Below are 113,682 nucleotides of genomic sequence, written 5' to 3' on the forward strand. Positions count from 1 at the left end.
ACTCTGCTCTCTGAGTGTTTTTATGTGTGTATTTAGCAATAGCAGGGGCAACAAGTAGACCTCCCATACATCAGTTTTATCACTTCCTTTAAAAAAAACAACCACTGGACATAGAAGTGCATTGGTTTTGTAATGACCACTGCTCTTATCAGGTGTCCACATGTCCATGTCTTTCTGCATTTCTTGGTCAACACACGTGAGCACTTGGGGCACTGTATGTTCCTGTCTCACAGCCCAAACCTTTGACCCAGTATTGAGCTGATTTCGAGGAATGTAGAGCTGCATGCTGCAGAACTCTGCTCCTTTAAATACAGGCTTGTTTGGCCAAGGTTGGAAGCAGTCTTTCCATGTGTCTGACTTTTGCATGTGCACATGTTTTTGAAACGTGATAGTGCCTCAGACAGGAAAAGAAACCCTATCTGCACCCCAACCCCCTCACCTAGCCCCTATACACTCTGCCTATACTGTAAGGGCAGGCAGTCTTCCATGGTGTTTACCATTCTCCCTAGCTGTGTGCACTACACACTGCAGTACTGCTGTATATTATTATAGATTTGCACTGGCCTTTTCTCATTCCTCTGAGGTTTCTGTACATTCAGTGAAATTTTTAGATATCTTTATGTATTACTCATACATATAACCAGCTGAGAAATTCTAGATTTTTTCCACATTGTATATGTGTTCATGTAATTCACACTGACATGGTTGTTATCTTTGGAAACACTGGTATCAAAAGTGGATTCCAGCAGAAAGTGTTCTGTGTTTGAGGGACACTTGGCTGCACAAACAGTATTTTAAAAGATGAACCCACTGCTGTTTATGGAGGGTAAAGAAGTTACCATGAAAGAAAATGTATTTGTATGCTTGCTAGTTGAGATGTGAAGTGCAAAGAACAGCTCTAGAGTGCACAAAATTGGGTCAGGAATAGAAAGTGATGTTGAAATAAGGCACGTGTAGAGGGTAACATACACAAAAAGAGGCCCGGCCTATGTCTTTAACATGTCATGCTTAGAAGGAAAAGTCAGCATTTCATGCATGCATGCCAGAGACCGCAGCTGTATGTGTCTTCGCCATGTGATGAGGCCAAGCATGGGGCCAAGGGGTCTGCAGTAAACCACAAGCTTTATCTATACAGGAGACTTGGCTGCAAAACACAATACATCCCATGGAATTCATTCAGATTTGAGTGTTTTTATTAAAACACATTTTAAAAAATGTACATAAGTGCTTCTGAGACCCTTTTACAACAAAGGAGTAAGACATTAAGAATTAAGAGGAGAAAACATCTCTGAGTGTGCGTTTTTAAAAGCTTCACCTGCTTCTGGAGTCTGTGTGCAGTTAAAGGAAAGCATGCACTGAGTTCTCTGCTGCAAATGTCACAAGAGTTAAGGTCAAAGGTAGAAGATATGTTGTAGATCAAAAACATTGTACACTGCCCCTGTTTTTTTTACAATATAAAAATGGGATTTCCTTTTCCAAGCACCAAAGACCCTTAAAGATTGATTGCAGGACTACCATTTCCCCTGAAGAAGAGCATGATTATTTTATAGAGTGGCTGTATTTCATGAGGCTCCCAGCAGCAGTGTCATGTGTTCTGGGGGTTTGATCCCCCCACAGTCATCAAAAATGTTCAGAACAGCGGCCTCGATGGAGAACAGGTGCTCATCCTCCACCCCAGGACAGTATAGCCTCATGAACTCGGCCAGGCGGACCAGGTATTCGATGTTGTTGCCCGTGTTACCCCGGCTGATGGCGATTTGGGCGGCAATCTCCATGTCAGAGGCCGGGCCAAGGTAGATGGGGTTGTCAGAAGTAGCGATGTAGACGAGGGACAGTAGAGGAGCGTGATGTTTCTCTTTAGGGATGAACTCAACCATCTGTGTTATATAACCCCCCAGCACAACCTCCCTCATGTTCAGGTACTGGAGAGACTGTTCTATCTGGGAGTCAGTCACTTCATAGGCCACTCCCCATGTGCAAGCCTGTGGGGCAAACAAAGGGATCACAGATACAGTAGTAAGCATAGTTTTACAGCATTTTCATTGAAAGACAAATACATTATGTTATTGGTTCTACATGCAAAGCACAACATGCCAATGTCCAAGACTAGTGTGTGAGCATTTACTGCTTGGCTTAATATAAATGTGAAGATATACTGTACATTTATTAACAATCGATTGTAGTATTATTGCATATTTTGTCCAAGCTGATGTAAAAAGTGAACAGTATGAGTTTTTCCTATTGCCATAAAGCATTGCAGATGTGATATAACAAAGTATATACCACTAACTGTATCTAAGATAACATAAGATAAGTCTACTTTGAATCTGAGTCCTTTTCACTTGCAGTGATTGGGCTGAAATAATGTTTTCTTTATTAAATGGTAGCATGTAGGGGGTAATTTTGCTAATCCATGCTGTACACAGTACCATAATAGACTGTGAGCTTCACTTACCTCCTGATCCTCCACAAGTGTTACCACTCTGCCAAGCTGTAAATAAAAAGGATACAAGACTTCTCAGCACATTATACAACAACAACAACAAAACAAGGGGGCTCACAATCCAAAACAATACATGATAAATGGACACATTTATAGTCAAAATGCTAAAATAATCTGAAATACTTGAATCACGTGGAGAGCACAGGCTGTAGTGGTAATGTAATGTACAAGGGGAAAGGAACCTACTGATGAAATCTCACCTTTTCCTTGTCCCCTCGGTAAAAATCATCTCCATGCCAGAAGCGCCTTTTGTATCCGTTGATGTAGCCGATTATGCTTCTCTTGTATGCAAAGTCAGGTTTCCAAACCAAGGAGCCATATCCAAATATCCACAGGCTGCTCTTTTCCTTCATGATGTCCTTAGGCTTCATTGTGTTAGCTTTGGTTATGTCACTTAAAGACTTTTACGATGCTTACTCTATCAATAAAGCTGTTCCTCAGTATTTCTTATCTTGTTTTTGTCCTATACATTCCGACACATCCTCCTGCTGTCACTACTAGAATTATATCAATAAAGCTTTAAAAACATCTTGTAAAATCTGTGTGTAACCCTGTAGAAAGAACTTCCTCTTGAAATACCAGTGCCAACACATATACTGCTTGGATGTGGCGATAGTGTCCCTGTCTCCTCTCTATATTTGTACAAACACGTGTATTTGTTGTTCAGAGACGTCAGACGGCCTCGACCAATGAAATAAAAAAGGGGCGGGGTTAGCTCACGAATGCACCAATCAAGATCTGTTGAGTGTTAACACTTCAGTGAACGTTGGGAAAAACACAACTATGCAAAAGTTTGGACCACTGAATTAAGCCTACAGGAATTTATCATAGAAAAGTCATTCAGGTTCAAAGTTATTACAATCTTAAACTTAGTTTCACTTAACTGTTTTTTTTTTTTTAAGTAAACTTAAGACTTACCTTTTTAATCTAACTTTAAATTTGGAGTAATTTATTTTTAGCCCTGGACTGCATTATTAATATTTTTTTTCAATTATTTGTATTATTATTTTAACTATTATTATTCGAATCATTGCTTTAAAATATATTTATATTATTTAATTATTTATTTATTTATTGTAGTCATCTGATCTTGTTATTTATTTTAACTTTAAGTATTTTATTTATAATCATGCCTTTTATAATTTTACCATTGCTGTTGTTTTCTGTCTCTCTGTTACTCTATGAAGCACTTTGGGCTGCATGTTTTTATGTATGAAAGGTGCTATATATATATATCAAGTTGAGTTGAGTTGAGTTGAGTTGAGTTGAGTTGAGTTGAGTTGAGTTAACTGAATGCAATGATGATTTTGTACTTAGTTCATTTCTGATGCAGATTTGACATTCATAAGTTTAAAACTCCCTTGTCGCAACATATATTATATTTTAATAGCACAATGAAAGGTATTTAGGCCACTCCTGTTGCTACAACTCAATTCCTGGGACAATAACATGAGAGTACTTCCTGTACTCTTCAGTGTCAAACAGTCAGTTTGCAGCAGTCCTGTGGGTAATCACATTACATATAAATAGCTGGGACTGTTATACCAGCGCTGTTCTTCTAAGCTCATTAAGTGTCTGTGTTCTGCTAAAGTCTGTCTGTCCCCACAGGATGATCATGTATGATTGACTGCAACACACTCTGACCTCTGCCAGTGTTTGCATGCAAGACTAAGAATATGATAAGCAGAGAGTAGGAGAAGAAAAAGAGAAGATTCAACTTCATGCAAAGTGTACTGCCCCCAAGTGGTGGTTAGATACACTATTCAGTTCTTGGGACTCTTAAGTGATTTTTTTTTATGGTACATAGACTTCAACTTAATTAGGTATTTTCTGGACTTTCTGACCACTCCAAGCGCTTTTACATTACTCATCACATTAACCCATTCACACGTAGATGTAAAATGGATACTGTTGTAGAGGACCATCAGTATTAACTAATTCATACCCACTCACACATCACTGATTTTGTCTCCAGGAGCAATTTGGGAGGCCGGGTCATGCCCAAAGACACTTAGATGTGTGACTGCAGGACCACCGACTGTCCGATTGAGAGACTCTACCTCTGAGCCACATCCACCCCTTTATCACAGGTGCAAGCTAAGGTTAGTCGAATGCATTATTTTTGTGACACTGTAACTTTCTGGGTTATCATCATCCCTGGCATCATGGCTTGTGAGGCCCATTTTTGCGATGGTCAGACTCCAGTACTGAAAGGACAATACCTGAATCTAAATCTGACTCCATCACCTCCCCATCACATTTCACATCTAATCTGCAGTGTTTATGTTCTGATAAATTAACTATATGTCTAGAGAAGCATTTCACTGTTGTGGAAAGATCACAAGTATTCTTTATTTTCACATACAAATATTTTCTTTAAATATATATCCTTTTGTTGTCCTTACATCACTGCCAATTACAACACTGTCCACTGAATGATTGCTAGCACATTGATTTCACTTCACACCGACACAGACATCATTGACATAGAGATGGAATCATTAGAAATGCTACCAGGCCAAATATAGGACTGCCTGGATCTATAGATAATAAAGCCACTTCCACACCAGCTGTGACACAAATTAATTTTCTAGATAATTCCAACATTTAAATTAAGGATTGTTATGCAACCACATGTACACTCAACCATTGAAGACCAACAAACAAACAGTGTACCAGATATGTATTCATTGTTTCTTTTTATAATAAAAAATAATAAAACAGACACCTTTAAAAATAATTTCACCTTTCTTGGGTCAACTCAAAAACAGATTCATAATTCTAATCTGGACATATAAATATACAGTATATACAAAATAATCTTATAAAACATATAAAGATCAGTGTTTCTTAAATAACTACTGAAATACTAATCTTACAAATAACATTATTGGTTCCGTAATTTCCTTCGAAGGCGTCCTTGGTACGATAGTCACTTCATGTATTTCTTTGTCTTTATTTAAGGGTGATCTTGCATAAAAAACAAGGCCTTATCATGACTTTCCCTGCATGCAGCTGAGGCATATTGCATCTTTTGATCTTTTGTCATTTATCTCCATTTTACTGTGCAAAGGAATCAAAATAAGGCAGGGCACTATGTTTACCTAAACATGAATATAAGGCTTTGTGATCTAGGCTGCATACATTCTTTATAAAAGAGGATTTACAAAGTGATAACGCTAAACTTCTTCTAAAATGAACCGTTTTCAGTAGTTTGTCCCTTTCTGATTCAGCACAATGCTGGTCTTTGTTTGCATAGTGCATTGCAGGCCACAGAAAATGCAAAAGTCTAGCTCCTCCACCAGGCTTGTTGGCAGTAAATTGATTTGTTGATTGCTGATTACTGCAATAAGGTGGAGAGGAGTTGATCACGATAGTCCTCTTCTTCTAATCAGGCAAAGCGTTGCGGCCTGAAGCCCTTGGGTGAACTTGCACAGAGCAGACAAGGAGTTTGACCGGACAACATCGAAAGAAGCGTCCACAAGTCAGATTTGCTAATTATTTCCCACAGTTTTTTCAGTCTTTACATTCTCACAAAGTTTAGTAGCTTTACTTCTGTTTGAAGTCTGAGAGCACACCGGCTCCGTCCAGTTATCAAGTTTTCAAGAGCAGCAACTTGCATTTAAATAAATCCCAGTCTCTCCACACTTGTAAACAGTTCATTAGAAATCCAATGTTGCAGTGAACAATGTCCTCCATTTATTATACCTGAAAAAGACAAAGATAATACGGTTCAATAATTAAGTCGGCAGCAAAATAAAATTATGATTCTGTTTAAGAAATAAGTCCAGGCACCAAAGCGATAGGAAAATGGATGAAATTCGTATTAAATCTTACCTCAGTTGCAATGATGCATTCATTTTTCTCCTCTGCTAATACAAAGACAGACTGGTACATTGAATTTCTGGAAGAACATATTGTTGATATTCTGCCCTCTGGTCGTTCACTGTGGAGGAAAGATTCATAACATGAGTTATAGGGCACACATTTAAATCTTCAATTATAGCTGCAATACAGCATGAACATACCTGTACATTCGACTCAAATCTTTTTTCTCTTCTATTGTCTTTTCACAGTGTTCATCTTTGTCCAAAAGTGACAGTTCATCCTTGTACCCCGAAGAGGATTTATAGTCCATGTGGTAATGGTTGATGTGTTTGTGATTTGACTTTTCCCTGGGACACTCCACCTCCAGATCAATCTTTTTATTGTTGTTCTTGAGCTCCAGAGGGGAAATGAGGTTCTCTCTATGAAATTCACTCTTGGAGAGGTTGTTCATGGTCTCTGAGTCCTGCTCCTTTTTCCTCTGCTTCCTCATGTGACGTATTACCACCACCACCATGCAGCAAAGCACCGAAACAGCCACCAGGCCTACTCCCAGAATTATGGCCACCAAGCTTAGCTTGTCATATGAATCCCATCCTATGGTGGGGCTGGGTGTGTTGGGTGAAGGCACATTGTCGAACTGGCACTGGGGGCCGCTGTAAGGGGCGGGGCAGATGCAGGAGGGTAGGCTTTTTGCTGTAGAGGTGCAGGTCCCACCGTTCAGGCAGGGTTTGGAGGCACAGCGGTCCGTTGGTTTGTCACAGTGGCGGCCTGTGAACCCTGGGGGGCAGGTGCAGGTGTAGTCATTGATGCGGTCTATGCAGGTGGAGCCATTTGCGCAGGGGTTCCTGGCACATTCATTGATGTTGATCTCACAGCGCAGACCTGTGAAGCCTGAGCGACAGCTGCACTCGTGGAGTTTACCGTGGATCACACAATGTCCACCTATAGGATAAAGTAAACAGCATTATAGAGACCCTTCTTGTGACTCAATTAATAACAAACACAAATGTACAGAAAGGCAGTGACAGGATAGGATTTCATTTACCGTTAGCACATTGCAGCGAGGTACATTTGTCCATTTTCTTCTCACAGTTAAGTCCAGTGTATCCTGCAGGGCACTCGCACACGTAGCTTTGCCCATTATCCCTCTCTCTGCACCTGCCACCATGGAAGCAGGGTGTATCTGCGCAGGTCAGCATCTTGTGTTCACAGTGTGTCCCTTCAAACCCCTGCAGACACACACACCTATAGCCACCCTCAGAGTCCTGCAGGGAGAAACACATAAAGTTTATCAAAAAAGCCAACTGTCACATGTTTTTAAAAAAATCACTTCCTGTTCAAGACTGCCCCAACAACCCCCATTATCATTCGTCTGAGTTCTATTTACAGTATGCGCTCTGTGAACTGGGTCATCCACTGACTTGACAATCAATAGCATCCTCCTGGACGAGCAGATAGACCACGGCAAAAACAAAAACAGGAAAGCCTGTGTTGTGGGAAAGGAGAGAGAGAGACTTCCGGACTCACCAGGCAGTGGCCTCCATTGCGACAGGGCTGGCTATCACACTCCCTGACCTCCAAGTCACAGTTGACCCCGGTGAAGCCTGGCAGACAGGTGCAGGTATAGCTTCCCTGGCCTGTGTTCAGACACGTGGCCCCATTGGCACAGGGTTTGTGGTGGGTGCAGTAATTAAGATCTGTAAACAAAGGGGTGAAACATTAGTTTGTGCAATTTTATAGTTTTCTTATTCATTTGTTTGTTCCATGTTCATTAATTTGTTCATACAGATTGAAGAATGAGATATTTTCACACCTTGGTCACAAAAAATGCCTCCCCAGCCTTCCTTGCAGGTGCACTGCCACGGCTCTTTACAGGTACCATGTTTACAGGACGGATGAAGTTTACACACATCACAAAAGAGGCCCTGCCAGCCCTCTCTGCATCTGTTCACACACAAAACAGAACAACATGAGTGGTGGTTCACACACAAAAACACACTTATCTCATACTCTATGACAACACAAGTCAAAGGCACACTGAGTACCTCTTAAGCAAATTCATTAGGGAGAGAGAATGTTGGTTAGAGTATATTATTTTCACACTGTTGTCTTTTAAAGGCTATACTAAAGGGGTAGTACTCCCAAATATGATTTAATACAGCAATACATACAGACAATACCAAGGAATACGTTACAATGTATTTTTGGTAAGACAGAAGAACTTTCTTTAAAGCTTTATCTATTCCTATTGAAGGTTAGCTCTATAGATATTATTCGTTGCAGGACGTTTCTGTTTGCTCTGTACAATGAATAAAAATGAATATTTAAAAATAAATAAACATTCAAACATTATAAAAGGACAAGAACCCTATAAATAGCCTATGTGGATACTCACTTGCACTCTCCAGGTATGGTGCAGTTTCCATTTCTTTCGTTACACCCCTCAAGACAGACAGCTATAGGAGGAAGAAACAAAGAGAAAGATATTTAATGCTCCATGTTTCCGATTAAGCATACATAACAAGCTCTATATAAGGCCTTCATCACTTTTAACTGTATTCCTGTATCACAATAAAACCTGTTACCTGACCAGTTCAAAGGAACATATAATTTGCTGCGCCTGCCCTGTGCTGTATGTGTCATTGATTTTTCATGGTTTCATAGTGTTAAACGGCTGGTTAGTGCGCAGCAGATGCTTGTTCTCACAAAAAGCAGGACAGCTGCCCCATTGTTAGCTGTGGGCAGTGCGAGCGCTGTTTGCAGCTGCTGCCCTGCACCGCCTCAACAATGGAGCCCGCAATTTAGTGGCGCGTGGCGGGCGATAATGCCGCGATTAACCCCGGCGCGCGCTGCTGGGCGACCACCGCCCTGGATTAAACAGCACGCGCCTACAGAAAAGGTGCACCCGAGGAGCCTCTGTGTCCTCAAATTTCATGTTAACAGCTCTCTCTCATTGTTTTCTGCTGCTTTCCGTGCAGAAGAACAAAAACAAACCTGTTGTGAAGCAGCAGCCAAATCAGAAGTGAAACCCTCAAAATGCCTATCATTAATCTACCTTTAAATTTAAAATGTGTCATTTTTACAGATTTAAACACTTGAAAAAGAGCCGCATTATTCTCTCAATATTGAGACAATCCGTATAAAAACCGGAATACCAAAGTCCCTTGAACTACAATGTCTTATTTTTGAATATGCATAAATGAGGTCACAGTTTAGGCCTTTACTTTACGCATAATTTCAATCTAGTTTTCGTGTAAACTAATGACTAAAACCTGCCTTGTGACCTTTAAGCACAAACAAAAGAAAGTGTCCATATGGTATCTTTACTATATTGCTTACGTTCTTGGCAGTATTCTCCCTTCCATCCCGGTAGACAGGCTATTTGCCCGTCAGGCTTGCAGGTGTAGTGGCCAAAGTGGTCGTCCCTCGGAGCGCATATTTTGGAGCAAGTGTCCCCGTAGTAATTGTCATTGCAGATGAACCGGTATGAGTACCTTAGCTCGCACTGCGTCCCGCTAGAAACTTCCGGGGACCACTCAGGCCCTATTCCCAACTGTCTTTGGATGGCAAAAGAACTAATCAACAATTCAGGGTTGGTGGTGTCTGCGAGGAACAGAAAACAGCACATATAAAGATAAGTTGAATACAGTTTGTGGCGTAGTTGATAAATGTAACCATTCCCTTGATAGTACACAATCTGCCCCCTAAAAGGTCCCTTTCCTTTCACAAGTGACCATTATTCCCCTGTTATGAAGGACCTAACAAAAAAGGTGTAAAATACAGGAAAAGGCTGTCATGGGAATTTTGGCAAGGCTTCATTATTCTCACTTGAGCCTGCACACTTTCCCATGCACTCCCAAAATAAAACAAGGGAAGTGCGATTGTGCTAGAGAGATTTGATTGAAAGGAATTGTCGTGTGACTCATAAGGCATCCTAACAAACACGAATCCATGACAATGAAAATGCCAGATGCATTTTTCCATCGCACTGACTGAGGATTATTGACTTAATGTGTGACATGCTGATAATAAGTCACCTATAGGACTACACGGTCGGTGGTTAATGCGCTACACATTGTATGTCGCCCTCTAGTGGTAAAAGGGCAAAGTGCGTCTGCTCACCTCCAGTTGGGTCCGCTGCAGGAGAATGCCAGGCTTCAATAACTAATGAGAAAGCACCCTGTGAGGACAAATTAAAGAACAAACGTCAGCAAAACATAGATAATGTATAATTAGCTGTATCTTATTATTTTTACTAAAATAGTAGAGGTTCTAAAAAGGGTTGAACAATTATACAATATTTACATTATGTTACAACATATTACAAATGATTTAAAGGTAACTGTATACAAACAATGCTCTCATTTTTACAATTTGTATCGTTCATTCACACCCAAGTTGCACCATACAACTCAATTTCAACAATGGCTGGAATCAAAAAGCAAATATATGGCAATTAAATTGTATGTAAGCGCAATTAACAGTGCAATAACTCGTTTTTATGTTGGTTTGATGTGTCAGTAAAATAGTAAAGTATACGATTTAAAAAAAATCACAAAAAAATGTACTACCATATCAATATATCCGATGGGAATTTTTGTCAATGGGGCATTTTTTCTTAAAATCAATATACAAAAATGAGTCCAATGAAAACTATATCAGATTTGGTATCAATGTATTTGGTTGTTTTCACTCTAAAACTGCGCCAAGCTATTTTTCTAACAGGACAGGTGCTCTTACCGGCCAGGTGAAGTTGAGCGGCAAACGCAACCTGGCGTCCAGCTGCATGGTGAAAGAGTCAGTGCCCAGAACAGGTGTGGTGACTTTGCCAAATAAACACTTTCCAGGTGACACCACCGTCTGGAAGTTCTTCAAACAAACCCTGAAATAAGTCCTGCAGCCAGATGCGCTGCAACTGAGTCCATTTGCCAGCAAACCTTTAGTATTCTGAAAGTGATGGAGATCTATCTCGAATACACCTGATCCCAGAACCTAAAAGGACACAAAAAAGTGAGCACAACAAAAAAAAAGTAACATTTACTTTGTAAAACTATTTCCTGATTTGAAAAGATTTAAAAATCAGGCTACCTGAGTAAATAATGTCATAACTATTGCGAGGAAAGAGGTGAACCAAACGGCCATCCTTTAGGGTTGATGTGCGTATCCTTAAAAATCAGTTTGTCCTCCAGAAAAAAAAACCCCGCTCCTATTCCAAGTAGTGACAACGGAGTGATGACAAATGAAGAGATCAAAATAAATATAATCCGACTTCTGAAGCCTGTGGACAAGATCCAGCTCCACGATCCGTATCCAGAGGAAGAATTTGGCAAAGACCGAGTTATCCAGGGCTTGAGGTTAGACAAATATCTGTAACGTCAATATCCACAAGTGAGTCTGTCTGCGGTCTTTCTGTTGCCCATCCATCGTGCCGGTCAGAGTGTGTGTTTGTGAGTGCGTGCGTGTGTGAGAGAGTCGTCTGTGCTGATGTAAGGCTGGTGTTGCCAACAATGATGCGAGCATGTGGCGGAGCATCAGCTCAAAGTGACTCCCAGTGAAGGATGTTTGACGTCCCTCCCAGTTTATATACGGCAGTATGGTGCCATTACAGACACTGTCAGTCACGAGACACCGCCCACTCCCCTCTCAACCCCCCCTCTCCTGCTTAGAACATCATTATCATCACACCATAACAAGTGCAGGCACACATTATTATTTTAAAATGGGCGTTGTGTGGTCATTTAAAGTGCACTTTTTATTGCTTTGCGCTCAGATTGTGACTCCTTCAAACCAAACACACTGACTGTAAACCAAAAAAAACAAGGTAAATAATGTATTATTACGATTTACAAAAGGGAAATACTTAAAAGTTAAGTCAATAAACTTAGTTTTGTCAGCAAAAACAAAAAGCCGTGAGAAAGTAATTTATTTAAGTCTAGGGATCTGTGGATGTTGGTGCGTCTTTACGCGCACGGCCTGTGCCCCTTTTACAGTTGTGACCTCCCAACCTCCTCTCTTGTCTCTTGTATTTATTCAAGATAAAGAGCACGGGGCGGGAAACAACTCCGCAGCTGTGGAATAATAGGTTTTTGTTGCAAACACATTTTCCCACTCATAAATCACCTGAAGAACCCGCTCTTTGCGAACTTTGGCGCGTAAAATGAGCAAATATGAGTAGTCTAAGAAGTAGAGTGCAGGCTTGAAATTATTACTAAAGTAATTGTTTTTCCTCAAAATATTTACAGACTTTTTTTTTGAGTCAGCTGTCTTTTGTTATTTAGAATCATCATTCTGGAAACTTACTGGAGGATAAACATTTAGAAACACACACAAATAAATTCACACTCCAATGCCTTTCTGTATGCTGTGTAACCAGAGGAAGAGGCTCCATATATGTAACTTAAAGTCTGCTTATTATACTAAAGAAAAAGACCATAACAAGTGCAAGCACCCAGCTGTTCAGACAGTTATCTTAGATTGTAACTCATAATTCCTTCTATTGAAAGACGATTTATATACATTTAAGTTGAGATTGTATCCTACATGTAGCTCAACAATGTTTGTTGAACTAACATCTAGAGCCGGTTGAAAAAATTACTTTCATGTGAAAAGAAAGGAAAATGAACTCCAAACAGTATATAAAGGCTGCTGAGTAAATAAATCCAGATGCCATATACATTTTTATCACATGTAAACTCATGCTGGGCACAGGCATTGTTGCCTTTATCACCCCTGTAGCAGACCAACTTGTCTGAGAGGATTTACAGTGAGGGAACAGGATTCAGGAGCTGTTCCCTGACCATGAAGGTGTCTGGCTGAAAAGCTCTCCTGCTGAGATGACTTCATCTGTAAGCCCCCACCTTTGACTTATAGGTTTGAGGTTCCACTTAAGGGCAGGGACAATGGACTATTGAGTGTGGAGCAGTGTGACTAAGAGGCCCGGACATCTCATGGCTCTGCTGTATCAAAAAAGTTCCCACCATTGATGATCAATGCAGTCCCACACAGCGCTTTAATCCTGAATCCCTTTTATGTCTTGTGTATAAAAATGACTTTCATTCATGTTTCTGTGAGGCTTCTTACTACTTTATAATACTGCCATGGCCTCTAGAGCCTCATTAATCTCTTTTGAAGGTAGAAGTGTATTGTGTAATGGTGCTCCTGCTCTCCCTTCATACACGTCAAAACATCCATACACTTTAATATTTGATGGAGCATGGTTAAGGTTTCTGTCCTGGGCCTCAGGTTACTGTTCCTCATAAAGCTTTAGACTGTGCTAAACAGGCAGTGATGCTTGGATTGAAACTTTAAGATGCAGAATAAAAAAGGAATAAAAATACACACCTGCGTCAGATATAGATGTGATTTCACTTTTGATACTTATCTATTAATCTCAGGAATTTGTATTTTTTGTGTATATAAAAGGACTGAAAGACTGGATGAACTACAACCATAAATACTGACCACTCCTCTGTGCTCGAGCCCATTGAGGATGTAATGAGTCAAGGTGGGAAAATGCCCTGTGGTCTAACAAATCAAAATTTGACATGCTTTTTGAAAATTATGGACATAGCATCTTTGATGCAGGCTTTCAAGTGCCCATGGCAAGAGCAGCGCACACATCTGCACCATTAAATGTTACAACTTTTGAAATTTGGGGTTTTCAGAGTAAAATTGAGCTATACCCATTATTTACTCCTGGCCAATGCAAACAATATTCAGAGAGGCCATTTCTCTACTGTGTGGCTCGAGAGTAAACACATCTTTGGAAACAGATTTCAGCCTTCAACAGCTTCATCTCAGCTTTGTATAGGACTTCATTTTTCTCTGTGACAGTGTTTTGTAAAGCTGATTTCCGATTGTTCCATGGCTTTTCAGCTGGCATCCGATCCCAAAAAATAACATTTTGATTTGGAAATATTGAGGTATGGCAGTGCTGTTGGACTGTTGGGCTTATTAGGCAAGTTTCTATTTATAAGAAACCGCCTGATGCAATTGTTTAGTTCTTTGGTAGATTGATGTTTGTTCCCAGCAAAGCTCATTGCCCATTAGAAAAAAGATTTAAACAAGATGTTTGAAATGTTATAACTCAAAATGCTAATAAAATAATCCAATCAGGGATGTTCTATTTTGGCTCTCTCTCTTTTTCAAATGTAAGCAAGTGACTCAAAACACACTTGCTCAAAAACTGTGGCCAACACTCACCCTACATTCTGTTGATACTTATCTATTTCCAAAACACATTGGAATTGATGTTTCCCCCATCAATAAAACAGGGATCAAAGACCTCTTTAATTAAATTCTCCCCTGCTAAATGTCAATCTGTGTTTAGTGTTGATTTTCAGTGAGAAGAACCTGATGGCACAGGTGACAAGTTACATAACAGACCTAAAAAACATTTAAATTTTTGTAGAAGTGCTTACTGAGAAAACCATCCATCAACAAATCATCATATTCTGGGTCTGACTTGGACCTGCTCAGGCCAGTTTTCCAATAGTTTCAACAATCTGGGCAAGTGCAATAGGAAATTAGCTACAGTGCCAACAGATGGCCCCTTTTAGCCCAGAAGTCTGCCTCGTTTAACACAGGGCAGTTTAACACTTCTTTACAGAGCATTTGATCTCTATGCCCCAATCTGTCCAGCCAATCAATGGGGCTTTTGATGTGCGCTGCCAACGGATCTGAGCCATCTAAGCATGTCAACCCTCGAAGGAGAAATCACCTGCTGCCGCAATTAGAGAGGCAAAGGGTGGTTTCCATGTCTCACGGCACTGTGCTGCCCTGTATTAACTGTATACTGCCTTCAGATACACAGAAACTCAACAAAGATTTTCTGAAGGAGGGGGGGTTGTTTCAGCCAAAACTGATCAAATGGCTGTGTGGGTGTTTAGGGTTTAAATAGAGTTTCCAGATAACTTTAAGAGCAAAAGCCAAGGATTAAATGTTAAATTTACTGCTGTAAACGAGAGGACATGAAGCATATTGTTTGACAGCCTGTTAATAAAAACAAGAGTATCCGAGTGCTCTGAATTATACAATATGAGGCATTGAGTAAGTATTTAAATGTGTCTTCTGGCATCTGCATTGCCAGTTTTAAAAAGTGTCATAAATTACCTTTGTAACATCTGTTATGAACGTCTGTTTTCACTCAGTGTGAACCTTCAAACTTTTACGCTGACATGATGTGGAGTTTCAGGACCCGGACATTATATGTGTGCCTGTCTACCAAGAACCCTCGTCTGCTATGGAACTTTCCAACCACCCTCTTGTTACGTTGTTGACAAAACACAGCCGTGTCAGCGCACCTCTACCCTTACAGCACAACTAACAACACACTTGGGTCACCGACACAACGTCGTGATGCATATTGGTGTCACTACACCTGAGTGCAGCGACTGAGAAGACGTCTGGACAGCTGCATCATGACATAATCACTGCCTGTGGTGTAATTTACAGCTCAACAACACTGGGGTTTAAAGGTTTCTGCTCGGGCTGAAGTGCGTAAAAGAGGTTGGGGTGATCTGAGGCCGTTTGTGTAACAGCTGTCTGTGTGCCAGTGTGCCAAAAAAACAGCGGTACATTCTTGCCTCTCCAACAGACAGGGACCTCCCCTTCAATTCTTGGTATTGATCCTAACAGACCAGCTCCACCTTTGACACATGGAGAGTCAGCAGGGATAGGCATTAGCACATCTGTTACTCTAGCTTAATGATGTCATTTCCTGCTACAGTTAGGCATATGCTCTTTTATTTTTAGAGTATATTTCTGTCATACTTCGCTGTTGCTTCCACTTCAAATACGAAATTTTGCACTACAAGGAGTGCTCAATATTGGCATGGCTGTGATAGGTTCTAAAGATAGTTATAGCTGATAGTAATAGTCAGTATAACAGCATGACCTCAAGTGTAACATTGTTTACTCAGCAGTTATTCAGTAACTAGATGGTAATAAACAACAACAGGCTTCTTTTATTAATTTAATTGTTCATTATGCCCCACTCACCTTGATCATTTTTTGTTGGTGCTACATTTTGTATAATGTACGGTTATCTGCATGTTTCCTTTTTTCATGCAACCAATAAAAAACTAAGATTCTACTTGAGTGGCCTGTGTGATGGAACAATCTAGACCTATCTGTAATGCTTATAAAGAGTATTCAGCATATCTCAAGTGGAGTGATATGTTTGGTAAAAAGTCCCAGTGCCGTTATACTCTATAGACGTTTTTCGACTGCAGGAACTTTACCCCGGAACTAGGGACTTTAACCTTGAACTACGTGAGTTTCAACTGGAGGGACCAGGGTCTAAATTTAGTTCAGGGGTAGATAATCTCCCCCCTGAAAAGGCCCTGCTTGGGGGGTAGAAATTTTCAAAGGTCCTGGGACTTTCGGTTGAACGTAACAGTGTTTGTGGAGTTTACACAGTTGTTGAAACACAGAGGGAGTTCCTGGGAATGCAAACTAGTTTAGTCTTTTATCAAGATTTCAAAATATTATTTAATATAATTTTTTTTCTCCATAAGTCACTGGCCTGGTTTGCACAATCTACCCGGGACTTCAGCAGGCGGACAACAATGGGGGCACAGGAACCTTTTAGTTCCGGGGAAAGTAGTTCTGGGGGCTAAAAGACCCCGGAACTCTTGGTCTAAATGCACCTTATATAAGCACTCACAAAGTTCCCCTCGCCCAATCACATTCCTTGTTGGATCTAACAGTTGCATAACTAAATAAAAATGTGAGGGGACACTCAGAGATACACAACACATGAGAACCAAACATGTTTTTGTATCTAAGCACATATTGAGTGATTACCAGCAGTGCTAATTGTGTGCGTGGAAGAAGCTACTGTAGCCTTGAGGAAATCCTCTCTGGTCGGAGTCAAAGCATCACAGCCAAATGCAAGACAAAACCTCCCAGCAGGAAAAGGAAAGAGATAAATGGAGAATAGGAAAGAGCATGCTGGTGTGAAGAGGGCTCTTAAAACCTATCAGGGAGATCAACCCGAGACTGTGCACCCTCAGGCCTTTAGGGCCTGCAATTCACACACTAATCTACCTGTTAATATGAGGTGTGAACAGGTGCATTCCCTTAATGTGCTGCACAATGGGATCTTTGTGTCCTCAAGTGATTTTGGCAGCACAGATGCACCACAGAGAGGGTTTGAAATTGTTCGGATTAATTGTCTTTTGTTAAAGTTGCTTGGCTTTGTGAATCAGGGGAAATTTTCATCAAAGTAAAAGCCAATATCAATCTTCAAAGTTAGATGGATTTAGCCTTAGGGGAAATTCAACACAATCACTGAACACCATCAGCATGATTAGCGTCTAGTAATTTCACCTTGGCATGCAAGTCTGTTAGATGCTGAGATTTGGTGCGATAAGAGCCTGTGATTCAGCTTTAATTATCCAGACACTTAATGATCTCTAATCTGCGTTTCTTCCTGCACTTCCTTACCTCCACGTTATTATTGTTGATGTTTATAGACTGATCTAAAAGTATTTCTGGAAGGTCCGGTGTTTTTTCCTTTGACGATTTGAAATTCCAATTTGTCCCTTTCCCACTGCCCAAGCAGCTTCCTACCTTTGCTTACAATTGCATGAAACAGAAGTTCTTGGAAATTTGGTCTGCTTGCATATTCTGTGGGAGTGTTATGTTTCAGGGTATCACATGAGGAAACAGCTCATTGAAGGTGAGGGACCTTTGTAAGGCCTCATCTTTGTCCTACAAGACATCAGGATCTTTCTCTGCAGTCGAGAGAGTCAAATGTGACCTTTTGTTTGGATTCCATTTAACTTGCTGAACTTCAGCTGACCTCATAACTGCTTACTGTGTACATACACACAAACCCATCTCCCCTCTGCAGGACAAACAACAGATGCAAACCCTTTTGTGTGGAGTGATTGTTATCCAACTTATGGCCCGGCCTTGATATTAACAGCAGTATACCGCACAGATGGAAGATGTATACATTACCACGACCAGTTTGTGTTCCTGCAGTTTGGCTTCACACCACGCCTGACATCATACAGACCTCAATAAATGCTTACCCAGCCTCTTATGGAGACAACAAGGCCTGACTGCTGCTGGTTGATTGATTCTCTCGGTGGGAGCTGGTGGTGAGGAGTGGGTGCAGCCTGTTTGTGTAGTTAAGGCTCATTGATGTTGGATCTTCTCTGATGAGATTGTGTAGAGGGGCTGATGGATGTCCCGGAGCAGTGATGCATTCAGCCTCAGTTCTGTGGCTCAGGAGGAGCTCCCTTGCAGTCAGGCCTAAATATGGCTAATGTTAATTCTAATGGCTTTGTGTTGTTTGTCCAACTTGACCCAGGGACTCCCAATTGCCTCACTTCTTACTCCTCTGATTTGGCTCTCATAGGCAATTTTCATGTCTCTGTCCACCATATGACATCTCTCAAGAACCCTGTACTCTCCAGACATAGAAAAGATGTCATGCTTTTCATGCTCCCTCATTTAAAAATGCAGCAAATTTCAATGCACATATTTGAAAACGCAGATTTCTTCCTTATGAGGGAAGAACTGTTAAGTTGCGTACTGAGAGAACGATGCCTGTAATGCCGCTCCTTCATGCACATACATGAATTGTAGATGTCTTTCTTTTAAAGCTGGAACACTTTGAATGTGAATTAATCTTTCTGTTTGGATTCCATAGTTCTCATACACTCCATGATGATTTATTAGCTGGGTGATGAATGACACTGATAGTGTAAGTGCAGACCTTGCACATTGAAGCAGAGGTCATTTGTTTTCTTACAGCACCAGGCTGTGGAACCAGAGAGGAGAAAGAACAGGGAAGTGCTGTGATGCCAACCATGTTAAGTAGAGCTGTGTGTGTTTTTAGGTTTATACATTGGAAGGTCCTGATACTATCAAATCTATGCTTTGGAAAATGCTTACTATTTGAGACACCATAGTTCAGAACAGTATAAATACACGTGAAACAACTGATAAGGTTCTCACTGCGTATCCTCTCACAGCCATCTTCAACACAGTTGTACCGAGGACGGGAATTGCAGGGTAACTCATGATACTATTTAATATCTGATACATAACCATCGACTGTATAAAATATGGACGTAGGATCCGTGATGTCACCCATCTGTTTCTGAAGAGCTGTTTGAGGCCAATCGTCGGCGGCAGCCATATTGCTGCTGTTGAGCCAGTGTGACATAAAGAGGCAGAGTTTGAGCCTCCTAGCCAACAGCTACAGTGTTCCCCCAGTCAGCTGTGCCTCTCATTGGAAGACTCGTAATCTCAATATCTTCGAAATTGCTGCGTTAGAAAAAAATTCACCCCCCGTACAGTGTGTGCCAATCGAGAAATGAGCTATCCAGACTACACTCGTCTTTTGTACCAGGCTGTAAACATGTTTATTTCTGCTGTAAAGCTCGGCTTTTTCCCAATTATGTGTATGTGACTTCCGGTACTTCCGGAGCCAGCCTCAAGCGGATCCTCATTGAACTGCAGTTTTTAGCACTTCCGCATTGGACTCAAATTTAAGACTGGAGGTTGCCGCTTGTACATAACCCATGAAAACAATCATATCATGATGCAGTGAGTCTGCAAAAATTGATAAATTGCTGTCCCCCTGTCCACCACCAAAAAGTGCCTACAATGTGAGCATTAGAACTGGTCCATGCTGCAATGGAAGAAACTCAACAGTGTTGACTTAGTCTCCAAATTGTACTGATCTCAATCCAATTGAGCATCTGTGGGATGTCAAGGAAAACCAAGTCTGATCCATGGAGGCCCCACGTCCTAGCTCCCAGGACCCAAAGGATCAGCTGCTAACGTCTTGGTGCAATATACCACTGCACACCTTCAGAGGTCTAGAGGCCTACCTTAGAAGAGGGGGGGCTACACAACGTCAGGCAGGTGGTCATGATGTTATGGCCGATTGGTGTAATGCAAAAGAACAATCAGAGAGAACAGCAGATATGATGACTGCTCCGTGAAAAATCCGCAACTCAGAGTTTTCTGTGCAGTGAACTAACTGATAAAATCTCATTGTACAAATTTCAATTTTAATAAAACTAAAGGAAAAAAGTAGACATGCTAATGCCCGCTCTAAAATAAGACCTTGCTTACCTGTGCAACTCTTCATTAATATGCTTTTCTCAAAACAACTCAGACATCACATCACTTCACCAAGAGGTTTTAGTGCTTGACTCTTGATGACAAGGTCTTGACTTCTAATGCATTGTGAGTAATGACTGTTTTGCACCTCTCAGTGACAGATTGAAGGGCACTCTAACATAATACTCAGGTGTGAAGTAAGGCAATATGTTTTATTATCTTCCCAAGGTCTAAACTTATATACTCCATCTTCCCAGAAGTAGTCATTTGCATGCCTCATGAAGACAGTAGTTGTTTTTGATCAACAAGAACATTTGATACCCCAAGTTGCATGACAAGTGTGAAGTAAAGGTTAAAAAAACAACAACTCAAGCGATGACTCTTCTGCTCTCTTAGGGTTAGTGTTAAAAGATGAAGATCTAAGACTTGTTTTTCTTTTGTTGACGTGCCATCATCTGAAAATGTGACTTTACTTTCTCTGGCTGTGGTAGTGACAAGTGTCCAGGGGGCCACTTCAGGCTCCGCTAACAGCCGTTCCCCTCCGCCCTCCACCTCCCGCCCTCTCACCCTCACCCCATCCTCGGCCTTACCCCGAGCCTGGGAGCGGAATTCTGGGAACATTTTTCCATGTGAAATGCCGAGGTCCAGTCGAGGGGTGTGACGCCAGTGCATTGTTCCAGCGGCAAAAAAAGGAACCGCTTGTGATGAGGCCAATTCCTGTTGGTCTCAAAAAAACAGGCACTTTCTCACACCGACTTCCTTCCTCGTTGGACAGCACAAAACAATCCCAGACCAACCAGCAAAGCGAAAAAGAAAGAAAGAGAAGGGAAAAAAGCAGAAGGAAAGGTGGGCTGGGATTTGACAAAGCATTGTCAGTATTTGTCGCTGGAATCGTGCATTTTGTCTGTGCAAACTACTCATTTGACTGTGCCTTTCAAAGTAAAGGTCCTTTATCTGCACACGCAGACCCCTGCAAAACACACTCGTCATCATGCATTGTGTGCTCTCCCAGTCACAAACAGCGAGCTGCTCCTATCTTTACTGCCGGTATGAGTGTCATTACTTCAGTGAATTTCAGTCTGCTTTTTACTGACCCTGAATGTTTGTTCTGCACTGTGATTGCAGGTTGATCTGAAACCGTGCAATCATGCTTTGACGAATAATTTAAGGAAAGTAGAGAGAAAACAGAAAGCAAGTGGCGAATGCAGCAAACGGCTCAACTGATTGAGAGAGCAGGACTCAGGAAGCACCTGCCTGCGTGGAGGATTGAGCATTAATGTGACCCCGCTCACATCAGGTGGTTTCCTTGTTTACGTTATCGCCCCACAGCTCCCTACGGCCCCGCCACTATTGGCTGCCCTGGGCCACTCCTTTTTCCACCACATTCATTGATCTTAAGAGGGCCAGCCACTTCCCTATTTCTCTTTTCCCACCAAAACGACTCTGAAGTGGAGAAACGTACCCTCTGTCAAACAGAGAGGGATCGTTTTAATAACCCCCAAAAACCCTGGGCTCGGTTTGACCTCTCACTTCTGTCCTCACAACACAAACATGGCAGCCTTGAAGACTGCTTTCCTTTTCCTCCTCGTGCCTATACTTGGGCTCAGCGAAAACAAGTCGGCTCATCAATTAGCTTGACTGATAACCTTGATCCTGCTGTCCTCAGTGTCACCTGTATTGCTCAACCCTGACCCAGCTGGCGAGATTTAAATGCTGATCTTCCTGGGAGGTCAGGGGTTTTAAATGTTTTCATGAAGCAGATCATTTTCCAGGAATTCTAGTGAGACAATTCTCTTCCTCTCGTGCTGTAAACCCAGCAGCATTTTTAATAGAAACATTATTGAGTTGTACTGCTGCTGAATGTTTCCTTTTCCCCTGTTGTTATAATGGTGGTTAAATTGCAGCTTGGCATCCTTAGTAATCACAGCAGGTGGGCCAGGCACAGGTGCTATCTGTAATTATAGCACACATGAGATCCAGAGAATGATTATCTGGTCTGAATACATGTAATCAACCTCTGCAGATGCACAACTCAACTGTTTTATCAAATGTTTGTTCTCACCAGGAGGCAGGGCTGAGCATTGTGTGTGTGCATGGGAGACGCACATAGGGAAAACAATCGATTGCTGAGTGTGTATGCGAACAGATGCACGACGGTAGCTCCCTGGAGCGCTCAAACCCTTGCTAGTTTGTCCTGGAAAGGCTTTAGTAGAACTGACGTCATAGGTTCTGATTTGTAGCCAAGTGAGTCATTGAGTCAAGGACGAAATTCATATTTTCATATCTCAACCAGCAGAGGTATGTGTGAGTAAGTCAAAATGTTCCACCACAGTTCAGCAGAACACTGTTTTTAAACAAAAGGTAAAGATTGAGAACGTGTACAATATGTCCACATGACACTCAGTTTAAAGCGCCTCTCCATGGATGTTTTCCTCAGCTTGGCCTTTCAGTGGCCCTGCCTTCCTTACTATCTTGTTATCTCAGCAAGTGTTTCCTGCAAGCACCTCGCTCCTCACCGGGACATGTGGTAGAGCTCGCACCGTGTTACGTCCACCACGGTGGTATTGTTCTCCCACAGTTTGACCATCGTAAATTAGCTGGAAACGATTTGTCAGACATGAGAAGGAGGGAGGGGGCTGTGGGGGGGGTAGGGCAGGAAAGAGAAAAAAACAACAACAAAATCAGGGCCCTGATGTGGCCCCAGCAGTGAACCAAACACTGAGCAGATATGCTAATGGTCTCTGTAATCGCTGCCATTCAGGCCATTAAAAAATATTATCCCGAGGGTTAACTACAGGCAACTGGAAGACATTTTCTAATTTCATGCTTTATTCAGAATGCTTCACGCTATTTCAATTCCATGGCATTTCCATATTCATCACTTCAGTTTCAAGCTGCGCACAGTGAGAGGTTGTTATATAACTGGTGGACTGCAACACATGCGCTTATCAACAATTGTATGTCTTGGCCCTTTAATGTAAAGGAAACAGACCACATTTTTAACTGACTGTAGAAAGGAAGTGGTACATTTCAGTAATGCACATATTTGTAGCCACCGCTTCCATGTTGACTATAAGAAAAGTGTGTTTATTTGAAATTGCTGGTGGAGCCTCCCCTGTTTATTCCGCAGCCTGATTCCTATTGACCATCGACATCAGCCTCTTTAATGAGGGAATTCCTGAACATCAGAGGATGTCTCACGCACATCCTGGCCCTTAATCAGCCTTCATGCTCTCACCTATATCATCAAGGTCCCAGCGCACTGATCTATTCTAGGGAGAGGTGACACATCCTTTTTACTCACAAGGCTTCCTGGAACGTGCATGCGGCATGTCCATTTCGAATTTCGACTCCTTATGAATCCTCCCCCCCTTCCTTAAATCAAACTGCCTCAGTTTGACTGCAGAAGAGAATTTCTGACCCACAAAACTATGCATTTCTGGCTTGGTCTGGACTTTCTGACAGGACCCCACCCTGTACCATCCCCTCCGGGAATCCTGCTGTCACAACCAATGTTCCCATGGATGGGAATGACCCTCAGGGATACAGAGATTGACAGTGAGCCGAGTGGGACCACGAATTAAAGGTCTCTGAAGAGTCAAGAGGCTTGTCAGAGGAGAAAAAAAAAACATGTTGTAAAGTAGGCCCACAACATCAGCATGCCCTTAGCTGTGACATGGGAACCCCCCACCCTTAACTATGCCTGCAGTCATTCCCCCCTGGACAGCCTGGGCAGGTCACACATGAGGCCCTGTTCACAGCTGGGTTTACTCCCTGCTACCTCATGCCAGGCCTGAAGTATGCTGGGAACCATCTAAGTAAAGTACACAACCACGAGATCTGCCCGCGATACACGCAGATCCTCGCATCGCTTTCCAAATGAAGCCAAATAAGTTTTACAAAATTGCTTTGATAAGGATATGTTGCACAGCGAGGGAAAAGCGACCCTGGCAGTCATCAGGAGTGTGAAAAATGATCGTGATTCAGTACGAAAACAGCTTCCAGCGCTGTAAAATAACAATATTCCTGCAAGTGTAGGGGAAATCAGAAGGAAGTTCCTCCCTTATAGGAGAGTGGATTGTTCTCCAAGCTTTGATTGTTTATGCAAAGCTAAGCATGTTTGCTTTAAATTATGTCACAATGTTTCACAGGAGAGCTTCCAGTTTAGCACAGGAACAAATACTGCATGTCTTATTTGGAATGACTGTGCATTTGTTTAACTCTGCATCTCTTGATGCAATGAGAACACAATAAAGTCAAGCTCATCATAAGAACGATTGACACGCTTCATTTGTGATCCTGTATTTTTTGGCTATTTTATTTTATTTACTTCAGCTTTATTTGATTTTCTTGGCAGAATATCTTAAATCTGTCTTTAGTTAACCTAAAAATTGTCATCTTGAACTGGAAGCTGGTGGAGTGCCTGTGCTTCCACTGTATAGTGGACAGATAGTTCAGAGATAGCCTCGTCTTACTGTTACAGCTGGAATGCCTCATGTTGATATTGATGGCAGAGGTTCGTCCCTCTTGTTGGTCTTATTTCATCCCATCATCAGTCTCCTTTAAAAACTGTTACCATGGCTCAGCTGGGGAGGACAGCTGGATGTCAGGATGAAAGACTCAGATTATTTTTGTGATGCTGGATGCCACTGGGTGTCTGACAGACATTTTTTGGGGGGGTCTTCTCTTTTTTAGCTGCAGGTGTTTCTGTTGACTAGACAACCAGAAGTACTTGGAACAGGATGGATCTTGCTCTGAGTTCTTAAATATCCCAGAAGTTAGAGCTGGATCAGGCTTGGACCAGCTTTTGTCATGCTGCTATAGGCCTAGGATCCTAGCTCACCCCCTCCCCCCCAACCCCCTCATCACTTACTTTAACTCTGCCTGTCCCATTAAAGTTACTAACCATAGACCTTTCTGGAGTCCCTGAGCTCCATTGTCTCGTAGATTCCTCTGAGCTGCCGTAGATGTCCTCCTGCGGACTCCAGCGGCTACAGCTTCTACGACTCGTCTCATCACTATCACCTCTCTCTCTTACTCCCCTCTATCTGTCTTTCCAGACCCAACTCGGTCAAGGCATGATGGCTGTCTAACATGAGTCTGGTTCTGCCTGAGGTTTCTGCCTGTTAAAAGGAAGTTTTTCCTCGCCACTGTAACTAGCTAAATACTGCGATGTGCAATGCTCATGATGGATTAAGGTGGGGTCAGACTGAGTCTTACCCTGTCTTGAAGTTGGGTCTCTGTTCATAATTTGACATAGAGTGGTCTAGACCTGCTATGTTTGTAAAAGCGTCTTGAGATAACGTTTGTTGTGATTTGGCGCTATACAAATAAAGATTGATTGATTGATTGATTGACAATAGATACTTTGCAAACCTCAGATATCAGAAGCACCTTGATGTGACGTTCAGATAGTCAAAAAGGAGGTGAATAAATGATGCCAAATAAAGAGATTGCTTGGTTTAGTTTGTTAGTCTGGGGGAGTGCAGCTAGGGATGAGGGAGGAAGTGTGCACACAGGGCTTCATACAGACAGGGTGGACATAAAACAAAAACTACTCCTCTGTTGTAGCTCTTAATAACATTTTGTTTTGTCAATTTAGTGCAAAAAGCATGCTCCAGTCTTAAGTTTGTGTTCACAGTGACTCACTGGGTGTGTTAACATGGACTGGAGTGTCCTGGTTATGGGCCCTGTCCATGTTTTGATCGTAATCGGGACATGGCATTGACATGCCTACAGATAAACCAGGTTATTCATAATGCTGTTTACATGATTAATTCCTGAATCCCAGTTTTTGATTACTGCATTTCATTTGGGCAAGCATTCAAATAAGATACCACATAGTAATATAATGTTTTTTCAGTATTTTTCAACATGAACTGACTTGCTCCACTCTGCTTTATGGCATGAACCATCATCCAGTAGCTTGTTCACCTCAGACTTGAATGGGTCAGCATTTTAATGCTTTTTCCTATTTAAACTTCCAATTATATTCTTTCATTACAGAAAGTTAAAAGCCGGTGTCTTCATCCTTCAAGAAGTAAGACCTTCTTGGTGCCGCCATGTTAGTTATGCTGATTCATCACTTCACTGAGGCCATGCCTGCATAGGTAGTCATCAGCTGTTATATATATATATATGATATATTTATATATCACTGTATCCAATTTTCTTTTGCAGTTCTCCAGGGAGTAAATTTTGGTTTCTCAAAACTGAGATAAACCCTCATCGCGGTTTCTGAAATTGTGGATGGATGCTTAGGAAACCTGATCAAAACTTGGATACTCATGTCCATGTAAACGCTCTCACTGAGTAACAGCTGTTTAATAAGAAAGAGCCCTCCGAAGGTCCAGAATGATCCAAACACTGTATTTTCAGCTTGTGTGTGCATGGCTGACGCTTTAAGGTTTGTGTTGCTCTAGGCGTGGAAACATGCAGTTAGTGTGTGTAATCAGAGATCGGCACAAGACAGATTTTTTTTCAGATATTCACCTTATCATCGATCACGGCCAAACAGGCTGAAAATGGAAAATTGATCTGATAACAACATCTGGCTAACTTTTGAGGGGCTGGCTGTAGTGGGCTCCCCTTGTGGAGTGCTATACTTATCTGTCTAATTGCTTTAGCTGTGCAATGACCAGCATGATGATGATATAAACTATGTGTCTTTCTTGGCTCTGAGTTACACATTCTGAGTTCAAGGACCGTGAGAATAACATTAATGGTATCTTATTTTCTAAGTACAGACAGTAGTCGTGGGAGAAACAGATAAGCATCGGGTGCATTCAGGCAGGTTCCTGTTTGTCCTATGGGAGAGTGACTCCTTATTCCATGCTGCTGCTGGTAAACCTATCAGGGTACAAAAGAGAATGGGACATTTCGTAGACAACGTGGCTCCTCCTCAGACAATACGACTCTCTTCTGATAAGAAAGCAAAAAGGGAATCCTGCAGGAGGGACCACCTAGCCTGCTGAGTGTGCTGAATTGAAGTTCAGGAAACAACACGTTTGATGATAAAATATGTTGCCACTGAAACTCAATGACATTAAAGTTCTGAAATGCAGGACCCTTGTTGTCTTTCTGTCTGTGACACAGCTAAATTAGGAAATTTTGTCATTTCCTTACCTAATCTACACCCATTTCCCCCACATATGGGTCTCATCCCCTGGTGTAACTCATAGAATTGGAGGGGTTTGTCACTGTCAGGCATCACAATACTTATTGTTCTAATGGCTGCCTCTAGTTGACAAGGAAGAATAATACATGTGCACCAAAAGACTGATGTACGGCTGAAAACCTCAGCAGTAAAACATGTTTAGCTCCTCCTACATACAGTAAATCTACACTGACGTGTGTGTTTGCTGTATGTTACTGTGCAGATTCTGTATGATGTCATATCATACCTGCAATGCTGCTTCCCTAATGCCCAGAGTTTTTCACAGATGACAGACCTGCAACCAGCCTCCTCTACCGCCTCCCTTGTAGAATTAAAGTAAAACCTGGAAACCATTTGGCTTCTCCTCTTCCTCAGAAACCCTGGTAATGATGGAAAAGTGCTCTGGCCCTGCTGCCACAGGGAGCAAAGGCACAGGCTTGATGGGAAACTTGTATGCCTCTGCAAAAATGTCTCCTTTTAGGGCTGTGTGAGCTCTACTACAACCACAATCTGCAACCATAAATTTCAAAAGATGAAACAGCTTGTGGCGCTTATCTTTATTTACACGATATAAAGCTTTTTCTGCGTAGGAGAGACTAAAAGAGTGACCTCTAGAGTCTACAAAAGCGTTAACTTCTCATGGAAGAAATCAGCCTAAGCTACTTCTCTTATTTCATTTCCTAAAAGGCAGCGAAGTTTTACAGATTTGAAAAGTTTTGTCCTGTTTTTTCATACATTTAAAGCCACATTTTAATGGTATGCTGAACGTTGTTGCAGGCTAATCATTTGCAGACACATTGAATTATTTGCAAAGCCATTGAAGTGTAGTAAAAAATGTATATAGTTGTTTAGATGACCTGCTTTTGTTTATATATTGGCTTTTTGTGAGTTGCACCCACCCTGCAGGGGCAATCACTGCCATCCATTTAGATTTATCCTTGGCATTTGCTCAGCAATCTCTTCAGACCTTTTGTTAATGAGCAGAGTGCATATTGCTTATCCAAGTAAACAAACCCCTTCTGTAATCAACCAATAGTCAATCATGCCCTGAAAGCAAAATCACACTCATTATCAGAAATCAATCCAGAGCGATAACAGTGGAATGAAGTCACGCATCCAAGATTGAAAGCAAAATAAACATTTTCTCTGTGTCCAACACGTTCAAATGATCAATGTGGCAACAACCTGCTGTTTGGCAAGATGAAATGGTGGCTTATTCAAAAGCATGGTTGTCAATAGTCTCCCTTTAACTCCACAGAAAGGGATCCAGCTGTGGGTGAGCAAGTGACACTGGGCACAATGGAAGAGGAACACCCACACACCATTTCCTCCATAAATCACCAAGACACCCACCAGACAAACATGGCTGACAAGCAGATCCTCTGCAGTAATAATCAAAGTTTTCACGACCTGAGGGTTTTACAGCTTGTATTATGTGTTCTCAGGGTCAGCAATGGGCCAGACTGCAGATAAGGGCTGAGCAAATAAGCTATACACTCTGTAGACTCACAGTTTTATCATCCTGTGATGGATTTACATACAGTAGACTCCTTACTTCAGTGATAAGATGTTTCTTTCTGTTTCATTTCGCCTAACAGGAGCGTCCACTCTCCAAATGTTCTCAAGTCACATTGGAATGAACATATTTTGCATTGTTTTGAATTGGAATTAAAATTCAGCCTTGTGATACCTTCAGATGGTTGCAACAATTAGCTACTCCACTCCATCCTCATTATACCAGCAGCACCAAAACACTTTGCTCTCATTAGGGCCGAGCCATTGTTCGTCAGCAGTTAGCAACCATTTTGCCATCCCCATTACTACACAAAGAGAGGGGAGGTAAAACAGTTTACCCACAAATCTGCCTCTGTGTGCCCACTGGTCCACTCCACTTATTCAGGCGGGGAAGTAAAGACCATCTGCTCATTTCATACAACTCCAACCTCAAAACACTCACCAAAACACATTCACAGATTCTATTGCCACAAGCCAGCAGATTGTTTGACCAAACATTGACCAAAACTCTGTCCAAAACACATCTCAGAGAGGGCCAAGGTTGGTGGAGCCGTGGTGGCCATTGGTTTGAATGTGGTCTGGCGTGAGCTGAAAGGCGTCAACCAGAAGAGAAGTTGGACTGAGCATTGGAGCAGCCACTGGTACGAGAAAAAACAAAAAGTGGTTGGACAGCTGCTCTTAGGTCCTCCCACAGCCAGAAATGAAAGGGCTAAAACATAAACAGAGAAAATGAGCCAGCATGCCAAAGCAGCTGACATCATTTTTTTTTTAAATAATGTAGGTGGTAGACACACATTGTCTTATTCAGCATTGATCCTGTTCTTTTAAATGGTGCACACCCCACTGTTAGATTCAGGGGCTGTGGGAAATTTTAATACTCACTGCTGAAGATGTACACCTATGACCTCTTTGGGCCGTTTCACACTTTGGCCTGTTCAACAGCACGCCATGTGGGGCCAAACAAGCACACATTAATCTCCACTTTGTATGAATATTCAGATACAGCTGTCTGTGACACTGAGATAGCAGCTGGTGTCCACGGGCCCCACAGATATCCCAGTGCCATGCCTGGACAGAAGCTGCTGCATCTGGGCCAAGGCAGGCCCGGCCCGCCCTGGCAGGCCCAAGGTGTCCCCAAGTCCCACCAGTGACACCCTCTCCACAAGGGTGGTCAAAGACTCAATAAGCACATTTAGCAGCCTGCAGCAGATCCATGATGACACTTTCAGTATGTCTTTCAAGTGGTGATGAAATGGGTGGATATGTGGCACTAAAACAACATTGTGAAATATCCTATAATTATTTATCCTGTTGAAAGTTGGTGAGGTGACATTAAGTGAACATACTCAATAATGTTAGACATTAAAATGTTTCTCTCCTCTATATTTGAGCCTGAAAAATTCCACTTATCAAAGAAATGTGTGTTATTTAAAGATGTTTTTCTGTTGCTGTACTGATACTGAGATGCTGAAACAGATGGCACTGCTTTAAGGCTTTTGTGGAGCACTCTTGACAAAGAAGTTTAAATTAAATTGAATTTCAGTTAAGTGAATAATACAGTCACAGACTTAACTCAATCATGGAACAAATGGCAGCACAGTAAGAGTGACACCTGACTGTTTCTGAACCAAATGCTGCTCCAAAAAAAAAAAAAGAAGGTTTAGATTTTCCATTATGGCTAAATGTCATATCAAGCTTAACACAGCATTTACATTTCCCCTGATGACATTGAATTTGCCCTTTTTAATTAGCCAATTTAATCTTATACTAATCCAATGATATTGCCATAACAAGTAACGCACGTATGGCGGGATGATTGTCAAAGACAAAGCCTGCCATGGTGAAAGAGTTTGTGTTGGTGTGTCTGGCATTGCTGCCTCCCGAACTGTCTTCTGGTTGGCCCTGACAACACACTACAGAGTGCCAGGCTGTCATCATGCCAGGCTCAGAGAGCAGCTGCCAGGCCAAACCAGCAGGCACTAATTCAGCCAGCCACAGGGACCCCTCCTCCAGCCCTTCTTTTTCCAGACCCTCCTCCCTGTGGCTACTACCCTCTCATCTGTGTGTGTGCACACACACCTTACTCAGTGCAGGCTTTAATTATGACAAACTTGCCAAAAGCTAATCTCCCATCTTTTTAATCAAAGACATTTGTAGCTGAGGGGGTCGCCAGAATTGTAATAACTAATTATCAGAATTTCTGATGATAAACACCTTTTCCATTGACCCACAGGGACCTTCTTCACTCAAGTGAAGCCTGAAAACCTCCTATAGGGAAAATCTGTTCCTGCTTGGTGCTGAATTGAATTGCAGCCACTTAGAACATTTCTACATGTGTCAAAAATTGATCTTATTTTCCCCAACTTTAATAATTTATATATGAAAACAAAAGCACTATTTCTGAACTTTTCAAGCTTTATGGAGGATTGCATCTTTCATTTTGAGCTTGACATTCACCCCTGTCCATGTCCATTGCACCAATTTTTACCATTTCTCATCATGTGTTGTTGCTACCGCATGTGACAGGTTGTTGCAGTCACTGAGTCCTGGGGACTGTAGCTGGACCAGTTACTCTGTGGTTAACAATCAAGATGTTCAGAAGCGTTCAGCTGCTCTGTGGTCAGATAAAGACTCTCTATGTTTAATCCTGCAGCATCCTGAGCCTCTCACGCTGATCCAAGCTAATGAAGAAGACTTACTTTCCTCCAGAAAGTGTTGGAAGAGCAAGCTACTGCTAAGCAAAAATGTCATCATGGCATTATCCCTGCTTCACCTGCCCTCTTAAATATATTGAAAACATTGCACGTTGATTTAAATAGTATCATTCGTAACCATGTCTTGCTTCCTGAAATCTCCCCCAGGCTAACAGGAAATAACTTTTCTGTGAGGGACATGTGTGAATAAGCAACTTTGGAAAATTTCAGTAGCAGTGTGTTCTGAAATTTTCTACAGAATGTTTCAGGCTTTCATGTAGAAAAAGTGCTGTGTCCCTCACTTAAACTGTACAAAGTTGGAGATGTTAAATGACTGTATATGAGTTTTTCTTCTGCACTCAAACACTTATCAAATGGCTTAACCTCTATATTAAGGCTATACCTCTAATTAGGCTATTATGCAGAGTGATGCTTTGGGCTTATTGACAACAGCATGCTTACCCACTAAGTGGCAACCTCTGATTCTAGAACTGAAAACAATTTCGAAGTGCTAAAAACTGCTGTTCCTTGAATGTTCACTTGTGGTTGGCTTCATACGCCCATAAGAGCCCATTAACACCCGTGTTAAATAGCCTTATTTTTTACAGTAGATATAGAAATGTTTACAGCAAAAACCAAAACAGGTTCGGTCTGAATGGCCAATGTCTCTATTTGTACACACTGTAAGATGTGAATTTTAACTCATTCATTTTAAAGAAAGTAAAGTTATGAGCTTTGCATAATTTGGTGTAATTAAGGGCTGACTTGACTGATAGGCAGGTACATATTAGCAATTTGCAGTGGTGGACAAAGTACACAGCTTCATTACTTAAGTCAAAGTATAGATACTCCAAGTCAAATATTACTCCAATATAAGTGAAAGCTGTTCTGTCAGATTATTACTTGAGTTAAAGTCCTTGAGTATTTGCTTTTGAAAATACTTAAGTATTCAAAGTACTTCTTAAAACATCTCAAAACTTTATATTTCATAATATATCAGTGCATTCAAGACTACATAGGAGTACATTCTACATTATGTTTATTTAGAAACCATTACTTGAAATCTCTAAAAAAAAAATACTATGGAACAAAAACAGACACTAAGTTACTCCAAGCACAGACAACTTAGTTTGAAATGTTTGTCTGGAATGAAACAAACGTTTCGTAGCTCAACATTTCTCAGGTTGGACAGTGAATGTTTGTATGTTTGGGCAGAGTGGGAAACAGGAAGAACATTTCAAACGATACGTATCATTCTTCATTTCAAAAACCTCTAACACGGGCTGAAGATATGGACATGGGTGCTCAGGTGGAGAATTATAGCCATCATTACCACCTCTAAATTAACAGCCTGATCTGAGTGAAATTTGTTCTGTGTTTGCTCCACGTTCAACCGTGGAGACACACGATATACAGGTATGGCTAAACCACTGAGACAAACAGAACTACACAAACACATTTTACTGTCTTAGGGACCTGATTTCAGAAAAGAGAAGGAAATTCATGAGCCGACTTCAAAGCATAAGTAGCGAGTAACTAGCACTGATAGAAATGTAGTGGAGTAAAAAGTACAATAAATGTCTTCTGAATGTAGTAGAGTAAAAGTAATAACTACCCCAAAAAAGCAATACTCAAGTAAAGAACAGAGACTCAAAAAATGTACTTAAGTACAGTACTCAAGTAAATTTACTTTGTTACTGTCCACCACTGGCGATTTGCGAGGAAGCCAAAGGCCTCTCCTTAACGCTGCTTCTTTGCTTTTTGCAAGGTCAACCAAAAGTTAGGTTGAGTCAGCATTTCCAATATGGCGACCGCCATTGTTGAGCTTCAGTCTATGAAAGCTGCTTACACTGAAAATGTTAATATGCCAAAGTTTACCAGGTAATTCTTTCCTGGTTCACTATAATACTTTAGCATGTTAGCATGTAAACATACTAGATGCACTCTCAGTGACGTCACCCATGGGTTTTTGAAGCTGAGTTTTGAAGCCTATCATTCTTGGACGCCATGTTGGAAATGCTGACTCATGCTAACTTTCGGTTGACCTAATTACAGATACAGAAGTGGAGTTAAAGTGGGTCTTTAGCCTCCTTGCTAACAGCTACACTGATCTTGCCTGCAGTCATCTGTGCCTCTGATTATGCAAAACTGGTGATATTAATATCTCCTAAACTAATAATTCATAAAAAAAAACCTTTTGTACTAGTTACTTTGTACTAAGCTGGAATATGTTTATTTTTACTGTAAAGATTACCTTTTGAATGGGTGTGTATGTGGTTTCCACTGCTCAAGAAGACACTCATTGAACTGCAGTTTTTAGCACTTCCACATCAACTTAATTTCCCATAGCTGGAAGTTGCCGCTTGGTTAGCACTTAACATAAAGTACCGCTGTGGCTGAAGAAAAAGTCATTTAGCTGTGAACTGAGGCAGACTTCTGGTCAAGTCTCACACAAATCTAACCAAAGTCACCGGGGTTCATCTTCTAAAGACCATGAACAAATTCGGAAATAATTCAGTCTGAAGGCAAAGTGGCCCCCAGCTAACTGACAAACATTGTCATCTATAAGACAAAGCTGCTAGCATGACCACCATATGTTCATTACTGCTTATGCATCACAGTCAGACCAGCTGAGGACATTCCTGAGGCATCAAACACATTCTCATCTGCACCCTCATCTGTCACTCATCCACTATCTCAGCTCCTCTGTCCCAGCTGAAGGTCACAATATGGCGAGCTCCTTTGGAGAGGCCTTTAAGGTCCCGGTGCTCCACGCTGCCTGAGTAAACACAACGCAGCAGTTCATAAAGACGCATATTGAGTTCCTGCATCTGTGCATGCATCTGTTTAAATGAATGTGGGCATATCAAGGGGTCTTCCTGAGCTGTGTTTCCGGACTGCAGATATACAAACATACCGTTAGCTGAAATATTGATGCTGAGTTTTGTTCTAATTTTTGCCGTTCTTGAGAGGCCATCTGGACAGATCGGCCTTTCTCACGTTAAATATTTATCCTCTCATTGAATATGTCCAGAGGAGAGCAGAAGAGGGTCATTTTGTAACGTGAGAGAGACAGAGGGAGAGGTGGTGGTGAGTGGGGGGTAGTGTTGAGTAGGATTGAACAATAGCTTTTTCCTAACAGATGGAAGATTGGCTGCGGGGATATAGTTCAGTGTCATAGTGGAACCTGATATCTGATTATGTTCCTTCCCGCCTGTGAATACAAAAGGATTACATGTGGTTACATGAATAATGAAATTGAGATTATTTTGTTGACATGTTACTAATTTGTTGTGTCACAGGCTGACCGCTGAAGACTGCCTCTTTGTACTGTATGACTCACGTAAAACAAACACATCAAGTGCTTCTAACAAGCCAATCAAAAAAGTCACTTCTGCCACCTCAAGACTAAACCAACTTCCAGACGACACAAGGCTTGTAATTAGACATGAAATGTCCATGTGGCAGAATTGGATGATGAGTCAAATTTAAAAAAACTCACAAACAATCTGATTACTGACAGTCCAGTGGTCCAAACCGTGTGTGTCAGCTTTTCCCTGCCTCTAGCATTAGCAGAGAAATGCACCGTGATCTGAATGTGCACTTAGTCAGCAAACTGAACGATGAATTTTAATGATATGCTTAAGAGAGCAAACAGCTGACTACATGACAATCGTCAAGGTGCCATTTAAAGGGAGGGGTTCTGTCCTTAATAATTAACAAAAGCCTATTAATTATAAACAAATCTGTAGCCTTACACTCGTCAAGAAGAAGGACGGTTGCCTAGGAGCATCAGTCTGTCATGTATACCTTGTTGCTTTGCTGTTGTTGGTAACTGGAGCTGTTGAGTATAACATGGTGGAAAGTGTTAAGGTAGGGGGGCAAACACTTGTTTTGGCAGAAGGGTGCAAGAAGATAAGGTGTTGTCCATTGATACTGTGTTGTTGAATTATGGTACATAGAACACACCTGTGATTAAACAATGTATCTGCAGTTTAAAGAGTCTGCAGGACAATGTGTGTAATATTTTAAAGTGATAATCATTGTTTATGGGTGACCTATTTCCATCACACCTCAAGCAAACAGCAGGCCTCCTGGTTCCCACTGCTCAGTCAAAACAATAATCAGCCCTACACGGTTGAACCTCCATTTTCGGATGCTAAATCAACACAGCTGGACATCCTAAAGTTTGTGTTTATGTCTGTGCGCTACCTTTCCGACTCACGCTAAAAATAGCGCGGCAGCATCCTGCTGTGATGCTGAAGGTGCAGTCATCTTTCCCCTCTGAAGGACACAACACTGTCTGAAGTTTGAGAGCAGTAAGGGGGAGTGAGGGGGAGGGAGGAAGCAGTGTGACTACCGTGTGACAAGCGCCCTGTTCCTTCCTCCCAGGCCTGAGAAACAGGAAGTGCTGCACATAAGGCATTATTGTGACGGAGAGGAAATGCAAGGTCCTCTAAATTAAGAGCCCCAATCTGGTTGTCAATGACAGGAGTCTGTCCTGCATTGCCCCACAGAGACCAACTACCCCCCTCCCTACACACACACAAACATACAAAGCTCTCCATAACTTGACTTGTGAGTGATGCAGATATATAAACAGGATTCTATGCTTTCTGTAATAAATCTCAAAAACAAAATAAAACGAAGCAACTGAGTTAAATCAACGTATGAAGTTGTGGTACAGGAAACTAACTTTAGGTCGATTACTTGGAGCGGCTCAAAGATAACATCAACTGAATCAGCCTCAAGATGAAGTGTGAAACCTCTTGTTCCCTCCTGAACACACCCATCCACAGATTGAGCAACGACCACATTTCAAAGGGTTAAAGGTGGCATATGGGTAGGATCCACCCTGCTTGTGTTGAGCAGAAGCTGAGGAGGAGCTCGTTGCTAAGAGAGATGCAGGGCTTTGTGCAGGACTGCCTCCCAGTTAATTAAAATCCTACTTTATCTGTTTCATGCTTTCAATTAGAAAAGCTCTGGAAAGGGTCCAAGCCTCTGCATGCAGATAGCAATAAGATGTGATTAATACAGGGGGGCCCATTTGCGCTGCAGGCTGCAGCAATGCCCTGCTGTTGTGTCCGTGCCTTGATGTAGGCTAAAGTGAATGTTCAGTGCTTCACTGCAACGTCTGCATGACACCTCCAGCAGTAAATCACACAAATAAGATCTGCTTTTGTAGAACATGGCAGGTGTTAGCCACCTGTGATCATGCATATCTGAACTGCAGACAGGCCGTAAGAGTCAGCAACACTCCTCCGTCTGTGCCAAGTCTTGATGGTTTTTATTTTTAATTCATCAGTTATCAGAATAAGAGTTTGCCAGCAATGTTTTTGCTCAATTAACAGCAGATCCATCAATGCTCTGCTTTTCACAATCAATTAGCCGAAGCACAGACGCTGAGCGGTGCTGGCAATCAATCACGCTAAGCTTAGCACATTATGGTTTAATGAGCATGTGGAGCTGTTTTTGGTTGTAGTTTGTGTTCAAATAGCTAAAGCTAGTATTTCTTGGCACTCTGCAGCATTGCAAAAAAAAAAATCAGAGCTATTTATGCATAAACCTAAGACTTTAAATGAGTATATAACCGCCTAATCAAATAGATCATCAGGATTTTACTGTTAAGAGTGCATTCTTTAACTTTATCAAAACAGATTAATGAAGTTTAAGGACAAAAGGCTGATGTAATATAACAAATGAAAGAACAAGCAGACACATTTTGTTAGAACCAATAAATTTGTATTTAAATCATTTGTCATGAAACATTCAAACAACAAAACCACTTCTTTTTTATAACACAGAAGAAACTTCAGAAACACCTTTTATCAATCGAGCCCTTTATCAAAACAGAATATTTACTGCCATCTACTGGTCACAGTGGGACACCATAAACAATGGAACAGAAACATTGAACACACATGTCCATATGTAGCTTTGTGCCCCTCCTTTAAAAACTGAAAGGCCTGAATGGCCGTAAGGGTGGAGAGGAGAGGGACTGGGGTGCACTGAAGCCTGAGGCGTCCTCAAGACGGTCAGGACCATCATGGGGCTTCACTCCTGTGCTAACTTTTGCATGGTTGGGGCCTAAAGGAGCCGTCACCCTGTCCCCTGTCTGAGCTTGTGACATCTGAAGAAGGAACCCTCTTCCTATAGTAGGCAAGAGTGAGACTGAAGAGTCTTTCCCAAAGGGCCTTCCTCTTCCCAGTGCATCCATCTGCACCTCCATGCATCCTCTTCCTCCAGACGGGGGAACGCGAGAAGACATTTGTTTGCTAGGGTCTGATGGTGGAGCGTGGACTGGAGCCTTTGCTGCTGGTTCAGGTGAGACAGTGTCATTGACCGACATGACATCAGGGTCATGTGGAGGGCTCACAAGTGGCTTGCGAGGACTTAGGTCCACTGGTGTAGAGGAAGGTGCAGGCTCAAAGGAATCTAGCTCTGTCTGCATGTACTGCTCTGCTGCAGAGGAGGTGTTGGATGAAGACTGAGCTCGAGGGTGGAAGCGATCCAGCAGACCTTTCTCAGTGACAGGGTAACGAGCAGCAGCCCATTCCTGCTTCTCCAAATGCATCTGCTCCAACTGCCTGAGCTCTTCAGGCAGCTCCAACACACTCTCCTGAAGACAAAAACACGCACTGTTTTCACCCTCCTCTTTTAAACGCAGTATTTTAAAGCAGATGGTTACAGTACATTTGTAAAAGTGTAAACATTACTTTTATCTGAGCTTTAGTAAGATTTCTTATCGAAGCAATGAACAAACTGAGTCAGCTGAAGAACATACAAGTATTTCTGTGTAGAGGGACACCTTACAAACCTCTCACAAATTCAGTCACCATACTGTGACCTGAATGTAAGACTTTCCCACCCCCTTGAAATAAATCTAAATAAAGAAGGTTTGTCTTTACTCAGGGTTTAATAATTAGATGCCAAGACAGTGGATGGGGCCACTTATCTGTAAAATGAGTGTACCCCTCATGAGACCAGACATCACTCACAATTACGATGCCAGGAGGATGAAAGATGGAGAAACATGGTGAGGGACAACCAACAACTGAGGTGGAGTAAAAAGGTTTTTTTTAAAGATGTTACACAACTTTCTAACAGCCAAGATATTCAGTGTCACGGAGTGTAATGCCAGAACATGACAAACTAATAAATACTGTCTTAAATGCACCTGGGTATATAACTGAAAACTTGATCCTAAGTACGCCCATTACCAGAGCAATCATCCGTCATTTTTATTATTTTTTTAATTTTACAATTTAATTATAAGACATTAAAATATGACTTTATTTAAAGGGATTTTAAACCATCAATTTAACCTGTTGTATTCAATATCCCCGTTTTATTATTTTCAATAAAATAGTTTTCTTTATATATATATATTTAAAAAAAAGTATTTTCCTTAAAAATGAGTCCCGAAAAGGAGGGATCATCTTTTAATCATGGAAACTTCAACAAAACATTCATACTTTATTATTGGGGACAGTAAGTCTGCCTCAGCTGGGTCCAGCCCCCAAAAGCAGTTCTAACAAAACAGGTAGACACAACAGGGACTTGCGCAACACTCCATCATGTACGCTGCAGGTGTAGATACTAAAAGGGAACACTCTGTGGGACACATGTCCATTTAATGATGCGGTTGTGAGGCTGCAGCGTTAACCAGCACTGGGGCCATGTTCTGCTGATAGCAGGAATTCACAGGCATAATTGGGTGTTTGTCTTGACCTTCATGCCACTGTTTCTGTAACGCAGCAGCTTAACATGCATGTTAACAGTTTTGCGGTCATGTACATGCAGTCTCTTCATTTTTCACCGATTCTGTATCTCACAGCTTTGCGTCATATCTCCAGCAACCGAAGAGGAGTTCAAACTAATATGAATATTTGGATTTTTTTTAATTAATGATTCTTAAAAGATCTAAAATCTTGATCCATCCATACAAGGTCATGTGTAAAATACTATTTAAAAAATGGACATGCAGGGTTATTTTTAACCCTTTAAGAGGCATTTTTCAACCGCAGGAACTAGGGACTTTACCCCTGAACTACATGCTTTTCGACCGGCGGAACCAGGGTCTAAATTTAGTTCAGGGGAAGTTCTCCCCCTGAAAATCCCCTGCTTTGGGGGTAGTACTTTTCAAAGGTCCTGGGACTTTCGGCTGAACGTAACGCTGTTTGTCGACTTTACACAGTTGTTGAAACACAGAGGGAGTTCCTGGGAATGCATATTAGTTTAGTTATTTATCAAGATTTCAAAATTTTATTTAATATAAATGTTTTTCTCCATACGTCACTGGCCTGATTTGCACAATCTACCCAGGACTTCAGCCCGCAGTCGAAACACAGACAACAACAGGGGCAGAGGAACCTTTTAGTTCAGGGTTAAGTAGTTCTGGGGGCTAAAAAACCCCGGAACTCTTGGTCGAAATGCACCTATAAGATTACAACAGGTATAATTTCTCTATCCAACATCGGAAAATACACTCTAACCATTTGCAAATTTGAGTCATCATCACAGATTTGTGACTGGGTCAAAAGTTCTTTGTGTAATAAAAAATGTACCCACCATAGTGACGTGCTTTAACTCATCAGGCTGGAAGTGGCTGCTGTTGATGTATGAATCCACCAGGGCCATGTAGTCCATCATGAGAGCATCCAGCAGAACGAGTCTGAGAGGCTGAAGGTGGATCACTGACAGAGCCATCACCTTCAGCAGGGGCACCGGACAGGGACGTTTTTGCCACATCTCCTGTTCTTCCTGCAAACACACACACACCAGAATTTGAGTACACACAACTATGCAGTAATTAAAGCCGTTTCATATGAGATCATATGCTGTACCTTTGTGAGCTGTGACATCATCTGAAGGGACATAAGCTGGGAAGAGGGTACTTTCAGATGGAGACTCACCACTTCCTGCAGAGTACTGACTCTATCAGGGAGGTAACCACCCGTCTTTGAGTAGAAGCACATGACATCTGCCACCTTAAAACATAAAGGAGGTAAAGCAGGAAATGAGCTCATTAAACAAGACATAGCACAGGATGCAGAATGAAGTTCTAAATCAGGACCCTGTAAATGTACCTGTGTGTCAAAGACATTGGTAAGCTGTACTCCAAACTGAGCAAACAGGCATCCAGAAATAGCTCTGCAGTCCTGAATGACCTGTCACAAATCAGCACAGATGTTATGATAATTATCAAAACTATTACTTAAGGACTGTACAGTATTTCTAGTCTATTTATCCTCCTCACCTTCAGTATATGTTTACTCTCCAGGATCATGGTTAGACCATTTTTAAAGGCCTGGGCTCCAAGTACCAGAATATCAAACAGGTAGACTTTGTTTTTAGTGGCAATCTAGAGGAATAGATTTTTTAACCTCATCTTTGATCAACAGAAATAAAGATAACAGTAGAGAAATGAGGAGCTAGAAGGACAGACTACAAAAAGCAGGCTCTCAGAATAACTCACCTGCAGCCAGCACAGCCTCCCATGCTGATAGACCTGAATTCCATTAACTCCCACACCAATCACCTGCTGCTTCTTGATGTCCATCACCTGAAGGATGCACACTCACACATATCATTAAGGCTATGCTAACACAATTACTAGGGTTGCAAAATTCCGGGAATTTTCAAAGTTGGAAACTTTCCATGGGAATTAACAGGAATTTATGGGAATAAATTGGAATACACCAGGAATTTACTAAATTGAAGGTTGGCTCTTAACAGGGAACTTAAATATAGTTGGGGAACATATATTTGAGCATTATCCTGTCTAAAACAACCAGATTTCATGCAAGTACAGTTGAATATCTATGCAGAGCTATCCTCAACAAGGCCGGACAGTGATACTGAAGAGGAAGAGTCGGAGTTGGATGGACATGGAGGATGTTGATGAGACCCAGAAAGAGTCCATTGCCTTAAAAGGTTTGGCAAAAATGCAGAGGCTAGGCTTGAGAAGCTTGAGGGAAGATGCTTTTTTATTTGCATGTTGAATGGGACTTTTTTGGGATTGCATTTTTGTTAATTTTTGAAAGGGTTGGGGGGATGAGTAATATTTAACTCAATATTCATGTTTTTGTTCTTCAGAGAAAGAATTGATTGTTCAATAAAATATTCAACACTTGATAAAGATCTACTTACAAATAAATCTGTTTTAATTTTATTATTTTGGATGGATGTCTGCTTATAACAAAACAAATATTAATGCATGGATATGATACCTTTCTATTACATTACCCTCAATTCCCAGTTAACTCCCATACATTCCCATTCATTCTCATGGAAAGTTTCCAATTTGGAATATTTCCAAAATTCCGCAGCTTAAAGCTGCTGTGAGGAACTTTTAGCTTGTATCGATTCTGACAGCCCCTTGTGCACACAGTGATACCTTTTATCTCTTGTCCTGTACATGCAAAATAAGTGTCTTCAGACAATAACCTCATCCTGTTGTCTTTCAACATTTAGACTTATCTTACAATGTGATTATTTGCAATGAAAACAGCCAAAAAAGGGTGTTTCTAAAGTGAGATGTCAATCATCTGTTCTGACACCTACCCCCTCAGAGCAGTTTTAGACATTAAAATGACAACAGAGAAGGTATGAGTGTTGTTGTAGATGGTCTTGTTTGCTTTTGAGGGTCATAAAGAGGCATCAGTATCAGTTTCAGTCTGTTAAAAACTCCTCACAGGGCCTTTAACATCCTAAAGGAAATTTTGCAACCCTAACAATTACTGAAAAAAATATGTAACAAGCTTAGTGACAAAAGCATCCAAGAGGGAACTCTAAATCAACGTACAGCGGGCCAAAATTTCTCATGAAACTCATCTATCACTGCAAACTTGATGTGCTCTTCCTCATCTTCATCATCAACTGTAAAAATAAAGAAAAAACGGATGATCTCAATAGTGATCAGGGATTTTACAAAATCCTTTAGTCTTCTCATTAAGCTTACCAAGCGGAATTATCTTCCTGTATGGCTGAAACTTCTCCACATTCAAGTGCTCCTCAATCCTGTGGTCTTGGGCATTCCTGGGCAGTACAATGGATTTTATCACAGACAGATCACAGAGCTCATTGGTGTGCACACAACAGCTTGGACACTTCAGGTCTCTTACCCACTGTGAGTGTTTGCATCATTGGAAAATTCCACTGTAAGTTAAATGATATATAAACATCAGGTCAGATATTAAACTTTTATTTAACTATATTCAGCTTAGCTTCTACCTTTTTCCAAACACTTAGTTTGCAGTTATTATGTGTCGACTCACCATTCAGGATCTCACGCCCGAAGAACAGTTTAGAGCCAGCAAGTTTACAGCCAGTATTTCCGCTCACTGAAAAACACACAATAGTTGACACAGAGGAAGTTTTTGGGGCCTAAAGGTGGCAGAAGTCATGTTGAGGTTAATCAGCAGTGCTTTGCTAACTAATTATGCATGACATAACAAAAACAACTCTCTAACCGTCGGCTAGAATCAAGGTTTTGTTGGAATTGATTCGTTGGACGACACCGATGTAAGAGGAAGTCTTCAGGGTCAGTTTAACACGTTTCCCCTTGAGGGTATTCAGAAATTCAACGTCCTCCGCACCCATTTTGAGGTAATAAGTATTAAGTAATGAAAAGTCTGAACAGTTGGGTTGTTAGCTGTCTGTTAGCCGAGCAGTTTGTAAGCTAACTGCTAAGTGCGCGAGCGTTGTTCCCATTAATGCTGCGTTCAAATCTCCTCGTTAATTTAAAAGGCAGCTTTGTTTTCTCTGGTTAACCTATCTATAAAAAATAACAATAATAAGAATAAGAATAATAATAATTCTGCGAAGGGTATCATAATACATTGTAAGAACAAATACTATAAAATGATATAAATGTGTTTATAGTTTCAATTCCTTAAGTTACATAAATTGCACATTTCCATTCATGTCAATTAAATCAACTTTTTTGAATTCTGCCAAAATGTTAGTCTTCAGTGCTCCCTAGTGGAAATACAAGATATCAATGAAAATTACAACATTCTGGCCCAGGGGTGTCAAACATGCGGCCCGCAGGCCAAAACCGGCCTGCGAGAGGTTCTAATCCGGCCCGCAGAACGACTTTGCAAAGTGACAGAAATACAGAGAAGACATTAAAGCTGCTGTTGGTAGTCACAGAGTAAAAATCTGTTCAGATAGAGGGACTTCAAATCTCAACACTATCCTTCACAACCAGATTTCCTCTTAGCCCCCCAACACAGATCGGCATGTGCAGTCATGATAGTGCCGGACTTTTAACCAATCGGAGGGTGTGGTAGGGGCCGCCCCTTAACCAATCAGGACAGAGGATTGGAGATTAGCTATGATTGGTCCGTCATAACAGGAACAAGGGGAATAATAACATTGCTTGATACAAAGGCATTGGAAAACGCAGAGATTTCGCAATAGTCTCAAATTACTCCACTTACCGATGAGCACTGATGGGCATTGTGACCTTTTCTCCAAACCCAGCAGAAAAAAGTAATGTTTTTTACACCATTCCTACCAACAGCAGCTTTATGGTGCGGCCCCTACTACGTCCTCCGATTGGTTATGAGCCCGGCACTATCATGACTCCACACACTGATCTGTGTTGGGGGGGCTAAGAGGAAATCTGGTTGGGAGGGATTGTGTTGACATTCGAAGTCCCTCTCTCTGAACAGATGTTTACTCTGTGACTACCAACAGCAGCTTTAAATCAACTTTGTGAATTCTACCAAAATTTTAGTCTTCAATGCCCCCTAGTGGAAATAAAAGATATCAATGAAGATTACAACACTCTAGCCCAGAGGTGTCAAACATGCGGCCCACAGGCCAAAACTAGCTCATCAGAGGTTCCAATCCGGCCTGCAGAATGACTTTACAATGTGAAAAAATTACAGAGAAGACATCGAATACATTTTTCAATAAAAACAACTCCTATTTCAAATTTGTCTCCTGGGGGTCGCATAAAATCATAGAGCTGACGGAGCGCACCTGAACGGCAGTTTTTTTCCGTGACTTTTTTTCTCAAAGTGAGAAAATAGATTACTTGGTGTTTGCATAATCCGGTTGAGGTTCATAAAGACTTTTTAGAGCACTATAAGATGATCCTCTAACTACTAACACTAGCACTACACCCCTGCATACAACACTGTCCAGCAAGCAAACTGTTCCTGCTGGAGCTGAGGGGTCCAAAATAGTCAACTTTATCTTCTTCATTATTATAATCTCTGTTCTTTTACAGTAAACATTACACTCAGTGTCAGGTGAATGGGTAACCTGTGTGTTTGGTGTGTTCGCAGCAGGTTTCAGGGCTTTAAGATTCAAATATTCTGTCCATTATGAGACTCATCATGGCAAAAAATACAACAGCTGTTTTTGTTCAGGGATAGTTAAATGTGAACATTTTCAGAATGTATTTGTACTTTGCACTAAAACAAAGGGAAAAATTTAGAGTTGTTGTTATTTATAGGTTATTATGTTGTGATTTTACTGGTCCGGCCCACTTCAGATTAACTTGGGCTGTATGTGGCCCCTGAACTGAAATTATTTTGACACCCCATTTGAAAGTAAAATTTTATTTCAGTAAGTGTGAAATAATGTGACTGTTAAGCTCTCAGGTCCTCATAATTAACTGAAAATATCCACTCAAGGTTGGTCACAGTCCAAGTAATGAGCATATGGATTTTACTTCAAAATGTATCTCTCTTTTTAGTTCAGTTTGTTTGTAAGAAATCATACTAAATAAATCTGATAATGACTCTGTGCAACAACAACAAAAAAGTGTGCGTATATAATAATTTTTCATGTGTGTACTGTCAGCCTGCAGAGGTACACCATATAATTTAAATAGTCTAATTAGATCTTGATCATTTATCATGAAATCCTTCACCGCTCATGTTACTCACACCCTGAAGACATAAATCATCTTCCTGCTGGCTGCTGCAGTGACTGGCTGACTACCAATTCACCATGCCTCATATTTTGTGTCTGACACAGGGGTGACGGCTGAAATCATATTTTACCTTCTTACGGTGCTCAGTATCCAGGTATGCAAAGGCAACACTTTGTATTTTTTACCTACAAACAAGTATGAATAATGATAAGACAACACCAATGATGACCTCCATTAATTGATACTGCCATCAACTCCAGAACTGTTCATCTAACAAACATTAGACCCATGTTTAGATATTTTAAAATATTTCTGAATAACCTTCGTCTGTTAAATAAATCCACTTTTGTTACAGAAGCACATATCATTAATCCTTAATGTGAATGTACTTTATGTGATTTTATCTTGGTCTAAGGTACTACAGAAGGCAATGATGAAAGCTGCCTCACTCATTCCTCAGAAAGCAAAACAAAATAGGGCAGTTTTATCTCTTTTTTTTTTATTAAAGTTAATATTTTTTGTTGGTTCTATAGGACATGATGTCTTCACAATATACAAAGCAGATGTAATTATGCCTACTACCACAAGGAGGCAACCTTTAGGCATCACTGACTGCTCTAATAACAGCTCAAAGACAGAAATGGTACAGACAAGCTATCTTATCAGAAGCATCCAGCTGCTGCAGTAGTACACAGGTTCTTGTGACTTCACTCAGCCTGTGGTAACACATGAACTCAAACTACTGTTCATCTGGAACAGACAGGGGAACTGCTCTGGGGTACAGACTGTCTTAAGCTTTAATTACACATTGTGTGTGTGTCTTGTATTATTCGTCAGAAGTGTGTATTGCTTCTAAAGTAAAGTTGAAAAGGGCAAATGTAAAGGCCCAGAGCTAATTTAAAAACCAATCCTCTTTTTTTACTTCTATTGGATGTTTTATGTCAGAGAAAAACTGTGATCCATTGGAGTATGGTTATCTTCAAAAAGGACACCTTAAAATTCCTTGAATCACTATTTCATAAATAGTGTCACTTTATAAAAGCACAAGACAGTCTTATCAAGCTCTGTTCTCCACCCACATAAACGTGATAAGAATTATTTTCCTCCTAAAACAGTTGAAAGACTTCAGGAGACATCCTTTCTTACTTTATCCACCATGATGGAATCTACAACCTCTATTATCTGTAGAGGAAGGTCCAACCTTTTCCTGTTATGCACCCTGAGGAGACAAAAAAGTTTTAGTTAACTGCAAGGGGATCACTTCCTACAGATTGTCTTAAACACTGATGTCAAGAATCCCCAGAAAAAAAATGAAGGAAAATGTTTTCTCTCATATTTTCCCTGGAAATAAATCTGTATTCTCATTAATATCCTTACACTGTAATACTAATAACTTCATTTTTTTCTCTCTATTCCTTCTATGAAAGACTCCAGCATTCAATCATTCATACAGGTTATAGAGCGAATACTCCTGCGAGACGTCAAATTTTGACGTAAGAAGCAACCACTGGTGGAGTACAGAACTCCCTGCGCGTGAGTGACAGCCCGGCACCACGGCCGCCCACCCTCAGACAGGCTGTGGTGACTCTTAATTGTGTAACGTCCATTGACGAGTCAGCACAATGCTGCTGGGAACGACGAGGCGCACTTAGTCGAGCAGATGCAATGAAATGCTCCCATCGAGGAGGACACAGATGGACAGCCTAGTTCAGCCGCTCGTCGCCCAGTACCTCGCCATGGGATGTCAATCAAAAGAAAATAACCAAAACGAAAGTATAACGCTGGATGAAAAGGGCAAGGACGACGCGTAAGTCCATAAACCTTCCTACCTATGGTTTTAACAGATAAGGGGTCGCAAAAATGTGCATGCCAATGGAATTTGTCCGATTTGTTTCGGTAAACAGAGTTTAGTAGCTAACTTAATAGTGTAGAATAAACAGGTGTGTCTCAATCTGCGCCCACGCCGTGCGTAAAAGTGAATTGATACCTAACTGTGGTGCGCAAAAACGCACAATAGGTTCACATGTTCTCAAAACTGTTAATACTTTTAAGGTGCATGTGTTTCGGTCAGATTCCTTCTTGTTTTCTGTCACTCAATAGTTCATTCTGGATCCGCAATCAACAACCTGGTATTTCCCCTAAGCTAAAGGAAGGAAATGAGAACAATGAAAGGCAAAATCCCTGTGGGGGACGTCTTTAAGTTAAAACAATGCACGGCAGCCTTTTATGACAATTATAAAATTCCTTAAATGAAAATGTATTGCTTTAATTTGATTATGGTTTTAATAAATGCATATACACACACCCCACATCCCAGTATGTAAATAGAGAAATGCACACTTTCATTAGTCCTGTCCCTCCTCCCCTAACTCTCATGTGTTGCTGTTTCTCAAGGAAAGTGACTCCAGGATGTGGCCCCAAGTCAAGAGTTTCTCCTCCAGGCCGTCCTCACAGGTTCCACAAACCCAGCCCGGCCCAAACAAACCCGGGTAAATCCATGATGTCTCTGGGACAACTTACCAAAGGAGCCAGCTGGGAGGAAATAATCCAGACCTGTCTGCAGTCTTTTGGTAAGTGCATGCTGAGTTAGAACTAGTTCTGAATTTTACAAAGTGAAATATTGCAGTGAAATGTATAGTTTTGTTTGTGTCACTCTGCAATCCTGGAATTCTTTGGAGGTCATGTTTTGAGTTTGACTCGTGTTTTTCTGCAGTGTTTGTCGCTGTTATTGAGAAAGAATTCGATAAGATGCCTTTGTGTGAGAACACACACTGTTGTGGTTTCCCAGAAGTCTCTGTTTTTCTCATTATGCTGCAATTCTCCAACAAGTTTGGGCAGGTCTCTCAGTACTAGTGGCAAGCTTGAAAGAAAGTGAAAAGGATTTCTTAACAGAGTTGACTTTTTTGTTTAATGCAGGATGATTCACACCAGTCTTTCTCTTTTTTGCTTTGTGTGATTTGTTAATGTTATTTTATTGTTGCTTAGTTAACTATTTCAGATTTTTCTGCAACCCCTGGCTGTAGTGCATTTGTCAGTATGGCACTGTATGCAAAATATTGAGAGGTTTTAGTAAATGAGTAAAAAGAACAGCAGTGATTGAGGGGGCTGTAGTTGGATCAATCGAGCAGATATCATTGGCTCCATCAAGTTGTCTGAAGTGCTCTCAGATTTATGATGATTGCGTCTCTAAAGAGACAAGCTTTCAAATTGTCGTTGCCTGGTTACAAAAATTGAGCAAAAGCAATGGAGAGTTGTTACAATGGGCTGCACGTAAAATGACATCCCATAACTCCATTTCACTTTTAAGGGTGAATTCAGGACCAACTAACAGTCTCATGCTTGTTTTAGAGTCACAGAGGAACCAGACCAATCAGAATTACAGTTAATAGAGACATTACAACTGTATATATATTGATAAAATGGAGCAGTCTTGCTTCCCTTTGGCCACATCACAGACGAACCCCTAAGGTCTGCCTGTCCTGAACCTTTTCAAATGTGAGAGTGCACGTAAGAGAAGCTATTTGAAGGATTACCTGATGGCAGCTTGAAGCCTTGCAGAGCTGAAAGGTCAGCTCTATAGCAGTGGTCCTCAGATGCTGACCAGCCTTTGAAATGCAGAGAGCTATGAGGTGTGGATCGATGGTGGTTGACATCACCACTGTTTCTACACTGTACTGCACTTTGCTCTATTGCACACCCCAAACATGCCGAATACCTAATTCAAACATGCCGCATAAGTATCATTTCTAAATATGTGAGACACCAAACAGGATGATTTTCACAACAAGAATTTAAATTTCTATTTTGTTTGAAAGCTTTCAATTTATTACTCATTAGTGGTGGTGGTGATGTATCTCAACAGCTGTCATTTCAACTTCAGCAATCCATCTTTGACACCAACCATTATGTTAGAAATTGTTTTCTTAGAAATGAGTTTAGAATTTAATCTTATGAAATTGTTAAATCATTGATTATTAATTAGATTTCTATACATTGTGGCTTAATTGATTGTAAACAAGTGTTGCTTTTGATCCTTTCAGACATTTATCTGTTACTCTTATGCTGTTGACTGCACTATTTAGCCATGACAATCATTTATGTTAAACAAAGTAATTACATAATTATGTATCCGTTTCCTGTAGCTCATAATTTCTACTCTATTATAGATTATTCAAAACATTTATCCCTCACTTTTAGTCAACGGCTTCAACCACATACTGTAGCTGGTACTTAAAGCAATTCAAATCATTTTTCTGTAAGCTAACTATTGAGCCTTTTGTCCTTCCCCTTTAGCTTTATATTTAGCTGTTGGCTATAATTCTCTGCTAGCTCTATCTGTAACTTGCTATATCTATTTGTCTATTACTTTTCACTAATTGATCATTTATTAAAGCATTAAATAATAGTGAATATAATTGTGGACATTTCTTTATCTTTATTTCAATTGAAATTTATTTTCCTGTATTCTCACAACTTACTTGTTAGCCATTTAAGTAGCTGTTAGCTTACTTTTTCAATTGTTTATTTTAGCTAAAGGTGTCTGTGTTGTCTTATAAACTTGTTTTTTCATCATAAATACATTACACCAGGTTAACTGTTTAAACCATGTATCTTTTAGTTTGATCTAGCAATTTCTACAGCAATCTATCATTTTTAGGCTATTTCAAATGCATGCATTTAGCTTTCCATTTCAACAATTCTAAGCAAACTAGTTAAAATGTTTAGCTAACAATTAGATTTTATTTCCAACAACTTTTATTATTTTATCCTTTTCTCTAAGCTTACCATTTCAACTATTTATCTGTTGTTGGATTTTTGCTACATTAGCTGTTATCCATTACTTTATAGTAGATTAAACCATTTAGCTGTTTCTCTAAGCTAACAAAAATTAACCGTTCTATCCAATACTTTTAGCCAACTTCTTTTGGCTTACTCTTTCAACAACCTGTCTGATACTTTGAACTGATGTTTCTATCTGTCAATTTAAGATGTCTATTTAAAAATTGCTCCATCTTTTTCACTCATTTAGCCCATCTTTTCCAGTTTTCAGAGCTTTAACCTAAATATTGAACTTCTTTGCATATTTGCTAACTAGCTTTAGCTTACTCTTGTTAATTTGGCATTCATGGGTTCTTACTGACTAAAGATACTTATGCTATATTATATATCAACACTATCAAATTGAATAGCTTTAAAATTTGTCAAGCAACTCCACAATTTTTGGATGTACCCCCGGCAACTGTGAAGTTACCCCTGATTTGATTAACCTCACAAAAAATATTGAAACAGTCTTTCAAATTAAAAGAATCTGATTTAATATGGAAAAGTTTGTTCAGCACACAGAGAGATAACCATCATCCTGCATCTGAAAATGATCCCTCTAACACAAATAGATCATCCAGTCTGATAGACTCTGTCAAAACAAGGAAAAGTGACACGCAGGGTTGGAGGGGCTGATGAAAGTCCAAGATAACCTTAAAAGTGGGACAGACGATGAGTGCTTTGAGCAGCGTTTATCACCATACCGTATCATACATTTCCATTGTAGCGGGTGGCAGCTTTCCTAATGCTGCAGCCAGGAACAGATAGTCCAGAGGGGATTTCCTCCTGCAATTAACCCTGCAGGAGAAGAGTTAGTGGTTGGAGGGTTGTGAAAAAAAGATGGAGCAATTGTACACCTGATTGAGAGTCATGACATCCTGTTGTGGGTTTGCCACAGGCCTGACCTGATTGTTAGTAGACTGTACATCATGAGTGAAAAATTACAGTTTGAGTATAAAAGGCGTATACATGAGTGTAGCACAAATGTCAGGAAAAAGTATTGTCTTTCGTACTGTACATATAGTTTTACTGCTATCCAGTCTAGCAGCCCTGTTTCACATGTCTTTTTTACTCTCTTATTGACTTGACTGGTGAGGTCATTAACATTCACTGGGTTTAGCTGCAGGTGGCTGCGTGTTTCAAACAGAAACACACCCCATGCAGGATATGAGAGCTGGATTAGTCAGCTGCGGCCAAAGCAGTGAGTTGCTTACAGATAACAAAGATTGGAAAACATGTTGCCATGGTGTCTGAAGTATTTCCAAGGTGATGTGGTTTAAAAGTAGGTCCATGAATGCCTGATGTCCTTGATGGTGTCAAGATACTGCTAAAGCTTGAAGGGAAACATTATTCGAGCTGAAGAATTCACAGATGTTGTTTTCTGCACACTGTGTTCATCTTTACAGACTGAGGGAGGAAGATGTGGACAGCTGAAAAGGTTCTCTAATATATATGTAATGTTATAAACCACTAATCCACTGCATTCAGCAGTGTTTTTCAGTTTAACAAAAGATAAGTGGTGTGCTGCTCCACTTAAGGAGGCAAGAGTGTTTTGTGTAATTATAGGTCAGATCTGGCATTGTGGTGTTATATTGTGGAGTAATATTTTGTACACATGTAGTCTCAGTTTTTAAAGTGGTTGACGAGAAAGGTTCTTATGGTTTGGGGTGCAAGATGTCAATGGGAATGTAGCGTCAGTGAGAAAAAAGTGGTCCGGTTACAAAGAGAGGAAGTAAGATACATACGCACGGGAAAAAAGGAAGCGAGAAAGGTGGTGAGAGAAGCAAGTGGTCATGGTTCTCACAATCAGAGGAAAAGGAAAATCTTCACAGAATAGTGTGTGAATAGAAGGACAAGATGTGTTACAGCATATGCACCAGCTGGTGTTTTACCTGGTTACCCATACTCACTGTGTCAGCTGGAGGAAGAACTGGATATTTGAATGGTTTTCACAGGAACACCTGATGGGCATTCAGTACTGAGGAGCTCTTAATTTCCCCTTTCCTTGGTTTAGTGCAGATTTAATATAATCTACTTCATTTTCAAAAGACTAATCCAGAAAAAATATTGATACCTACTTCCTTGGATATGTTTATTCATTTGTTTATTTGTTTTCTTATTCATTTCTTATTTATTTACATTTATATGCACAGTCTGCTCCATCCATCATCCCAAAAGCAGTCATAAAAATGTTAAGGTACTGAAACTCAAAATAAATTCATGACATTTGTATTCCCTCTGCATCATGTACCTAAGCCGCCGTTGCTAAACTGTAAAAACACATCAGTGAGACTGAGAGGAAATTGGCATATATGAAACATATCTCTGCTGTAGTGGAAATAGGAACTGTAGTGTCTCTAAAGCCAGACTGGCCTGTGCAGATGATAATCCCCACAAAAACCCCAGTTACTCCCATTTGAGTAATGTTTGCTTGAAGATGCAGCTGTTTTTGGAAAACCTTTTTTGAAAATGGAACATGTATTTTCGACCCATCTGTAAAGACAGACATCTTATGTTCATAAACAATACCATTGTGGCTGATAGCCAGGAAAGAGAAGTGAGAGAATATTGAGAGATGGATTAGCACACTGTTGTTTTGGGCTTTTTTGCAAAGACAGAGTTGACAAAGGTTAGGATACCAAAAAGCCACTAGCTTAGTCTGAACTACGCCTAAAGTGAGCTCAAATTACGTTAGTTCAAATTCAGCAGCTGTTGGATTCTGTTTTAACAAGCTTACTACGTGAAATCACAGCAGTGTAGGATGCAAAGTGAAGCTAAACACGAAAGGGAATTGCACAATGCCACTGGTTGTGGTTTGGTAAAACATTAAAGAACAACTGACAAGGTAAAAATCATGTCACCAAACAGCACAGTGGTGATTCACTGCAAAATGATCTGTTTTGTGTTTGGAGTATGGATGTACTTAGTCGAGTGTTAACAGATACTACTATCAATTATATTACAGTGATCCAGATTTTTATTTTACAAACTGTTGTAGTCAAATTTTTTAAAGGCCCTTTCGAAATAAAAGTGGATCTCAGCTTTTATCTGCCTGCTTGTATGTTACTTATACATAGAAGAATGATCAAATCAATGACTCACAGCCATGAAACAATCCAAACTGTTTCTTGTGATCTGCTGCACCCTTTGTCACCACTGCAAATTTGATGTCAAGAGAATTGCTTGTTGTCTTGCAATTTTTTTTCCACTGTGTAGCAATGCCGGTAAACTCAAATGTCTGCACATTGTCTTGCAGACTCAAATGGTTGTGTGTGTGGGAGCAGCCACCTGTTGAACATCGTCCTGACCATGCACCGTCTCCTCGTGTCCTCCAGTGATCTGCTGGACAAGCTCATCAATCTATATCCTTCAGATTTCAGACATCAAGCTAGAATTCCTTTCACAACCCAGCTGGACTGTTCAAACTGGGCTTTTGCCCATATTGAGCACCAAAAGTAACATCAGATTGCTGCCTCTGCTTCGTGCCACTTTCCTGTGGTTGTCAACAGCAACGGGCGACCAAGCTTGTACTTGGCTCACAATGCAGCCTGTAGCTGTCAGTGTAAAATGTGATAGGCAAGTGGCAGTTCGTGTTTACTCCTGCTGTCAGCTCCTGTAAATTTCTTACATTTCTGTCAGTGTAAATTTCCTCCTTTTTTGCTGCTGTGCATACAAACAGGAAGTGTATGTTACCCCTTTTCAAAATGTTTGATTTTTTTCTTTTTTGTTTTGTCTCATGATTTGAGGTCTGCATTCAGGAAGCAGCAGGGTTACACAGACTCTCAGAGGAGCCAAATGGCCCTGCAAGCAGCATCAGGGTTTCAGGTGTTAATTACCTCTGCCTCTTTCACAAACAAGTCCTCTTGAACTATATATAAACACAGACTCTCTATTGCTTAAAGAGGACAGCGCTCAAACAAACCCACGTCAGAGCGCAACAATGCTGAATGCCCCTCTGCTATTTTTAACCCCCTTGTACTGATCCAAAGACCCAAAAAGATACATCAAATAAATTCAGCGTGTTGGTAAGGATCAGGGGAAGAGGCACAGGGGCCATTAACAGTCTTCTTCACAGTCTGGCCTTGGGAGTGCGTGGGCAGTTCCTCTGCTCCCATGACGCAATTAGTCTTTTTATGTGCATCACTTCAGGCTTATTCCTGCCAATCGGGAGCTGTAGTGTCAGTCTGTTTATAGAAGCTGCTTCGTATAATAAAGAAGCGCCTTTGTGTGCACTTTATATAAATTAAAAGGCTTGTGTTTTTGTGGACTTGTGCACAAAAGAGAGCACAGTAATGAATAATTTCAGGATATTAATTGACACATCTTTAACGTCCTGTCATTAAACAATGCACATGAATCAACAGTTGCATCAACAGTTGCTCTGCAGTATATGAGGCACTGATTGTGTTTTCTTTTTACATTTTGTTATTCACTTTCTCCTATGTGCCAGAATGATTCAGTGATGATCATCAGAGTTTTGCTTCCTCCCACGTTACCAAATGCCACTTCTGTGCGCCTTTTTGTTCGGCTGCTGTAGATTTCATTAATGAGTTGTTTTTGCTGGAAAAAAAAATCTGCTACCATATGTCCAATATTTACTCAAAGTGTACCTGTCCTGAACAGTGCTAAAGATCAGCAGATTCTCTGACAAGCTGTTTACGCTTAAACAAAAGAGCTGCTAAGTTTCAGCTTATAAAACACCCTTAACACGACTATTCAACATCTGCTCCTTAACCCAAGTCCTTACTTTCAAAATAGCAGTTGACAATGAGCAGCCAGCAGAATGCCAGAGGATATGCTACCTGATCAGGTAGGCTGAACACACATATATGGGTCTAGCTTCAAATGTGTATTCTGTTAAAGTCACATGGTGTCATATCTGGACTGCAGGCATTGGATCCAGGAGTTTTGGATGATGTTCCGGTTGCACCACAGCTTGTCGGACAGCCTGGAACAGTTCCGGGAGCTGATCAGAGAGCAGGGCCAGGAACGTCTTTGCTCTCTCCTAGAGACCAAATGGATGTAAGTGTTAATCTCTGACCAGCTGGCAACTGAGACATTAGGCCTACACAACTCCTAGTTGTTTGTTCCGTCATTGAAAATACTCAAATCGGTCACGATACAGACTTTGAATGGAGAACGACATAACTTAATAAGAGGTATTTAAATGGTTTCCTTCAACACTGATTGACATCTCATGTATCTGACATTTCTGTCTTTGTATTGAAGTACATTTTATGTAAATATCAAACTTAACAACTTAGTATGAAATGAAATACTTAAATCTGAGGCTGCAGATAAGCATTCTGTAGATTATAATTCATCTATACATAATTTTCCCGAATTAATGGATACAATATTTCGGGAAAATTCTATCACAATTTCTTGAACCCAAAGGCAAAATGTCTTGTTTTATTTGACAAAGAAAAATAATAATTAAGTTATACAATTTAATATCAGACTAGACTTTATAGAGAGACTGTTATCCAATTTTTTTTGTTGCTTAATTTTGTTGCTGTCTTATCGTGTTTTCAATCCTTTTCAAATGCATACTGCAGGTTCATATTCTCACCATGACACTACAGCCTTTAGTCAGAAAACAGTTTCTCTATGGCCACCAGATATTACAGAAAGGTGTCTCTCTCTCTCTCTCTCTCTCTCGGCTGAAATAAGAAAAATAACTTGGGTTCAGAAGAGAATTGTGGTTGTTTGTTGAATAACATATTTCTAAAAATACAACTTCATTTTGGTAACATTAATTTCTTCATTTATTGTGCTGTCAGGGTGAAGAAATATCATTTAAAGCATCCTGACTCAAATAAAAAAAAACTGAGTGTTGCAAGCTACATAAAAGTGGTGTCTATACTGACAGACACAACAATATTTAAAAGAGTTATTTTCCAGGTTTCAATGTTAAGCCATCCCTAAGCCTTTGCTGGCTTCTAATGTAGTTGTTTTATGTTCAATGTTTGCTCTAGAAATGAGCGGGACTGGTCGTGGAAGGCCAGCCAGAAGATCAAAGCCAACTGCAGCAAAAAGAGGAAGGTCTCTCTTCTTTTTGATCACCTGGAGCCCTGTGAGCTGGCTGAGCATCTCACCTTTCTGGAATTCAAGTCCTTCTGCAGGATATCGGTAAGTTTCACTCCTTTGTGCATGAATGATTTGTTTGTTTGGCACATATAGTCCCTCTGTGGAAATGCCTGCAGTTTTCATGCAGCACTCATCTTTCTATCTTCTCTGCCAGTTTGTAGACTTTCAGAACTACATTCACAACTGCTGCATGAAGGACATCCCCGCAATGGAACGTTCCATCGCCCTCTGTAATGGTATTTCCCAATGGGTTCAGCTGATGGTGCTGAGCAGGCCGACCGCTCAGCTGAGAGCTGAGGTCTTCACTAAATTTATCCACGTGGCTCAGGTAGTGGTTTTATTCACCCGTCACACGCAGTCTTACACTCTCTGTTCCTGTTTCAGTAAGAAAAAAAAAATGGAACTATATTTGAAACATTTCCTCCTTGCTTGAATCTACATGCTGCTTATCACGCACCTTATCTAACTAATGACTGTCTATTGTCACACGTTGAACAGCACTGTATGGTGCATAATTGGCAGTTGCATAATGCATATTCACAGAGGGCTGTTAATGATTCTCAAGAGCTCTGCTGCAGGCTTTTAGCATATCCAAAGATTTTAGTGATAGAAAAATATTAACTAAATGCAAGCTAATGGAGTCATCAAGAGGAACACACTCAGGGTGGAGAAGGTGGGAGAGAAAAAAAGAGGAACACATGAGCGTAGCTGCTGATCAGCTCTTGTTTGTCAGAGCCGCTTCAATGTGAAGGTGCATGAGGCCTGCTGAGAGGTGACGTGCTGGGTACAGGGAGCCGTTAGGCGCGCTCATACTCTGAAGGACCTCTTGCACTATAACACTAATGCACCAGTCTGCTGCTGCTCACTGCTATCAACCTCAAAACTCACGGGTGTGGAAACAAATTTCACACCATAATGCTCCAGTGACAGCACGAATTAGAGAGCCGAAAAGAGAGGGAAAAGCACTTCCAAAAAATAGTGTGATATCAGAGCACAGTAAGAAAAAAGCAACAATATAAGTGGCTTATGTAACTACAGAGTTGTGGATTGTATAACCAGGGCTACCTGGAACAAGTTTAATTGTGCGTGTTTATATGCATGTGCATTGAATGGGCTGATATTGTGTGTTTTTGTGTGCGTCCCCCAGAGTCTACATAATATGCACAATTACAACACACTAATGGCGGTGGTAGGAGGGCTTTGTCACAGCTCGATCTCCAGACTGAAGGACACCACCTCACATGTATCCAGTGAGGTCACCAAGGTAAACAAAACCTATCCCTCATAGGATCCAACTGATAATCAAGCCAACACATCCTCATGTTAAGCGGTGCAAAAATGTCTCTCCAGGTATTGAACGAAATGACAGACCTGCTGTCCTCCTGCAGAAACTATGACAACTACAGACAAGCTTACAACAAGTGTACAGTTTTTAAAATCCCTATTCTTGGTGTCCACCTGAAAGACCTGATATCGGTCAATGAAGCCATGTCAGACTATATAGAGGACAACAAAGTGAATGTTCAGAAGCTCCAGGCGCTCTACAGCCACATTAATGAGCTGATCCAGCTCCAGCAGATCCACCCAGGGCTGGACGCAAACAAAGACCTGGTCCATCTTTTGACGGTAATGCATTTGGAGTCTTTTTATTATTTTTTTGTAGCTCCATCTGATTCACTGTATTGTACTGAAGACGAGCACAGATGCAAATGAGTGTGTTACAGCATGTGGATTGTCCGCGCTTGTGTGGGAGTGATGAGAGTCTATGATCTATGAGTGTGTGGGTGACAAACTGAGTGTGAATGAGAGCAAGTTCAGATTGCTGTATTGTTGTGCTCTCTGTGTGCGGGGCTTTAATCGCATTGAACGACAGAATGCCCATGAAGAGATAATAGTTACCCTGCGACCATATATTGCCCTCATCAAAACATGTTTCAAGGAGAAACATTGAGAAAAACAGAAAACTCATTCCCTTCTGTCTTCCTCCTGTGTGCTTACACGTGTTCTCCTCTTTCCAACAGCTGTCCTTGGACCTTTACTACACCGAGGATGAGATCTATGAGCTGTCTTATGCCAGGGAACCCAAGAACTGTAAAGCACCTGTAAGTTATAGATGTAGATAAGTTAATGCTTATTATTTTTAAGGTTCTGAAATTAAATTATAAATTTTTTGCTTGTGGGTAGACAAAAAGATTGATACCACTCCTGCCTGAAGCTACAACTGGCATCTGTATTAGCTTCAAGAATGAAAGTAGAGGGGAGCAGAGAGCATGTTAGCTAGCTTAAGTCAAATTAAATTATGTAAAAAAAAAAAAAAAAAACACTGACTAATGTTGAAAGGAATGTTTTTTGGGAGATATTCTTGTTTCATTTTTCGATAAGTGTTAGATTAGAAGATTAATACCATTCTCCAGTCTGTAAAGTACGGTGGCCCTAAAGAGCAAATCACAACGGCAAATCAGAAACTTTGGATTTGCCGTTGTCATTTGCACTTCAGGGTCACCGTAGTAAAGTGAAAGGCTGTTTCCAAAACTGCCTGCTTCATACTACTTACTAATGTAGTAGGCAGTAGGTATTGCCTACTACATACTGCGTTTGAATTTAGTCTGTTGGATCTGTGTTGCAGTACGCTTGGCCAGACGTCACTAGATTTCTGGTTTTCGGAAAGCGGAAGTAAACAACGGTGAAGCCGATAGATAAACTGCTTCTTTAGCATCACTTATGATTTAAAAAGTTAGGAAGTGGTTTATATGTAATTCAGTAACCTTCACAGCACCTAAAAATGGATTTCCTCCCGTCAAAAAAAGAAGGAAAAAGAAAAAGTGGAACGAGCGCTGTGCAAACAGTACGCAAGGCAGACTGTGAAACTTCCCTGAATCAGTAGACATCCGGGGAGTTTTGGCATACTGTAGATTTTGCTCTTGTTCACATACTGCTTACTACATACTGAATTTTGGCCAAATCAGTACGTACTGCTAGTATAGTAGGCGGTTTTCGGAAACAGCCAATGTAAAGCTAAAGCAAGAAGCTAGCTTAAACTAAAGAATGTGAACTGGGGGCGCAGCTAACCTTTTAGCTAGCTAAAAATTCAAACAAAAGCTCAAACGAAAGCTGAGGAATATTCTGGCATTTTGAAAATTAGCATTTTAGAGTGAGAGTGAAATAAAAGATTGATAACATTTTCAAATCTGTATGCTAAATATGAAGCAACATCAAGGAGTCAGTTTGACTCAGATTAGCTTAAATACACCCTACAGCTCAAGACAGCTGGCATTGGACAAAAACCCACCTACCAAGTCATCTAAAGCACATTCATCGATGTAGTATCTTCCTTTACATATGAAAATGTCCGTTTTATATTTGAACAGGGCCAAGCTAGCTGATTCTTAGTCTGAATTTTGAGAAAGGTGAACTGACACATTGACATACAGTACATGGGACTGGAGTCAATCTTTTCATCTAACTCTCTTGGAGAAAGGGAGACCGCTTGTTTTCCAAAATGCTGATTTACAGAAAACAATGTTAGTTTGTTTAAAGAACATAACTAAATTGTACTCTTAGCTAGCTGGCTGTCTTGATTCTTGTACTGAAAAGCAGGTTATGTGAAGATTGAGAGCACTACAATTTCTCATATAATATCCTTGTTTTATGCTTGTTTTTTAATGCTTTGTTTATTAGCCGGCCACCCCCTCTAGACCTCCAGTGGTTGTGGACTGGGCATCAGGAGTGGCTCCTAAACCCGACCCCCGAACCATCAGCAAACATGTGCAGAGAATGGTCGATGTAAGTTATTTTTAACCGAAATGTAGCCTCCATCCAGCTGCTCAGCTATTATAAAACCACGGCCAATTATTTTACCCATTCTTCTGGATACTGCCATTTTTGACAACCCTCTCATGCAGCTATTGTTCACAAAAAGTGGAACAACAATGGTGTTTTCCTCTCTGTCTTTTGTAGTCTGTGTTCAAGAACTACGATCACGACCAGAACGGCTTCATTTCTCAGGAGGAATTTGAGAAAATTGCTGCTAGCTTTCCTTTTTCCTTCTGTGTCATGGACAAAGAAAAGTAAGTGTTTGGTGGGTCACGCACTTGCTCTTAGCTCATATGTGACTTCAGAGGAGAGGAAGACAAAGGTGGTATATTTGTAGTGATGAGCGCAGCAACAGGAAGCAAAAAATAGCAACAAACTAACCATAGCAGCCGCCACTACACATCCATTTCTCATGAGCTATGATTCTAACAACCCACAGAGGAGCATGTGATTTCTTATTTAAACCTAAACATGAAAAACTATCATGGAAAATAAACAGCTACTGCGCTAAAAATACACCATGACAAAGTGGCAAATTACATTTTTGAGGGGGTGCAGTTATTAATAAATCATAAAACCTGAAATGATGAACTGTCTAACAAAAGGTTTCTCCCCTATGTATACTCTGTCTCTCACAGCTCTGTTAAATTATGCTGTGTGTTTCGGTTTCTAGAGAGGGCCTCATCAGCAGAGAGGAGATCACAGCCTATTTCATGAGGGCCAGTGTCATCTGCTCCAAACTGGGTCTTGGTTTTGTCCACAACTTCCAGGAGACCACTTACATGAAACCCACCTTCTGTGACAACTGCTCTGGATTTGTAAGTCAGCACACAGACTCAAGGATGAAGGTGTTAAATGAAATGCAGACACTTATTTTTAGTTTCACTTTTCTCATGACAGTCAGTGATGTTTTTTCTCCTTTACAGTTGTGGGGTGTCATCAAGCAAGGCTACAGATGCAAAGGTATATAGTGCACTCAGTCTAGATACTCTTTAGCTGGTCTATCTCTGTTTTATTGTCAGTCAGCCAGCTTGATTCTGTGAAATGGAAGAAGAAACACAGTGTTTGGTGGAGAGCAGGTAAAGTGAAGCTGCTCAGAAGGTGTAGTGTGGTTTCCCGTGGTGCACATAGCAAGCTGAACCCTGCAGCACATGAAAAAAAAAAAGAGTCTGCAGCCAGAAGTAGTCTATCCCCCTCCCCCGTCCCTCAAAAGATCTGAGAGCTATTTGTTTGACAGTTAGCATGCAAAGCTCTTTGAGTTGCATTTGCAGAACTGATAGTGTCAAATACAGTCAGTGGAAGTCAGTTTGTTGGTGGTAAACTGATGTTAGTTCCTGTTTTGATATGATGTGTACTTTCCTTCTAACCTGCACAGACTGTGGGATGAACTGCCATAAGCTGTGCAAGGACCAGGTGGCGTTTGAGTGCAAGAAGAACGCCAAAATGACCCACCCCATCGACAGTCCGACGCCGAGCTCAACGCCTGTCACTGCAGGCACCTTAGATGGTGGGTTAGGGCTGTAGTGATTTATTTCCAGCATAAGAATCACCATTAATACATATTGTAACATTCATCAAACAGTCAGAAACAAATGAGGGAACCATTAGCTCTCACAGATGCACACTTTCATATAAAGCTTTATGAGACATCTCTTATCGATCAAGCACAGATATTCGCTGTAATCACTGCCTGCCACACTGTACAGAAAACAAAAGTGTCAGAGTCAACATGATTTCTCATCAGTTTGCTGCTGCTTTAACAAAACATGTCTATACCTCAAGGTGTAATGACCGGGTGATTTCCCTCCAGCTGTTATCAAGAACTGTTTCACTTACAGTAATACTGAAGCTACCCACCTGCTGCACGACAGCTCTTTCACTTTTATGTGAAGACACTTCCCAAAAACACAGGAGCCATATTAACTCAGCCTCTCTTCGAATGACTACTTGTGACATGCTATTTGTCATCTGGCTTGTTTAGTTTGTTCCATTACATAAAGAATGAAGCTCTCTTTGCAGTCACTGATGGAGAGATTTTTCTCTATTATGACATGTTTGTTATAAACCTTAAGAAAGAGTAAAATCATTATGATAAACAACCTGCATTTATAAATTTCTCTCAGTTGAAATAACGAGTATGAATTCTCCAATCTTCAGGCTCGGAGGATTGTCCTTTTCCTTACCCGTCTGATGACAGCAAGGACTGTAGCCCAGAATCCCCCATCACCTCCCATTTAAAACCTCTAAGGGTCCATAGTGGAACCCAGACAGAGGAGCCCCAACTTTCCTCTGCAGCCACCGAGGCTAGCCGCACCCAGCCATCCCTGCTGATCCCGGCAGCCCCAACCCTGACCTCATGTCCCAGCCCAGTGCCCCAGAGAAAACAGCGACACTGTGCTAAGTGGGAAAACAGAGCATCTGTGGTGCCAAAGGAGCTGGAGGACAGCAAACCCACCTATGAGTCCCTGGAAGCAGTGAGTGTTCGGAAAAAGTTAGATTTGTATTACAACTTTATAGTACTGAAGAGAACATCATGCCAATTGTTCTGTGTCATTCCCAGGACAACCAAAAGTTCCAGAAAAACAACGAGACACTACGTAGAAAGCTGAAGGAGGCCGAGCGGGAGGTAGAGATGCTAAAGGCGCTGCTGAAGAGACACGCTCTCCATCCTGTGGAGGAGGACTCCTCCTCGTAGACACATCCATACACTGAAGCCCCTATGTGTTGACTGCTGCTGCCCCCCTATGGCAGCATGTACATATCAGGACTGTATGTTTGACTTAATGGTCATGGAAAGTAGGAGAATCTAATCAGTATGCCAAGAACCAGGCAATTCGGCATTTCATGATTTATAGTGGGATACTTATCTGGGGTTTAAATGCTAAGGGTACACTGACAATCACCTCTGTTTCACCAGCGAGACTCATATAATGGGGTTAAGGACATTAAAAAGAGTATATGGGTTTTTCTTTTGAAGCAGCTTCTGTAGAATACAGATTATTCTTAAAGCAGCCACAGTACCTAAAAATAATTTAAAGGCTGCCAAAAAAAGAGAAAATAATTTCAATGAGTATTTGTCACTTATTTAGTGAACCTTTAAGAGCAGCTGGATTGAATTCCTTGTGTCAAAAGTACACAAACAGGAAAAAGACTAAATGAAGGAGTGCAGTATTTTTCGAGTAAAGATAGAGCAGAATGTGCCTGATCAATTATTGATCAATAACGAGACTGAATATATTTATGTTAAACATAAAAGACAATCAGGCTGCAGTTTTCAAGAACAAGGACTTTATTGTGTGTTGTTATTGTCCCTTCTATTCTTAATGCTAAATGACAGCAGCGGGGAAGGTTAGAGGTCTCAGCTGTACCTGATGTAAGATATTTCAAGCTCTTCTGTTCATATTTATTGTCTCACACACTACAGAGTTCAAACAGAGAGCAACTCAGATGAAGATTTTGTACAGTAAGCTGGTACTTTCAGTGAATTATTTATGCTTGTGTTAGCATCATATTGATACTCTTTATTTGAAGACATGTTGTTATTGTGCATTCCATTGTAGCAATGTCGTACTGTGAACAGAAGTCTTAACATGTGTTTGTAACGTGTGCAATGTAATGTACATATCAAGTAGACTCAGTGCTATTTTAATTACGTCATGGATCATCCTCTCTCTCAGTATTGTTCTGTTATTGTCATAATAAATGCTGAAAAGTCTATGCTTGTGTTACTCTGTCTGTCCACCAGGGGTCACTGAAGTCTCATTTTATTTCTCCTGCTTCTTGCTGATAACTGCAGCTTTTCAGCTCTTGGGGATTTGTAGTATAAAAGTTGCACTTAAATTAGCTCTATATGTGTGTTCAAGGAAGGCTGTTTTTTCCTGCTAAAAATATATATTTAAGAATCTAAGCATTATCATCAGTGAATTGTTTTATACCTTCCGTCCAGCATTGACTTGGTGTAACAACTGATTTGTGAGACATCAACCTTTTAAAGAAAGGTTGTGTCACCCTGGTGTCTTCAGACTGTGCCAATCTACTCGCTCCCCTGGGCTCTGCTGCTGGTAATGAGTCTAGCTCTAGAGTTAATGTTGACCTGTAGATAATGAGAGGGCAACTGTCTGCTGTTTGAAACACACAGATTCAAACCAAGAGCTTCATCCTTCAGTGTATTTTGAGCTACGCAGCATTCAGCAGGTGAGTTTACACAGCCATGTCCTCGCTGCTGTGATTCAGTGTTTACATTTCTACAGTTGTACTTCATCCCCAGATAAAGAAAGCCATTTAGCTCTAATTGTATTATGGTCTTCATTTCTTGCAGCGATAATGACTTGTTGCCTTCCTCTGGCTTGGCAGTGAGCAGAGACCCGGTAGAAAAAAACAACAAAATGCAGGAGTCTCTGAGGCATAGCAGCGGCTCCCAAGCCTGGCCTGGGTGACAGCTAATTTACTTCTATTTGAATGTGACACCCAGCTGCAAGGGAGTAACACCCCAAGTGGAGCAGGCTCCATGCACACTAATGCTGAATAATTTCCAATATCATGGCTGGCTGAGAGAGAGAGTGATAGAGAGAGAGCATGTGTTGAACCTTGAGGGATGGTATTCCATTGAATGAGAATTGTATGTCCCCTGCATGCTGAAATAATCATGGAATAGATTAACTTATCAGTCTCAGATAAACAATTAACAATGCAAATAAAATTATGGTGCATTTAGGCCTGGAGGAGATTGCAGGCTAACTGTGAATAAGTGAATCACTGCTCTCCATACATTAGGAGCAAATATGACACTTCAAAAGTCTGCATAATTACAGCATCAGACAGAGATGATTTATCGCCCAGACATCAGCATGCTCGGGGAATTGGGCCAAAGTGAGACACCCATAAGTTAACTAAATCTGCTAAGTCTAATGAACACTCCTGAAACTAATTAGGTAAAGATGTGAAGCGTCCCATAATGCCCCCTGATAGCAGAGAGAACACAACACATTTAACGCAGGGGTGATGCTCATTTCAAACACAAGGAAGAAAGCCACCAGGAAGAAAGCCTCCAGGATATAGCAACGCCACCGTCGAACTCAACTCCACTAATTCCCCTGATTATTAAAGCGAGTTCATTAAGTTCTAATGATGGCCAAAGGAGCCTCATGGAGGAGCACAGAGAGAGAAAGGAACTGCAGTGGAGGTGGAAGGAAAAGAGAGAAAGAAACATTTTGTGAAAAGGGAAATTTCTGGAGGTGGTTTGAAAATTGTGTGAAGCCATGGTGAAATTTTTAATTAACCTTGATGATAGCGGAGGAGTGTAACAAGAGACGGGCGGCAGAAGAAGTTTGCCAAGAGAAGCATGATTGCTCAGCTGCCTGTGTCCCTTTTTGGCCTTTAACAATCAGAAAGTTTCCACTCCACAATGCAGTCTACATCCAGCTTGCAGGATAGAAAGAGACGCCTGAAGCTGATACAAGACTAATGAATTTGTAGGCATTGGTGGCAGTCAAAGTATACATATAGAAAGTTGCAATTGCATTTCTGGTTCTTGACTACCTCTGGGGGAAAAAAAAAAGGCTGTAAAGGCAGTGTACACTCATAAAGCAATCTTTGGATGCAGGATTTTAGTTCCAATGAAGAGGCTTCACGGTAGTTTTCCTTGCTGGAATAGCAGACAATATAACTTCTCTTCCTGCAGAAATGGCCTCCAAATTGGTTTGGCACAGAAATAAATTTTGGCTGCCTTCAAAGAAGCCCACTTATCACCACTGGCAGCATTTAAAAAGACAAATTGACATCCTGTTTTTGGTTGATTTGTTCATGCTGTCACAGTTAGCATTACTTGTACAGTTTTTACACAGTATAATAGAAAGCATAGGTGAGGAAACATGATGCAGCTTGGGTTTGCATGTGTGTTTAGAGATTCATGCTAATACTCAGTTCACTAAAGCCACTGTCAGGATCAATTTCCATCCCCTGTTATTTATGCTCAAGGTGGTCTTTGGTGGAAAATAGTGACAGAATAAACAGACAGCCAGATCTAACCAGAAAATGTGCATTGCCTTGCAGCAAATATGATGAAATGCTGTAGCTGAAAGCTGAAATTAGCAAAACACCGCTGAAAATGCAGAAAATTCAAAGAAATTGCAACTTACTATCATATTTTCTTATTTTCCATTCTATTCAAGCAGGTCATCAACAGCTGTTGTCACGCTTTCCACTACTTATAAATCTATGTTTTGTCCACAAACAAGGCCACGCCCCCCCATTCTTGTTTGTTCAATTCATACAAGTCATGTCATTACCATTCAGTTCAAAATCCACACCTTTTAGAGGACACATCCATGTCTCAGAATATTGAATGGATTCTTAAACTGACTTAAACTGTCATCTGTGACTTTCACTGTAGTGAAAAAAATAGTTATTCTAGCTGACCTGTGGGATCTAAGGGATTATTGCAGTTCTTTCGGCAAGTTAATTGTGTTTTGTCTGTTGATCAGTGTGTTTGAGTTGTTAGCTAGCTAGCTAGTTAACCCTAAGCTACTGTTATTCAATAAATGGGAGGTTATATCAGAAAGAAAGCAAAGTCCAAGCTAAGGAGGACAAGACACTAACATTTGACTGGTTTATTTGACTTACATAATACATCACAATAATGTGATGAAAGTTAAATGAAATATTTAAATGTTACTGTATTGTCGTCTTGAACTTGGATTTTAAATGATGTGTCTTTTTCCTATAGAGTGCTGGTTATCTTTAAAAGTCTGTGTGGGTAGGATTGATCCAGTCCAGTATGATTTAGAAAAAACATGATAACAGTAAGCTGGACTACATGAACCTGGACACAAAAAGTAATTAAAGTATCTAGAACATTATTAATATTCAACTTTTGCAACAAAGTTGCCAGAACCTTTCAAGTTATCATATTTATTTGTGTTTTTAAGCTGCCTCTGATTCAGACCCCATCACCAGCCGCTGATACCCTGTGTCAGGTCCAGGAATCGTCACAGCAGAGTCAAGGAACACACGGACAACTTTTTCAGCTAGCTCGCTTTTGCAAAAGGGAAGACTGATCCATGTTCACCACAAAGTGTGGTCGATCATCTTCAAAGTCTCCTCTGTTGCTCAGCTGTTTTATTGAAAGCATAGGCGTGATCGTATTACAAAGGGCGTGATAATATTTCATTGGGTTTGCACAAAAATGAGTCACAAGTTGCTGGGCAGAATCACCTTGAAGATGTTTCTCTCAATGTGCTGCTACCTCTTATCATATCCTGAAAGAACACAAAGTGCTGGCAGATAATAAGAAGTTTGCACAGTTCTCACACCCTGGAGGACTCATCTTGTGTGGTTTGTTTTCCATCCACTCTGAGTACATTTCTTTGTCCTAATATTGGAATATATCTATTTTTAGAATAACATGTTAGTGTTCTAGCAAGAGAGTATCACTTTTTTGATTAGTGTATCACAACTGAGTGATAATATAATGCAGTTGTCCCCTAATGTGTCTGTAGCACGCTTTGATTGACCTTACTTACATGCTTTCCTTTACACTTACTTTCAGTCCGTTTGGAGTCAGAGCTGATTAAAAGCTGTTTGTCTCACACAAACCCAGATGTGATGTTTGCCAACAATACCAAGAGTCCATGAGAAATGCATTAATGTTTAATGGCATGTACAGTAAGTTTCTTTAGAAAGCTCCAAATGAGAATTAAAAGTTGGAAATTAAAAAGGGGCAAAAAAATGTATGATGTTTAGGCAGTAAAATCTCCAAAATTGTAAAAGAAACAGAAAATAGTTGAATCAAACATAAATAGTTTAAAGATTTTTGGAAATTGTAAGGCAAAAATTAAGTCTGGAAGTTGAGGTATCCTAAAGCTATAGCATCTCAAAGTTGAATGAGTGAAAAACAGATTTTCCAATTTCTCTCATCTGTTTCTATTATAAAAAATGTTTAAATAAAGATGAATAATTCAAAAAGTTTGCTGATTCAGTATTTCAACATAACAATAAAGTCATAGAATAGCAATATGTTGAAATGTTGTATCAATATTGTATAAATATTGCAGGTGTGCTTGAATAAGCTAAATGCATCCTGTTGAATCACTTTTGTGGTGAAATGGACAGCACAGTGTTTGAAAATCTCTCTCTTGATTCATCCAAGAATGTAAGCACCATGATCATCATTGCATTTGATGAAAAATACTCCCTCATGCCAAGAACTGAAGGCTACAGTACATAGCAGAAAACAAAGACAAACTGTCAGAGAGGAGATTTGTTGGAGAAAAAAAGGAGGCAGGCGGGTGTGAAAAGAGAAAAATATATAATCAAGAGGAGCAGATGCTGCAGTACATGAGCAACCAGAGCGCCTTCCACAATCAGCAGATCCTTCTGAAACACATTGCCGAGAACAAGGAAAGTGAGGCAAAGAACTGCAGAAAAGGAGCAGATACAGAACAAGCAGGAGACCAAGAAGTAGGAGTTTCTCCTGGTGAGAATTTCCTAAGAAGGGGAAGAACACAGAGAAAATGGTGCTCTTGTCTGAGCCGGTCTGAACCCTCTAACAGTATATCAGAACAAGATGCTGCCTTAATGTTATGGTACACAGGTTTATTTATTTTTTTACACTTTCAAGTGCCTGTTGTGAAATTTCCTCAATAAACACTTGATTAACTATTCACCACAGAAGTTTAAATAAGATTGATCAGTTAAAAACAGCTTACAATCAATAAGTAATGTTAAAATCAGTTAAAGCAGTCACAGGTTTAGCAATTAACATCTAAGGATCAAAAATGACCATAAAAGACCATTCACTTTTAAAGTGCTTTGTAGTGAGTTCCAAGTGTGTGGTGCAAAAAAGCCAGAAGCAGATCTTCAAAGACTGAAGACTCAGACTGAACTCAAAGAACCTGGAGTGTAAGCCAATCATTAGACCGGGTGTGATGTGCTCCAGAGGACCAGACTAGCAAGGAGAAAATGTAAGAAGGTAGCATCCCATTAAGTGCTTTATAAATAAACAGATACGTTTGCAAATCACATCTCTCAGAGATAGAGAGGGGGACCATCCAACCATTTTGAACAGGATGCAGTGATGGGTGTTGTAATGATCAGTAATAAACCTAGGTAAGTGTGGAATGAAAAACTGCATCTAGGGGTTTTAAGGTTGCTGCCAAAGTATGCCTGAACAGAATGTCTCCTTGATCTAGCACTGGTAAAAAACAAGTCGCCCCAACCAGGGTTTAGGTAAAAGAAAGTTAATTCTTTGCCAAAGTTTTCTGACCAAATTTGAAGGATAACTTTTAAAGAAGCTTTCTCACCAATCCAGATACTGAAATATTCATATATGGTTAGGTTACCCTTTCAATATTGGTTCCACCAAGTCAATATGTTTGGCTCTGGAAAAGGCATGTCATTAGTTTTCTCTGCATTTAAGACTAACCATTTGGTGAGTGCAAATTCTAATTCAGAGAAACAGCTGGAGTGAATTCACTGTAAAGACTACATTAGCAGCAGTGCAATACAAAATCAATGATATTAATTGAATTTAATTAAACAAACAGAAACAGCTGGCACAATATACCTTACATAGAGAGTAAATAGAACAGGACATAAGACAGAACCTTGTGGAACACCATTCGCAATTTCAACAAACTCTGATTTTACATTAACGTAGCAATTACTTTTGTCTGAAACATTACCTGGCTTTCTTAGTGATCATCCAGCCTTGTTAAATACTCGCCATAACAACAATTATTGATTCTGAATAGCAAGAGGAACGCTTGGGAAAACCAGATTATACATGTCATATCAAATTAATTTACAGAAAGGTGTTTGTATAAAGTTTTATGATTTCACCTCTTCCTGTTTACAATGTGGCAAAAATGTTAGTTTCGGATAGCAACATGGTGGAAACCTTTATAATTAATCAATTATTTTTTTTGGGCGGCAGTAGCTCAGTCCATAGGGACTTGACTTGGGAACCGAAGGGTCGCCGGTTCGAGTCCCAGTATGGACGAAGTTTGGCAAGTGGACCGGTGGCTGGAGAGGTGCTGGTTCACTTTCCTGGGCACTGCCGAGGTGCCCTTGAGTAAGGCACAGAACCCCCAACTGCTTGGGGTGCGCTGGTTGATGGCAGCATCCTCACTCTGACATCTCTCTAAGTGCATGTTCACTGCATGTGTGTGTGCATTGTATGTATATATACCAAAATCTGTGTGTTTAGCATGACCGAAAAATAACATGAGTGAAAAAATTGAATTTCCCCCTGGGGATTAATAATGTACATTCTTCTTAATTTATTTGGCAAGAACAGAACTTTAGATTCATGGTTGATAGATGATCAGTCATCAGCAAAAAATAAAAAAGGACAAGAGGATCGAGAGATGTTAAAATACTCAAGGAGCCGAGTAAAAGAGAATTTGACCAAATTGAAGGAAACAGGCACACTGAAAAAAGAAAAACATTGGTTGAACTTAAAAAAATTGAGGTAATCATTCACATCTAATATTTTTTCGTTGACTCAATGTAAAGTGACGCGTTCAGTTTAATCTAAATTTTTTGAATCCATGCAAACTGTTATCTGATAGTGAGGCAAACTAATTATTTTGAGTTGACCTAAATTAAAAACAAATATTGCATTCATTGACTTAATGTAGATATTCCTTTCAGTTTAACCTAAAAAAGATTAGTTACATTTAATCGTAAATGAAGGTTAAAGCAAACTAATTATATTAAATTGCCCTTAATTAATAAATATAAACATTTCATAATACTGAAAATTTGTAGAAACTAATCTTTAAAAATGCTTTAAATATATTTTGAAAAAATTTAATAAACACATCAAATTATTTCAGAACACATGTATTTATTGTTCTATTGTTTTGTTACATTTCGCAACTGTGAAACATGTAAACACACATTTCTCACTTTGGTGCATGGAACAAGTGGTACAATTGTTACTACTGCAATACAAATTAAATTGTTTTCTAGAGGATTAGTGAACTCAGAAAATCTTTTAAAAGTACTTAGCCAACTTTGCTTGGTGATGTTGGTAGACTCTAAACTTTGATAAAACCATCTGTAAATACTGCAGTGAACACGCATTCATGTTGATACTATTTATTTTTCTCATACAGAACTCTCAAAACTGTCGGTTGTAAAAAAAGTAACCACCAATGGGGGGATCAAGAGAGTCCATTCAACTTAATTCTGTGTACTATGAGCTGCAAAGCTTGGTGCAGCCATTTAGCTGGTAATCATTGAACATTTGCAGACATATCTACAAATACTACAGTGCAAATGCAGTTCTTTTTCAGTGCAACCTCTGAAAATAAGCTTTTTCAAAAGGATTTAAAATCTTCAGTGCCAGCACAATTTCTCCCCAACATCTTTTAATAACACTTAGCGGACTTTGACCTGAGGCTGGTATTCTCTTTACCCTTGGTACAAACATTTACAATTGCAATGAACATGCAGTCATGTGACTGGAACCTCCAGCAACAACCTCTCCTGTAATGAACTGTCTTAAGTGTAGACTGTGGAAATAAATCAACTAAATATTAAACCACCAATAGAAAGGAAACAAGTGTAGTGAGTCAGTGCAACTCAACTCTTCCTACTCTGAGCTGTACAGCTGGTTGCAGAGTTTGTTAACTTTCGGGCTCATCTTTTTCCGATCAAGATCCATCAAGACTTTTTGCACAAACTCAAAGGTGGATTCCAATTTCTTTGGATACTTCAGATTGAGTGTGTATATGAGCCCAAAGATCATGGTAAAAGCTTCTGCAACTGAAGGCAAACCATTGAGAACCTCTGTTCCTTCGATGATGATCTTGATGTCTTTGGGTGGGTGGAGAGGATCCTCCTTTCCTGTGGTCAAGATTGCCATGGCTGTCTGCCTCAGTTCTTCAGTCTCATCCTGTGAAAAAATAAAAATATATATAAAGGTTGTAGTGTATTCACATTACATACATGGCTAAAGTGGTCACTTTCATCTCAAGACTTCATTTTAAAGGAATGTGGTTGCCACTGTATTTATAATGATTAGACAAGTGGCCCCAAGTATTTTTATCTTGAGCACCATAGAACAAATGGTGGTAGGAGACTGAGATTTTTTATCTAGACAAAACTTACAGGAATATGAATTTGTGCAATGTTTTATGGATTTCTTGCCTTTCATCTCAAAGTATTTTAATTAATATTATACGATTAATTCAAATCACAAGTATCACCTCTACAGTCATAGACAATTTATGCTAATTTCATATAGTTTTCGGTCCAAATCATGCCTTTTTTGCATTGTGAGTAAGTCTCATAAACTGAGTATGACTATAAAGCTGAGGCACGTGAAATTAAAGACCTTGTATATGTTCATGTGTATTTATGCATTATTTATAGTGGTCATATTTTATGAACCTTAAACGCACTGTATAAAATTACTTTTTTGCCCTCCAGGTTTAAGCCCCTTCACTATTTGTGAGAGCGTGAGATGCCCTTACCTGGGATTCTTTGATCAGGTGCTCAACACGTTCCCCCAGGTAGATCATCAGAGATGTGAGGATGCACTCTCTTCTAGTGTTGATGTCCAAAGTCTGATTGAGAACAATTACTATTAATTACAATCACAAACACACAAGGAAAATAAATATTCAGCATGGATCTGATGAAAAACCCATTCCAAGATACCTCATCTAAAAGCTGCAAGATCCTGGACGTCTTCTGTCTTACGGCTCCCCCCTTTCTCCTGATGACCTCCAACAGTTTGGCGGAGATTTTATCTAACTGTGCAAATAACTTGGTCTCCAAGGGGACTGTTGTTATTCTCATGAACTCAGCATTGATCTATAAAAAAAAACAGAAACAGTAGCGCATACAAGATTAAGTTTGAAAATGTAGATTTTTTTTTACAGCCACAATTACAGCTTAAAGTTTGGTGACACTGTTTCAAGATATATTTTTTGTCTATGTCAAATTTGCAATGAAGCAATTGATCATTATAACGGGTGCTTCTGATGTCAAATAAAGGCCACCTTAAAATAGGGACATCATAAATGTAATCAATGCAAAGCATTTGTTCATTAGGTAGACATTAACGTGTATATTATGCCCCTGGCACTGCGTTGTATTTTTTTTTTTTAGATGGGTGATATTCAAACCTGAAAGGAAAGAAGTGGTCATAAGTTTAACCGTTTCATTTCCCAAAATAAATTCTCAGAAATGTATAAAGTTATGCCTAATTGTTTTTATTATGTCCTGGTTATAAGCTACAAGACTATTTCTTGTATAGATTGAATAGTTCTTACTCTAAGCGCCATGTCTGTAACAATACACTACAGGCAGATCTGCAAAGAAATATGTTAGCAATATAATGAGCAAGCGTGTTGGAGGTCATTTTCATCCAAAAACATACCTCTTCCATCTGAAAAAGTGCAGGCCATCTCTCCAAGATGTCTTCAATGCCAGGCTTCTGATGCACTATTTCTTGTCTTCGGTATCCAAAAGTCTTTGCCATCTTCTCTTTAATTGTTTGTCGGTTGTTTCGTTTCTTAAGTTCTGCCAAGAGGGAAATCCTCTCTTGTTCCAGGCTTTCTTCAGTCTCGCCAAATGGCAAGGATGGAAAATGGTTGACCTCCGCTCGTCTAGGTCTCTTTACATTCTTTGCTGGATAGGCCTCCTCTTTAGACTTGGACTTCAAAGAATTAACAGCGACCTCTGGAGATGTGCCGTGTGCTTTAAGTAGAGTTCGGTAATTGGCCATTTTCACCTTAAGCCTTTGTTTCCATCCATAGCTCTCATTGAAAGACCCTGGTTCTCTCAGACACGGGTGCTTACTTGTCAGTGCAACAGCAACATCGCTAAAGTCTGCATCTGTAGGGTATGCTTTGTATTCGTAGACCTTTTCAGCCAGTTTCTCCAGTATGTCTGATAGCATTCTTGAGCCGGGTGTCAGTCTGGATTGGCTTCTTGCATACTCTGCATCTGCTATCTGTAGTTGACATTCAGTGTCAAAAGAGAAAAGTGGGATGGGAAAAACTTGTGGCCACTGCTGTGTCCTTAATGAGTCTGGGGAATGGCTCAGCAGTTCCGTGTCATCTGTGTGTGCAGACCCTGAGAAGGAGTCTTCACTGTTCATCCCAGGTGATGGGGTGCCACTTGTTAAGTTGTCAACTGGATACAAGACAACAGTTGTGTTATCGGGATCTAACTGGATAACCTTGATAACTGACAGATCCTTAATGACACTTGTAGAGGTCAGATTTACAAAGATGTTCCCAAAGTCAGTGTCCCTGTACTGCAGCCTAATGTACCCTCCTAATCCACATGCGTTCATGACCTCGTCAATGAGCTCTTCTGTTGAGTTGGGAATCCCATTGCGTAGTTGCACTCTGACACTGTTGTCTTCGCTCAAGATGACCAGCAATCGGACTGGAGCAATATCTGCCATGGTGCCCTGATGAAAGGAGAGAGAGTAAGAGAGAGTGAAAGAGAGTGTTAGTGTGTGTTTCTGAGGTCTGAGTATGGGTGTATGCATGAGATGGTGAATAGTGTGTGTGTGAGCAAGTTAGTGTCTGTGTGGAGTGAGACTATTATTGCATGTGTATGTTTGTCTAAATGTGTATGTTTGTCTAATCTAAATTAAGTGTAAACTGATTATCAATATGCTTCTATTTTATATTATGAATGGATAAATTGCACAATACACGAATAGCTAACAATTTGGTACATTTCAAGTGCATGTCTTGATGTCATAGTGTTGAAAACCAACCTTTCCACTTAGAATTAGCTAGGCCCTGTGAAACTATGCCTAATAAGAATTGAACAAAAAATAATTTGGGCAGTGAATTACAAATCACATGTTTTAAGGTATGAACAACTAACTTACCACAATAAACAAGCCTGGCAGCTTTTCAGACGTTACACTGCAAGAAAACAAGCAAACTTAGGTTAACTTTAGCTGAAATGATGCTTGCTACAATACAGACACTTTCAGACAACAGCTTTATTTATCAGATATTAACGTAAGATATGTCATTTATTAATTTGATAATTTTTCATTTTTTAAGAAAACAGCCACTACTCAGAAATAATGGGCAATGGCTCTACAACTAAGAAAAAGGTCTGATGCAGATATACAGTACAATTGACAATGCCTCCATCCTGATTCCTGACACTCACACGCATGCACATAATCTCTCTCTCTTCCACACACATAATCACACAACACAGAAACGTGTGTGGCTCCATAGTTTCATTTGCACGCAACTCGTCCACGGACCTAACATGCGCATGTTTCGGATCAAAGAGTGACCGTGATAACTTGTGACTTCCGGCCAAATGTGCTGCAGTCAGAACAGCTGCTGAAAAATGTCCTGGCGGCTGCCTCCTTGTTTAATTTTACATGCTGATGAGTATATTTCAACATTCTTAAGAAAAACTAATCAAGAGGCGAGGTCCATGCGGGATATCAACAACCGGTGTGACGGCGAAAACTCGCGTGTTCGCCTGGAGGTCACAAGTTAACGCGGTCACTCTTTAAAACGTAACACCCCTCATGGCTCCCGTTAACAGTAATATTACTTTAACGTTACTAATCAAACATTTAATACGACTTAGAAGTGCAAGCTACAGTAACCAGCAATTTAGCCATGGGTATGACGTTTACTAACAAACGTATGATTATAGCTTGTTATTTGCAGTGGGCTGTAAGCTAGCAAACTGAGTTCAAGACGGTTAATCCGATGTATAATTATTGACGCTTGCGCTAGAAAACGCAGGCGACCCTGCAATGATAATAAGAATAACATTAATACCACTTTCTAAAAGCTTTATTATGTTTTTCCTTACCTGTATTAAGGTTTCCCTCCGTCCAAGAGTCGTAGAGACTGTAGATGGACTCGACCGTTACTGCCAAATCCTTAGGTTTCGTTTTCCGGAACACGCATGCGCAAAACAAGTCAAACCTGATATTTTCACATTGATTAAATGAATAACTTCGTTTTGATGTCAAATTGCAAATTTATGTTGAAACGAACTAAAAAATATATATTCCATCATAAACACAACCCAGAAAGTATAGTTTAAATGTAAAAATGATTAATTTTGATCCAATGGAATGAGAATAAATACATTAAACGAACAACAGCAATGTTTTACTTTTTTCAGTGCACAAAGGAACCATCGAGAGGGACCTTATGTAGAGACCTTATGTCAGGGACCTTGTGTAGAGCTGTGCAAAAGTTTATGACAGTTTATTTAAAAGCTGTTTGTTTAAAGTCAACCCCAAAAGTGATGTTGTAACTGTCCACTGTTAATCCTGGTAAGTAAGCATAAGAAAAACAAGTTTGTGACAAAGTGTGTTTTGTGACTAAGTATTTAAATAATATCATGCATGCACACACCTGTAGATTTCTATTTCTCTCATTGCTAAGTCACACCAGGTAAAATAATGCGACAACATCCAGTATAAATTAATTCTACCTCTCATATTCGTCTTGCTCTGGCAGGACTTTATTACTTTACTTGAGGCCAGACCTCAACAGCTGCTGCGCCTCATTAGCATAAACCAGCCTGCAGACGATATATATGCACAGTGTATCTCCAAACAATCAGAGTCTGCTCCAATATGTGCTATACAGCTGGAGCAGACTCATCGTGGATTTCCTATGAAAAGACAGACAGTAAAATATGAGAGGACAGACTTAATAACTGGAACAATGTTTTTTTATTTTACATCAATAGTTAATGCACATTGTGATAACACATAAAATGCATCATCTGTAATAACTGCTGCATGTCCACTGAATGTGTCGGTATGAAAAGTGAAAATACAAATTAAATGTAACACTGTAGTAAAAGAGAAAGGTTATACACTGGGAGAAAACTGTGTGTCATATTCTGTTATGTCTCCATGATAGATTCATTCTCTAGTTAGACTTTAATTTGCAGTGGAACAGTATTTTCCAGGCTTTTGATTTAACATTTTGACCAAGGAACCTCACTCAGCCTGCTACACACTGTGCGTTAATGCTACAATCAAACTAAATCACACTGAAATTTAAGGGCTTTGAAACATGGCAGTCATAGAGACATGATAGTTTTGAAATGGAGCCTCAGTTTCAGCAGTGCATCAGTGTTAAATGGAAAGGTGTTCTCTGCAGCAATAATAGCGAGTCTGAGACTGTCCATTTACTCAGACCATCAGTTGCACCGCTCTCCATCACGGCAGGCTGAAATAGCCACAGGACTCTAATGAAGGCCAGTGGGCTGTTGAAAAGTCTGCTGCTCGCTGTAGGGCCTCCACCCTCTGTTTCTTTCAGAGTGACATGCCCTCGTGTTCAGGACAGTCGACATAAAATGCCTTGAGGATACAGTGACATATGTATTTGGAACATCATAATGGCACCAAACCATTGATATCACTTACAGCTCAGAGGCAATGCATCACTTAAAGGTCAGGAGAGGAGATGGTTCTATCAGTCCTTTTCCTCATCTATTCTATATGCTCTGTGAAGGTCAGATCTCCAGGAGGAAAAGTGGGAAGGAGAGGCAGTACAGTTACTGCACGATAAGAAAAAAGAAAAACCTGTATTAAAATCTGGCAGCATTAAGAGCTTTCAAACCAGCTGCTTTTACTTTATTGCATTGGAACAGTACATACAGCAATTTAGGAGAAAAGTGGTCTAAAATTTAAAAAAAGGAATGAGTGTAATATGTTAAGCAGTTGTTGATTGTTACTAACAGTGTATCTAATAACCTCATAGAGGAATGGAGGGAAATATTCCTGTGAATCTAGAGTGCAAAGAAAGTCAAAAGGGACACAACTCTAGTGTACACCATTCACAGCTCCTGTGAGGAGTTTTTAACTGGTTATGAAACAGACTGAAATTGAAAGCAATCCTCTTTATGACCAATAAAAGCAAACAAGTCCATCAGCAACATGATTGATTATTTCTGATTCGTATTTTCTCATTGCCAGTAAACACTGCTGCACGGTAGGTGTCAGACAAAACAATCTACAGCATGCTAGAGAAACAGCCTTTTATTACATTTTCCACTCGCAAATCTTCATAATGAATGACTTGACTGTTAAAAGACAGAAAACACTACCTGCACATGCACAAAACAAAATCATCAAAGAGAAAGTCGTTATACTTGATCAAAAGTCATCACGTCTCCGGGTCTGTTAGCTAAACAAAGTAGCTCAGAGCAGCAACGCACCACAATGCTAGCTACACACTAACTTGTAGCGTTGTTGCACTCTGATCTCATTTGGCTATTCCAACTCTTCTCTCCCCACTCCCAGGGAATGGGTTAGGGTCAGGCTCAATGTGCAATACATTAAATACAGCAACAAAAAATACTTAACCCTGTTAGAGCTAATAATACCCTGGGGTAGGAGATGATTTGTATTCTGCCGTGTTGCTATTCCATGTTTTTTTTTCGAGGTTGGAGCTTCCAAGGAGGATTGAACATGCATGTTTGATCTTGTTTAATCCATTTGATTTGTAAAAAGTTGTGATTAAATGGCAGTTATGCCTATGATACGTTGCAAATCCTAACTTGGTAAACTATCAAGGTCTAGCAAGCTCTTCAGGCTTTTTGCCAGGGTAACTATTTCCTGGCAGTGGCTAACACAAAAGGGTAAGTGGTATTAAACTTCTCACTTAGCTCTCAGCATGTAAAATAATGTATTTCCCAAAATGTCAAACTGTTACGGTTAGATGAAATATTTCGATTTCCACCCAAAGAAGCAATTCCACCTGTCATTCGCCTTTTAGTATCGTGATTGTAATATATCAGCAATACTGGATGACTCCTGTTTTATAGGTGAATCTCCATCATCATAGTTTCACTGTAATCATTAATGCTCACCCTGCTGGTCCCTGGAGTCAGCAGTGTGAATGGCACAAGTTAATTTGGGTCAACTTGAGAGAAGTTAAACACATCACACACAACTCTCCACCATCTGTGAGCAGCCAACCCACAGAGGGCGGCCAACTGTTCCCATTAATGTGATTTGATGCTTTTCTTTCTCGCAGGCGTCCCTGGAGAGTGACCATTAGTGTTAAAGCCTCTTCCTTCTGAACAGGATAACAGGAAGAAAACGATTGTCTTCTATTGTTTTTTGATGTTTCAGATTGGAGTAAATTTAATCAGCAGACAAAACCAAGACATACCTGCAATGCTCATCACTCATTGATGTGAAATAGCAGCAGCAAGGTAATGACTTTACAAGTCAGGGAGCCGCCCGCAAGGTCTAATCTTTCAACCGACCCACATGGTCCACAGTTACGACTGAATCCTGACCTTCCCTGTGCCTCAACAGCTACACAAGACGAGGAAGCCCAAAGATAATGCGAGTTGACAGCCAAGACCTGCTCAGCCACAGCTCTTTATACATCACATCGTGGGGGAACATCTCTCCTGGCATGTCAGAAATCCTCAAACTCTAAGTCTGTGAATATTGCAATATGCTCCACAAACTGGGGGACAGACTGTGTCGACTCCTTGAAGTGTCGGGGGTTTTGATGGGTGAAGATACAGTATGTGGATACTCATAGACTGGAAAACACTTTTCCCCACTTGGACATTCAGATCAGCTGTGCTTTTGTTGTCGCCTGGTGAAATTTTACAAGCTTACAACACAAAAGTGTACTTAGGAATAATGTGTCACTTTGGACTAAAGTGGTGTTATAAGTGGTGCAATAACTTGCAAGAGTTTCATACAAATAAAAATGGAGTGAGAAGTGGACTGTGAGGCAACAAACAGATACAGTATAATGAGAAAAAACAAGGCCACAGCTTTGTTTCAGCCAACATTGGATAATCACTTTCAAACCAGTGTACCATTAGAAAACTATCTTCTGTAGGAGCTGTTATTTAAATACAGTTTCAAAGCATTAATCAACCTCATACATTTAAACGGCAGGCACCGTTTGAATCCTGCTTCACTGTGTTGAAATCATAGACTGTATAAAATATGGACGTAGGATCCGTGACGTCACCCATCTGTTTCTGAAGAGCTGTTTGAGGCCAATCGGCGGCGGCAGCCATATTGCTGCTGTTGAGTGATTGTGACATAAAGAGGCGGAGTTTGAGCCTCCTAGCCAACAGCTACAGTGTTCCCGCCTGTCAATCAAGCCACCTGTGCCACTCATTGGAAGAATCGTAGTCTCAATATCTTCGAAATTGCTCACAGTGTGTGCCAATCGAGAAATGAGCTATCCAGACTACACTTGTCTTTTGTACCAGGCTGTAAACATGTTTATTTCTGCTGTAAAGATCGTCTTTTTCCCATTCATGTGTATGTGACTTCAGGTACTTCCGGAGCCAACCTCAAGCGGATCCTCGATGAACTGCAGTTTACACCACTTGAACACGTATTTTTACAGCAGAGGTTGTCGCTTGGTTAAAATTCAATGATTAATGCAAGTCATCTTTTATACACTTCTTTGTCCTGTCAAAGTCTCGGTCCATGATCAACTGCTGGTTGGCAGTGTACACATACTGGATAAACAGTGCTATTCCTGAATATCCAGTAAAATATCATATCAGTGAATTCTGCAATGGTATGCACATAGATCACATTGGTCTTTGCAAATTCATATGATAATTTTGTTCAAAAAGACTAGTTAGCTTAATTAAAAAACCTTTACTATTCTTGGATGTGACTCATACATGGACTTCTGCCTGCAGCACACTGATCAGCTGTTTGGGTATTTGGGCTTCTAAAGAGACGAAAATACGTCCACACCAAAACATTTTTTGATTTGCCACTTAAGATGACATGTCATCAGCTGGGGACATAAGTGGCTCCTTTATGAACCAGACTTTTGATAAAATAAGCGTAATAACAATTTCTGCCACAGTTGATAGCCTAGCATCGATTCCAGTTCTCCAGCAGGTTTCTCAACATCCAAGCTTTCCAGGATCCCCTTTGAGTCATACTCTTACTTTTGATAAGTTCCTCATACAACCCCACTTGAAAATTTAAAAAACTATCCCTTTAAGATAAAAAATGTGTCTATTGCGTTCATGTTGTTTCCTTTTTCTCACATATTTTCTGCAAATATAGAAACCTTTACATTGTACAGACATTTATTGGTTTGAACTCTAAAGCAAGCACTTTCTGATATAACAGTGCACAGGTTAATTGATTTCACACACATTCATCTTATATACCAATTACATTAAAATACCAAGTACAATGGTATAAGCATCATTATAAATTGGCTATACTTACTCACACTATGTTTCCCCTGCAGGTTCACTCCCCTTCCCTCACCCCCCTACTTTTACCTCATATGTGGTAACCACGGTTACCTTAAAAGTCATGTTGTCAACCTATTTTAAGAAACTACCATCCCTTTATACAGAGTGCCTCACACACAATGTGGGAGGAAGTTACTCTATTTGTCATGCTCATACTACAGTTATGTAATGTTTAACGTGTGTTAATCAGCACATGCAGTGTAAATACAGCACTGGGTATGATGGCAGAATAAGACACTCACTAAACTAGTTGTATCCTTATACTTTTATGTCTACAGCCATGCAAGTGGTGTAAAGTGTGTTTGGCAATGTATTTTTTCCTTGGGTACAGTTTGAAATATCAATCTGATGAATTGGTGAATGGTTCCCAGAGGATGAAGCGTCATTAATCCAGTGATCAATATCCTTGAGCACCACAATGGGTTAAGCATGGTGTCCTCAGTGGAATATCTCATCACATACTGCATGGATTGTCACCACATCTGGTACATCTGGACATTCCTGCCCCTCTCAAAATAGATTGCTAAAACTAGCACCACCATTGAGTTACATTTGAATCTGTAATACAACTGAGCTTGAGTAAATACAAATAAAGTAAATCAAATTCCAATCAGCCGCAGTATTTTCAAAGAACACAAACAGCTGATTATTTCACTTCGACTTTATCTGGACTTTTCCCCACCAGCCCCCTGGTGAAAAGTCTGCAAGAAGTCAGAGTGAGCCGACGTGTGAAGGCAGCTGTACATAGGGATCATTTACCACAATCAAGTGGGCAGAGTGATGTAGAGTTAAAATCTTTTATACTTTTATCAGCTCATTGAAGTATCTGTCGTGTTTGTCTTGCAAAATCATCCTTGTACATGTTATAGTGATTTACACAGTTACAGTCACATTTATGGAAGACTACTCCTTCCCCTCAACTAAACTAAATAAAGTATAACGAGTTGTGAGAGCGCATCTGAAAGAGATAACCTCTCTCTGTGAGGGACATGTGTGTAAGGCAAGTTCTTGAAGATATCAGGGCCTTTAATGTCCTGAGATTATACAGATGTGAAAAGGCTTGAATGAATGAATGAATGAATGAATGAATGGTAGCATTTTCAGTTCAAGGAAGCGCACAGGATTGCTTAGTCCTAATCTATATTATTCAAAAAAAATAATCTGCCAATATGTGATGTACTGTAGCCGAATAAGATCTAGTCAACTGTTTTAGATAGTTCTGTCACACTACTGCAGCTAATTTAGGAAAATATCTCCAAACCAAGATGTCTTGTTATTACTTACCCTGGCAGCCTCTATTCAATTTAAGTCCTTGGATTTAAGGGAGAGTCCTTGGGTCATTTAGCTTCGATAAAAACACTATCTCTCATTAGTTATTTTTATCTCTTACTTAAAATAAAATCCACAATGAAGTTCCTTCCTGATGGTTTTCAGGCTGCCGTGAAATGGCATGTCCACCTCTGACTCAATGTCAAATGGGAAATAGGTCATTATGAAATGAATGAGAGATTAAAAAGGGCCTGATTAAATCTCCATCCGAGCCATCACTCAACATAATGAGCCCTTCAATGAAATATGGATATGCCAATAAAATATGTATACTTCCAGTGGTCCCTGGTGTTAAACTGAATCAACTTCAAGTGTCCAACATCTCCAGAGTCCCAGTTAGTTTGACATGAACCTTGAGAATCTGTTAAGTGGGTGCATGGGCCAATATTGCATGCATATATTAATTTACATGCATGAATTTTAAGGTTATATCTCGTGCAAATAGTGGGGAAAATCAAAAGAGATGCCTCATCTCTGTTCACCGTTTTCTGTGTGCTCTAATTTTGGAAGCAATGTTCTCATTAGATCCCTCAGATAGACTCTGATTCTCTCTCGATGACAAGAATAAACACCTGACACCCTGATGGAGGCTGGGAGAAATCTAGCCTTGAACTGAAGTAAAAAAATAATCTAGAAGTATACTGCATACATGTATTATGCATACAAAGACATCTACTATTCAGCCGAACAAGGGATGGATATGTCAGTTATAGTGCAGACATGTTATCTTGTGTCATAAAGAGTCAGTGCACAAGCTTTTGTTATCAATCTCACAAAAGACAGGCTTCCTGACATGGTGTAATTTCTCTGCACCTGTGTCGATGGCATGTTGATCTTTCTGCCATGGCTTTACATTAACAGTGAAAAATGTGGAGCCTCAGCTTCTCCTGCTGCATTGCTTTTCAGGGAATCATTCTATTGCAGCCGACAGCCGTCCAGGGATAGATGACCAAACTAATATGGCAGAGCAGACCGGCCATTTAACGAGCCTTGGACCTGAGAGCTCGAATGGATGAGCAGTTACAGAAATTCATCTTTATTCGTCTCAGATCCACATGATTACACGTCTCCCTGGGGTTGCACATGTGAGCATTGATTTCTTTAAAAGCCCAACCAAGTCAACACATCCTGTGGAGCGGCCAGTGACACAGAAGGCAATCCTGGTGCAGTGCATCACGGTTTTCTGGCATGCTATAATTATGGCGGGGTTGGTCTTTCACCATGAAAGACTCACATCTCCTCTGGGTCCATTAGAGGCTTTTGAAAAGGAGGTTGAGGATGGCTCACACAAACAAGTAGTCCTTCCTGACCTTTTGACACGTACAGGAATCCCAGGGTGTTTTTTATTGTTTATTGGTCACAACACCAGCTAGTGAAAATGTGCACTGAAAATAGCCTTTTAAGTAAGGCAGCCTGCAGAGGCTCCGATAATAAACCCCCTGAAATTGCGGCTCATAGAGGAACATTAAAGAGGAACATTAGAGAGGAACATTAGAGAGGAACATTAGGGAACATGTGGCTATTGATTCAAATCAAGCATCAGGAGTAGAAGAGGAGTTTTAAAGCACATACATGCCGCAAGCTTCGTGAAAAGAAATAATTAGTTTTACAGGTTTTGTTTCAGCAGAAGACAGGTTCAAACACACGGCAGAAGATACAATCTGCTGAATTCCTTGTATCAGCACTTTTGTTTCATTGTTCACTGGAAGAAAAGGATTTGAAAATGAGAAAAATTGTAATTTACTGATAAAGAATTCCTAGACGTGTCCCTTCATGCTTAAAGACATTTACTTTCAGTAAACAAACCATAATCTTTATCAGAGCTAACAAGTGCTAGTACTGCAATAATGGGAGCAAATCTAGCTATAACTACAGAGATGACAAAGAAAAATGTTCTTCATCCCTTGGTTTACATTTTTGAAACAGCTTTGGTAAGGTCCTCTCTTGAAACCTGCAATAGCTTCTTTAACTTATGCTACAGCAAAGTAACTGTGAGCTCAAGTTGTAGTGGCTAGCTAACGTGTTCGCAACAGTCTGCTCATTTAGATACATATACAGCACACCGCATCAATAGCTTTCTTAGGGGTCAGGTTTGTGTCCAGTGAATGTAATTCCACCCAGAGGAAAATTTTTACTGCTCAAGGCTTTCTCTTCTAAGTCTCTGGAGACAAAATTGAGATTCTCACTTCAGCCTCATTCAAGTTTCAAATTGCTCTCATTTGTTTCTCCTAAAATTCACTAGGAGAAATAGTTGAGACCATAACATGAGTCTTATTTGAGACTTAAATGAGAGATCTCATTAATGGTTAATTTTCTTCTCTTTTTTAAAATATATTTTGGCCTTTTTGCTTTTATTTGACAGGACAGCTGAAAAGAGACAGGAAATGTGGGGAGTAGTGAGCGGGGGGAAGGCATGCAGGAAATGGACGACCATCCGGGAATCAAACCGGCGACCCTTACAATGAGAACTGTAGCCTCTGTATATGGGGCGCTTAGTCCGCTAGGCCACCAGACAACTGAAAGAGCTCCCTGATTTCTCCACCTGAGCTCAAAAGGAGTCACAACACTTGAGAAATACCTGAGAATCATTTCAGATTCTGACCAGATCTCCTTTTGAACTGAAAGGGAGACTAAGCTGAGACTTTTTGCAACTTTTTTTCTGAAGGCAAGAATGAAAAACAGGAGACATAAGCTATCGTCTCATTTTGCTTTCAAACAGATCTCATTGTTGTCTAGGAGACAGAAATGAAACACTTTTGAGATCTCCTCTCTAAATTTATTTTCCTATGGGCAGTGTTCACATCGTAATTCACTGACTTCAAATATGTAGTATTTTAACTGATAAATGCTGTGAAAGCTTGTTTGCTGCAATGAGCAGGCATCACGAACCGTTTTTTAGCCAACAGCTACAGTGTTCCTGCCTGTCAATCAAGTCAGCTGTGCCTCTCATTGGAAGACTCGTAATCTAAATATCTTCAAAATTGCGGCGTTAGAAAAAAAATCCACCCCCCTACAGTGTGTGCCGATCAAGAAATGAGCTATCCAGACTACACTCGTCTTCTGCACCAGGCTGTAAACATGTTTATTTCTGCTGTAAAGATCGGCTTTTTTGAATTGGTGTGTATGTGGTTTCCGGTACTTCCGGAGCCAGCTTCAAGCAGATCCTTGATGAACCGCAGTTTTTAACACTTCCGCATTGGACTCATATTCTTAGACCGGAGGTTGCTGCTTGGTTAAAAAACAAAAAAGGGATCTTAAAGATGCTGAAATCTTTTGTAGAACTTTTTTCATTCTCTATAGGTTGGCCTTTCACATTACATGTTGTAAAGTATTTAATTGCAGTTATGAAAAAGTTATTTATGTCTAATTAAATGTATTTTTTATTTATTTAGTTTGATACATGAGGGTAAGTATTTTTACAGCACTGTACAGTACGACACCTTGTAACAGCTTCTTGTTTATGTTGTGAGTCAGTGGTTTTAGGTGGTGGTAGGAGGTGTAGTGACAGGTGCTGATGCCAGGTAACTGACATAATGCAATGAGACAAGGCAATGAGTCATCCCGGCCCTCAGCGAGCTCCTCTGCTTAACCTGCAGCAGCTCCATACCATCACCTATTTATAGCTATTCTACAGCAGTCCCACCAACACTGAGAGGAGGGGAAATGTGTCTTTGTTTGAGCTCTGTTTTGCTTAGAAGAATACTTAAGAAATCCTCTGTTGTTTAATAAATGTTTTAATCCGTTCAAAGGAAAGAGCTTAAACGTTGCAGAGTGCAGATGCTTTGGCAGGTTTGAGCACATTTAATTGTTAATTCTTTATATTTTACTAAGAGAAACGACTGTGGATAAAACCAACCATGCAAGTCATACATCATTTTCACATCTGGAAACACTGACCTCTGGATTAACGTGTTGCTTGTTAGCACTGCAAATTTATGAATGGAAATTGGATTAAGTATTATTTCTCAAACAATCTTTAAACCTCTTAAAGAGAGTCAAGGTAGTGTTATCAAACATGACCGTTTTCTATCTGCAGATCAATAAAGCAAACAATGTACATAGCTGTTATAGTTTTTCACTCTTTTAAAGCTGGCACAGCATCACCACATTAGAGGAAATCCATCATATTAATGATCCCTGGGCCACTTCATTATTCACAGAGAAGCAGCTCGCCTGTCCAAATAAATTATCATTGGTGTTCCATTAATGGAAGTTTTCAAATCTCACCACTGAGGATGCCATTAATCTGCGCACAGCGTCTCTCTCTGGAGTGCAACGGTCTGCTACTGTACCGCTGCCAGCGATCTGTGAAGATGAGAAGCTCCTCACTGTCCTCGTTCCCTTTGCTTCTGTGGGAAGAAGTCCGATTATGATTGACGTTAACTACAGCGACCGCAGACTGGCTCTCTCCCAAGTTGCACACTTTGCATTTTTTATGCTCTGCTAAGGGGATATGTGGGTACAGGTGAAGGGTAAAGCTACAAAGTGGTACTTCTGTCTGAAACCACGGATGACAAACTCCGACCTCTCCCCTGCTGATGGAGCGCTCTCAACTAATTCAACACATATTGCATTTTGTGTGTTAGAGAACTGCAAAGCCAAAAGCTTCTGCTGCTCCCTTGGGACTCCTCGCACATCCATTGCCCCTGTTTGCCCCCCTCGTGGGCTAACATCCAAACACAGCCTGCTAATATTCTGATTGAACATTTGTCCAAGGACCTTGAAAAGTCACGTACTGTGCAACTTTCAAACACTTTAATGGAATTGCTTCTCATAATGTTGGCATTCACCAACTATTATGTTTTTCATTATGACAACCTACTGTAGGAGTCAAACTCATTTTCATTTCCTCGGGATGTAAGCAGGCAATAAATCCATTTCTTTTAATGCCCTGCAGACCGCCCCGCTTTACTATCAGAGCTCAACAAATAACTAAAGTGAAGTTTTGTAATATTGCTCTCTGAAATTAATTCCGTGGGAGCCTAATAGCAGTGTTTAAACGGTAAACAAACCAAGCTTTACTAAAGAGCTTTTGTCTGCTCTTAAGCTCCTTTTGAAGATATATCCACGGCATGAAAGTGCTCGGATTTATCTGTCATTCATTCCCCCACCTACTTACTATTTTATTCATCACTAGCTCGGATTTACATACTCTCTCTCTATCTCTCTGACCCTAGCAGTGCATGACGCTGTCATCCACTTCCTGACTAGCTCATTGTACATTGAGTGAGGGGCTGAATAAGAGGCACAGTTTAGCTCTTCCAATGTGTTTTTTTTTTTGCATTTGGAGACTTGCAGCATGACTCCAGGTCTAGAAGGAGGTCCAATTTCTGCTCCTGCCAAATCCCTCCCATATGCCAAGCCTCCTCCTGCACCTGAACCTGGCACTACAGGGATGAAAGTCCAACTGTTTCCTACAAATTGACCTCTGCGGCCAAATGGATGAGGATCACATGTTACAGAAAATGGTTTACATCGGAAAAGGAGTCTCAAATAGAAGAACTGGTTGACTCATTTGAGTGGTTTGAAATTCTGCTTGGAAAATGAACATCACCCACAAGTTTTGAAAAAAATGGGATTAATCAGGAAGTGATGCGGCATTAAGGTTGTGGGTGGCCAGCAGGAGCAAATCTTGTTGAGCAGAAATTGACGTAGAAAGTTCAGCTTCAAATCCCCTGTCACACCAAAAGGTATTTGCATTTTCTGTCAATGTGAATTGAGTAACCTTAGTACATTGAGTCTCAAATACCACTCGCCAGCCAAGCACACAGCTGATGCAGAGAGCCCCTTTCCCCCTCTCCAAGGCAGGCCACTGTGAGTTTTCAATGAAGACACCTGAACATCTAAAGAAGAGACAAACTTCAAAAGCAATAGCAAATTAAGTTATGACAGCACATACAGTATGAATCACCTTTGAGAGCCATCACTGTGAGCAAGATCATTTGACTGCTAAGTGAAGACACTGGTGAGAATAGTTTTCATTGTTAAAATAGACTCAAAAAACGGTTGTGAAATAAGAAAGAAAACATATTTCCTCCACTTGGAGTACTTGCATATTGCAATTGTGTTATCCCCTCTGAGATCGCTTAAAAGGTTTGCACTAGGTTTTTCATGCTTTTGTTTTATCCCATACTGACTTCTATAATGCCCTCTTTACAGGTATTGACTGACTTTTCAGACCTTACATGACCAGGCCCCTGCTAATATTGAAGACCTACTCACCCTCATGTCCCAAGGCACCTCTTCCATCAGCTGATAGAGGTTTTTTGGTTGTACTCAGAGGTTGGCTAATGACCAAGGGCTATCAGGCTTTTGCAGTCAGGGGGCTTAGACTCTAAAATAATTCACCTGCTTAAATCTGGATAGCTTAATCTGTCACTGCTTTCTGGTCTCCTCTTAAAACATATTTTAATCTTTTTATCTCCTTTCTTTTTAATTTATTGTATTTCATCCTTGTATAAGATGAAGTCTTATTTAAAGCTGTTTGTCTAGCACTTTCTACCTGAAAGAACAAGTGCTATAAATAAAGGTGATTGTTATGATGAAAACATCTACATTATGCAGCAAATGTGAACCTTTAAGTATGCATGCAGGTTTAATTGTGTGTTTTTGCTCCTTTTCATCACTCCCACAGACTGTTTGTGTGTCAGAGGTGCTGCTGTTGGCATACGCTTTGTTTAAGTGTTTAATCAAACAGGAAATAAAGCACAGAACGTCCATGTGGGAAAAGCAGCTTAAATCCTCCCTTTTCTTCCCAAAAGCCGACTAGGCCAGATCAAATTAAGTGCTTTGATACTTTCCCTGCCAATCGGATTAGCCTGATGAATTCCCAAAAGTGTTTAAATGATTAAAGCCGGTTAATGGGCCTTAGGAAAGTTCACGGTGTCAAGAGTTGGCCAGGATATCAAGCAGGAGCGGAGGAAAGAGTCAATAAACGGCAACTGTAAGAACATTTTCTGCCTTGGTGTTGCTCTTTGTCAGGCGGCAGCGCTTGATTACCTGCATATTTAGCTGTAATCATCTTTTTTTGTTGCTGGAAATTAAAAGACTCTGAGGGGGAAACGCTTGACAAATAGTGCATCTGTTATGTAGTGACACAGTGCCTAAATATAGAGCGGAAAATGGAGCAGAAAAAAAGGGGCACTGTGAAGACCATAAATATTCACAGTCCATCTACAGAAAAGAGCCTGGTCCAAGGAAAAATCTTCTCTTCTCAGAAACTATGCTCAATATGAAGCCCTGAAGGGCTACATTTAAGGTAAAGATGTGAATCTTTCTTCACCTCCTGAAATAGATCTTTGATAAAACATAATATTCTGGATCCTGCTGTGAAGCCTGATGGATAGAGAGAGAAAGAAACAGGAATAATGGATAAACGGTTGCAGGTTCTGCTCCCCTCCTCGTCCCCTCTTGTAATATACTCGTCTCCTGAGGGAGTGGTATCCATCACGGAGACGGCAGGGCTGTTATGCCACATCGCCCCGTGCATGTGAACACAAGGTGACTCTGTGAGAGCGAGAATGAGACACAGCTCATGTGTGCCCAGTCTTATAAATGCAGCTCCATGTTTCCCCCATAAAGTGTCCATCAGCACCTTAATGCATATCTCCCAGTGAAAGTGACAGAGCCTGGGCTTGCACATTATTAACTCCAGACATTTTATGAGCCTGTGGAACAGAGTGCTCCCTCTGAATAAGATATGTGTCCAGTGTTCAGAGGCTGTATATCAGTCTTTTAGCTCTTGGCGTGGCATTACAGCCTCTGATAGTTGCTGATTTTGGTGTTTACATCCGTCTGAAGCTCAGACAGCCACACTGTAAATACTGTAGTTATGTCATGATTATTCTCGAGTGGGACAAAAATAAACGAGGCTTAGTTTTCTGAGTGGAATCTATTATGTTGCTCGTTTGTCTGCATAGGAAATACATCCATATTAATGTTATGTAAACAGTGTTTACAGTGATAAATTGTGGCATGGAAATCATAAGCAGCTTAACAGAGGGGGGGTTAATGGCACAACCAAATTGGCAGGCTCATGATAAATGCATGAGGTTTGCCTGAAATATTAATCAAATATAAATGTGCAATGAATTTAATAGTGGCTCATTCCTGAGCTATTTTTGGAACCAATTCAGAGCCAATACATTGCTACAGGGATAAGGAAATGAAGGTAAATGGGTGCATATTATTCTATGAGAGAATAAAAGCTGAATTGATGGGAGGAAGGGGAATCCTTAAACTAATGCAGCGGAATGAGAGCTGTATGAAAGATGATCTGTGAAGTTTCGTGCTGTGTTGTGTACAGGTAGTGGGCGTTCTCAGAGGGGAGGAATAACACTTAAACTGCTATTCAGTGGTGTGAGTTATACAAGCGATGCGATTATTTCAGGAACCAAATGAGTTTGAGGAACGCTGGCTCGTGTGATCCAAAACAGTAACTCTGTTAGGGCGCACCCAACCTCCTTCCAAAGACTCTCTGCTTATGCAACGACACAAAATAATACAACCTCAGGAGGGGGGCGTAAAAGCACTGCCAGCATATGAGACACCAGGCTGGAGGAAGACGCTGAATCAAGGCAAGGAGAGTTTGGAAATGTCAAGTCCGTGGTCGGTATTAGAGTTTAGAGCGCGCCTCGCACATCCAATCAGTAAGCTGGAGTCAGCTGAGCCTCTGTCGGAGTTGTTTGGAGTCTGAGCTCGGTGCCACACTGTGCGTAAAATCTACCTGTCAGACGCGGCAGCGGTGCCATGGCGAGCAGAGCTCCGCGAGCAAAGTCCGTTCTCCTCGCGCGCCCGGAATAAATTCATTTTCCACGGATGCCATATGTTGTATGACTTGCTACGATGGCAGTTTACCCAAAGTGATAACGTGAAGCAGGAAGGAACGTCAGTCCGACTATAAAGAGTCAGTTTGCGCCGAGGAACGATGCTGAGCAAAGCTACGGGAGGATTTCACATCAAGGTAGGATGTTTTCTCAGAGATGTTGAACTACTAATATCGAAAGTAGTATCTTAATATTATGATCCTGGGGTCGAAATCCGATCTCGCTTGATGCAAATGATCATAACAGCTCAAACAGGGTGATTTTTCCATAATTTGCTTTTTACATTTCTGTAGTGTTATGAGAGGTAAAAAGAAGGTGTAATGCCATCAAAATAATCAAAATAGTGTGTCTTTGTGTATGAGGGAGAAAAGCAGTGTCATGTTAGTAATTAACTGTTTAAAGAATAGATAAAAAGATAAGATAAAAGAGAGAAAGAGAGTGTACGTGCCCGTGTTCATTAATAATTGTGGAGTCAGAGCACAGGCTCCCATGCGCTAAGTGCACATCTTCTCTTGTCAGATTAATTATTTGTGGTTGTGGGATGTGGTTTTTGTAGTGTAATGTAGTGTGTAATGGAATTCCCTGTTATCTGGAGAGTGGCTCAGCCTCAGAGGCATGTGGGGATGGAGACCGCAGGTCTGTGTTGAAGATATGAGCCTGGTTCTTTGGAGTGAGTGGGCTCAGGAAGATGCAGTGCCTGGCCCACTTTCTTCATGCTTCTCAGCTCCAAACACCTCTGAGACCTACAGGCGCTGCACGAGCTTCTATCCCCTCAGGGTCACAGTGGCCAAAGGTCTGCTGCAGACCTGTATTTCTTTACTGGAGCCCAAGAAAGCACTAGGCTACACACTCAGGCTCGTATCATACTTGAAATTCCAATGTGCACAAAATATTTTAAATTTATAAGATATACTGTCACCCTGTGGCTCATTTCTCACTAAAGTAAATATAAGTTGTACATTTCTCATATTGTTAGATTAGAATGATCAAAGATTTGCTTAGAAATTATGTCAAGATGCCCTTGATTTACCAAACAAAACAGAGCACTTGCTTACCCAAAGGTAAGGAATCACAGAATGCCTTATTGTTGAACCTGTCACCTTACGGCCCCTCTTAAAGTCAAGCTGAGTTATTGTTTTTACCTGTAGACCAACATTAAAACGGATGACACGACAGCTCTCCAAAAGTGAGGCCAAAATATTTAGAGTATCCCTTGCTGAGCAGTTTCAGTAAAGGTCACAAATTCCAGACTTTTCATGCTAACTGATATGACAACAGTTCAAGTATGAGATCTAAATACTTCTCACATAAATCCAAACTTTTTTAAATGTTGGGATTAAATTTAGCATTTGTGTAGTGTCATCTAACTATTTTCAATGAAATATAAAATTTAAACAATTTGCAAAACATAAAAATTAGTTTCAACAATATTCTACACAGCATCCTAACTTCTTGTGAATTGAGGATGTAGCTAGTTATTCCATGCCAAAAATAGGAGGAATAACAAGACATATGCCTACAGAGGATATTTTGGCATCACTTTTGTACTTGCGAGGAACATGTCGCCCATCTCTATGTACAATCAATGTCTTTATCCCACACTCCCATTTTCTGACTGAACTTTCTAATCAAATATTTGTCACAATCTTCAGTTGTATTTGAAGGCGCTCAGCTGAAATCAGGGAGGCCAGATCACAGACCGTCTGAGTGATCAGTATGCAGTACAAAATGAAGCACCACCTGCCACGCTTTCTCTGGTTTTTAATATAGTTAGCCGAGACGTGTGGAAGATATTTCCCCCTGTGTGTTTGTATGAATCTGGAGGTGTGAGATGCAACAGTTGAACATACAGCAGATGGTGATTCTCTGGCACAGACTAGCTTGTGAGAGGAATGCTGATCGCCACACAGGATGAAATGTCATGTTCACTGCACTGGATCCACGTCCTAGATTACTTCTCAGCAAAAAAGCCTCATGTTGGGTCTGATTGAACTGCTTGTTACTTCTTTCTCTCACTGTTTGTTGTGACTATACCCTTCATGTATTTCCAGCTACTGGACTGCCAAATCTTCTTTGGACCTCCCCCTCTGATCCTCTAGACATTTGAGCGTGCCATCATGGAGAGCCTCAGCGAGCTCCAGAACCCCCTGCTCGACAAAACCAGCAAACACGTGGTGAACAACGATTACCAGGGTTACCAGTGCGACTACCCGAGCCAGCCTTACCAGGACAGCCTCATTGGGTACTACTACACCGGGACTAATGGCAAGCATAAGACTCAGCAGTACCTGGATGCTACATCCCTGCATCTGGCTGTAGAAGCTTTCTACAGACCAAACTTTATTCTGTACAAGGATGACGTGAGTCTGCATAGCAAGGACTCCAAGAGTGAGAGCTTTGAGACCACGTTCACGGAGAGTAAGGACACAGTGGCGGACGCAGTTTCTACAGAAAACAACCTGGACAGCACACAGGGAGAGAAGGACACGAAGATCCAGACGGTGTCGTACGATGTGGAGGAGGAGCAGGGTCCTGAGTACGAGGTCAGAGGTCTCGCTTTAAGAAAAATTAATCAGATCCTTTCAATAGATCAGTTTGCAGGTTTTTCGTGATAACTTATTTGTAGGTCAAGGTTTGGAAGCCTGATGTAAAAATAGTTATACTCAAAGTCTCTCACTTCTTCTCTAGCTATACGGAAATAATTACTCTAACTACACACATTAACGAAGAAATGATAGAAGTAAGAGCCATTTGGCAGACTTTGATAGACTGACTAGAATATGGAGTTTCTTTATGAAATGAAAAGCGTTATAGCACTTACTCGTAACTGTCAGAGCCACCTTTCAGCAGCAAGTGAGTCATGGAGTGCACAGAGACGCTTATTATTTCATTTTAATAGACTGCCAGTGTGATTCACGCTCACTTCTCACTCTGTTCTCTTAATGGTCAAATTACAGGAGTCTTTGAAATCTATTACTCGCTTTTGTTTTATAATTACATCCTAAGAAAGTGACACATCCAAGATCATCTACGAAGTATACTGTTCTTTTAGGGCTAAGAAACCATGACAGTCAAGTCTTCAAAGAAGGGTTAGAAATCTAATTTCATCCAGAACTTATCTAAGACACAGAGGGCTCATGAGTTGGCAGCGGAAGAAGTATAGCAACCTCTTTGGGCTGATGATTGCGCCAGCTCTTGTCACTTGGAGGCCCAGTAGATAGATAGAGACATGGCGGCGACTGCTATTAATGCGATAAGTAATGTCGTGCTGTGAGAGTATTAGGTAGGGCTGTGCTGATGCAGGGCTGTCAGAGCAGGTGAGCCTGGAGCTTAAGTTATTCCGTATCAAATTGAAAGAGGGAATGAATCAGATGTGAACAGCACTCAAGTTTCCCGACGCAATATGAGACTTTCTGCTCAGCACCTGTGTTTCTTTGCATTTCATTCTTGAGTCTCTGTGACTTTTGTGCCTATTTTTAGGTGCACGGATGCAGTCTTAAGATACGTGAAACAGAACAGAGCTCTATGAAGGCTTCATACATATCCTCAACTTTCAGAATATGTCTGTGACATTTCACCATGATACAACATTTTCTATCAGCAGATGAGTTTCATAGCACATCATTCAACCAATGAAATCAATGTACAATGTCATGGTACCTAGCAACAGGGTGACTTAAACTCTCTTTTACTTCCACTGTGACTTTTGAGGATATGTTTTTTTTGTCCGAAAAAGATGAATTATGACTATAAGAATTAACTATCACCAGCACACTGAGATAAGTGTATGATACCTTAAAGCTCCTGTGAGGAATTACCAGCTGGTTATGAAACAGACTGAATTAATACTGATACCTCTTTATGACCAATAAAAGCAAACAAGGCCATCAGAAGCACGACATATCACATCTTTATGGTCATTTTAAATGCTTGTAACCACTGCTGTTGGGGTAGGTGTCAGACGAACTTTCAGTTTGAGTCATCATACTGTATTTCCTCCTGTTCTCTGTTAGCAGTCAGACGTCTCACTCAATGTGAGTCTTTGCGGTGGAAAATGCAAACAAACTCTAGTTTCAGACATCTGAAATAATTGTGTCAGTCTTCATGTTAATGGTCTTGTTTGCTTTTGTAAGTCATAAGGAGGCATCTGTTTTAGTTTCAGTCAGTTTCATAACTGGCTAAAAACTCCTCAGTGTCAAGTAGCTATGATCAAAGGAGGTTGAAATGCTAAATAATGCTAATCAGACTTGTTTAGTTTAGCCCTCACACTTTATGCTTTCCCTTCATAAGTAAAGACATCTTTTAAGGCAGCCAAGTCAAACAAGTCTGGACATGCGTTGAAGTAGTGTAGCTCTAAAATGTAATTCTATATTTTTTCAGCAGATGTTTGACATCTGTGTGACAGAAAAAAATAAAGTGAAGGTAACAAAGTAAAAGAGTGTGGGGATGATTCCACAGTGACAGCCCGGACTAACAGGATGCTGGAGTCTATGGGTGTCCTGCTTAGGAGTCGACTGTTGCCCCCAGACTCTAATGATGCCTGGAAGAGAGCAGCGACAGGGTTATTAAAGGCGCAGGGAATCTGGATTCAGACCAGACTGGGAGTGTGATCCCAGTCAGCCAGACTGGGTGTCAGGGCCACTGTCAGTAGCACTGAATGCACCAATCACTCAATTGTGCTATCAGGTCCTGCTGCAAAGATGAAAGGAGATTACTGCTATTTGTTCCCCACAGGTTTATTCATGTGATGTCAGATTATGTGGTTATGACCAGCTGCTGTTCTGATGGATCACAACCCGCTGTCCAGGTGGACGGAGCTCATAAAGCAGATAACAGGGCGCTTCATAATCTTTCTTTGACCAAGGTTGCTTTGGAAATTGTTTGGATGGCATAGCTCTGCTGTCCTCCACTCCCCTCTTACATCTGAATAAGGTTTCTACACAGAAACACTCCTGAAATAGCTCAAGATAATTACATTAGATTGCATGACGTGGTAAATGTAGATGAGATTAGAAGCTAAATCAGTGAACATGTATGGTTGGTTTCTTTGTCTGCCTCCCTGACTGTTCTGTAATTACCTCTAAAATGGTTGGTTCGGTTCCTGCCTTACATATCGATTTCGATTTTGTGCCGTCTCTTTCCTCTCTTGGATTGATCCCTACAGGCAGCAAGAGTAACAAATGAAGCCTGCTCCTTCTCGCGGCTATCTATTAAGACAAACATCCACTCAGTGTCTGGGACAGCTGAGAGAAGTAAGGCAGCATTCTCCAAAAGGTCACCTGTGCAGTCGCATTGCCATCCTCGCTGCAGGCACCATGTGCCAATGTATCCAAGTGGCAGTCGAATCTTTCATTCATTAGCCCCCCTCCGCCCTCGTGGCCCTGAGTTTCAGTATCGAAGCACAGGACCAGGAGCTTGTTGAACGCTCAGAGCCTTGAGACACGTCAGGGGTTCGCAGGGATGGTGGAGGTCTCATCTGCTGTAGAAGCAATTTAGCACATAAACGACACTGTCTTCTCGCTGTTTCCCCTGTCACCGTGCAATGATGGGACAATCCGTTAATCCTGTGTTATCTGTCAGGCCGCTCGTGGGTGTTGACAGAAGCACCAAATCCTCTCTAGCTGGCTGAGCACATCCTTTTCAGGGTGGTGGTAAAACAGGGTATGTATACTGTCCGTGGTGGGGCACTAGTTGTCAAACTACACCCAAGTGAAGACGTCCAAAATACACCTGACTATCCACATGTCGATATTCAGCCATTAATGCTCAGGTTTGAATGTCAAGATGAATTCATATTGTAGATGTAAAGAAAGTGATCTAAGAGGCATGCTTGTTGTATGAAGAATATACGATTAGTGACAACATTCTTTAATACTGTGAAATTGTGCTATAAATAAATATAAAGGGTACAATGTATAGAAATGGGAATACTTAATGATATCAAGCAGATTGAACACTCTCTTGCTCACCCCTCTCGTTGGTGAAGCAACAGTGGCCTTCAAGGACAAGAAGCTCCTATGGTGCATGATAAGTATGATCCTCCATTTTTTAAGTTTTTATAATCAAAACAGTAAATCGATACAAATTCCCTTGCACACAACAACCTCTCTCTTCTTCTTAATCTTCAAGTTCGTCAAGTAGCCACTGACGAAATACAAAAACGCATATGCTACTAGTTTGTCCCTTCTGTGCTACAGTAGAAACAGGGCAATGCAAGATGGTAGCCTCCATGAAGGGGACCCGCTCTTATGTAGATATATAATACTCATTCTAAGTTAACAAAAACCAAGTGATTTGAATGTTCAAGTGATTATACACAAATTTAAACATACTTACGAATATTACATATCATTTCTCCTAAATCTGTTCTACTGCTAAATACCACACACTGTATCTTTAAAGAGTGCTTTCAAACTCAATCAGTTTCTGTCTGTCTGCTGTTTTTCATGTTTCACAGAATACTTCTGTTTGCATCAAGTCCTTCCTGATTCTAGAATAACTGTAAAATGAAATGTTTCTGACCACAATTATAATTATAAATGTTCGTCTACAGCCTTTTTATTCCCATGAAGAATTCAAGACAATAATGAGCTAAAAATACATAATTGATACATGATGAATAAAAAGTCTGATGAGCAAATGTTTTGTTTTCATTGAAGAGATGAGACAAGACTAATGGACTGTCAGACATTCAAAATCAATGAAAGTTCCCCCACATTGAGTCCAATCAGCCCGTCAAAATACAAACAATGCATTCAATACTGGTTGAATTTGTCGAGGGACACAGTGTTGACGTTGTCAAGTGTGTTGCAGGTACTTATTCACACTGCCTCCATACATCTTTATCATTGTCACTGATGATTCTTTTGTATTTCAAAAAGCATTTTAGTGACAAAGCCACAACCAACCATCTGGATGATATCCGTTTAATATTTAACATTTAACATTTTTTGCCGCTGTTAACTTTAATACCTTTGTGTCAAAACCTTGGTATATCTTAGTTTGGCGATATATTAGAGCAGAGCAGTTTTTAAAGTATCAAAGATAGTGTTTCTGTCACCACAGGCCAAGTTAGGGACTGCCCTAAAAGTGCAATACAGCCCATTATGAACACAGGAGTCAGATCAGCAAAGACGGCACAGTAGCATTGAATTTTGGGAGAGTCTATGCTAAATCATCAAACTAACACAAGGAATTGGAAGAATTAGAAGAAGAGACCAAAATGTGTGACCAAAACTAAGAGGCATTTCTGTCTTAAGACTGTGACTAAATCTAAAATAGTTGCAAGAATTAATACTTCTAAGTTGGCACTCATTTATCTGAGGGTATCTGATAGCTTAGCTCCATCTGACTGCAGAAAAATGGTGTGAAAGCATGGCCATTACACCCAGGCCTTTATTTATAGGTAATATATATGTGTGTTGAGTGGGAGAGCATTACGTGTCCTCACTAAATAATATTCGTTGTGATAAATTCAGACTTGTGATTTGTTTATTGCAGGTGATAATGCTGCAATACCAATGGAATTGCAATTATCTTGCAGTCATGAGAAAGCCCCAATACTTACTAATTGTATGTAGTGGTGCATTCTGTCCTTTTCTGGCACTTAATTGCTCTTCACAAACCTGTTATCTTTCAGAGTGACAGCTCCAGTGACAGTGAGAGCGAGGACAACTTCATCGTGCTACCCCCTCGGGACTACCTGGGCCTCGCCATCTTCTCCATGCTCTGCTGCTTCTGGCCCTTGGGCATCGTTGCCTTTTACTACTCTCACAAGGTAAAGGCCCACAGAGCTCGATCCTGTCATTAACTCTGATTACAATTCATTCTATTTAAGGTCAGCGAGCGTAGGCACTTAGACAAGTGCAACCGCAGCCCATTTTCCACCCTGTGACCCTCCTCGCAGTTGTTCCAGGTGACGGAATACGTAAATTCACCATTAACATTGAGGTTCTGATCGTGAATGAGTTCTGTCTAAGCAGTGCACTGACTTTATATTATTTTTTGCCTCTGGCGCTGAGACCTCATTTGTAATACACACTGAGTTTTTCAAATTCAGCCCCGCAACCTCAAAGCACGGCGTATCCGAGTGCTTTTGCAAGATCTTCCACAGTAATTGCAGAGACAATTATACGGAAGAGCAAATAATGTGTCAAAAGAATGAATAAAGGCAAGGCTCATTTTTGATAGGAAACCCAAACACCCAAACAACACATTTGTCACTGTCAGCAGAGGTATAATGACCTAATTGCCATGGTTACTAATGGCTCCCTGAGAGCATTTCTTGTTTTCTCTCTTTTAACTGTGGCTTAACACCTACTCATACACTCATACACTCAACACTGATGAGTAACACACCAGCTTATTCCACTTTCTGCTTTTTTCTCTTTTTTTGTGTCAGACTGGCAAGGCCATCTCCAAGGGAGACTTCTCCAGAGCAGGAATGAGCTCCAGAAGAGCCCTGTTCCTGGCTGCTCTATCCATCACTGTCGGGACAGGGATGTATGTGGGGGTGGTGGTCGCCCTCATAGCCTACCTGTCCAAACCTGGACATGTATAGCACTAGGACAGGTTATATAGAATGGAAGACAAGGCAAAATCGGAGGAAAAGGAAAAGACTGGGTTGAAAAAATCGCTTCAACTGTCTTAAAAGCGGGGGCTGTCTGCGAAAAGAAAAGATAGAGAAAACAAGATGAGTGGATGGAGCATCACTTGGACTGCATATTGATCTGACTGAATCTTTATTTCTGGGATGAAACACACCCACAGAGGTATTCCACCACCACAATAACAAAGAAGAGCAGACAGTGCAGAGAAAGATGACTGCTCTTCCACAAAGACTGTGCTGTACTTACATGAAAAAACTCTGCTCATTAAAATGAAGAACTACCTACCTTTCGCCATAGTCGCTGACAGCAGTTTTATTTTACCTTAATAGTAGCTGTTTTCTCTGTCGATGCCATAACCGATTGTGTATTGTCCACTTTGTAAAGGAATTTCTTGGGAAAACAGGCTACCAGGAGGTTTGTTCAACGAATATACCTGTTATTGATCAGTGACTAAACAGGAGGGAGTGGCCTCTTTCAGGAGAGGTCAAAGGTTATTCTCAAATTGTACACAAATTTCCAGAGCAATTGATAGGACAGTAACTCGTGTTTATTGTGAACTGTAAATATAGTCAATAAATACATTTGGCATGAATGATGAGGCGTCTTCTGCCTTGTCCTTATCTTCTGATTTTTTCTCTACTTTTTTATAGGATTATTTTTGGGCTTGTAAAGACACATTTCAACAAACCTGATATTCATCTCAGTGAGTCACTGAGGGGTACATTTTGGAACTAGTCTGGATGTGAGACTTGTTCTATAAGTTTCACTTTCCTATACACCAGGGGTGTCCAAAGTGCGGCCCGGGGGCCAATCGCGGCCCAAGGTCCATTTATTTACGGCCCCAAGCTTCCATCTTAAAATGTGTTATTTCTAGCACATAAATTAATCACCTTCTGAATCATCTGTACATTTGCTGTTTCTTTCAAGCGCATACAAAGCTAAAGTCAATCCAGAAACGTCTCAAAAAGCTTCATGGACCACTCTTATAAAGCAAAAGCACTGGGAATTCTGCAAGACAGCAATAAAGAAGAAACACAAGAACTCTTAAAGTTGACAGGTTTTCAAATTAATTTTTTTATCACAATGTGAGAATAACATTAAAAGTTCAGAAGACACAAAAGAGGACACAAGACAAGATCAAAATTATGAAATTGTACAGAAAAGGCAAAAATGGTGCATAAAAATTGTTTAGAACACAGGAAAAGAATGATTGTGTTCTTAAAATATTGTCTGCTGGTCAGAAAAGACAATATTTTTCCCACGTTGCCCGACCCTAATGAAAACCATTTTCCTCCAGAAGAAGATAAAGTTTGCTACTAATGTTTACGTTTCATGTGGAGAACTCAGGACTACCTAGTTACTGATTTATTGAGAAAAAAAGTAAAATAATTGTTTTGTTTTTTATGATTCCTAAGTCTCAGTAGGAGCCAATGGCCCTGAGGTATTCTGACAACATCAAATGTGGCCCTCTTTGAAAAAAGTTTGGACACCCCTGCTATACACCATTCCAAAAAGAAAGATCTATTAACCCCAGTGCAAACTAAACATTTAGTAGATACACTCAAACCAGATCTCCAGTACTCTCAAATTCTAACACAGTTGAAAACGTACGTGTGCTTCTTTCACACCTGGCTCCAATCAGTAAACCAAAATGAATACGCCATTTTGGCACCACCAGTGGTTCTTGCTTTTATTTGATAGGACTGAAGAGAGACAGGAAATGTGAGATGACAGAGTGGGGGGTGACATGCACCAAAGAGCAATGGGTCAGGAGTCAAATCTGCAAATTGACGTAAACAGGACTGTAGCCTTTGCACATGGCGCACCTGCTATCAACTTAGCCAAACCGGCAACATTTAAGTCTCTTTTTCCTCTTTAATTGAAGAGTCCAAGAGCAATGACTCTGAACAAAGCCTCTTTGTGGTTTCTCTAAATTTTCAGTGTGTGGATTGAGAGATTGGTAGAAATAGATATCCATACAAAGATGAGGGAAATAAACAGCTAAAGGTAATGGCTAAACAGTCAACAATTAGCTTAGAGTAAGTGATGAATTGTTAAAACGTTTTCTTAAAGCTCCTGTGGGGAGCTTTTGGTTCGTGAGGATTTTGGTATGAGGGGTACCTCTTGCATCTTTGCTGATTCATTTTGAACATGTGGATTAAGTGTTTATTAAAAAAAAATTTGATTTTGCTTTCTCCTAATAGTCTTAGGTATCACTTCAGCAAATGTGTGCAATGGTAAATATAAAGAAAAGGCTTTTTCAGCAGCATGTTGTGACTCACTGTCTGACACCTTCCCCATGGCTGTGATTTCAGGCATTAGAAATAACTGTGTGGAAAATGTCCATCTTAATAGTGATGGTCCCTCTTACTTTTGTAGCTCATAAAGTGGCAGAAGTTTAAATTTCTGTCTGTTTCACAACCTCATAAAAACTGCTCAGAGGATCTTTAAAAGTAAGAAATAACAGTTGTTTGTAGGTCAAGAGTAACAGTTGAAATAGTTAGCTATGAGTAACTGTGTGGCATTTGAAATGGTAAGTTAAAATTAGGTGACTGAAATGGGCTAAACTTAAATAAAGGGAATAAATATGTAAAAATAAACAGTTAAAATAACATTCTTTATGAAATACTTGAAATCATTCACTAACAATAACAAATGGTGGTAAGTAGCCTTCAGAAGGCCTTGCAGGTCAGCAGCAACCAACAGTTATAAGCTGACAATCTGATTAATGATAATATTCGCTCATATACCGTATACTGTAGGCTACATAGAAGTGTTGGGTCCATCCAGTTTATAATCTATACAGTGAGAATCTTCTTTTTGGAACTGATGGCCAGGTCGATGGAGCATTAATTGTTCTACCGATGGGCTGTCAGCGCACATCAGACAACAAAAGTTAGAAACCACTAAACCAGACATGGATTGTGTGGTAACAGAAGCCTGTCAGAGCATGCTGTCAATCACAGGGTGTTATATTGACTATTTGCTGTTGTAGACGCAGGCTTCTGCTGTAACTGGCATGGTTCCAAACTGTCTTTTGGCACTCAGTCATCGTGTCGCCTCGGGGTGACTTTAGCTGCCAGAGGGCTGTGAGTGTCAGAAACAATGCCTCCTTTCTAAAGTCAGGATGTCAGAGCAAAATGAGAGCAGCACTTTTATTTCCCTGCAGGACTTAGATGAACCATCCTGCACGTCCCCTTCTCTTTACCCACCTGCCAAACAACCTGAACGTTATTCTCCAGAGCCGCGGTATCCTAAGCCACTCAGTGCCCTTCAAGTCCAACTTGCAGACAGCACTGATCCCTCAATAAGTTCGAGAAGCAGAGAAAACTGTCCACTACCATTTATTTAACACTGTGGTCTGGGTACCTGATTCTGTTTGGCTACAGGGTGGATTGGAATTCTATGAAGCAGTTTTGGTAAAACCGTCTCTTCACTTCTAAGCACCATACAGTGGTGAGAAATGAAGCTTATGTGAAAGTCCTGTCAAAGCTGGTCTCTAGTTTGTGGGAATGTCTTATCCAAAAATTGTCAACTGGCTGTTCAAGCTTTTTAGGTCAATGAAATTACAGCTTTGTATTTCATCACCAATGGTGATGGAATTGGAATTTGTGTGTCTGTGGATTACGGTACTCCCGGAGCCAGCCTCAAGTGGATCCTCGATGAACTGCAGTTTTTAGCACTTTGGCATTGGACCATAGACTGTAAAAAATATGGACGTAGTATCCGTGACGTCACCCATCTGTTTCTGAAGAGCTGTTTTGAGACCAATCGGCTGCGGCAGCCATATTGCTTCTGTCGAGCCAGTGTGACGTAAAGAGGCGGGCTTTGAGCCTCCTAGCCAACAGCTGCAGTGTTCCCACAGGCAGCTGTGCCTCTCATTGGAAGACTGGTAATCTCAATATCTTCGAAATTGCCGAATTAGAAAAAAATTCACCCCCCTCACAGTGAGAGGACATCGAGAAATGAGCTATTCAGACTATACTCATCTTTTGTACCAGGCTGTAAACATGTTTATTAATGCTGTAAAGATCGTCTTTTCCCCATTCATGTGTATGTGACTTCCGGTACTTCCGGAGCCAGCCTCAAGCGGATCCTCGATGAACTGCAGCTTTTAACACTTCCGCATTGACTCATATTTTTAGACCGGAGGTTGCCGCTTGCATTGGACTCATATTTTTAGATCTGAGGTTGCTGCTCGGTCAGACCTTAGTGCATTACAAAGGAAAATAAGTCACAGCTGGCTAGAAGCTACATACTTTAAATGCAAAACAAAAAGAAGAGAAAAAGAAAACTTGACCTAATGGTTGTTCACATTTGTAGTGTAATGTTCGAAAATGTTGCAGTAATCAGGTTTTTGAAGGACTTTGATGAAGCAACTGGTTCTACCCTCCACATAAAAACCTGTTCATGGACAGCTTGTCTAGCATTACCCCCCTCACATGTACACCCTATCATTAACTGTACCAGGATATCATGTGGTAAGAAAATATGTCAGTTAAGCTATCTAAACCTGACCCCTCCTATATTTGTCCGTTTTCTCTTCTGCAGCTTCTCTACAAGCATATAATGCATGATACGCAGCTCGATGGGGGAGACGGGGGCGAAAAGTGGCGCTCTCATCAATGGGAGCTGTATGGGGAGCTGAAGTGGGCTCACTCTGCAAGCGAGGGCAGAGCTGCTGTGTTTTCTCTCCCTCAATAGATAGGAAGCTTCACCCACGCGTGCTCGCTCGCTCACTCACTCACTCACTCACAGCATCCATAGCAAGCTCAGACCACCACAAGCAAACTGGTTTTATTAGTCATCCACCCCCACATGAAAGAAACTTTCCAAGAGGTAGCAGCAGGTTGGATCTAAACTTCAGTCAAATTTTTCTTGAATATGTTAGTACAAGTTTGATGTTGATATTACAGTATTCAGAAAAGGTCTGTGTATTAAAAGGATTATACATCTGTATTTTGTTTAATCCCAACGTCTGAAATTAGATAAAGCTCTTTTTGTGGAGGTTCACAAAGTCATATCCCTGCCAAATCCCAGAGATGACAAAAAGAGAATTTATGGGTCTTGCAAAGAGAGCTAATGTGAAAAAAAAAACATTTTCAGAGAAAAAACAGTGATGAATGGGTCGAAAACAAATAGATAAGATTCTGAAAGAGAGTGCAAAGACGAAAAGACATTAGAGCAGAGTGCTACATTAATAAGGAGCATGATGCTCTTGACTGTTCATGCGACTGAAAGGCATTTTCAGATTTTTGTCATTGCTTTGATAAAATACCTGTCACCACTCTCTGCCTCCGAACAATAGATGCATAAAAAGCATCTTCAGTTTGTGCTGTGCCTCTGCAAACGAGGATTTATTTGAAGGGAAGCCGCCAATGTAGACGTGGTATCCTTAGTGTTACTGACATTTTGTAGAAAGTAAATCTTGGAAATATTTCCCTTGTGAAAGGGATCTTGAAATAAGATTCAGCAGACAATCACCGGCTGTAATCACAATGGGAGGATGTGAAGGAGGAGTGAATGGAATATAGTGGTTACGTGTGCAAGTGGAAAGGCTCTTGGCTTGGCATTGTGTGACACATCTTTAACAAGAACCTCATAGTTCATTTGGTAGATTACAGACACTTGAATTCTGTTTGAAGTTCATCCACAGATCTTTTCCCATGCAGGCGGATATGTTTAATGTATATTTGATTATTCCAGGGACAATTTCTAGGTCAACAGCGGCACAAATGACGTCTCTGGCAATGGATGGAACTAAACTTGTGTCTACTGCACTTTGAGAATTCACTTGTTAGAAGACAGATATGGAAAATAATGAGAATATAATAATACTTACTCTGCACTTCAATGAAACAGGAGTTTTAGATATTCTGCCTCATACTGAGCCAAGTCCACCACTGTTTTTTCTTAAATAAGGGAAGTTGAAAAAGCTCATTCTTTATCTCATAAAAAACAACTTTCACACCAGGAATCTCTCAGTAATTCTGTCCATCTGGCTTCCTCATGAAAAATAACCAAATTAGTGAATAATAAATTCTCTTCTTTTTATTCCTTTTAATCTTGAAGGATTTGGCATCTTTTGGTGATGGACGAAGCACATATTCAAGACATCAAGTACTGAAACATTTCCATGCACATGTACTTTGTTGAAGTACTTCCATTATCTGCCACTTGACTGCATTTTGGAGAGAAATAATGTCTTTTTTTGCTCCTTAGCTCTTGACCCTGCTCCCCATATCTCTAAAAAGTGTTCATTTACATAACAGTTTGAGGTGCAAAGAGGTGAGACTCTGCAATATTTAACTGAAAGGTCAAACACAAAATATGAATACCAAAGTGTGGAATTGTTCTCCTTTCTCCTGTTAAGCATCTAATGACCCTTCAGATTTATTTTGGGAACCTTTGGAGGAACCACTGGATTGAACTAAGTGTATATAAAGCAGCTCCACTGCACAATAAAAGCTTACTGATCTGTGGATGACATTATATTCATTATGTAATTATTGGATTTGAAATAAACTATCAGCTATAGAGGGCGTTTAATCATGCAGATTAAGTGAAGCGGTATTTTTTGAAACATTTTGCAATAAGGGTAAATATAATGTACATAATTAACACTTCACTAATGCATAATGATGATTCAATGCGTTAATAGATGCAGGATAGTTAAGGTACATGTTTTCAATTTAGTAAAGGATCGGGTGGACTTAATTTGATTAGTTCACACTCACTAGATCATCAATTTATGACATGAAGCCCACAATTACCATGCACATTAGTCTATATGTAGTGATATAAGCTTCAATACAAAAAACAATAATTCAGCCTCCTGTGTATGCTCAGCCTCTTTTTAGAAAACTGTTTTGAAATTACTGGTTCACTAAGAAACACAAAGCTTTGGTTTCAGTCAAACTGGCTAAAAAATGCAAATATCTTCATATAGGAGTTATAAACATAGAGTAATACTGAGAAATATAACTTTTATGAAACTGAAATCCAGCCAACTGGATGAATATCAAGTTATGGATAGACTGTGAAAAAAACATTCATGGTGAGAACTCATATAAATCCTGCATCCGTCTTTTAGTATTTATTTGTTCCTCTATCAGCCGCTTTGCTTGTGATCAAGTATTTCCTCATCTTTGTGTTGGCATTTAAGATCTGAGAACTTTTGGTAACACTGCTTAGCTTTAGCCAGACAAATGTTCATTACCAACTGGCCTGCAGGATATGAGAGGAATCTGTAATGTGCAATTACACTATTCATTAGTGCAAAAATGATATGAAGTGCAATGGATAAATGAAAAATATTAAAATGTAAGCATTACCTTTAAATTATTAAAGTTTATATTTCCGTCTGCTGTTCTTCATCTTACACAATGAATGTGATTCCAACTTGCCCCTCTTGAGTCTAAATTAAACACAACAAGCTGGTTTAGCTTCATCTGACTGTAATATGCTGTGTGAAAGCATGGACATTATATTCAGGTCTCCACCCAGTAGTTGAATGTATGCATGCTGAGTGAGGAAGCAATGCTTGTTTACATTAAAGCTCCTGTGAGGAACCTTTTGTTTGTTCCAACTTTGGCGCCCCCTGTGGACAATATGGTACATGTTATCTTTATGCTGATCTAGCTCTGTGCATATGTACGGCTGGGCTCACAAATGATGTACTCATACTGTATGGTCCAACTGTCAATCTGAACCTGAGTGCTCACCAAGCGTGCCAGATACGGCCCTGGTGGTGAGGCTTTCAGCAGTGTGACTGCCCCCTGGTGGCTGGCTGCAGTATAGGTCAAAAAATCCGTCTCCCCCATTCATTTGAATGGGGGAGCAGTCAAACTTTAAAAAATAAATACACGTCGTACGAATGTTTCTCACATCCGTATGCTGTGGTTATATGTAGTTAGTATTTGACTGTTTTGTGTCCAAGGCCTCTTTTTTCTGAAAAGTTTCTTTTTCGTTAGTTATTAGAGTTTAAAAAACGGGGTTTTACTTCCGGGTTTGCTTTGATTCACAGCAGCCGTAGAACGAAACTTCAAAGGGCACACAGCGTCTTGTGACGTTACGCTGTAGGGCGGAGCTTATAACAAAGGCTTCACAGGCTCTGGCTGCACAATGGCGGCGCCCAGGAGAGGGATTTTTTGGCTTCAGAACTGTTCAACGGGAAGAGGTGGAGCAACGCTGTCCATTTTTATTTACAGTCTATGGTGCTCACACTGGATGTGTTACATCAGGATAGAGCATTGACAATTGACAATAAAGTTTCCTTTGAAAACTCCTTCACGTGGAAGTCAAGGAGTATGACTTCAATCATAACCATTAAGTCCAATAGTCACCTTTCCGACCTGACCACTAAAACTGAAAATGTGTGGGCTTCATTGAAGTAGAATTTAAGACAGAGCTGTTGTATTGGATTGTGTATTGTGAATGTTCACATCACACACAGCCTGTTGCCATGGTGCTTTTATATGCTGTCAGCCTTTATGTACTGGCACAATCAGGAAAAAAGTCCTAAAGTTGGGGAATATGCGCATAGCTCTGCTTTCACTTTTTGAGGGGATGGATGCAGCCGGCTGGCCAAACTTTCTGAAATGCCAGAAATTCATCCGACTATAGTCAGGAGCTGCTGAACAGGCTGTGATCGGCCCAACCTCTAAATGCCTGGTAAGTGTCTTCATCCAAAAATCTCATCCTGCTTTCTTTAAACAGTTAAATGTATCAGTAATGAAGAATCTTTGCTGTAAGAAAAATAAAGAAGAGACTGCTTGTTAATCTCTTCATCTGTCACCTACCCTGCGGCTGCAATTTCAGGCATTAATAAATAACTGTATAGAAATAAACAATCTTGTTGCTGATAGATTTTTCTTTGTTGCTGTAATATGTCATCAGTATCAATTTCACTCTGTTTCAAACCCACTAAAACTACTTTACAAGCTTTAGAAAACAGCAATACATTCAGACTTTTGCAGTGTGTTTACTGTCAATGCTCTTATTGCAATAACCATGAAATTGTGATTTAGTGTGCAGCTCTAATTTCTGCTGTGATCTATGCCTTCATCTCATCCAGACTTAATGATGTATTCTCTGTATGTTGGCTAAGATCAGTTCTCTCCCCTGCATCTCCAATCAGCGCAAAATGCTGATGAACATCTGCTAACTGGGAAAAGAAAATGTGACAACATTATACGTGTTTCAGTCTCTCTTCCTCTCTGTTTCAGGATTGATTTAAAGATTGTATTGATTGTTTTAAAGGGTTTAAATGGATTAGCACCTTCCTATCCTGTGGATCTCTTTCACTATCGTTCTCCAGTTAGACCTCTTGGGTCAACTAAACAGACAGCGGTCCAAGTCTCACAAAACAGAGGGGGTCAAGCCTTTGCCATAAATCTGACATGACTTGCCAAAGGGTTTTTCCATAACCCTTTTCATCCTGCATTTGTAAATGTAGACATCGCTCCAGCTGTTGGCACAACAGATATAAGCATCCTTTCTGTTTCCAAAACTCTCCACCCCCCCACCCCCCTCTCCCTCTCTCTCTCTCATCCTTTGAAACCTCTACTTTACTATCAAAGTAAAGCTCATCTTTGCAGCATTTCACACATACATGCTTATCTGCCCTCACACCTTTGTCACACAGCAACATGCCTCTCTCTGTGTGGCTCCTCAGTTTGCCAGGGCACACTCTGGACTGATAAGAGCCTCACAGCCTCGTCTTCTGGCTCCACTTATCACTCTCCGGCAACAAGGCAGTGGCGTCTATCTGTTTATGTTTTCCTTCTTCTGTCTGATAAGTGCAGACTGGACTCTTTCTTTTTTTTTTTTTTTTTGCCCACAAGCATTCCTCCGAGCTGTGCTGTCTTGTGCCAGCAGACACGTCCAATAGAGATGTAACCGTTTTTTAATTGCAACCACTTCACAGGGAGGGGTGATGTCATTGTTTGAGACGTAAGATATGAAGAAGGAAGAGAAAAAAAATGTGGTGGTAAGGTTATATTAAAGTCTGACAGGGTGTGTGTTTGCTCAGATGAGTGGAGCTGGCATGTGAAGCTGCCCACAGATGGCCTGCTGGAGGAAAACAGAGCAGAGAAAGGCTGGAAGGCGGCTGCTGTGGACGGCTGCTGGTGTTGTGCCACACATCATGAATCTTTCCAGGACAAGCAGTGAAGTCCAACTTCAAGAGAAAAAAGATAACCATTAAGGCAGCAGAATGAAAGAGGAGACAGAAGGTTATTCAGGGACACAAGACTCCAATTATACTGCTGTAATATTAATGCTCAGTGTGTTTTATTTAAAGGGCGATCTGTTTTAGACAAAGAGAAGAAAATGCATGCCATTTAACACTTTTATTTTGCTGCTTTGAAATTAAAGAAAAGGCTCAAAGGTTAGCAGGCAAAATAACAAGCTATTTATTTAACATTATATAACTTCCTAGTTTCTTTCCAGACTTTAATCTAACATAATGAAATACGTGTTCAGTAGGCGTCCGGCTTCAAGAGCAGAGTCAATCAGCAGCTTAATCAAAAAGCTTGTGGGGCTAAATCAGCCTTATTTTTACACAAAGTGGTAGCATCCCCCTGCACAAACTCTGTGTGCTGATTTCAGACAGTTTGAGGTGTATTTACATAAGGACCCTCACTCACTGAAGGGTAAAAGAGAGCTGTGTGTGCTCTGTGTGATCAACCAAAGAGGACAGCGTTTGAAAAAAAAAAAAAAAAATACCCAAGAGATGAAATCAGCCTCCAGCCAGGGCAGATCATTTAGCCGCAGTATCAATCCAGCCTCCATTAACCCACTGCAGACAGCCTCATCAGTGACAGCAGCAGAGGAGTGACAGGAGATGACAAATATTGATCAAGAAATCAAATCATGTCAGCTCAGAGGCCTGCAATGTACGCCTGACATGGGTGAATCAATGTGAAGATGTTGCAGCAGAATTTTCATATATTGGCTGCATTAAAGAAAAGAGAGGTGGTGGTTTAAATCATACGTAAATCAATTTAAGGAGGGTTCTGGCTTTAAATTAAGCACAACACTACCACCATGTGGGTTAAGGTTGAACTACATTTAAACAGCAGGGGGAAGCATTCACTGCAAGTCATTGATAAAATGCTCTGAGATGTGTGGGTACATTTGAATTCTGAGTAAACATGCAGTGTGTTTTGTAAATTGTAAATGATCAATACACACTGATGCATAATGTACATGCAAACAGGGCGTGCATTACATTATAAAACCCATAGACATATTGCATATGTAACAGATTTACAGTGAACAATGTGTATGCATGTAATTAAAGCTCCTGTAAAGAACTTTCTATTTGTGTTCATTTTGGCGCTCCCTGTGGACAAAGTGATGCCTCTAATGTCTATGCTTTGTGTTTTCTAACAAGAAAAACCTTATCCTTCTTTCTTTAGCGGTCTTTAGACACCTATCCCCTCACAGCGGTTACAGGCATCAAACACTACAAAATAGAAACAATCTTTTTGCTAACGCTGTACTTAGCTTATATACTGTAGGTCATAAACAGGCAGCACTGTTCATTTCAGTTTGTTTCATATCTAGTTAAAAACGCCTCACAGGAGCTTTAAACACCATGTCTGTGTTTATACAGGTACTGTGCATTTGTGTGAGAATATTACTTCTATGTCTTATTCAATACAAGTTTCTAATATGCAGTTTAAGATCCCGTGAGGAGTTTTTAGCTGTTTCTGAAGCAGACTGAAATTAATATTGATGTCACTTTATTGTCATTAGTTGTTTTTATTTTTTATTTTTCCTTGTTCTCTTTCTTAGATTTCCAGTATATGTGTCTTTTGGTACCTTGCCTTGTGTTGATTTCTCTTGTGTTATATGTTCTCCTCGTTTGTATACTCATGTCTGTGTATTCCTTGTCTGTGATTATGTCGAGTGCTTCCTGTTTTATTTTGTAGAATCTCCTTGTGTATTATGTTTAGTTTTACTTCCTGTGTTTTCCCTCCCTCCTGATTGTCTTCACCTGTGCCTTGTTGGTCTCACCTGTGTCCCCTTACTCGTTACCCAGTGTGTGTTTTTAGTCTCCTTGTTTCCTCCCTGCAGTGTCAGTTCACTGTGATGTGTCAGGTGCAGTGGTGGAGCCACACAGTTCTGACTTGGGTGGCCAAACTGGGGCACTGACTGTTGAAGGGTTGGCCGGGCGTGGAAAACATTAGGGGCTTACCCTAAACGGGTAACTTCCAATAATCACATCTAGTTTAACTTCTTTTTATAAAATAATTTAAAAAACGTTACATTTTTGTAGATTTCTAACGTTAACATAAAAAATGTAGCTCAACAGAGTCAACATTTAAATCTGCTGAACTGAACTCTTTAAGGACTCAAAATGAAGATGATTATCCAAAGTCAAAGCATCAACAAAAATAATATTCAAATCCACAGAAACTACTGTCTCTGCAGCTTGTTTAAACACATTAGCTGATTTGAATATAAGTAATGACTCTGACATGGCAAATAGCCAATCATGTTTAAGAAGTTCAGGGTGGCCACAGGGGTGGACAATTAGTTTTCAGAGGTGGACATGGCCACCCCTGGCCACCCCCTGGCTCCGCCACTGGTCAGGTGAAGTCTCACCCTGTGTTCCTGTGTTCCTGTTACAAGTGTTTTTTGTTTAAAGTCATTTTTGCGTCATATCAGTTTTAATAATTGAATACTTATCATTTTTTTGAATCTGCAGTTTGGGTCCTGCACCTTTTTTTCGTTCCCTGAACCGTGACACTTAATGGCCTTGAAAGCAAAAAAGACCAATGCAAAATCGAGAAATACGATCTATGTAGTCATTTTTAAGGTTCAAAAGCACTGACATTAGGTGGGTAGGTGTCAGATCAAGTGACTGCCTGAATGTTGCCTTATGGTAGATTCTCAATAAGTCATACATTTGGCTATTAAAAGACGTCAGGATGAGATTTTTGTCAAGAAACACTAAATGCAGCAAAGACTGTATTGTACAAAAGGGGTGTCAAATTAGGCACAAACCTAAAGTTCTTCAGGGGAACATTAAAGAGAAGGGTTGTAAGGGAAATATCATACACAGTTTATTCACTAACTTTTACCAGAACTGCCTTCCACATCACAGTCTTCATTTCCTGCTTCTTTCGACTACTTCCTGTACTTTTTTCTTGTTGTAAGAATGTGATGAGATATGAAAGTTGAAAACTCAGTAGCAGGTGTTAAAAATTAGTGGCAACTGCAGTAAAATGCTCAAAGGATGGAGAATACTGTGAG

The 113,682-nt window shown here is 40.4% G+C and overlaps 6 protein-coding genes across 6 annotated transcripts; 2 read left to right on the forward strand and 4 right to left on the reverse strand.

Moving 5' to 3' along the window:
• Positions 1–1,175: 1,175 nt before the first annotated feature.
• LOC117806277 (glutathione-specific gamma-glutamylcyclotransferase 1-like) lies at positions 1,176–3,156 on the reverse strand. The gene is made up of 3 exons (XM_034675128.1): positions 2,704–3,156; positions 2,456–2,491; positions 1,176–1,982 (listed from the first exon to the last, which is right to left on the reverse strand). Exons 1-3 carry the CDS (start codon positions 2,872–2,874, stop codon positions 1,563–1,565), a joined length of 627 nt encoding a protein of 208 aa, XP_034531019.1. The 5' UTR covers positions 2,875–3,156; the 3' UTR covers positions 1,176–1,562.
• A 1,682-nt stretch (positions 3,157–4,838) lies between these two features.
• On the reverse strand, positions 4,839–11,884 carry LOC117805835 (delta-like protein 4). The gene is made up of 11 exons (XM_034674406.1): positions 11,420–11,884; positions 11,072–11,323; positions 10,454–10,511; positions 9,671–9,934; positions 8,727–8,787; positions 8,145–8,275; positions 7,859–8,028; positions 7,377–7,596; positions 6,532–7,273; positions 6,341–6,449; positions 4,839–6,211 (listed from the first exon to the last, which is right to left on the reverse strand). The coding sequence occupies exons 1-11, from the start codon at positions 11,471–11,473 to the stop codon at positions 6,206–6,208; spliced, it is 2,067 nt and encodes a 688-aa protein (XP_034530297.1). The 5' UTR covers positions 11,474–11,884; the 3' UTR covers positions 4,839–6,205.
• A 25,706-nt stretch (positions 11,885–37,590) lies between these two features.
• exd1 (exonuclease 3'-5' domain containing 1) lies at positions 37,591–43,881 on the reverse strand. Its single transcript, XM_034674498.1, has 11 exons — positions 43,258–43,881; positions 43,063–43,128; positions 42,910–42,943; positions 42,747–42,823; positions 42,591–42,664; positions 41,262–41,348; positions 41,043–41,147; positions 40,873–40,953; positions 40,630–40,773; positions 40,355–40,546; positions 37,591–38,402 (listed from the first exon to the last, which is right to left on the reverse strand). The coding sequence occupies exons 1-11, from the start codon at positions 43,385–43,387 to the stop codon at positions 37,734–37,736; spliced, it is 1,659 nt and encodes a 552-aa protein (XP_034530389.1). The 5' UTR covers positions 43,388–43,881; the 3' UTR covers positions 37,591–37,733.
• Positions 43,882–47,107: 3,226 nt separating this feature from the next.
• On the forward strand, positions 47,108–64,118 carry LOC117805896 (RAS guanyl-releasing protein 1-like). Its single transcript, XM_034674499.1, has 17 exons — positions 47,108–47,484; positions 48,072–48,247; positions 53,755–53,860; positions 55,246–55,308; positions 55,389–55,520; positions 56,477–56,630; positions 56,743–56,916; positions 57,736–57,852; positions 57,939–58,214; positions 58,610–58,690; positions 60,267–60,371; positions 60,546–60,655; positions 61,075–61,219; positions 61,328–61,364; positions 61,777–61,908; positions 62,559–62,875; positions 62,962–64,118. The coding sequence occupies exons 1-17, from the start codon at positions 47,348–47,350 to the stop codon at positions 63,094–63,096; spliced, it is 2,397 nt and encodes a 798-aa protein (XP_034530390.1). The 5' UTR covers positions 47,108–47,347; the 3' UTR covers positions 63,097–64,118.
• Positions 64,119–71,227: 7,109 nt separating this feature from the next.
• Positions 71,228–76,432, reverse strand: LOC117805897. Its single transcript, XM_034674500.1, has 6 exons — positions 76,227–76,432; positions 75,265–75,301; positions 73,792–74,832; positions 73,068–73,223; positions 72,881–72,973; positions 71,228–72,300 (listed from the first exon to the last, which is right to left on the reverse strand). Exons 3-6 carry the CDS (start codon positions 74,824–74,826, stop codon positions 71,998–72,000), a joined length of 1,587 nt encoding a protein of 528 aa, XP_034530391.1. The 5' UTR covers positions 74,827–74,832; positions 75,265–75,301; positions 76,227–76,432; the 3' UTR covers positions 71,228–71,997.
• A 14,913-nt stretch (positions 76,433–91,345) lies between these two features.
• Positions 91,346–101,011, forward strand: LOC117806354 (synapse differentiation-inducing gene protein 1-like). Its single transcript, XM_034675264.1, has 4 exons — positions 91,346–91,944; positions 93,859–94,350; positions 99,447–99,584; positions 100,209–101,011. The coding sequence occupies exons 2-4, from the start codon at positions 93,925–93,927 to the stop codon at positions 100,365–100,367; spliced, it is 723 nt and encodes a 240-aa protein (XP_034531155.1). The 5' UTR covers positions 91,346–91,944; positions 93,859–93,924; the 3' UTR covers positions 100,368–101,011.
• The last annotated feature ends 12,671 nt before the right edge of the window (positions 101,012–113,682 follow it).

The sequence above is a fragment of the Notolabrus celidotus genome, chromosome 22 (assembly GCF_009762535.1).
Source record: "Notolabrus celidotus isolate fNotCel1 chromosome 22, fNotCel1.pri, whole genome shotgun sequence".
In the NCBI taxonomy this organism is placed as follows: domain Eukaryota; kingdom Metazoa; phylum Chordata; class Actinopteri; order Labriformes; family Labridae; genus Notolabrus; species Notolabrus celidotus.

Coding starts and splice junctions, on each gene's coding strand:
- LOC117805896 (XM_034674499.1), top strand. CDS start 47,348: ATGCTCCCATCGAGGAGGACACAGATGGACAGCCTAGTTCAGCCGCTC. Junction 47,485..48,071: donor GAAAAGGGCAAGGACGACGC/GTAAGTCCATAA, acceptor CTGTTTCTCAAG/GAAAGTGACTCCAGGATGTG. Junction 56,917..57,735: donor AATTTATCCACGTGGCTCAG/GTAGTGGTTTTA, acceptor TGCGTCCCCCAG/AGTCTACATAATATGCACAA.
- LOC117805897 (XM_034674500.1), bottom strand. CDS start 74,826: ATGGCAGATATTGCTCCAGTCCGATTGCTGGTCATCTTGAGCGAAGAC. Junction 73,224..73,791: donor CACTTTTTCAGATGGAAGAG/GTATGTTTTTGG, acceptor TTTTTTTTATAG/ATCAATGCTGAGTTCATGAG. Junction 72,301..72,880: donor ACCTGATCAAAGAATCCCAG/GTAAGGGCATCT, acceptor ATTTTTTCACAG/GATGAGACTGAAGAACTGAG.
- LOC117806354 (XM_034675264.1), top strand. CDS start 93,925: ATGGAGAGCCTCAGCGAGCTCCAGAACCCCCTGCTCGACAAAACCAGC. Junction 94,351..99,446: donor AGCAGGGTCCTGAGTACGAG/GTCAGAGGTCTC, acceptor GTTATCTTTCAG/AGTGACAGCTCCAGTGACAG. Junction 99,585..100,208: donor CCTTTTACTACTCTCACAAG/GTAAAGGCCCAC, acceptor TTTTTGTGTCAG/ACTGGCAAGGCCATCTCCAA.
- exd1 (XM_034674498.1), bottom strand. CDS start 43,387: ATGGGTGCGGAGGACGTTGAATTTCTGAATACCCTCAAGGGGAAACGT. Junction 41,148..41,261: donor GGAGGCTGTGCTGGCTGCAG/GTGAGTTATTCT, acceptor CTATTCCTCTAG/ATTGCCACTAAAAACAAAGT. Junction 38,403..40,354: donor AGTTAAAGCACGTCACTATG/GTGGGTACATTT, acceptor TTTTGTCTTCAG/GAGAGTGTGTTGGAGCTGCC.
- LOC117806277 (XM_034675128.1), bottom strand. CDS start 2,874: ATGAAGCCTAAGGACATCATGAAGGAAAAGAGCAGCCTGTGGATATTT. Junction 2,492..2,703: donor ACCGAGGGGACAAGGAAAAG/GTGAGATTTCAT, acceptor TTTTATTTACAG/CTTGGCAGAGTGGTAACACT. Junction 1,983..2,455: donor CACTTGTGGAGGATCAGGAG/GTAAGTGAAGCT, acceptor TTTGCCCCACAG/GCTTGCACATGGGGAGTGGC.
- LOC117805835 (XM_034674406.1), bottom strand. CDS start 11,473: ATGGCCGTTTGGTTCACCTCTTTCCTCGCAATAGTTATGACATTATTT. Junction 8,788..9,670: donor GGGAGAATACTGCCAAGAAC/GTAAGCAATATA, acceptor TTCCTCCTATAG/CTGTCTGTCTTGAGGGGTGT. Junction 7,597..7,858: donor GCAATGGAGGCCACTGCCTG/GTGAGTCCGGAA, acceptor TTCTCCCTGCAG/GACTCTGAGGGTGGCTATAG.